The sequence below is a fragment of the Dipodomys merriami genome, unplaced genomic scaffold (assembly GCF_024711535.1).
Source record: "Dipodomys merriami isolate MVZ:Mamm:240054 unplaced genomic scaffold, mDipMer1.0.p SCAF_128, whole genome shotgun sequence".
Classification (NCBI taxonomy): Eukaryota; Metazoa; Chordata; class Mammalia; order Rodentia; family Heteromyidae; genus Dipodomys; species Dipodomys merriami.
The window spans coordinates 1,691,320-1,813,215 of NW_027202582.1; the positions used below are offsets into that span (position 1 = coordinate 1,691,320).

Sequence of the window (121,896 nt, forward strand, 5' to 3'; positions counted from 1 at the left end):
GGATTATGGGCCTGAGCCACCAAGTACCCAGATTCTGTAACTTTCTTTTAAACAACCTGAGTACAATAATTTGAATTCAGGTCTGGGAAGGTGGCTCAGTGGTAGAGCACTTGCCTTGCATGCCTGAGGCCCTGAGTTCGATTCCTCAGCACCACATAAGCAAAAAGAAAAAAGCCGCAAGTGGCGCTGTGGCTCAAGTGGTAGAGCGCTAGCCTTGAGCTGAAGAGCTGAGAGACAGCGCCCAGGCCCAGAGCTCAGGCCCCACGACCGGACCCAAAATAAATAAATAAATAAATAAATAAAAATAATTTGAATTCAATAGAGGTGAAGTTGTAACTTAGTGGTACAGTGCCAGCCTAGTGAGCAAAAGGAGCTGAGTTCAAACCTCAGTATCACCAAAAGAACAAACAAAAGAATCAAATAGATAACTTATTTGGTAAGCTTAAAAATAAAATGTAGATAAGTAAAATGCTTGGGTAAATTGTTGCTGATATTTAGTGATTAGTAAGTATAACTTAAGAAATGTTTTATCTTTTAATTTTTTGATTCCAAAATTTAAAGTTTTGTTATTATGATTTATTTATTAGTCAGTTGTGGGTCTTGAACTCTGGGCCTAGGCATTGTCCCTCAGCTCTTCAGCTTAAGCCTAGCACTCTACCACTTGAGCCACAGTGCCATTTCCAGTTTTCCGGTGGTTTACTGGAGATAAAGTCTCATGGACTTTCTTGCTGGGGCTGGCTTTGAACCATGATTCTCAGATGTCAGCCTCCTGAGTAGCTAGGATTACATGTGTAAACCACCGGCGCCCAGCTATTATTCCTTATTTTTATAAAGGGGTACATAAAACAGCTGATTGAAATGTTGTACCTTTTTTATTTATATTTTGAAAGGTCTCATTGTGTTGCCAGGTTGGTCCCTAACTGGTAGTCAAAAGCCCCCTAGCCTTGCTGGAGATGTAGCTCAAGTGGTAAAGCACGAGCTTAGCAACTTTGAAGCCAGAGTTCAAACCCTAGTAACCCTAGTACACACACACACACACACACACACACACACACACAGAGAGAAAAAAAAACCCTAGTAACCCTAGTACACACACACACACACACACACACACACACACACACACACACACACACACACACACACACACACACACACACACACACACACACACACACACACACACACACCTACTGCTACAGGCTGGGAATGTGGCTTAGTAGTAGAGTACTTGCCTAGCATGCATGAAGCCCCGGGTTCAATTCCACGTAAACAGAAAAAGCTGGAAATGGTGCTGTGGCTCAAGTGGTAGAGTGCTAGCCTTGAGCAAAAAGCAGCTCAGGAACAGTGCCCTGGCCCTGAATTCAGCCCCAGGACTGGCGCTGCCACTCCCCCCCCCAAAAAAAAGCTACTACAGATATTTTTTTTTCCTGCCTCACCCTCTCAAATATTGGACTATACAGGTGCATGCCACTGCCCCCAGCAAAATTAAAATTATATTGCTAAGTTGTTTATACTGGGCAAATACCGCTTTTTGCAAGGCATATAGAACTCAATTCTCAAGTTAAATCCATTTAGCCTAAAGGAGTCTTCTTTTCAAAAGTAGGTTTCACAGCTGTCAGGATTTGGGTATTTTAATTTCATGATCTTTCTTGTGGGAAAAATTATATTTATATATATATCTACAGTTATATATAACTACAGCTTTCTATATATTCTTTTGAAGGTATTTCTCAGGAGTTTTATTTAAGAGCTCTCTTCTCTATGAGGCACAAGGAAACACATTCTGAAATAGATCTCACCCTCCTCTTTAAAATCCCCTCTATGTGACATTGATCAAGATACATCCTTAAACTGACTTGAATTCAAACTCTTCTGTACACGGAAGATAACAGTACATGCAAAATAAATAACTTTTTAAAAAGCCTCTTCACTCCTGATTTCTAGCTTCAGGCAATTACTTATAGTCACTTTCTGACTTCTTCCTTTTTAGACTGAAACCTACCATGAGAATCCCACATTTACTTATTTATGTATTTAGCCTGCATTTATTTAGCCTTTAGTTATATAATTAACCTTGATGTATTTATTTATATAGCCTCATATGTATTTATTCATGTATTTATTTTGTGCCAGTACTGGGGCTTGAACTCAGGGCCTCAAGATCTTGCTTAGCTTTTGCCACCCAAGCCTCACACTCTACTACTTGAGCTACACCTCCACTTCTACTAGTTAACTAAAGTTAAGAACCTCACATACTTTTCTGTTCTGGCTGGCTTCATGCCTGTAATTGAATAGCTAGGAATAGCTAGGATTACAGGAGTGAACTACCTGCACCTGGCCTATGCCTAATATTTATACAAGTAATTCAAGGCTAGTGACAGGTAAAACAATCCAGAAGTACTTAAGATAATAATTTCAAGTCCCCTCCACTCCAAGCTTGCTCCCCAGAATTAACATTTGAATTTCAGTGATTTTTAAACTTTGTGAGTGTTCCACATTGGGAAGTATATTCATCCATATAGATACTGAACCAAACGTTTCACCAAACACTACCTTTATAAAAGTAGCTATGCGGATGGGAAGGGGAAACAAAGGAGGAGGCTACAATGCTTGATAAGAAATGTACTCATTATCTTGCCCATGTAATTGTAACCCCACTGTACAGTTTTTTCACAATAAAAAAATAAAAAATAAAAGTAGCTATGCTTTGTTTTGTTAATCCAACTTTTATTAATACTATTAATTTGAACCCTATGAAACTGATATCTTTATAATCAGAATGGCCAAATTCAGGTAATTCATGTCATTCAACCTACTGGAGGAACATTACCTTCACAATCCACTTAAGGACTTTATTCCATTATTATTATTATTATTTATTTTTTTTTTTGTCGGTTGTGGGCCTGAACTCTGGGCCTGGGCACTGTCCCTCAGCTCTTCAGCTCAAGGTGAGCCCTCTACCACTTGAGCCACAGCGCCACTTCCAGCTTTTTCTGCTTATTTGGTGCTGAAGAATGGAACCCAGGGCCTCATGCATGCAAGGCAAACACTCTACCACTGAGCCACCTTCCCAGCCTCCATTTTTTTTTTTATTTTATTTTTCCATTTTTTAAAAAACTTTTTTAGTGGGCATTCTTCCAGTTATTGTTCTTTTATGGGCCGGGCGCCGGTGGCTCACTCCTATAATCCTAGCTACTCAGGAAGCTGAGATCAGAGGATGGCAGTTAAAAGCCAGCTCAGGCAGGAAAGTCTGTGAAAATCTTATCTCCAATAAACCACTAGAAAACTGGTAGTGGCGTTCTGGCTCGAACGGTAGAGCGCTAGCCTTGACCTGAAGAGCGCAGGGACAGCGCCCAAGCCCCTCGACCAAAAATAAATAAATAAATAATAAAAAAAAAAAAAAACTAAAATGGGACCAGGCTTGCTGGCTCGTGCATATAATCCCAACTACCCCAGAGGTGGAGGGAGATCATGCGGATGTGATTCCAGGGCAGCTGGGGCAAAAAGTTAGTGACACTTCTATCTCAACGAAAGCCAGATATGGTTGAGTATCAGTTATCCAACCTAGGCCGGAGGATCCAGGTCTGAGACCCTATCTGAAAAATAACCTAAAAGCAAAATAGGCTGGTAGGTGTGGCCTAATTAGTACAGAGCCTATCCAGCAAATGTGAAGTCCTGAGCTGAAACCCTAGTACTCCAAAAGGAAAAAAGAAAAAGGAATAGAAATGTGCTTATTTACTTAATACAGACAACACGGTCACAGACAGCTGGGGCTCGAACCCACAGCGCCTAGCTAGCGCTCTTCCACTCAAGCCACAGCTGCACTTCCGGGTTTTTCGTCGTCTCATAGATTTTCCTCCCCAGGCTGGCTTCGAACCACGACCCTGATCTCAGCCTCCCGGGTAGCTAGGATTGCAGGAGCCTGGCGGGTGGGTCAATTCTTGGCGTTCCCCCGCATTGCAGGACTTCCCAGTCCTCTAAAGGACATTGACTATCCTGTCAAGGGAAAAGACACGGAGCGCGCGCACGCGCACGCGCACACGCATACGCAAGCACGCACGCACCCTTGGAAACGGCCTCTAGGGGGCACGACCGCCCTGGACTGAGCCGGGGACCGGGGAGGCCCATCTGCGTCACTGCAGATTCAGGAGGATGCTGAGGCCCCCGCGGAGCGGGGCTGGGCCCCCCGTCTCCGGGCCTTCTACTGCTGCCAGGTGAGCAGCCGGCACCCTGTGCCCCCAGTTCTGTTTCCAGAGTTAAACCCTTTGTAGGTACTCCCCACCTAACCAAGATAACGGTTCTGGAGCTTCAAGCTCCCGTTCCCGCCAAGTCCGACGGTCCCAGGCTGGAAGGAATGAGGATTTCGCCCTGGGAGGCAAAGGGTTAACGCCGGGGTGGGCGCAGCAGTCCCGGTGACCACTAGGGGGACCATGGCTGCGGCTCCAAAGGGAGGCTTCCGAGTCACGTGGAGGAAAGGGCGGGACCAAACACGGGGCCGACCAATAGACTGTGCTGTCCACGGGTGTGATAGCCAATAGGAACTGAGAACGGAGTCCCGGGACTAGAAGAAACGGCAGCCGGGAGGGGGTTACGGGACCATGGGGCTTCTGACCATTCTGAAGAAGATGAAGCAGAAAGAGCGGGAGCTGCGACTGCTCATGCTGTATCCTTCCGGAAGCCGGAGCCGCGAGGGCAGGGGGGCGGGGAGGCCTGCCGGGTGGGCGGTGCCAGGCGCCCCCTGCCGGGCGCGGGAGCGCGACCGCCGGGTCCGGACCAACTGCCCATTGTGCGTCACGCACGCGGCCCTACCAATCCTCCCGGCCGGGGCCGCCGCGGGCCGTACCACCTCGCGGGGACGGAGGGGGGACTCGCCTCCAAACGACAAAGGTGTGGGCCTGGAGGCGCCCTGCGGGGCGGAGCGTCCCGGGTGCTGGGTGGAATAGGGCCCGGAGGTGACTCCGACGTCACCCTCTGTCACTCCGGCCCGAGCGTGGGTTCTGGTCCTCCGGTGCTCTGACCTCCTCTCCCTGGGCCAGGGTGCCGGCCCCGACCCCGAGGTCGGCGCCCGGGCGGCGCGCGGGCCCCGGCTGGGGTCAGGGCGGCGGTGTGGATCCAGCCTCGGGTCCCCTGCTGGGCAGTCGGTCGTGCCTGCGCCCCTAAGGGCTTGCAGGCCCCAGGACCCTCGGGGTGGTGCGTTAGCCGACGCCTGCGGGGCGTTGCCCTGCGGTGTGCCAAGCAATCGACCCGGGCGCCGGTGGCTCACGCCTGTAATCCTCACTACTCAGGAGGCCGAGATCCGAGGATGGAGGTCGGAAGCCAGCTCAGGCAGACAAATCCAAGAGACTCTTACCTCCAATGAACTAGCCAAAAAAAAAGCCAGGTGTGGCTCAAGTGGTAGAGCACCAGCCTTGAACAAAAAAGCTAAGAGCATGAAGCCCTGCATTCAAGCCCCAGTACCAACGCATTAAAATAATAATAATGCCACACTAAATGACAGTTGGGTAAAGACATGAGGGGGGGCAAAGATTGAAGCATATGTATCTGGAGGAAAACTATCCAAGGCAAAGAAAGGCAAATGCATTCCTGTCAGGTTCATGGGGACATCAAAGAAGGCAGTGTGGTTACAGAAGAGACTCAGTGACTGGAACCATCTTATAAGGACTTCTGGTTCTTGGCTTTTTTGAGAAGTTTAGAGGAGAAGCCACGAGCTGAGACCAGGCCCAGGCCAGAAGGCAAGATCATGGAAGACATGGTGATAGGCAGGCCAGCAGGAATAGCAACTAGATTGAGAATGAGATGAACTGAAACCAAGCCTGATACCAGGGTTCTGGCCAGAACAGTCTGAAGCACAAGGAGCCGTGCCTTGGTGCCTCATGCTTGTAATTCTAGCTACGCAGAAGGCTGAGATCTGAAGATCCCTGTTCAGAGGCGGCCTAGGCAGACAAATGTGTGAAACTCATCTCCAGTTAACAAGCAAAAAAGCTGCAAGTGGAGATGTGGTTCAAGTGATAGAGCAAAAAAAGCCAAGTCAAGGTGATGTTCTTAGTTCAAGCACCAGTATGGGTGCACATGCGTATAGATGCACACGCGCCATCCACTGTGCTGAGATGGGGAGGAACAGCTCCTGGGAAGATGGTAGCCCTGACCTCTGTTTGGCCAGGTGAGGCATCTGAGCTATCCTTAGGATGTCACATGTGCTGCTGGACCTGTGCAGCAGAGGTAGGGTGGTGTTTGATCACAGGTGCAGGAGCTCACCTAGAAAGTGGTGCGCACAGGTGTCCAAACACGTGAAATGAGGATGCAGGTGCTACAGGGGAGCAGAAGATAAGCAGTGAGGGCCGCCAGGCCCCTGAAATGCAGCATGAAGTCTTTGGGGACCACTGTGGCAAGAACAGGCTCTGGAAGCCACTGGGGACACATTCTGATGATATGCAGTGGTTTCCCCCTCTCCCAGCTGGGAGTAGGTTTAAGAAAGCAGGAACTGGGAGCCAACAACTCACACCTGTAATCCTAGCTACTCAGGAGGCTGAGATCCTCAAATTATGGTTTGAAAGCAAGCCCAGGTAGACCCATTCCTAAGACTATTAATCTCAGGTAGCGCTGTGGTTCAAGTGGAAGAGCGTCAGCCCAGCCTTGAACCAAAAAAGCTAATGGAGAGTGCCCTGGCCCTCAGCCCTGGTTTCAAGTCCTCATACTGGCGAGAGAGGGGTGGGGAAAGGGAAAGAGGAGAGAGCGAGAGCTGGAGCTCTAACCTGTAAGGCCCTGGGTTCCATCACAGCACTACTAAAAGGAAAGAAAAAGCAGGAAGATACAAAGTTTGACCCAGGTGAGTGTAAGGAGTGTTTGAGGAAGTGTGCTGTAGAAGGCAAGTTGTTCATCACTGAATGGGGGAGAGGGAAGAGGAGCAACAGGAGTTTGTCACCTGTTCTTGATCCATGGAGAACACATAGATAATACTGGCATTAGAGAGACCAGGATTAGGGCAACTTTAGGCCTAAGATTGAGCCTCAGGAGCAGCACTTTTCTTGCCCCCATCTCTCAAGTTCCTAACCAGACCAGTAAACAGGAAGAGGGCCTGAGCACAGGACCTGCCCTCCTTCTAATATCCAGTCAGGCTGCAGGAGCTCAAGTGTTGGAAGGAGAGGAGGTGGTTCTCTTTTCTCTAGAGATTTGCTCTTTACAGAAAAGGATGTGAAACATTCCAGAAACACAAACGCAGCTGCCATTCTCTGATGTTTGTTCTTCCCTTAGTCCTTCAACAGGCTGGCCTTGGGTATTTCAGACACTCAAGAGACTTCACCCAGCATCCCTGGTGCCTGAGCCTAAAGCAGCTCCTCTTGGACTCCTCTTGGACCATGCCCTGCATTGGTCACTCTCGCCAGGATCTGTAGTACATTATTGTTGTTATTTTGTCCTCCTGGAATTTGAATTTGGGGCTTCGTAATGTCTAAGCAGGCCCTCTACCACTTGAGTCCCTCAGCTAGCCCTTTTTGCATTGATGATTTTGCATTGATGATAGGGTCTTGCTTTCTGCTCAGGCTAGCCTAGACTGTGATGCTATTTGTGCTTCTACCAAGTCACTGGGTATGCTCCTTCTCACTTAGCCATTGGTTGAAATGGAATCTCTTAAACTTTTTTTTTTCCTTCCCAGCTGGCCTTAAACCCTCCATTTCCCATGTGTGTCTCTCAAATAGGTAGGATTTCAGGCTTAAGCCACTCTACCAAGCCCTTAGGTTTGTAGTCTATCACAAGCTCCCATGAGAGTGTAAACTTCATAAGGATGAGAACTTTGTCCTCTAATACCCTAAGAGGGCCTGGCTCTTAATAGGTGTTCAACTAATAGTTGCTACATGAATTAAGTTGCTTTTGTTCATCAGAGATGATAGAAATGATTATTTTGCTGTTTCCATGTTACCCAATTAGGGGTCAGGCATGTGCTCAGCTTGGACTCAGGGGCTTGAACGGAGAGCTTTTCACTCTTTGCTTGTTCACTCAAGCCTGTTGCTATACCACTTGAGCTATAGCACCACTTTCAGCTTTTTGCTGGTTTACTGGGAATAAGATTCTCTTGGGTTTGTCTGACCTGGCTGGCTTCAAACCATGACCCTCAGATCTCAGCCTCTTGAGTAGCTAGGATTATAGGTGTGAGCCACTAGTGTCTGACTCCAACTCAACTTTATATATATATGATGGGAAATGATTAGCCCCTAAGGAAGGGACGCTGTGTTGGCATTGCCACTGGCTGGGCAGAGGGACTTCTCCTTAACCAAATGCCCCAGCGGCCTGGACAATGCCGGAAAAACCACCATCCTCAAGAAGTTCAACGGGGAAGACGTGGACACCATCTCCCCGACCCTGGGCTTCAACATCAAGACCCTGGAGCACCGAGGGTGAGCTGGGGCCCTGCCCTGCACTAGCCAGGTCGGGGCAGGCAGGGGCCGGAGGGGGCTGATTTTCTGCTGGCTCTTTCCTGCCCAGCTTCAAGCTGAACATCTGGGATGTGGGCGGCCAGAAGTCCCTGCGCTCGTACTGGCGGAACTACTTTGAGAGCACAGATGGCCTCATCTGGGTGGTGGACAGCGCCGACCGCCAGCGCATGCAGGACTGCCAGCGGGAGCTCCAGAGCCTTCTCGTAGAGGAGGTGCGCAGGCCTGCCAGTGGGGGCTGGGACCCGGCACGTAATAGGTGTTCAGCTAAGACTTGCTGCATGAATGAAGTTGCTTCTGTGCTCACAGATGAGTCCCACAGGCATCTGTGCTCCAAATAACATAGGGTCAAGATTAGTTTTTGTTGGTGGTGGTGGTCATGAGGCTTGGAACTCAGAGCCTAGGCTCTGTCCCTGAGCTCTTTTACTCAAGGCTAGTAGTGCTCTACCACTTTCAGCCACTTCTGGCTTTTTGGTGGTTAACTGGAGATAAGAGTCTCATGGGGGCTGGGAAGGTGGCTCAGTGGTAGAGCACTTGCATGAGGCCCTGGGTTCGATTCCTCAGCACCACATAAGCAAAAAGAAAAAAGCCAGAAGTGGCGCTGTGGCTCAAGTGGTAGAGCGCTAGCCTTGAGCTGAAGAGCTGAGGGACAGCGCCCAGGCCCAGAGTTCAGGCCCACGACCGTACCAAAAAAAAAAAAAAAAAAAAAAAGAGTCTCATGGACTTTCCTGCCAGGGCTGGCTTCACACCTCGATCCTCAGATCTCAGCCTCCTGGATAGGTAGGATTACAGGTGTGAGCCACTCACACTCAGGTCAGACATCTTGTTTAGCATCTTCTCCCTGATTATGGATGAGGAAACTGAGACATGGAGGAGAGAGGTACCACTGGGTGGTGCTCAGCTGGACCCTGAGTCCACATGTAGCCGAAGTGGGATCAGACAGGCCAGTCACTCTTTTCACTCTGCTCTGCCACCCAGACCTTGCCCTGATCATGGAGACTGATGTTTGACCCCAGATCCTCTAGGCCAGTAGAAAAGGGGTCAGGCTGGCCTCTGAGCACTCACCCTCCTCTCCACTTTTTCTCTCCCAGCGCCTAGCCGGAGCAACCCTTCTCATCTTTGCCAATAAGCAGGACCTGCCAGGAGCACTGTCCTCTAATGCCATTCAGGAGGTGAGTCCTTGGAGGCAGGCTTGCCTAGAAAAAGGGGCATGAACCAAGATCTACTTGATAATTATTATAAAAGCATTTATTAGTCCCCTATGTGTGGCAGGACCTGTTCAGAGCACTGGACATTGGGTCATTAATGAGGTCTGTAATGGCGCCCTATAGCCTGGGGAAGCAGAGCTACAGACAGATTGATCCACAGGATACGGACAATCAGTCTGCAGGGAGTGCTTCCTGTCAGGCTAATTCTGCACAGACCCGAGTCCATTTCATTCTCACAACCACTCTCATGTTCTAGATGGCGCAACACAATGAGAGAGAGTAGATGACTTTCCCGGTACCACACAGCCAGGAGGTAGACAAGCCAGGATTTAAATCCAAGCCTGTCTAGCTCAGGCCTGCATTTTAACTGCTATTCTAGTTCTCAAGCGCCACAGAGAGAAAGAGCGGGGTTAGGATCCTAGTTCTGCCACTTACTAGCCATGTGACGTGGCCAGTAATTGGCTTCTCTGAGCTTTGGTTTCCTTCTTGGTAAAACTGCAAGCCCAGTCGTTGGCACCAGGAGTCCGTGTGGCTTTTACATCAAGGACCACAGAGAACCCCGGTGCCCCACGGGCGATGCGCCTCACCCCACAGGGCTAGGGCTGTGCACTGTGGCTCCACCTTTCCTCTCTGTCCCCAGGCTCTGGACCTTGCCTCCATCCGTACACACCACTGGCGCGTCCAGAGCTGCAGCGCCTTCTCTGGGGAGGACCTGCTGCCCGGCATCGACTGGCTCCTGGACGACATCTCCAGTCGCATCTTCACCGCCGACTGAGTCACCATGGATGTCCCCGGCTCCAAGTCCAGACACCACCTTGGGGGTGGGGGGGAGCTGAATAGGCCAGCTAGACTAACACTCCCCACCCAGTGACCTGCTGCTGCTACCCATGCCCACTGCCGCTCTCCCAGGCAGAGCACTGCCCAGGCTATCATCCCAGCTCCTGTCGCTCCAGCCCGTGATGAAGGCTGCAGCTGTGGTGCCAAGAGGACAGGGCTGGGCCGGGAGGGGCTGCCTGCTGCTACAGAGGCCCTGGGCCACATACCTTGCTCAGTGGTAAGAATAAAGCACTCCTTCTCCAGTTCCTGGCCTGCGCTGTTTGTGAGATACCATCTGTAACAGTCCAGGCAGGTTTCCCAGAGAGAAGTGACTTCAAGCTGAGAGGGGCCTCACACCTGTAATCCTGGCCACTTGGGAGTCTGAGATTGGGAGGGTTGCAGTTGGAGGCCAGCCTAGAAGAAAATTTCACAAGACCTTTCCACAGGGCCCAGTGACATACCTATTACACGTGCTAAGGTGAACATATAGGGGTCATGCCCATGCAAGAAACTAGACCCTATCAAAAATAACCAGCAAAAACAGGCTGAGGCATAACTCAGTGTTACAAACACCTGCCTTCCAAAGGCAAGGTCCTGAGTTCAAACCCCAATGCTGAAGAGAAAAAAAAAAAAAAAGGTTGGGAATGAAGGAGTAGAATGATAGCTTCTGGGTAGAGGAGAGGAAGATGGTCCACAGGGCAGTGGCCCTCAGGAGGGGTCCCCATGATCATGGGTATTGGATGGATCATGGGCAGAAAGCCTATTGAAGTTGGGACCCCTTGGGGAGGAGCATGCAAAGGGAGGGAAGGGGGGAAGGTGGCTACATCAAGCTACAAAGCACTCAAGCAGGCCCACCCTGCCCAATTGCTGGCTCTGCAAAGCGGGGTTCTGTGGTAAGTGCTCCCCACAGAGGACGGTCCAGCATGGGCATCCCCCCCAGCTAAGGGAAAGCTGGAATCTGAGCCCAGCACACGCCATCCCAGGGCCTTCCATGGAAGCATGGGCCTGACCATCTTGTGCTGTTTTTCGCTGTTCAAATTCAAAAGCTAAGAAGATTTGAGTAAGACTTGGGCCCCGTTAGCTCGATGCTGGTGGCTCACGCCTGTAATCCTAGCGACTTAGCTACTCAGGAGGCTGAGATCTGAGGATTGCGGCTCAAAGCCAGCCCAGGCAAGAAAATTCACGAGACTCTAATCTCCAATAAACCACCAGAAAACCAGATGTGGTGCTGTGGCTCAAGTGGTAACATGCTGAGGGACAGTGCCCAGGACCAGAGTTCAAACCCCATGACCTACAAAAAAAAAAAAAAAAAAACCAACCGGTGTCTGTCTCCCTGTCCAAAAATCACATCCCTCCCCTTGCAAAACTGGTTAAAAAAAAAAAAAAATTGGGCAGGGGCTGGGAAGGTGGCTTAGTGGTAGGGTGCTTGCTTAGCATTCATGAAGCCCTGGGTTCGATTCCTCAGTACCACATAAAGAGTAAAAGCCAGAAGTAGCACTGTGGAAAGATAGAGCACTAGCCTTGAGCAAAAGAAGCTCAGGACCCTTGAGTTTAAGCTGCAGGACTGGGGGGGGGGGCGAGTGGGGGGTAGGGGAGTGGGAGGTCAGGCAGTAGTGGCTCACACTTGTAATCCTACTACTCAGGAACCTGAGATCTGAAAAGCCTGAGATCTGAAAACTGGAAGTGGCACTGTGGCTCAAAGTGGTAGAGTACCCAGGTCCTGAGTTCAAGCCCCAAAACAGACAAAAATATCTAAAGACTCATGCTTCAATGCAGGACAGTGGTGGCTTATACTGAAATCCTAGTTATTCAGGAGGCTGAGGATCATGGTTCAAAACCAGCCTGGGCGGGAAAATCCATGAGACGCTTATCTCCATTTAACCAGCAAAAAGCCAGCATCTAAGGCATAATAGCCCTTCCTCCAGCTGTTTTCATTCCAACCAGAATCAGACCATGGCTAAGTGGGACTGACAACAGCTCTTCCAATGTAGATGCTCACTTCCACAACAATTGATTCCTTTTTTTGGGGGGGGGGTCCGTTGTGGGGCTCAAACTCTGGGTCTGGGCGCTGTCCTTCATCTCTTCAGCTCAAGGCTAGCACTCTACCACTTGAGCCACAACACCACTTCCGGTTTTCTGAGTGGTTTATTGGAGATAAGAGTCTCACAGACTTTCCTGCTTGGGCTATTTTACAAGCAGTTCATAACCCGGCCCTTGCCTTTCAGTGATGATAGCATGGTATTGATGCCTGTCTTTCCCACTTTGGCTTTTTAAGGCTTTTTAGTGGTACTGAGATTTGAATGTTGCTAGCATGTGATCTCCCGCTGGAGCCATATCTCCTGCCTTTTTTGCACTGGCTACTTTTGAGACAGGGTCTCACTTTCTGTACAGGCCACCTGGACTAACTGTAATCCTCCTATTTAAGCTTCCTGCTACAGCTAGAATATCAGGAATGTGCCATTATGACCAGTTTGCTTGCCTTTTTTTTTGGTCAGTCATAGGGCTTGAACTCAGGGCATGGGCACTGTCCCTGAGCACTTCAGCTTAAGGCTAGTGCTCTACCACTTGAGCCACAACGCCACGTTTTCTGGTGTCTAACTAGAGATTAAAAAGTCTCAGGGAGAAGTGGTGCTGTGGCTCAAGCAGTAGAGCGGTCACCTTGGGTTGAAGAGCCCAGAGCCCAGGCCCACAGTTCAAGCCCCATGACTAACCAAAAAAAAAAAAAGTGATCTACTTGGCTTTTAGGGCTGGGAAAGTGGCTCAGTGGTAGAGTGCTTGCCTTGCATGCATGAGGCCCTTGGTTTGATTCCTCAGTACCACATAAGCAGAAAAAGCCAGAAGTGGCGCTGAGGCTCAAGTGGTAGAGCGCTAGTCTACAGCTGAAAAGCTGAGGGACAGTGCCCAGGCCCAGAGTTTAGGCCCCACGACCGACAAAAAAAAGAAAGAAAGAAAACACAACAGTCCTTTTAGCCAGGCGCCAGTGGCTTTTGCCTATAATCCTAGCTACTCAGGAGGCTGAGATCTGATGATCACGGTTCAAAGACAGCCTGGGCAGGAAAGTCCGTTAAATTCTTATTTCCAGTAAACCACCAGGAAACTGGAAGTGGTGTTGTAGCTTAAGTGGTAGAACTCTAGCCTTGAGCTGAAGAGCTCAGGGATAGCACCCAGGCCAAGTTCAAGCTCCTCGGCCAACCCCCAAAAAAAGTCTCAGGGACTTTCCTACCCCAGCTGACTTTGAACCAAAATCCTCAGATCTCAGCCTCCTGGGGTGCTAGGATTACAGGTGTGAGCCACCAGCTCCTGGCATGCCCAGCTTTTTATTGATTGAGATGGGGAGAGGGAGGCAGGTTTCCTGAACTTTTTTGTGTCAGCTGGCCTCCAACAGCTGTCCTCCTTATTTCTGCCCCCAAGTAGCTAGGATAACAAGTACAAGCCTTTTGTGCCAAGCACCTCATTTAGGCTTTGATGTAATATTAGGTTTCAGCAATATGGTTTTGATGCATACTTATTGGTAAAAGGCCACATACACTACCTCTGGGGTGCCGTGGCTCACGCCTGTAATCCTAGCTACTTACATAAATATATGTATATATTAATGTCTAAATATATACTTACATGAGATTGGGGGGAGAGGGGAGGCTGGGAAGGGATGTGAAGGGTAAACAAAGGAGGAGGCTGCAATGCTTGGTAAGAAATGTACGCATTATCCTGCCCATGTAATTGTAACCCCTCTGTACAGTATGTTCACAAATAAAATAAAATAAAATAAATATATACTTACATGAATATTTAAATTACATTAAACACATAAACATTTTTTTTGGGGGGGGGGTCCGGTCATGGGGCCTGAACTCTGGGCCTGGGCGCTGTCCCTCAGCTCTTCAGCTCAAGGCTAACACTCTACCACTGGAGCCACAGCACCACGTCCGGCTTTTTTCTTTTTGCTTATGTGGTGCTGAGGAATCGAACCCAGGGCCTCATGCATGCAAAGCAAACGCTCATATTTTTTGATAGGGGTTGAAGGTGTGGCTCATGAGAGAGCTAGCCTAGCAAGTGCAAGGACCTGAGTTCAAACCCTAGTACTGACAAAAACAAAAGTATGTGGATGGATGAAAGAAGAGAAGTGGTTTGGAAGTCTGTGGGGCTTACGCTCAGATACGGGGTGCTCCATTGCCCTCACAGTGAGGAGGTGCCTAAACCTCCCCCGACCAATCTTCCTTCCCCCATTACCCGCGTTTACGCTTTCCCCATGGTAGGGAACTTTTCAGACGCTCCCTTGGCCGCAGGCCGGGGCCAGGGCGGCGCTGCGACTTGCGCCCGGCTCCGTGGGCGGGTAGAAGGAGGGCGCAGGCCCGGGCGAGCCGGCGCTGGCGGAGGCCGGAGCCGGAGGGGCGGGGGCGGCGGTCAGCGCCGCTCCAGCTCGGTGGCCATGTCTCGCCAGGCGAAGGATGACTTCCTGCGGCACTACACGGTCTCCGACCCCAGGACCCATCCCAAGGGCTACACCGAGTACAAAGTAACCGCGCAGGTGAGGTGGGGCCCAGCGGGGACCTTTCCGCTTTAAACAGCTGGGGGGGCCGCGTGGTACCTTAAGGGTAGGTGAGGCGGGCGGCTCCCTCGTTTGGACGACAGAAAAGCGTTTCCCCTTTAAGTGGAGTCCCGCGTGAGGGCGGTCCTGGGCGCCTTGTGGGCGGGGCCTCAGAGGCCGTGAGGGTGGTCCTGGGCGCCCTGTGGGCGGGGCCTCGGAGGCCGTGAGGGTGGTCCTGGGCGCCCTGTGGGCGGGGCCTCGGAGGCCGTGAGGGTGGTCCTGGGCGCCCTGTGGGCGGGGCCTCGGAGGCCGTGAGGGTGGTCCTGGGCGACCTGTGGGCGGGGCCTCGGTGGCCGTGAGGGTGGTCCTGGGGCTGTGGGCGGGGCCTCGGTGGCAGCCTTTTCTTTTTTTTTAAAGGGCGCGGGACGCTCCCCGCCGCTGCGCTGCGGGACCCGAGCTTCCCGCGTAGTTTGTGCATTTCTCGAACATGAAAACGAGCTTAACCCAGTATGAATTCTCTGGTTACTTTTGCTTTATTGGTTTGTTTAGTTTCGTATGTATGTGAAAACTCTTGCAATACTTTTTTTTGTCGGTCGTGGGGCTTGAACTCTGGGCCTGGGCGCTGTCCCTCAGCTCTGCAGCAAGGCCAGCGCTCTACCACTTGTGCCACAGCGCCACTTCTGGCTTTTTCTGCCTCATGTATGTGAGGCAAGCGCTCTACCACCGAGCTGTGCCTAAACCTCTTTGTATTCAAGGCTAGCGCTCTACCACTTGTGCCACAGCACCACTTATAGCCTTTTGTGAGTAGTTTACTGGAGATTAGAGTCTCATAGACTTTTCTACCTAGGCTGGCTTCCAATTTAGATCCTCATGTCTCAACCTCCAGAGTAGCTGGGATTAGGATTAGCTAGGCAAGAACCACAGGCGGCTTCGGTTTTTTGAAATTGAGACATAATTTATATGAATGTACAGCTGTAGTGGGGAGGGGCAGTGAGACCACTGAATCCGCAGTGAAAATGTAAAAGATTTTATTGAGTGAAAAGTGCTGACGGGCCAGGACATCACCTGGAGTTGTGATCCCAGGAAATGGCCCTGAGTGCCAGCCCACATTGGCTTTTAAGCATTTTGGGCTAGGGTGGGGAAAGCGGGAGGCTGGGTGTTGGTTTTAGCCAATGATTGTTACAAGAAATTCGCACATTAATTTAAAATTTCCCGCCAAGGTTTTGCTGGCTGGAAGCAGGGGAATAGAACAAAGGGTGGTGATGGTTCATCTGGGTTAGGGCTTCCGTTGTTCAGAAAACGGCAGAAGCAGAGTAACAGAGTTACAGGGTTATGGAGTTACAGTTACTAGCTAAAATAGCTAGTTACCAGGGAAGTCTTATCCACAGCACACTTACATTTATATCCCCCCCTCCCTCCCCGGTCGTGGGGCTTGAACTCAGGGCCTGGGCACTGTTCCTGAGCTTCTTTTGCTCAGGAAACTTACTCTACCACTTGAGCCACAGCACTACTTCCAGCTTTTCCTGTGTATGTGGTGCTGAGGGATTGAACCCAGGGCTTCATGTATGCTAGGTGAGCACTTTAGTGCTGAACCACCTTCCCAGCCCACACATTTATATCTTAAAATCCTTCGTTATCCATTTTACACAATCCAAGTCAAATATTCCATCTTTACCTCCTCTACCACATCACAGCTTGATCAGATTTTATGTAATATATATTGTGCAGCTCAACATACACTTCCATCCCCCAAGTTTGTGTCTTGTCAGTCATTAGTTGTCTTCTGTCACCATAAATTTGATCCATTCTTTTTTTTGTACCAGTACTCCAACTTGGTACCTGAGGCTTTGCTGATTGGCCAGGGCTCTATCAACGAAGCCACACCTCCAACCCTTTGTCTGTTCTTGACTTTCCTATGAATGGACTCACACAGCAAATGCTCTTCTGTGTTTGGGCTCCATTTTGGAAAGTCTCATGGACATTCCTACCCCATATAGATTTAAGCCTTGATCCTCAGGTCTCAACTTCCTGAGTAGCTAGGATTGACAAGCGTGAGCTACCAGCACCTCATTTGATCATCCAGTTTGGTAGATAAACAGAAGTATCTAGCAGAAAACTTGCTAAGTTATACTCAGAGCCTTAAAGTCATGGCACCTTGATGCCAGAGGGCTCTGTGGCTTTGAGGGGAACTAAGAGGTCCCTGGAATGATGGGATGTCAGGTATCAGGCTCTGATCTCACCAGGTTCTTTTTTTTGGGGGGGGTCCGGTCGTGGGGCTTGAACTCTGGGCCTGGGTGCTGTCCCTCAGCTCTTCAGCTCAAGGCTAGTGCTTTACCACTTGAGCCACAGCACCACTTCCGGCTTTTTTCTTTTTTTGCTTATGTGGTGCTGAGGAATCAAACCCAGGGCCTCAGGCATGCAAGGCAAGCGCTCTACCACTGAGCCACCTTCCCAGCCCTGTGATCTCACCAGGTTCTTGCCTTTCCTTTTTCAGTTCATCTCAAAAAAGGACCCAGAAGACATCAAAGAGGTGAGGCTTCTGGTTGGGAAGCAGTCGCCCCCCATTCCAGCTCTGGAGACAGTAAGGGAGTTGCTTGGGAACTGAGAAGAGCCCCTCCTTTCCCTCCCTTATTTCCTGGCCCTGGGCGGGCGGGGTACCCTGGCTCTTCACTGTTCTGAGGGGCAGACTGGGCATGGGAAGGCCGCCCTGGTCACGGCTCCCCCCGCATAGTAGGTGGTGGTGTGGAAGCGGTACAGTGACTTCCGCAAGCTCCATGGCGACCTGGCCTACACACATCGCAACCTCTTCCGGCGCCTGGAGGAGTTCCCTGCTTTCCCTCGGGCACAGGTGTTCGGTGAGTGAGTGAATTCTCAGGCCAAGATGGAGGGAGAGTTGGGAAAAGGAGATCTTAGCTGGTGAGGGCTGGAAAGAGTCCTGGACCTCTGTCCTCCAGGATGGCGTCATCTGACAGACGTCCTGGGCTCTTTCCCATTCCCAACTTTATTAGCCCCCCCCCCCTTTTTTTTTGGTGCTGGTATTGGCTTGGCTTTAGGACTTGGGCATTGTCCCTTAGCTTTTTCTTTTTCTTTCTTTCTTTTTTTTTTTTTTTTTTGTCAGTCGGGGGGCCTGAACTCTGGGCCTGGGCGCTGTCCCTCAGCTCTTCAGCTCAAGGCTAGCACTCTACCTCTTGAGCCACAGCACCACTTCCGGCTTTTTCTGCTTATGGAATGGAACCCAGGGCCTCATGCATGCAAGGCAAGCCCTCTACCACTGAGCCACCTTCCCAGTCCTTCCTTAGGATTTTCATGCAAGGCTGGCACCCTACCACAGCCATAGTACCAGCCTGCCCCAGCTGGCTTCATCCTCAGATCTTAGCCTTCTGAGTAGCTATTATTACAGACACCAGTGCCCAGCTCACTTCAGGCTTTTGTTGGTTAATTGGAGATAGGAGTTTCATGGACATTCTGGAATGGGCTGGCTTTGAACCAGGAGCCTCTTTTTTTTTTTGGCCAGACCTGTGGCTTGAACTCAGGGCCTGGGCATTGTCTCTTAGCTTCTTTTGTTCAAGGCTAGCACTCTACCACTGGAGCCACAGCACTACTTCCAGCTTTTTCTTTTTGTATGGTACTGAGGAACCTAACCCAGGGCTTCATGCATACTTAGGCAAACACTCTACCAGTAAGCCACATTCCCAGCCCATGATCTCATCCCTTGAGTAGTTAGAATTACAGTGAGCCACTGATACCTGGCGATTTTGGTTCATTTTATTTTATTTTATTTTCCTCCCCATCTGTCATGTGATATCCTTGGGAGCAGAGGCCTTGTTTCTCACTCATCTTCTTTTTTTTTTTTGTTTTTTTTTTTGTTTTAAGTACTACATCTATTTAAAATTCAGTCATTTAATGTCAAATAAAATGGTATTTTGCAAAAGCCATTAAGATTTTAGTGACAAAGTATAAGTCCCTATTTCTTATTACTAATTACATAAAGCTAAGTACTTGAAGTACATATTGTGAATAAAAGCAGAATGGCAAAAATCTTTTTTTAATTTAATTTTATTTAAAAAAAATATGGAACGCTTCACGAATTTGCGTGTCATCCTTGCGCAGGGGCCATGCTAATCTTCTCTGTATCGTTCCAATTTTAGTATATGTGCTGCCGAAGCGAACACTCACTCATCTTCTTAAGTCAGCACAAAGTAGCTGCTCAGTAAACGTCTGGTATGAATACACACAGGAGGGGCCAGGGAGGCTAGAGAGGTAGCCAGCAGGCTGTGCAGAGCCTCTCAGGTAGAACCAGGAAAAATGGGCCATGGAGCTACTAATTTGTCTCACAGTTGCTCTTCCTGCTCCTTTGCCCTGGCTGCTGCAGGCCGGTTCGAAGCCTCTGTGATAGAGGAGCGGAGAAAGGGAGCAGAAGACTTGCTTCGCTTTACTGTACACATCCCTGCTCTCAACAACAGCCCCCAACTCAAGGAGTTTTTCCGGGTACGTGCACCTGCTCTTGCTAGCGCCCCTGCACCTGGGAAGCCCAGCTGCCCACCAGGTGACACTTGTGACTCTCCCCGCCTGGTCTTTTCCCTGCTGCAGGGTGGGGAGGTGACTCGGCCTTTGGAGGTTTCCAAGGACCTACACATCCTGCCAACCCCTCTGATCCCTGCACCACCACTGGATGATCCCCGGCTGCCCCAGCCGCTCCCTGCAGAAAGAAGGGGCCTGGAAGAATTGGAGGTTCCAGGTACATCAAGGTGGAAGGAGAGAGGCAGGGTTGGGTGCCCCAGGGAGAGAAAGGGGGGCCTGTGTTCAGTGATCACAACAAACAGCTTGGGATGTTCCCCGCTGCACTGCTTACCTGCTCAGGGCCGTTGGAAAGGTCATCCTTGTCTGCACTTCAGTTTACTTATCTGTAAAATGGGTACAAACCAAGCCAGGCGCCGGTGGCTCATGCCCATAATCCTAGCTACTCAGGAGGCTGAGATCTGAGGATTGCGGTTCAAAGCCAGCGGAGCAGGAAAGTCCCTGAGACTCTGAATTCCAATAAACCACCAGAAAACCAGAAGTGGCACTGTAGTTCAAGTGGTAGAGTGCTAGCCTTGAGCTGAAGAGCTGAGGGGCAGCGCCCAGGCCCAGAGTTCAAGCCCCACGACCTACCAAAAAAAAAAGGGGGGGGTACAAACCCTAACAGGCTTGTCTGGGCCGCTGGCTGAGGGAGAGGATGATTCCCTTTTGAAAGCCAGGAAGTGGTGAGGGCAGGCGTCAAGGGCCCCCTGGTCTCTCCTCAGTGGATCCCCCGCCGTCTAGTCCTGCCCAGGAGGCCCTTGATCTTCTCTTCAGCTGTGGAAATGAAGAAGAGGCGTCTGGTTCCCCTTCCCGAGGCCCCCTCTCTGAGGCTGAGCTCGCCCTCTTTGACCCCTTTTCCAAAGAAGGTAAGGAGGCAGGGTGGACGGGGCGGGGGCTGGGACAGGAGAGCTGCAGAGAAGCACAGGGCTGCCGGCCAATCTGCAGGGCACCTGTGTAAACCCAGGCATGGCTGCTGCCTGCCTCCTGCTGGCTGCTCTCATGACCATCAGAAGCAAGAGGCCCACTGTGCCACAGCCCGGCCGCTTGGTGAGCTGAATACCAGAGCTATGAGGAGCATCCTGTTTCTCCTCCTATTTCTGTTGTGTGCATTTTTTTGTTTTTTCATTTAAACCAGTAGTAGAGCCTGATGCAGCTGGCACCATTTGAGCCAGGCCTCTAGCTTTTTTTTTTTTTTTTGCTGGTTGTTTTGGAAATGGAGTCTCTTAAAACTTTTGCCTGGGATGGGTTTGAATTGTGACCTGCTACATCTCAGCCTTCGGAATAGCTAGGCACGAGCCACTGGCGCCTGGCGCGTCTGTGTGTTTCTGGAATGAGCTTTCATTGCTCAGGCTCTCTCTGAAACTTGTGTGTTAAGGATCCTTCTGCCTGTCTCCCGCGCTGAGGAAGCAAGGCGCTCGCCTCTGCACCCGGCTACTTTTCCTCTGCTTCCTCCCCTCTCTGCTCCTCCAGGTAGGAGGGCAAAGAAGGATGTGGGGACAGACAGAGTGCTGCCCCCAGGGCTGTCCCCCAGCCTCTGAGCGGGAATAACACTGAACCCTCCCCCCCCCCCCCCCAGGGTACTCAGTGGGCAGCTCTGTAAACTCTCTCATAGGCAGTGTCACAAGACATTCAGTCGCCCTGCAAGAAAAGGTCCCCGTCCTTGTGCTATGGTGGCAGTGTGCTCACGTCCTCCCCTGCGCCACCCATGGCAGGCAGTTCACCCTTTTATCAGCTCTTATGGGCCAGGAGCCAACACTGCACTTAACTGGACACCAGGCTCCTGAGCTCAGTACTGAGGAGCTCCATGGACTGCTCTGCTCCCAGCCGTACGGGGAGGTCTGGAGGCCCAGCTGGAGGCCCTCCTTCTCCCAGGAGGCCCCCAGGCTCTCCATGGGGTCTCCTAGGACTCCTCACTTAGATGGAGATGGAGCAATGCCTACCTCTTCCTTCTCTAGGATGTACTCTGTGTGTGTGTGCATGTGTGTGTGTGTGTGTGTGTGTGCGCACGCACGTGTGTGCGTGCACGCAGGTACTGGGATTTGAACCCAGGGCCTCTCCCTCTCACTTGGCTTTTTTTGCTCAAGGGGTGCTTTACCATTGAGCCGTAGCTCCACTTCTGGTTTTGTGGTGGTTCATTGGAGGTAAGAGTCTCACAGGCTTTCCTGCTGGGCTGGCTTTGAGCCACAAGCCTCAGATCTCAGCTTCCTGAGTAGTTGGATTCTTGTCCAAAGCCTCTGCACCAGAATCACCAGTTGCTGGGAGGCTATCTGACCACCTCTAAACCAACCCCAGACACATAATGGGCCCCTCTCCCTACTTTTGAGTGTGAGGGTGCCTGTCATCAACTGTCTGCACATTTGGGGTCCTTGATTGAAAAGGAAAGACCTAAAACCCCAGAGGGGACTGACGTTGTGCGTCTGTGGTAGAACACTTGCCCAGCATGCATCCCTAGCACTGCTTCTCAAAAAAACCCAAAACACTCAACAAAACCTTGAGATTCTTTTAATCTATTCTAAGATTATTCTAAGACTTTAGAGCAGTTCTGCCCTTAACCCAGAGATCACAAATTAAACTTTTTTGTTTGTTTATCCTGGGTGTTGAACTCAGGGCCGGGCGCTGTCCCTAAGCTTCTTTTGCTCAAGGCTAGTGCCCCATCACTTGAACCACAGTTCATTGGACATAAAAACTTTCCACAGGCCCAGCACTGGAAGGTCACGCTTGTAATCCTAGCTACTCAGGAGGCTGAGATCCGAGGATCAGAGTTCCAAGCCAGCCCCAGCAGGAAAATCTGTGAGACACTTATCTCCAGTTAACCACTTGAGTTCAAGCCCCGCAACACACACACGTGTGCACACACACACAGACACAGACACACACACAAAGTTTCATGGAATTTCCTGCACGGGCTAGCTTTGCAATCCTAAAATCTCAGCCTCTTGAGTAGCTAGGATTACAGGTGTGAGCCACCAGCTCCGGCTTCACAAACTATACTTATGTTGTATACCTAAAGAAAGAATTTTGAAGGTAAGACTTTTACAAGACTACATGAGCACCAGATGCAGTGATTCACACTTATAATCCTAATTACTCAGGAGGCTAAGATCTGGGAATCAGGGTTCAAAGCCAGAAGGAGCAGAAAGTCTGTGAGATTCTTTATCGCCAGTCAACCATCAAAAAGCCAGAAGTGGGCTGGGAATGAGGCTTAGTGGTAGAGTGCTTGCCTCGCATGCATGAAGCCTCCTGAGTTTGATTCCTCAGTACCACATAAACAGAAAAAGACAGAAGTGTCACTGTGGCTCAAGTGATAGAATGCTAGCCTTGAGCAAAAGAAGCTCAGGGACAGTGCCCAGGCCCTGAATTCAAGCCCCAGGACTGGGAGGAAAAATGAAAAAAAAAAAAAAAAAGCCAGAAGTGGGTTTGTGAGTCAAGTGAAAAGAGTATCAGCCATGAATGAAAAAGCTAAGGGACAGAGCCCAGGCCTAGTGCTCGTGCATGTGGGGGACCTGCACACACACACACACACACACACACACACACACACACACACGCACACAAACTAGGAAGGTAAGACTTTTTACAAAGTACATGAACTCCTCTAATCAAACAGATCATAGCTAGTTTGCTATCTTTTAAGTTAAGGCTTCTGGGTTTGTCCAGGCTCTAATTCCTTCTTCTGGAGACAAGCTGGTGTCCTGAGGGAGGAGAGGCCTGGGGGTGGGGAGCAGGTCCTAGGAGAGGAAGAGCTGCTGAGCGTAAATTCTCTCACTTGATCCTACCCAAAAGGCCAGGAAGCAATGTGAGCCCTCTCTGTCCAACTGCAGAAGGCGCAGGCCCTAGCCCCACTCACATAGGAGAGCTGGCAGCCATGGAGGTAGAGTCTAAAAGGCTGGACCAGGAGCCCTGGGAACCAGGAGGGCAAGCGGAGGAAGAGGATGAGGAAGAAGGGCCAACCCCTGCCTATCTGACCCAGGCCACGGAGCTCATCACCCAGGCCCTCCGGGATGAGAAGGCAGGTGCCTACCCTGCGGCCCTCCAGGGCTACCGAGATGGCGTGCACGTCCTGCTTCAGGGAATGCCCAGTGAGTAGGGTCTGGAGGGTCAAGGGTCAGGTTTGGGATTGCTCAAGGATGCAATGGGGAAGGATAAACAGAAAAGCAATGAAAGGATTAGGGGGAGAAAAAGCCTGTAATCCTAGCTAATCAGGAGGCTGAAATCTGAAGATCATGGTTCAAAGCCAGCCTGTGCAGGAATGGTCATAGAACCGGCAAAAGGCCAAAAGTATAGCTGTGGCTAAAGTGATAGAGTGCCAGCCTTCAGCAAAAAAAGCCAAGCAAAGGCACAAGTGGGGATTTGTCCCTCACTGATTGGAAGAGGGTTTTTTTTGTTTGGTTGTTTTGTTTTTCCCTTCAGTTGTGGGGCTTGAACTCAGGACGTCCCTGAGCCTTTCTGCTCAAGGCTAGCACTTTGAACCACTTGGAACCACAGCTCTACTTTCAGTTTTCTGGAGGTTAATTGGAGATCAGAGTCTCATGGACTTTACTGTCCAGGCAGCTTTGAACCAGGATCCTCAGATTTCAGCTTCCTGAGTAGCTAGGATTACAGGCATGAGCCACCAGTGCCCAGTTGGAATAATAATTTTTTTTTCCCCAGTCATGGGGCCTGGGCACTGTCCCTCAGCTCTTCAGCTCAAGGCGAGTGCTCTACCACTTAAGCCACAGAGCCACTTCTGGTTTTCTGGTGGTTTATTGGAGACAAAGTCTCATGGACTTTCCTGCCCTGGCTGGCTTTGAACTGTGATCCTCAGATCTAGCCTACTGAGTAGCTAGGATTATAGGAGTGAGCCACCAGTGCCTGGCTGGAAGAATAATTTTAACCTGTGAAAGCCTTAGTTTTCTTATTTGTAAAATGGGAGGAAACAATAGGATCCAACTAAGGGACCAGACCAAAGGCCAATCTTTGTCCACAGGTGACCCATCCCCTGCCCGACGGGAAGGTGTGAAGAAGCGGGCTGCCGAATACCTAAAGCGGGCAGAGGAGATCCTTCAAGGGCACCTGTCCTAGATGCCACCCTGAGGGAGGGGTACTTCCTGGCGAGCCAGCTCCAGCACTGCCAGCCTCCCTCTTGTCTCCCCAGAGCCTGGCCCAAATTACTGGTCTTTTAACCCCAGGGATTACATTTCTGTATGTAATTGGACTAAGGATGAAGAAGTAATGACTTCTCAGTTTCCAGCCTGCCTCGCTGAAATCAGATACACACTTCTGATTCTGCCTGTCTCCATGTCCACGTTGTCAGCCACAGCTCTGGGCATAAACTATCACTCTACCCATCTGGAATGGGGGTCTGCAACCTGTAGCCTACAGCCAGATTTGGCCCACTGCCTTTTTTTTGTTGTTAAGGTTCATGAGCTAGAATCAATTTTTACGTTTTGTAAAGGGTGAAAATAAAAAAAAGAATCAAAAGAATAAGATTCTGTAGCAAGTGAAAAATAATACGAAATTTAAGTGTTATGAATAAAAATTTGTCAAAACACAACTAGGCTCATTCGTATAATGTCTATAACTGAGTTCTTGCATCACCATCAAGTACAAGCTGTGTACTTGGGTCCACCTAAATCACAAATTTCTGTATGGCTTTACAGAAAAGTGTGCTGACCCCTGCTGTAGGAGATGGGAAGAATCTGGAACAACCGAAAATGACAAGTTGATAAAAACCAGTTTATTGACAAAGGGATGAATGAAACGTATTTCTCTTTCTCTCTTTTCCTTCTTTGCTTTTTTTCTTTTCCTTTCTCCTTCCTTTTTTTTTTTTTTTTTGTCGGTCGTGAGGCTTGATTGAACTCTGGGCTTGGGCGCTGTCCCTCAGCTCTTCAGCTCAAGGTGAGTGCTCTACCACTTGGGCCACAGCACCGCTTCTGTTTTTTGATGGTTTATTGGAGGTGAGTCTCGCAGACTTTCCTGCCTGAGTTGGCTTGGAACCTTGATCCTCAGATCTCAACCTCCAGAGTAGCTAGGATTACAGGCGTGAGCCACCAGTACTTCCTATTTCATTTTTGCTGCCAGAGCAGGGGTTTGAACAAAGGGCCTGGGTGATGTCCCTGAGCTTTTTGCTCAAGGCTAGCATTCTACCCTTGAGCGAGGGCTCCACTTCTCCCTTGGAGATAATGAAGCCTCCTGGACTTTTCTGCCCTGGCTGGCTTCTAACCGCGATCCTCAGATCTCAGCCTCCAGAGCAGTCCAAAGCCCAACAGTGAAGGCTCTGAGGACTGAAGCCCAACGGGAAGGCGTGGCCCCGTGCTGGCCCGCCCCCGCCGCCCAGCCATTGGCTGCGGGAAGGACTACAAACCGGTGCATCATGGGACTTCCCAGACCCACAGCGATTTGGCTTGGGTTTTTCTGTACTGGTTCTAAGGTTTGAGCCCTGGGTCTGGGTGCTGTCTCTTAGCTTTGTTCAGCCAAAGCTGGTGCGCTACCACTTGAGTCACAGCTCCACGTCTGGACTGTTTTGATTAATTGGAGGTAAGCGTCACGGAGTTTGCTGCCCAGGCTGGTTTCCAAACGTGATCCTCGGATTTCAGCCTCCTGAATAGCTAGGATTACAGAAGCGAGCCACTCTACAACTCCAAGACCCTACGGGGTACTCGTACCTCGGAGCGCTGCGCACTAACGGAGACACGGATGGAGGCTGAGCGCGCGGAGCCCAGCTGCCAACGTCGGCCGCGGCGCAGTGCATCTCGGGAGCTCTACAGGACCCGGTGAGAGGGCAGTGCTTGTCCGGGCAGGAGGCGGGCACGCTGGAAGCCCGGCCTGGGGGCGGGTCCCGGCCGGTCAGGCCACGCCCCTAGCCCGGCCCCCGTCGGCCACGCCACGCCCCCTCACCAGCCCGCCACGCCCCTCTCCCCTGAGCCGCAGGGGCCGGTAGCGGCTGCGGGCAGGCCGCGGCGGCCGGGCCGCGGGGTCCTCACCATGCTGAGCGCCCACCCTCTCCCCGCAGCCCACACATGCTCGACTGCGAGCCCCGGGTGGGCATGTGCCAGGACATGTGCCCGGCCGCCGAGCGCGCCCGGCGGGAAAGGGAGCGCCGCCTGCACCGCTTCGAGGTGGCGCCGGGGCGCCGCGGGGAACCGCCCCGCGCCGATCCGCAGCGCGCCGTGAAGGAGTACAGCCGCCCGGCCGCGGGCAAGCCCCGGCCCCCGCCCAGCCAGCTGCGCCCGCCCTCCGTGCTGCTGGCCACCGTGCGCTACCTGGCCGGCGAGGTGGCCGGGAGCGCCGACGCCCCCCGCGCCGAGGTGGCGGGCTTCGTGGCCGACCGCTTGCGCGCGGTGCGGTTGGACCTGACCCTGCAGGACGCGGGCGACGCCGAGGCCGCGGCGGTGCTGGAGGCCGCGCTGGCCACGCTGCTGGCCGTGGTGGCGCGGCTCGGGCCGGAGGAGGCGCGCGGACACGTGGACCCGGTGCTGCTGCAGACGCAGGTGCAGGAGGGCTTCGGGTCGCTGCGGCGCTGCTACGAGCGGGGCGCGGGCACGCACCCCCGCCAGGCCGCCTTCCAAGCTCTCTTCCTGCTCTATAACCTGGGTGAGTCGGGGGTCGCCGCGGCGCAAAGCCCTCCTTGGGGCGGGGACCCTCCTGGGGGACAGCGGAGGGAAAGGAAGGAGCTTTGAAGTCTCCGTGGTCCAGGCTGGGGGAGAGGGGTGGAGGGGGTGTGGCTCGGCGGCAAAGCGCATGCGCCCCCCGTTCCAGAAACAAAATTCAGCTCACCATTAGGTTCCCCCAAAAGTTAGTGTATGGGCTGGGAAGGTGGCTCAGTGGCAGAGCGCTTGCCTTGCATGCCTGAGGCCCTGGGTTCGATTCCCCAGCACCACATAAGCAAAAAGAAAAAAAGCCGGAAGTGGTGCTGTGGCTCAAGTGGTAGAGCGCTCGCCTTGAGCTGTAGAGCTGAGGGACAGTGCCCAGGCCCAGAGTTCAGGCCCCATGACCGGACCCAAAAAAAAAAAAGTGTAAAGCCCGCACCGGTGGCCCACACCTGTAATCCTAACTACTCAGGAGGCTGAGATCTGATGATCAAGGTTCAAATCCAGCCCCGGCAGAAAAATCTTATTTTAGACTGGAAAGGTGGCTTAGTGGTAGAGTGCTTGCCTGGCATGCCTGAGGCCCTGGGTTCGATTCCTCAGCACCACATAAGCAGAAAAAGTCAGAAATGGCTCCATAGCTCAAGTGGTAGAGCACTAGCCTTGAGCTGAAGAGCTGAGGGTGGCCCAGGCCCAGAATTCAGGCCCCATTACCCACCAAATAAAAAAGAAAAATCTTATCTTCAGTGCAACACCCAAAAGCCATAACTGAAGTGGCTAGCAAGCCGGGCGCTGGTGGCTCACGCCTGTAATCCTTCCTAACTACTCTGGAGGCTGAGATCTGAGGATCACGGTTCAAAGCCAGCCCGGGCAGGAGAGACTGTGAGACTCCTATCTCCAATAAACCACCAGAAAACTGGAAGTGGCGCTGTAGCTCAAGTGGTAGAGCACTCAAGGCGAGCTGAAGAGCTGAGGGACAGCGCCCAGACCCAGAGTTCAAGCCCCACGACCGACAAAAAAAAAAAAAAAAAAAAGTGGCTAGCAGTAACCTCGAAGAAAAGAGCTCAGGGACAGCATCCAGGGCTTCTGGACCATGCTTTCTTCACTTTTTCACTCAACCACTGGAACCACAACTCCATTTTCAGCATTTTTGATGGAAAAATTAATTGGAGATAGAGTCTTTTGGATTTATCTGCCTGGGCTGATTTCAAACTCAGATCTCAACCTCTGAGTAGCTTGGATTTCAGGCCTGAGCCACAGCTCACATCTCATTTCACAGACCAACTTCCCTTCCCATTTCTGGGCTCCATTTTCTCAATAGTAAAAGTAAAAAAAGAGGGCTGGGAAGATGGTCCAGTGGTAGAGCGCTTACCTAGCATGCGTGAAGCCCTGGGCTTCATTCCTCAGTACCACATACACAGAAAAAGCCAGAGTGGTCCTATGGCTCAACACAGTTTTAAACAAAATCAGCAGCTGGGAATGTGGCCTAGTGATAGAGTGCTTGCCTAGCATACATAAAATTCCGGGTTCAGTTTCTCAGTACCAAATACACAGAAAAAGGCTAGAAGTAGGGCTGTGGCTCAAGTGGTAGAGTGCTAGCCTTGAGCTGAAGAGCTCAGGGACAGCACCCAGGCCCAGAGTTCAAGCCCTACAACCGACAAAAAATAAAAATAAAAATCAGAACTCAGAGTCTTCTACTTGCTAGGGCAGGTGTTGGACCACTTGAACCATACTTTCAGTCTTTTGGGTTGGGCTGTAGCTCAGTTGGCAAGGTGCTTGCCTAGCAAGTACAATGTCCTGGGTTTGATCGCTAGTACCAAAAAGAAAAGAAAAGGGCCGGGATGTAGCTCAGTGGCAAAGCGCTTGCCTAGCAAGTGCAACATTTGGGTTCAATCCCCAGTACCAAAAAAAGAAAAGACAAAAAAAAATACAGTTAAAGAAAAAAACAAACAAGGGCTGGGAAGGTGGCTCAGTGGTAGAGTGCTTGCCTTGCATGCATGAGACCCTGGGTTCAATTCCTCAGCACCACATAAGCAGAAAAAGCCGGAAGTGGGGCTGAGGCTCAAGTGGTAGAGTGCTAGTCAACAGCTGAAGAACTGAGGGACAGCACCCAGGCCCAGAGTTCAAGCCCCATGACCGACAACAAAAACAAAAAAAGAAAAGAAAAAGAAAGAAATTAAGACAACAACAAAAAATACAATTTAAAAAAAGAAGCTCAGGCTGGGAATATGGCATAGCAGTAGAGTGTTTGTCTAGCATGCATGAAGCCCTGAGTTCGATTCCTCAGTACCACATACACAGAAAAAGTTGAAAGTGGCACTGTTACTCAAGTGGTAGAGTGCTAGCCTTGAGCAAAAGAAGCTCAGGGACAGTGCCCATGCCCTGAGTTCAAGACCTAGGACTGGCAAAAAGAAAAGGGAAAAGCCGGGCGCCAGTGGCTCATGCCTGTACTCCTAACTACTCAGGAGGCTGGGATCTGAAGATCGAGGTTCAAAGCCAGCCTGGGCAGGAAAGTCTATGAGATTCATCTCCAGTTAACCACCAGAAAACAGACCTGGCTGTGGTTCAAGTGGTGGGGCACTCACCTTGTGCTGAAGAGCTCAGGGACAGACCCAGACCCAGAGTTCAAGCCCCAGGACCAACAAAAAAGAGAAAAAGAATGAAAGAAAGAGTAATGTGAACAAAAGGGCTGAGAGCATAGCTCAGTGTGTAGAGTGCTTGCCTAGCATGCTCTAGGGTCTAGAATCAATCTCTAGGAAAAAGGAAAAAAAACACTTTCAAGACTTGAGCACCTTTCTAGCACCTTTCTTTGAATGATACATTTTATTTTTTATTTATTTTTTGGGGGTCCAGTTGTGGGGCCTGAACTCTGGGCCTGGGCGCTGTCCCTCAGCTCTTCAGCGCAAGGCAAGCGCTCTACCACTGAGCCACCTTCCCAGCCCTGAATGATACATTTTAGTAAATCCTATTTAATTATAATAAAATGCTGTTGACTTCACAACTGAATGAGTCAGAAGCCTCCGTTCTTAAAAATGTCCAAAGGCTCCAGTATCGTGATTTCCTGGAAGGGAATTAGGGACGGAGTCACCTCAGAGTCACTTCCCATGTGATGGGGACAGGGAGGCAGAGTCATCCCTCTAAACAGGTGTGGGGCAGCCAGGACAGTGGGAAACCCAAGCTCTAGGCAGTCACTAAACTATCTGGGTCTGTGTACCCCTCAGAAACCACTGCCCACGTCTTCCCTGTTACAAGACCTAGACAGAGGGAGTTGAGATCTTGTGGCACCTGACCAAGCTGTGGATGAGGGATTTGCCTGATGATCAGATCTGTCTTGGAGAGAGGCATGGCTGTGAGTGGGTCAGGCAGGTTACCTGAGTGGGCAGGTGACCAAGGTCAGGAGATGAGCTTGACTGAAAGTCAGAGGGGGTGGGACTAGCTGAGACTGGAAGTGGGAGTGGGCGGAACCCAGGATGATGGATGGGAAGCGGTGCCGACCCCTAGAAGGAGCTGGCATCCTCATCCCGCCTTTCTACCCCTGCAGGTTCCACGGAGGCTCTGCGTGAGGTTCTGCAGCTGCCCGCCTCCCTGCGCGCCTGCGCGCCCCTGCGCAGGGCCCTGGCAGTTGACGCTGCCTTCCGCGAGGGCAACGCCGCCCGCCTGTTTCGCCTGCTGCGAACTCTGCCCTACCTGCAGAGCTGCGCGGTGCAGGGCCACGTGGGCCGCGCCCGCCGAGAAGCCCTGGCCCGCTTCGCTCGCGCCTTAAGCACCCCCAAAGGGCAGGCATTGCCACTGGACTTCATGGTCCACCTGCTGGCCTTGGATGGTGCTCACGAAGCCCGGGACCTGTGCCAGGCCCATGGACTGCCCTTAGACGGAGAAGAAAGAGTTGTGTTCCTGAGAGGCCGCTATGCTGAGGAAGGGCTGCCTCCGGCCGGTACCTGCCAGGTGTTAGTGGAGAGCAAGCTCAGAGGACGCCCCCTGGAGGATGTGGTCATGGCAGAGGAGGAGGAGGGTGTGCACAGACCCGGGCCCCCCACGTGAGAGGCCGTGCAGTCTCTCACAGCCTTCCTGTTTCCTTGTTATTCCCACGTAATAAAAGGAACTGTTTTTATAAGGTTGCTAGACTTCCTTTATTTGGGGATGTGAGGAAAGACTGAATGCACAGGGCCTGTCCTCAGTGTGACTTCGATTCCCAAGAAGTGGCGAGAGAGAGACAGAGAGAGAGAGAGAGAAAGACTGCCCCGTCTTCAGGTGTCTGATTGGCAGCTTCTGCTCAGGTGCTTCAGAGGATCCCCTGCTTGCGTGACTCCGGGCCTCCACTCCAGGAAACCAGGTGAGAGGCGGAAGATGAAGGAAGCATTGCAGACACAGCTGGTATCAGAGATCAGCCACGGGCCTCAGGGTGGCCGCTGCCCCCTCCAGAGCCATCACCACAACACTGAGCTGCCTCTGCACCTCAGCCCACGCTTCAGATCCGGGGCTTGTACCCTCGGCCCTGGCGCAGGCATTGGCCAGGCCTGGGAATGTGGCCACCGAGCTGGTGCGGGGCGCCCAGAGCACGTGACTGACAAGAAGGCATAGGATGAAGGTTAGTGAGGGACTGAGCCTGGACCTCATTCAGCTGCTATAAACAGGCACTAAAGCCCCCCACCCCGCCCCTCCATCTGTAAAATGGAAGCTTATGGCAATGGGGGTCACTATGTTCCTGTCTCTGGGACATGAGTTGCTCTACGCTTCCCAGTAGGTGGCCATTACGCTGCCCCACCTTGGCACCTCCCAGGACTTGGGATCTGGCTCACCTGTAGTACTGCTCCTCTGGGAATGCCCGGGGGTTCAGGAAGGCCCTTTCCAAGAGCATCAGCTGGTCATTGACTGTCCGGACCTGCAGAGAGCTAGAGGAAACAAGACCTGCAGAAGCCTGCAGCCAGAAGCCTGCCGCCAGCCTGACATCTGTTTGTTTTTATGGGGGGCGGTCATGAGGCTGGAATTCTGGGTCTGGGCACTGTCCCTGTGCTCTTCAGTTCAACGCTAGCGCTCTACCACTTGAGCCACAGTGCCAGCCCGGACTGGCTTTGAACCTCGATCCTCAGCTCTCAGCCTCCTGAGTAGCTAGGATTACAGGCGTGAGGCATGGGCACCCAGCCAGCCTGACATCTTGCCCGCAGGTCCTCATGGTCGCCCACTGCCCTTGCTCACTCTGGGCTGCTGCTCTGAAGCGTTGTTATGTGTTGGATCAAGTCTGCGGCTGCTTTCTCAAACTTCTCCACTGCCGTCACCAGAGGCCCTGTGAGGAAACAGCCGGTGGCTTAGTCCTGGGGGTTCAGGGCTCCCCAGGCCCTGTGTCAGGAGGAATCAGTACCCAGATTGATGTTGTGCTGCTGCAACTGGGTCCCCAGGTGGTCCTGGGCCGCCTGCAGGAAGCTGCGGAGAGTCTCGCTGTAGTCACTGACGTTGAGTGGCAGGAAGAAGCTGTCACTGAGCCGGAGAAGCACGCTCCCCGCTGTCCGCGCCACAGCTTGGTGGCTGCTGAAGCCTGCAGGAAAATGACAAGGCCAGGGCTGGGTCTGCAGCCCATCCTCCCTCAGCCCATCTCAGGATGCCCCTTGTCCCTCTTCTCACCGGGATCCACAAACTTCTCTACATACTCAAACGTGTCGAAGGCCGTGTGGTAGGTGGGGTAGATGCGGGCTGAGGTCTTGCTCTAGGGGAACAGGGCATGGGAAATGGGTGCAGCTGCAGTGAACCACTCTGTGTAGGCATTTTCTCGTGAGGTAGATTCTAGGATTTTCAGTTTATATCACTTCTTGGCCTTTGAGTAAGATCATGTGTAAAATTTCTTCTTTCTCTTTTCTTGTTCTTTCTTGTGTGTGTGTGTGTGTGTGTGTGTGTGTGTGTGTGTGTGTGTGTGTGTGTGTGTGTGTGTGTGTGTGTGTGTGTGTGTGTGTGTGTGTGTGTGTGTGTGTGTGTGTGTGTGTACTGGGGCTTAAACTCCAGATCTAGGTGTTTTTTCACTCAAGGCTGGTGCTCTACTACTTGAGCCACAGTTCCATTTCCAGATTTTTTTCTGGTTAATGGGACATAATCTCACAGACTTCCCTGCCCACCTTGGCTTTGAACCTTGATCCTCAGATGGCAGCCTCCTGAGGAGAAACCCGAGGCTCAGAAGGACTTACTTGCCTGACCAGCATAAGAGAAGAGCTAGGCCAGTGCTAATTTCCAGTTTCACAGAAAGGAGCAGCATGAGGCTTTGGAGGCCGATAAAGGCCTCCAATCTCAGCTCCTTCTGTACAAGCAGAAGGTGTTTGGGTACCAATCAGGGAGGGCAGGCTGTGCATTCCACAGCCCTGGTCTACTTGCATTCTTTATGCTGAAACAAACCACCCACCCTACATATCAAGATCTCCGTACCTCTTTCAGTCAGTATCATCTACAATTGATTGGCAGTGAGGTTTGCCTTAAATAGTGCAAAACCTGATCTACATCTTATAATCAGCAATATTTGTCATGAGGTAATAAATAGATACACAGAGAAGGTAAACTTGCCCCAGGCTGCACAGCTACCAAGCAAAAGAGCCAGATCCAGTCTGTACTAGAGCACATGGCAGGATGTTGAAGCTGGTGGAGCACTCTAGGGGAAGGGCGGTTAGGGCAGATCGGGGTGCCTGCTTACCTTGTCGTAGGTGTAGGCCAGGTCCATGGAGGAGATGCCAAGGAAGTGAATGAAGGGTGCATAGTCACTGCCGGCACCCAGAGTGCCCATGCTGCGGACAGGAAGAGGGCGATGCTAGAGGCTGCTGAGCAGGCCCACCAGCACCAGGCTCCGGTCCAGTCCTGGCTCACCTGGGGATCAGGCCGTACACAGGACTGCTGCGGTTGGAGTACCGGATCCAGTTGTCATAGATACTGAGCCCACTGGGACCTGGTGCACCAATCTATGGCGCAGGGACATGGAGTCTAGGACTGCCCACTCTCCAGACCCAGGCTTCTAGGTCTCCTCCCAGCCCCCCCTCCTGTACCTCTTTGGCTGCAGAGAAGATGACACTCTGTACCGGGGGCGTCCCCTGCGCCCGGAGGGTGGCGTTGGCTGTGGGGGGAGCAGGGGAGGACTGCTTGCACCTGGATCCTGCCCCCTTTCTTCCCCCACCTCCCTCCTGGCGCCTGCCCCCTACCAAACACGGAGATGTCCACGTTGAGGTAGGCCACCGCCCGCTCCTGTAGCTTGCTGAAGAACTCCTGCGGGGTGTGGAGTGTGGGGTGGGGTGACCTCAGACCCGGCCAGCCCCACCCCAGAGCCCTGTTCCTGCCCTGGCCTGTGGGACTTGCTTACCTCGGTAAATTCTGTGGAGCCAATGAGCCCAAACTCCTCTGCCCCCCAACTGGCAAATATGATGGACCTGCGGGGCCGCCAGGTGCCTGGTGGGGGGCCGGGAAGGGTTGGAAGGTGGGATACCCAGAAAGGTTAGGGACATGGGGAGGAGGGCAGCCTTCGCCAGGCCTTCCAGGAGGTTTTGTTCTCTGAGACAGCCCACCCCAACACCAGACCCCACCCCACCCCAACACCAGACCCCACCCCACCCCCACCCCAACACCAGACCCCACCCCCACCCCAACACCAGACCCCACCCCCACCCCAACACCAGACCCCACCCCCACCCCAACACCAGACCCCACCCCACCCCCACAGTGGTCACTTCCTCCAGATGCCAGCTTCCTTTCCATAGACATGATTATAAAAAATAAAAATTTTAAAAAGCCAGGCACCGGTGGCTCACGCCTGTAATCCTAGCTACTCAGGAGGATCATGGTTCAAAGCCAACCTGGGCTGGAAAGTCTGTGAGACTCATCTGCAATGAACTACCAGAAAACTGAAAGTGGCTCTGTGGCTCAAGTAATAGAGCACTGGTCTTGAGCTGAAGAGATCAGGGACACACCCAGGCCCAAAGTTCCTAGCTACTCAGGAGACTGAGATCTGAGGATCATAGTTGGAAGCCAGCCACAGCAGGAAAGTCTGTGAGATTCTTACCTCCAATTTATCACCCCAAAAGCCAGAAGTGGAAGTATGACAAGTGGTAGAGCACCAGCCTTGAGCAAAACAACTCAGAGACAGTGACCATGCTCTGAGTTCAAGTACCAGAAGAGTGTACACACACACACACACACACACACACACACAGAATAAGAATGGGGGAAAAAGGAGTGGGCTGAGTCTTTGCACTAGAGAAGGGGCAGCTCACCCTTCTTCAGTAGTGTCCCCAAAACGCGAGTGATCTCCAGGAGGACAGCGGTGCCACTGCTGGGGTCCACAGCACCATGGATCCAGCTGTCCCGATGGTTTCCATAGATGACATAGCGGTCTGGCAGGAAGAAGAGTCAGAGCCCAGAGAGGAGGGAAGTAGGGGGTGGGTGGGCCGCAGGGGGCTGGGTGATGGCTCGGGGCACGGATGGGCTCCAGACTTGCACATGGGGGCTCACCAGGCTCCACAGCCCCACAGATGATCCCTAGGACGTTGGAGGAATTCCTCAGCACCAGGCGATTGTGGACACTCAGTTTCACCATGCTGAGGAGGTGATGGGAGGAACAATAGTCTTGGCCCTGTTCAGTGTCTCCCTACTCAGCAGGACAAGCTGAGGTCCAGGGAGGGAAGGGGTCAAGTCACAGAGAGGGTCCAGGCCCAGCCCTTGGGACGGGAGTCCTCTCTTTTGCCCATTCACTAAGTATATATCAGGTATTTTGTGCACATGCACGTACCCTAGTCTTACTAGCCTCTGCCCAGTGAGATAGACAGGACCAAACAGGGTGAGGGGGAACTCCCCCTTCTGAGCAATAGAGCACAAGCAAGTGAACAAGGCCTTGGGAGAGGGCAGAGCCCTTGGGGCCAAGGAGGCTACAGGCAGGGAGGCTGACTCCAGCCAGGAGTGGTTGAGGCCCTAATGTGGAAGCCATCTTGGCAAGTTCAATGTAAGATGTGGCCACAGTGTGAGAGGGGCAGGGAATTCCCAGCTTCCCCTAAACAGGACACATATTTTGGGGACCAAGGAAGGGCTGGAAGAGAGAAAGAGATAAGGCTAGGCTTTGGGGTGGGAAGACAAAAAAGGTAGGTAGGGGGCTGGGAATGTGGCTCAGTGGTAGAGTGCTTGCCTAGCATGCATGAAGCCCTGGGTTTGATCCTCAGCACCACATACACAGAAAAAGCTGGAAGTGGCACTGTGGCTCAATTGGTAGAGCTCTAACCTTGAGCACAGAGAGGCTCAGGGATAGAACCCAGTCTGTGAACTCCAGGACTGGGGGGGCGGAGGGGAGGGGAGGAAAGATTGGAAAATAAGACATGAATGGAAGTGGAGGTATGGCTTACGTGGTAGAGCGCCAGCCTCAAGAGAAAAAGCTAAACAAGAACATAAAACCTTGAGTTTAAGCACCAGCATTTTTTTTAACTGAATAGCCCACTCCCCACCCCATCCCCTTTTACCCCACCCCACCGCACTCACCTGCCTGCTGGGAGGCCTCCATTTGTGGAGAAGCCAGGCCCCAGTTTGTAGTCACAGCCCAGCGCCCCCTGCCAGGAGCCTGGAGCCGAGGGTCCACTGAGGTTACTGGGGAGGAGAGAGCAGTCCCTCAGTGCACGCGGCTGGGCGGCCCCATGGGCAGGGCCCCACGGGCACAGGCTCACCAGAGCAGCTCTTTCGCATCTTGGAAGCCAATGGGCTGGGCAGGAATTGGGGGAAATCCAGAGGTGTTGTTAGGATCCAGGCGGAAAGAAGCAGGATGGGCTGGTAGGTACGGAGTCAGAGGGTCCCCAAAATATTTGTAGTAGGAGCCTCGTTCCACACCAGAGGGAGGTAGGCCCCAGGAGTTAGGGAAGGTCTCACTGGGCAAGCTCTTCCCATCGTTGATGTCGGCAGGGTCCGTGTACACCAGCACCCCAACCACACCGTGTTTGGCTGCATTCTCTGCCTGCAGCAGAGAAGCAGTGAGTGCCCTCCTTCCCACCTTCCCTTCCTCCTTTCCTCTTTCCTTCCCTTCTCCCTTCCCTCTCTCCCTCCCTCTTTCCTTCCTCCCCTTCCTGTTTTTCCTCCCTTCCTCTCTCCCTTTCCTTCCTCCCTCTCTCCCTTTCCTTCCTCTCTCTCTCCCTTCCTCCTCCCCTTCCTCCCTCCTTCCTTCCCCCTTCCTTTTCTTCTTCCTCCCTTCCTTCCTCTCTCCCTACCATTTTCCTTCCCCCTTCCTCCCTCCTTCCTTCCCCCTTCCTTTTCTTCTTCCTCCCTTCCTTCCTCTCTCCCTACCATTTTCCTTCCCCCTCCCTCCCTCCTTCCTTCCTCCCCTTCCTTTTCTCCTTCCTCTCTCCCTATATTTTTAATTCCGACCTCCTTCACTCCCTCCCTCTCCCTCCCTCCCTCCCTTCCTTCCTTCCTTCCTTCCTTTCTTCCTTCCTTCCTTCCCTGAGTAAAAGCTGGGACTCCATCTTCCCTTGGGCAAGGAGAGGTTTATGCGAAGCATTTATGGCAGTGCTCCTTACAACACTGAACAGTGTCAGGTGAGGAATCTGGTTTGGTTTGTTGCTTGTCTGCTTCAGCGCTGCCCCAGGAGTTCAGGTTTAAAGTCTCAATATGGCTCGCCTCACCTGCCCCAAGCCTGGAGCTTGGCTCCCCAAGCAGCTCGGTGTCTTCCGTCCCCTCCCTGCGTGTATGTCTGTCCATAGATGCCCTTCCCGCTCACCTTGGCCCCACGCCCAGCGCCCCCATAGCGTGTCAGGGCGATGGTGCCTTGGAGTGTGATGCCTCGTGCCTGCAGCTCCTTGAAGTCCTCTTCTGTGCCTTGGTTGGCATAGACGAGGAGGCCCTAGTGCCAAGAGGAGGGATTCCTGGGGCTGGGTTTAACCAAGGGCAGGTGGAGGAGGGACAGGAAGGCTGGAGGGAAGAAAGCTGGGCTGAAATAGGGGAGCTGAGCTCTGGCAGCATGGGGATGGGGGCCTAGCCCCACCTTTGGGGTTCCAGGAGGAGCATAGGCTGCATAGGGTTGCACCACGTTAGGTCCTGCTTGCTCCCCGGTCACGTTCTCCTCACTGGGTTGGAAGGAGTGGAGGACGGTCTCATTGGAGTCCACTGTGGAGGGACCCCGGAGTCAGCAGCTCCCCTCACCACCCCGACCTTCCCAGCCCGAGCAGGACCTCACCAAGTTCCACAAGGTTGGGCTGCTCCTGGTTGGGGAAGGACAGTAGCACCTCATACGTGGAAGTCACAGCTGAATCAAGGCCGGAGAGCTGATCCTTCCAGCGCTGCAGAATGAACTCCACAAGGGCCTCGTCTCGGGGACTGGAGGCCAGGTGCGGCTCCTTGGAGAGTTCTCTGCAGGGCAGGGAGGAAGAGGAGCAGGGCGAGGGTGAGGGAGGGGCCTCTAGCCCACAGGGGGAGGGGGCACAGCTGCCTCTCTCACCGAAGGTTCTCCCGGATCTTGCTGGCATCCAGCTGTGCAAGGACAGTTTGAAGGATCTCCTGGTCCAGGTCCTGGGGGTCTGGTGGGTCAGCGGCTTTGGGGATGGCAAAGTGGCCCAGGATGATCCCTAGTCCCAAGATGGCAGCAGCCCCCACTGCCGACCCTACTACCTTCGCCCAGTGCATCCTGGAGACTTGGCCAGCTGGGTGCCTCTAGTTAGGCCTCTTAAAGAAGGGGTGTTAGCTTGGTTAACCATTACCCAGCAGGTAAGGGGTTGCCCTTTTGCCCCAACAGCCGAAAAGTGAGGGGGACATCCCACAGTGCCAGCAATTGTCACACGAACCATATTCTGCACCAATCACTTGAAAGGGATTTCTGAGGCACCAGCACAATGGGGACATCCAGGCCCAGGAAGGGAAGGATCTCAGCCACGGCCTCCCCATCAAAGAGAGGCCACACCAAGCTTGGGACTAGGAGCTCCCGTGTCCAGTGTCCAGTGCTGACTGCCTCTGTCACTGCCTAGGTCTGGCTTGGTGTCACTCAGTGTCTGGCACAGCCAGCTCTGCCTGCTTAAGCAGATCCAAGTCTGATTCTGTGAGCCAGGCACTGGTGGCTCACATCTCTAATCCTAAGTACTCAGGAGGCTGAGATCTGAAGATCGTACTTCGAAAAGACAGCCTAGGCAGGAAAGTCCATGACACTCTTATCTCCAATGAACCACCAAAAAGCCAGAAGTGGATGTGGCTCTAGTGGTAGAGTATCAGCCTTGAATAAAAAAGCTGAGACAGTGCCCTGGCCCAAAGGTCAAGTCCCTGTACTAGCACACACACAAAAAAATACAATCAGCTGGGTGCCAGTGGCTTACGCCTATAATCCTAGCTACTCAGAGGCTGAGATCTGAGGATCATGGTTGGTTCAAAGCCAGCCCAGGAAAGTCCATGAGATTCTTTTTTTTTTTTTTTGGTCCATCGTGGGGCCTGAACTCAAGGCCTGGGCGCTGTCCCTCAGCTCTTCAGCTCAAGGCTAGTGCTTTACCACTTGAGCTTTACCACAGCACCACTTCCAGCTTTTTCTGCTTTTTCTGTGGTGCTGCAGAATCAAACTCAGGGCCTCATGAATACAAGGCAAGCACTCTACCACTGAGCCACCTTCCCAGCCCCCATGAGACTCTTATCTCCAATTAACCACCAGAAAACTGGAAGTGATGCTGTGGCTCAAGTGGTAGAGTGCTCACCTTGAGCTGAAGAGCTCAAGGACAGTGCTTAGGCCCAGAGTTCAAGCCCCACAACCGACATAAATACAATCAGACATTGCATGACAGAAGCTGTATGACCTTGGACAAACCACGCAGCTTCTCAGGAAATGGGGATGATAGGACCTAGTTCACAAAACTGGGGTATTGTCTTCATTCATATTTATATAATAAATCTTAAGCAAGAATCTGTAGAAATAGCCTGGTGTATGTTGTGCATGGAACTCAGTAAGGTGTAACTTGCCCTCCCCACCCTGAAATTCCTGGAGCATAAACCTTAGAGTTAAAGGAAGAACGAAGATCTAAAGAATGTTCTGGCCAGGCATTGGTGGCTCACACCTGTAATCCTAGCTACTAAGGAGGCTGAGATCTAGGGATCATGGTTCAAAGCCAGCCCAGGCAGGAAAGTCTTTGAGACTCTTATCTTTAATAAACCACTCAGAAAACCGGAAGTGGTGCTGTGGCTCAAGTGATGGAGCGCTCATCCTTGAGCTGAAGAGGGACAGTGCCCAGGCCCAGAGTTCAAGCCCTACAAAAAATATTCTGGTTCTGTTGTGAAGAGTTCCAGCTTATGGGAGGAAATGGAGAGGAGGGGCTCTGAGGGCATTTCTGAGGCTAAATCAGTAAACCCATACCCAAAGGTGACTTTGTCCTCCATCTCCTGGCTCGATGTGGAATTCATTCATGCATCCACCTGTCCCTTTACCCTCTTCCCTCTCTTCTTCCCTCTCTCCCTCCCACCACCTTCTGTCCCTCTTTTATGCACTCTTTCACTGTGTATGCATATGTTTACTTAGCCATGCTAGGCCTGTGCCTGGCAAGGGTTGACAGAGTCCAGCAGAGGCAGGCTGGGAGTTGATTATCAGCTCTATCTTGAGTATGGCCTTGGATCTTATCAGAAGCCCATCTCTTGCTCATGATAACAGGATGGTTGCCCAGGTCGCCTGATAAGGTGAGAAGAGGACACTAGAGGCAGCAGCTCCACCCTCTCCTGGGAGGACTAAGTCCTTTGAACACCTGGACACGTGTGTAAGCCGCCTGAGCGGGTCACTGTGCTGTTAAGGGTGGTTTGCATTTGAGAATGTTTGAGGCCTAGCATGCGTGAAGCCCTGGGATGAATTCCTTAGTACCACATAAAGAGAACAAGCTGGTGCGGTGGCTCAAGTAGTAGAGTGCTAGATTTGAGCACAGTGAGACTCAGGGACAGTGCCCAGGCCCTGAGTTCAAGCTCCAGGATGGGAGTGGGGGGGGAAGGGCAATGTATGAATGTCTGTCTAGGTGACACTCCAGAACTTGTCCTAGACTGCCAGGCGCTGGTGGCCTATGCCTGTGACATCTGAGAATCACTATTCCAAGCCAGCCCACCCAGATAAAAAAGTGTGTGGCATCAAAAAGCTGGAAGTGGTGGTATGGCTCAAGTGGGAGAGAACCAGCCTTGAGTGAAAAAGCCAAGCAAGAGTTGAGACCCAGCCGGGCGCTGGTGGCTCATGCCTGTAATCCTAGCTACTTAGGAGGCTGAGATCTGAGGATCCCAGTTCAAAGCCAGCCTGAGGCAAGAGAGACCCTGAGACTCCTATCTCCAATAAACCACCAGAAAACCGGAAGTGGCATTGTAGCTCAAGTGGTAGAGTGCTCGCCTTGAGCTGAAGAGCTGAGGGACAGCGCCCAGGCCCAGAGTTCAAGCCCCACGACCGACCAAAAAAAAAAAAAAAAAAAAAGAGTTGAGACCCAGAGTTGAAGCCTCAGCACCAGCACCAAAACAAAGAAAGATAGAAGAAAGATAGGTAGAAAGAAAAAGAAAGAGAGAGAGAGAAAGAAGGAAAGGAAGGAAGAAACGAAAAGAAAAGAGAAAAAAGAAAGAAAGAAAGAAAGAAAAAGAAAGAAGAAAAAATCCGCCATGAACTTGGGTCACTTTTCCTTCTCCCACATTGACTGGGTAGGATGTATGGGGCCTCTCTGAACATTCTAGAATGTGATTGTTAATGGAAACCACCTCATTTAGCTAAGGCCTATAAGCATCCAGTCTTTCCACCTTCTTCCCACAGCTGCTGGCTCCCAGGACCCGTTCCCGTTGCTTTCCGCTTCTTTCCCTTCTGGCCCACTGTGTGGCCCTCCCGTCCAGTACAACACCTCCTCTCCACCCGACTACCAATCTATTTCCTGTGTCATCAAGACTAGAGAAGTCACAGGAAAATTCCATACTCCAGCTCCTGGCGCTGGGTCATCTCCTTGGCTTTGCTCTACCCTGGGCACACAGTTCAACCCCTATGATCATTTTCCACATCACTCAGGGCCTGTGTGGTGTCTCTGAGGTTTGTCTTTTGGTTTGAACTTAGGTCCTAGGCACTGGTTCTTGAGCTTCTTTTGCTCAAGGCTAGCACACTATGGAGCACAGCTCCACTTCCAGCTTTTTCTGAAGAGATTATTGGAGATAAGAGTCTCAATGGAAACTGGCGCCAGTGGCTCACACCTGTAGTCCTAGCTACTCAGGAGGCTGAAATCTGAGGATCATGGTTCAAAGCCAGCCTAGGCAGGAAAGTCTATGACTCATCTCCAGTTAACCACCAGAAGAAAACCAGAAATGGCACTGTGGCTCAAGTGGTAGAGTGCTCGCCTTCAACTGAAGAGCTGAAGGACAGCGCCCAGGGCCCAGAGTTCAAGCCCCACGACCTACCAAGAAAAAAAGTCTCATGGACTTTCCTGCCTGGGCTGGCTTTGAACCACAATCCTCAGATCTCAGCCACCTGTGTAGCTAGGATTCCAGGTATAAGCCACCAGTGCCCGGCTTTCTTTTCCTTCTTTCGTGTGTGTGTGTGTGGTGGGGGGGAGTGCTAGTCTTAGGGCTTGAACTCAAGACCTTGGCACTATGTTCTTGACCTTTTGTGCTCAAGGCTAGTGCTCTACCACTTGAGCCACAGCTCTACTTGTAATTTTTTGGTGATTAATTGGATAAAGAGTCTCAGGCTTTCCTGCTGGGGCTGGCTTAGAACCATGATCCTCAGATTTCAGACCCTTGAGTGGCTAGGATTACAGGTGAGAGCCACTAGTGCCTGGCTTTTTCTGAGACAGGGTTTCTCTGGCCTCCAGGTCAGCCTTCCCGGTGCTGGGATTACAGGTATGCTCCACCTCTCAAGCTCTGCTTTTGCTAGTGCTCTAGCACTTAAGCCGGCCCTCCAGATCTTTGCCTTTTTTTTTTTTTTTTTTCCAGATAGGATTTCACCTTTTTTCCCTGGCTGGACTCAGACTGAAGTCCTCCAAATAAGAGTGAATATAGATGTGAGTCACTATACCGTACTTGTCTGTTGAGCTAGGTCTTTTCTTTTTGCCCAGGATTGGTCTCCAACTTTGATCCTCCAATTACTCCCTGCTTCCTGAGTAGCTGGGATTACAAGATTGAGCCATGACTCCCAGCTCTCCTCTTCCCCTTTGCCTCCCTATTTTATTTGCTCACCTCTCCAGCCTCTCAGGCCTCCAATGATTTCCTGAACCTTCCAGGTACCTCCTGACCCAGCACCTTTGTATCTGTTGCTTGTGCTTCTGGGGGCCCCGCCCCCTCCTCCAGGCCCCTCACGTGTTTATTCACTTCTCAAGGCGCTCTTCTGTCCTGGCCACCCCGCAGTTGCCTTTCTTCCTGTCCCTCCAACATCACCAGGCCTTGCTTCCCCCACTGTGGGGAACACAGTCCCAAGAATGCAGGGATGCTCATTTTTTTTTTTTTTTTTGTTGGCCATCGTGCTTGAACTCTGGTCCTGGGCGCTGTCCCTCAGCTCTTCAGCTCAAGGCGAGTGCTCTACCACTTGAGCCACAGTGCCACTTCTGGTTTTCTGGTGATTTATTGGAGATAAGAGTCTCACAGACTTTTCTGCCCAGGCTGGCTTTGAACTGCGATCCTCAGATCTCAGCCTTACAGGTGTGAGCCACTGGCACCCAGCTTTTTTTTTTTTTTTGGTTGTGGGGCTTGAACTCAGGGCCTTGAACTTCTTTGTGCTCAAGACTACCATTCTACCACTTGAGCCACAGCACCACTTCCTCATGTACTTTTTAACTGGAGAGAAAGCCAGATGGCACCAACACGTGCGACACTCCTGTTCCAGCTGTGGTGTCCAGGGAGTTGTCAGGAACAATCACAGAAGACACAAAAGATGTCTTGGAGCCCCTGACAGATACCCATTCGGGATAGCCCACAGGGCTGCCGAGCCAGCTTTGACCGGGCTGGAAGGACAGGGCAGAGGTACAGGTGCTCTCTAGGAACTAAGATCGTGGATCTAGAGCCAGGTGTTTCTGAAGATTAGCGCAAGTAGATGGTGCTGCCAGGGGGTGGAACCTGGCCGCCTGCCCACTGGGGCAAAGAGTCATTGAAGGGCCCCAGGGGCTGCTGGGAAAGGAAGGATAGAAACTGCTTCTCCAGAGCAGCGGAAGCCACCAACCCAGGCTGCCAAAACCCAAGGGGTACACACTGGGCCCCACCACGTTACAGGTGACAAGCCAGTCCAGTCCCTGGGTCAAGATCACCCTGCTGTGAGCAGAATGCACGCAGTGGGGCTGCCACTGTGCACTAGGTCGTCATCTGCCAGCCCAGTGCCTGAGGGGGACACAGGTGCAGCTCAGGATTGACACAGGTGTCCTTACACTAGAGCAGATCTGGGGGACTCTGTATTAAAAGATCTAGGCGAGGTGCTGGTGGCTCACACCTATAATCCCAGCTACTCAGGAGCTACTGAGAATCTCAGTTCAAAGCCAGCTTGGGCAGGAAAGTCTGTGAGACTCTTATCTCCAATAAACTGTTCAGAAAAAGCTGGAAATGGTGCTGTGGCTCAAGTGGTAGAGCATCAGTCTTGAGCAAAGGAGGCTCAAGAACAGTGCCAGGCTCTGAGTTCAAGCCCCAGAACCTGAACAAAAACTCCTCATCTTGTCTTGCTTGGTGTATATGTGTGCACCCTGTCCCTTAGGTGTTTCAGGCATGGTTGGTGTTGTGCCACTTGAGCCACAGCTCCACTTATAGCTTTTTTTTTCTCTGCCAGTCCTAGGGCTTGAACTCAGGGCCTGGGCACTGTCCCTGAGCTTCTTTTGCTCAAAGCTAGCACTTTACCACTTGAGCACCACAGCACCACTTCTGACTTTTTCTGTGTATGTGGGACTGAAGAATCCAACCCAGGGCTAGGTAAGCACTCTACCACTGAGCCACATTTCTGTAATCCTAGCTACTCAGGAGGCTGAGATCTGAGGGTCACAGTTCAAAGCCAGCCCAGCAGAAAAGTCCATGAGACTCTTATCTCCAATTAACCACCAGAAAACCGGAAGTGGCACTGTGGCTTAAAGTGGTAGAGCACTAGCTTTGAGCAGAAAAAGTTCAGGGACAGCTCCGAGGCCCTGGGTTCAAGCCCCAAATCTACAACAGCAGCAAATAGTTCCAACCCTACTCAGAGCAGACACTGACTGCCGTGTCCACCCTTCCCTCCCTTTGCCTCTGCTTGCTCCTCTGCCTCTTGTGAATTCCTTCACCCCATGCACTGGTCAAAGTCTCCTGAACCTCACAAGGCCACAGACGCGTGGTGAGCTGAATCTCAGGCAGACTTTATTGCCAAGACCTAATGAGGCATCTGCTTCTCCAGGAGGTATCCCTGGCTAGGGTCTGTCCAGGACTGGCTGTGGTTACTGTGGACACGAGGAAGGTCAGGTGGGCTGTGGCAGGGAAAGGTGAGGGAGGCTCTTATAAGCAAGACTATAGACAGGCACCTGGAACAGCACAGGTGCCCCCTACTCTTTGTCATCTATCACTATAGTCATCATCGTCGTCGTCATCGTCATCATCGTTGTCATTGTCATCATCATCATCACCATCATCACCACTGTCATCATTATCAGTTTCCTCCAGAGCCATCTTAGCTTCCTCCTGAAAGGCCAGGACTTCTTCCTTCATGCTCTGGTACAAAGTAGTAGACTGGAACAAAGGGTGGAAGGGCGCAGCTGAGCCATAGGACTGCCTATGCTCCCGAAGCACTGGGGTGGGGTGGGGTGGGGTGGGGTGGGGTGGGGTGGGTGGGAGGAAGCCGTGTCAAAGCAGATTCCTGGACAGAGGGTCAGTCTCACCAGGCTTTGCAGCTTCTCCTTCAAGGCCAGGTTTTCCATCTGGGTAATGCTCACGGCATCCAGAAGCCTAAAGTGCACAGAGACCCCCTAAACCCTCCAGGCTCTCCCCAAGCAACTTCCGCCCTCCCATCTCCTGCAGCAGCCACAGGGACCAGGGTTTCACTAGGAGCCCCATCCTTATGACACCCCATTAGAGAAGAAACTGTCCTGCCCATGTGACTCAGCCCCGGAAATAAAAATCAAAATTACATTAAGATTTAGGGTCAGTCCCCAGAGGAATTAATCCAGCTTTTCCTTCCTTTTCTTCCCTCTCTTTTAGAGAGAGAGAGAGAGAAAGAGAGAGAGAGAGAGTGTGTGTGTGTGTGTGTGTTGGTATGAGAGCTAGGACTCAGGGCCTGGGTACTACTCCTTAAGTGTTTTTTGCACAAGGCTGGTGTTCTACCACTTCAGTCATAGCTCTACTTCTGGCTTTTTGCTTGTTAAAAGGTATGAGTCGGGGGCTGGGAAGGTGGCTCAGTGGTAGAGCGCTTGCCTTGCATGCATGAAGCCCTGGGTTCGATTCCTCAGCACCACATAAGCAAAAAGAAAAAAGCCAGAAGTGACGCTGTGGCTCAAGTGGTAGAGCACTAGCCTTGAGCTGAAGAGCTGAGGGACAGCGCCCAGGCCCAGAGTTCAGGCCCCACGACCGGACCCAAAAAAAAAAAGGTATGAGTAGGGGCTGGGAAGGTGGCTCAGTGGTAGAGTGCTTGCCTCCTATGCATGAGACCCTGGACTCGATTCCTCAGCACCACATAAGCAGAAAAAGCCGGAAGTGGTGCTGTGGCTCAAGTGGTAGAATGCTAGCCTTGAGCTGAAGAGCTGAGGGACAGCACCCAGGCCCAGAGTTCAGGCCCCACAGCCAACCAAAAAAGAAAAACAAAAACAAAAAATGAATAAAAATAAAAGATATGAGTCTCATAGATTTGTCTGCCAGGCTGGTTTGGAACTATGAACCTCAGATCTCAGGCTCCTGATTAGCTAGGATTACAACAATGAACCACCGGGGCCTTGCAAGAATCTTCTGAACAATTTTTGTGTCTATGTTCATCAGGGAAATTGTCCCACAGTTTCTCTGTTGTTGTTGTATCTTTGTTCACTTTCAGTATCAGGGTGATACTAGTTTTTTGTTTTTTTTTTTGGGGTCCGGTCGTGGGGCCTGAACTCTGGGCCTGGGCGCTGTCCCTCAGCTCTTCAGCTCAAGGCTAGCGCTCTACCACTTGAGCCACAGCGCCACTTCCGGCTTTTTTCTTTTTGCTTATGTGGTGCTGAGGAATCGAACCCATGGCCTCAGGCATGCAAGGCAAGCGCTCTACCACTGAGCCACCTTCCCAGCCCGTGATCCTGGTTTTGTAAAATGAGTTTGGAAGAATCCTTCTTTTCTTGTTTTATGGAAGAGTTGGGGTGAATTGCTGTGCTTTAGAGGTCTGATAGAATTCAGTAGGGAATCTTAGTTCCGGGCACCTTTTGCTCAAGGTGCTCTACCACTTTGAGCCAAAGTGCCACTTCTGGTTTTCTGGTGTTTAATTGGAGATAAAATTTCACAGATTTTACTGGGCTAGCTTTGAACCATAATCCTCAAATCTCAGCCTCCTAAGTAACTACCATTACCAGTGCCCAGCTTTGGAAGATTCTTTATTATTGCTTCAATCTCATTACAAATTATAGACCTGTTTAGGTTGTTTTTCATCTTCTTTGTTTCATTTTGGTATGTCATAAGCATTTAGTAATGTATCCATTTCTTGCTGGGCAGTGGTGGCTCACACCTGTAATCCTAGCTACTCAGGAGCTGAGATCTGAGGATCTCAGTTCAAAGCCAGCCATGAGATTCTCATCTCCAATTAACCACTACAAAACCAGAAATGGTGCTGTAGCTCAAAGCAATAGAGTTCTAGGCTTGCACACAAGAGCTCAGGAACAGCGCCCAGACAATAAGTTTAAGCTCCATGACCAACACAACAAAAAGGAAAAAGATCCCTGATAATGCAGTTACTGGTCTCCTACCTGCCAGGCAACGTGGACACACACATGATGGAAAGAGAAGCCCAGGGTCCCCACACCCATGAGGTATGAGAGGACACTGCTGTTGGGAAGATGATGGCAAGGTCATGCTGCAGACTCAGTACAGGCAAGGGAAAAGCACAGCATGTGGATACCAACCTACAGCACCTGCCCAATGCCAGGCGCTGGTGGCTCACACCTTGTAATCCTAGCTACTCAGGACACTGAGATCCAAGGATCAGGGTTTAAAGTCAGCCCCCGCAGGAAAGTCTATGAGAGTCTTATCTCCAACTAACCACTAAAAAACTGAATGTGCAACTGTGGCTCAAGTGGTAGAGTGTCAGCCAGCCTTGAGCAAAAAAGCCAAGGGACGGGATACAGGTTCTGAGTTCATACCCCAGTACCAGCACAAAAACTAACCAACAAGGGCTGGGAAGGTGGCTCAGTGGTAGAGCACTTGCCTTGCATGCTTGAGGCCCTGGGTTTGATTCCTCAGCACCACATAAGCAGAAAAGAAAAAAAAAAAGCCGGAAGTGGCGCGGTGTCTCAAGTGGTAGAGTGCTAGCCTTGAGCCAAAGAGCTGAGGGACAGCGCCCAGGCCGAGTTCAGGCCCCATGACCGGACCCCGCCCCCCCACCCCCACCAAAAAAGAAAATCAACCAACAAAAAGAATCAGGCCAGCAGCAGTGGGGGACATTCTGTCATCCAACATGCCCCTTTTCTCCCATCCCCGCTCACCTCATGCACTCATGCTGCAATTCCCTCATCTCCTTTGAGGTTTGTTTGGGACCCCAGTCGTCCTGATCGAGGAACTGATTATCCTGGGTATCTGAGTCTCTGGGAGAGTGAGCAAGTGATTCACGGTCAGCCTCAAGTGAGGGTAAGTTGGGTAGGGAGTGAATGGGGCTGCCCAGCCTGAGACCTGGGCTCCTTTAGTCCAGACAGGCGTCACCTTTGCACAGCTCAGGGCTGAGCAGTATTCCCACGGGAAAGGAAGTCCCCTCTGCTCTTCCCTGCCCCCCCCCCCCGCCTTCCCACCTGCTCCCCCAGCCTTACGACTCAGAGTCCTTGGTCTCGGGCGTGTTGAGGAGTGTAAACAGGAATCTGACAGTAGGTGCTGACTGCAGGTCTGGCATTTGATCCTCAAATGGTGGCTTTTCAGAGAAGATGCCATAGTGACTGAAGCAGCATGAGGCTGCTCACCCAGCAGCCTAGGCTCTCCCTCCCACTGTCTCCCTGCTTTTCAGGGCCACCCTGCACTCCCGCCCTCACCCATGGAGGAAGGGTGGTGGGAGAGGAGCGCAAGGTATGAATGGGAGGTGTTCAGGCTCCCCAGCAGCTAGAGGCTGCAGCGACAGGACAGGGTGCAACCAAGGGAGCTCAGGTCTCCACCCAGCCAGAAGAGCATCTCCAGCCCTCCTGCCACCCCTGCCCTCTGCCTCGGGAGGCCCCCGGGATTGTTGTCACCTCTTCGTCTGACTCCTTGGAGGCTTGAAATTCTTCAGACTTCTGTTCAACAGGCTGCACATCCTGTCCAGAGTGGACTCTTCTACTATCGCTGGAAGACTGAGGAAGACACAGGCCTGGTTGGGACCTACGTGTGCCACCCTACCTCCAAGGATACCAGCCTGACCTGGTATCCTTGGGATAGTACCAAAACGGCGCCATCCAGCAAGCTAGAGCCCTCAAGCTTGCCAGAGGGACCAATACAACACACCATGCCCAGTTAAACTCAATTTCATGTTAAAAATGAATAGTTCTTGAGTATATTGTCTGAAACATTTGGGATATGGAGGCAATAAAAAAAATTATTTAGGATTAGGGCTGCAGCTCAGTGGTAAAGCTGTGTAGCATATATGAAGCCTTCATTTGTCACACACACACACACAATTATTCAGAATCTGAAATTCAATTTTTCTAGGCATCTAACATCTTACCAAAGCTACATGTAAACAGATTTTGCACACTGACTCCCTATAAATACAAGTTGGGTGTATATGGGGAGAATGGAATTGAGAGGACAATTTTTTAAGGATCTTACAAGGTTTTTTTTTGTTTTGTTTTGAAAGCAGAAAACCTCCATTCTTGGTTATAGAAATGATCTGTCAAAGCCAGGCACAGGTGGTTCACATCTATAATAATCAGGAGGCTGAGGTCTGAGGATCCCAGTTTGAAGCCCCTATTCAGTAAAGTCCATGGGACTTTTAATTAGCCAGCAAAGAACTGATAATGGAGACGTGGCACAAGTAGTAGAGCACCATCCTTGAACAAAAAAACTGAAAGCTAGAAGTCAGCGCCCAGGCCCTGAGCACAAACCCCAGCACCAGCACCATATAAGTCAGATGGACACAGAAGCAAATCAATGGAAAGAGTTGAGCATCCATGACTCACACCTGTAATCTTAGCTACTCAGAAGGCTGAGATCTAAGGATTGTGGTTCAATGCAAGCCCAAGCAGGAAAGTCCAGGGAGACTCTTAGCTCCAGTTAACTACCAGAAAACCAAAAATAGGCTCAGAAATGTGGCTCAGTGGTAGAGTGCTTGCCTAGCATGCATGAGTCCCTGGGTTCAATTCCCCAGTACTACATAAACAGGAAAGGCTGAAAGTGGCACTGTGGCTCAAGGTAGTATTAGTCTTGAGCACACAGAGGCTCAGGGACAGAGGACAGGCCCTGAGTTCGAGCCCAAGGACCGCCAAAAAAAAAAAAATGGCTTGCCAGTCATGTAGTGTGATTACATGATAGGAACAAAGCTGTCTATGCCCAGTTGCTCTGAGAACCACCTGTCCTTGGGCCAGAGCCTCCTTAAGGCCAGTGGACCCCAAGGGACTTAAGACTAGATGCAGATGCAGGAGGCCGAGGGAGCTGCCCTAGATAGTGTTAACCATTAGGCCACATTGGTTACTAAACAGCAAATGGAGTAACAAGGACACTGGAATAAACTAGGGAGAAGGGAGCAATCTGACAAGTGGCTCATGCCTGTAATCCTAGCTACTCTGGAGGCTGAGATCTAAGTATCATGGTTTAAAGCCAGCCCAGGCAGGAAAGTCCGTGAGACTCTTATCTCCAATAAACCGTCAGAAAAATGGAAGTGGAACCATGGCTCAAAATGGCAGAACTGTGGCTTCAAGTAGTACAGTGCTAGCCTTAAGCAAAAGAGCTCAAGGAGAGTGCCTAGGCCCTGAGTTCAAGCCCCACATCCAAAGGACAAAGGGGTGGGGTCACCTCAGACCAAGTGGGGGAACTGGCATCTCTGAGCAGCTCCCAGAGACCCCCGCAACACGCACTCCTGTGCTGGAGCCAGGCTAAGGCACAGCATGGGCCACAGGCTCCTTCCAAGAAAGCTGAGGTAGCAGAGCTGGCTCTGGAGGGAATTTGGTGGCACACCTCTCTCCAGGGTAGGAGATGGCTTAGCAGCCACAATCAAACCCAGTCTCTTTCCTGTCTAGGCAGTCCTTCCTAGGACGGCCCAAATGATTAGAGAAGAAACAGACCTAAGAGTGGGGAAGGGATGGACCAGGGCAAAGTAATGTGGCTTAAAGAAAGCTGGGCATCCTGGGCTTTACACCGGCCATGCTGGCTTCCACCCAATGAAACAAGCACAGTCTATGAGCAGAGAAACTCTTTAATCAAAACAAAACCCGTGTTCTCCTCCACCGCAAGGTCAGTTCCTCCGGGACGGGGTGAGATCCACTCCTGGACTCCCAAGTCCCACCCCGTCAGTCGAGGACCAGGGCTCCTCCACTATGGTCTAGGCAAGAACATCTTGCCTCCCTCTGGCCAGGAGACTTGCTTGCAGAGCCAGACAGAGGATGAGGTGTTGAATGGACAGTCCAGGCCTCAGAGATGGCTCCAGCAGTGCCCACCAGGCTGGTACCCCTCCGGCCCCTCCCCCGCTCTTCAGTTTCTACTTCTGTGAAGTTGCAAACCAAAAGTGCAGCTGCATGGATATGGTGGGAGTCAGGGGACACAGGGAACTTTCCAATAGAATTTAGGAAAACGAGTGGTGGCGACAATGCCCCAGAGACAATGGGATAGCCTGCCCCCCACCCCCACCCCATTTCTACTCCTAGCACTTGCCTAGGCAGGGGTCCCACCGAACACAAGGAAGCTCAGTGTGAAAGTCACTATCAGCCTGCAGCTTCCTGGCGTTTGGAGAGCGGCTTGGAAGTTTACTAATGTCACTGTAAAATGTTGGTGGCACTGTGACCTTTGGATCCTCATTCTGGAACCCAGGACTCTAGGTAGCTTATTTGTAAGAAACAGAGGTGGAGCCAGGTGCCAGTGGCTCACACCTGTAATCCTAGCTACTCAGGAGGCTGAGATTTGAGGATCTCGGTTTGAAGCCAGCCCAGGCAGGAATGTCCAAGACTCATCTTCAATTATCTACTCAGAAAAAGCTGGAAGTGGCTCTGTAGCTCAAGTGGTAGAGTGCTAGCCTTGAGCACAAAAGAGGCTCAGGGACAGTGCCCAGGCTGAGTTCAAGCCCTAGGACTAGCCAAAAAAGAAAAAGAAACAAGAGGTGGGTGACAAAATGGGTGACCCCTGCCCTTACGCAAGGGACCAGCCAAGAGCCAAGCCTCAGCTTCCAGTGCACAGGGAGTTCATGGCACCCAGTGGCACTCTTTGTTCCTAGCAGCAGTGTTCCACCAGTCTGGCATTTACAAAAGCTCAATACCAAAATACAGACGTATGATACACAGTTCCTACTGGGTGCCAGTGGCTCACACCTGTAATCCTAGCTACTCAGGAGGCTGAGATCTGAGGGTCATGGTTCAAAGCCACTCCAGGCAGCAAAGTCCATGAGATTCTTATCTCCAATGAACCACCAGGAAACCGGAAGTGGCAATGTGGCTCAGAGTGGCAGAGCGCTAGTCTTGAGCAAGGAGAGCTCAGGGACAGCCCTGTAACCAATAAAAACAAAACCCCAAAAACAAAACCAAAACCATAGTTCCTACTAGGAAGTATTTACAGTCTGAAACCCAGCCACGGTTCCCTTAGAACTTGGGCTCTGTGGGCTCAATGTCTATCTTCTTCTTCCTGATGAGCAAAACTGTCTCCCAGCATTCTCTCTTGGGATTATCCACAGAATTGAATCCCAAACCTCTTTATATAGAACAGCTCCTGGCTAGGACCCCTGCCACCAATAGAGAGCAACTCGAGACAGCCGGAAGCTGGCCATCCTCTTGGGGCCTGTTTCTGTCTGGGCTGGTTTGAGCAACCACGTCTACTTAAGAGCAGAGGTGGCCTCTCATATCCAGGCTGGAGCAGTAGGAAGGACAGCAGGACTGGTCAGGACACTGCTGAGTAGTCAGCTCCAAGCAGGGCCCAGTTCTGAAACCAAGACAGTTTCCCTGAGAGGCAAGACAGACAGGCTTCTCAGAGAGGCACCTAAACAGCTAGCAAAGCCAACAGAGGGGATGCCAGGTGTCTTTTCCACTGAAAGGGAAGTATATACAGAAGGCAAGGGAGAGTCTGACCAGTTTACCCCCACTTCATTTCATTCAACCAGGAGATTAAACTGCTCAGCAGCTTCAAACTCAGCATTCATGGCTGCAGCCCATTCATCCAGCTCCGATTTCTGAGGGGGAGGGGAGGGGAAGAGAAATGGGGCAAGTGAATGAGGAGGGCGGCCATGTTGGCTGGAGCATGTCACCCACATCCTGAAGGTGTTGCCTTCTCCCAAGAGCCAGAGCTAAGCCCTGTCCCTGTGCATCCTCCCACAAGGACAGGACATGTCCAATGCAGAGCAGGCCCGGCCCTCACTCACCAAGATCTCAGGCACCTTTTTCTTCTTCCGTTTCTCCTTCACGACAGGGGGAGAAATTCCAGGGAGTGTTGGGTCTGGGATCAGCAGCTTGGCAGGGGCCTTGGAGATGTCAGTTATTTTTGAACACACCACGGGTGAGACTCCAGACAAGTCTTCAAGGCTATCAAAGCCAAAGCAGGACCCGCAGCCAGGTGTGGAGGTGGAGCCAGGGGTCTGCAGACGGCTGTAGGATCGCCTGACTTTCTTTGACATTTCCATATCTCTAGCATCTAGTTCTTGCTGGTGGACAGAGCTGATGGTCAGCACAGGTGTGGTGTTCGGGGTCATGGGGACAGGATTGAAGAGGTCCTCCTTAGTTGTCTCTTGGTAAGGAGGGTTATTCTCTTTCTCCAAGAAAAAGGCAATCTGTGCCAGGAAAGGAGAGAATGCTTCCCTGTTATACAGCCAGACCACTCCCTCCCAACAAGGCCTGAGGAGATTGAGGGGTAAAAGGATAAAGACTGCAGTCTGGTTACTCACGCTTGTAATCCTAGCTACTCAGGAGGCTAAGATCTGAGGATCACAGTTTGAAACCAACCTAGGCAGAAAAGTCCAAAAGACTCATACTTCTAATTAACCAGCAACCAAATAACCAGAAGTAGAGGTGTCGCTCAAGTCATGGAGCGCCAGCCTTAAGTAAAAAGCTGAGGAGAGAACTCTGGCCATGAGTTCAAGCCCAAGTACCAGCACACAGAAAAAGAAAGAAGAGGGTCTGGAAAGGTGGCTCAGGGGTAGAGTGCTTGCCTTGCATGCATGAGGCCTGGGTTCGATTCCTCCTGTACCACATAAGCAGAAAAAGCCAGAAGTGGTGCTATGGCTCAAGTGGTAGAGCACTAGCCTTAAGCTGAAGAGCTGAGGGACAGTGCCCAGGCCCCCAATTCAGGCCCCATGACTGACAAAAAAAAAAAAAAAAAAAAAAAAGAAAGAAAGAAAGAAAGAAAAAAGAGAAAGGAAAAGAAAGGAGATTGCTCTTGCAGAATCTACTTGTGACACATGTGCCCAGTACCCCCCTCTCACTAGCTCACATGAGCTCCCTAATTATCTTCTATACCAGCTCAACAACAGCTCTGTTCCTAGACTCGCCCTCAATGGTCCCTTTGTCATGCAGCTGCTAAAGACTCTTCCACATGTTCACTCAGTCACCACTAAGTACCTACTGCATCATCTGTCCTGCACTGGGCACTGGGAGTACAGCAGGGAATGCAACAGAAAAGACATGGCACCACAGCCCTTCTTGTTTTAGTAGGGGAAAACCAGATAAGGAAAATGAGAAAAGAAAGCAGAACAGGAGAGAGAAATGAGGTTAGGATTGTAGGCCTCACAGAGAAGGGGACATGAGCTACAACTTGAAGCTGGGGAAGAGGTTGTGTGGATATCTGAAGTATTAGCAACAGCAGGAATAGGAGGTACAGAACCTTGAGGCCAGCTGGACACCAGGGGCTCCCACCTATAATCCCAGCTACTCAGGAGCCTGAGATGGGAAGATTGCCAAAGGTTTGAAGTTAGTCTGGGCAGGAAAGTCTTCCCAGCAATTAACCAGCAAAAAGCTGGAAGTGGAGCTGTAGCTCAAGTGGCAAGAGTGCTAGCCTTGAACAAAGAAGAAGCTAAGGGTCCAGGTCCTGAATGCAAGTCCTAGCTAGTACTGACAAAAATAACAAAAACAGCCAGGTACTGGTGGCTCACGCCTGTAATCCTAGCTACTCAGGAGGCTGAGATCTGAGGATCATGGTTCAAAGCCAGCCGGGGCAGAAAAGTCCCTGAGACTTTTATTTTTGGTCGGTCGGGGCTTGAACTCTGGGCTTGGGCCCTGTCCATGTGCTCGTCAGCTCAAGGCGAGCGCTCTACCATTAAGCTACAGCGCCACTTCCGGTTTGCTAGTGGTTTATGGGAGATGAGAGTCTCACGGACTTTCCTGCCCCAGCTGGGGCTGGCTTTGAACTGAGATCCTCAGATCTCAGCCTCCTGTGTAGCTAGGATTACAGGCGTGAACCACTGCCTGAGACTCTATCTCCAATAAACCACTCGGAAAACTGGAAGTGGCACTGTGGCTCTAGTGGTAGAGCGCTCACCTTGAGCTGAAGAGCTGAGGGACAGCGCCCAGGCCCAGAGTTCATAGTTATCCTTTTTTTTTTTTTTTTTTTTTTTTTTAAGATCTGGATGACTGCTTGGCTGTAGAGGATGAGCAAAAAGTAATCAAGAGGCCCTGTTCTGTTCAGCATCCCATTTCCTAAGAACTATAGGTCTGATTTCTCCAAAAACTTGAGGCTAGGAAATCTCCCTCATCTTTTTTGTTTGTGGACCTTGACTTGACCTCCGCACTGTTCCAGAGTTTTTTTCTCTCAAGGCTAGCTAGCACTCTATCACTTTGAGCCATACCTCCACTTCCAGTTTTCTGGTGGTTCATTGGAGATAAGAATTTCATGGACTTTCCTGTCCAGGCTAGCTTTTTAAACCATGATCCTCAGGTGTCAGCCTTCTGAGTAGCTAGGATTACAGGTGTGAGACACCGCACCTGGCTGCCTTTTTTGTGGGGAGGCAGTACTGGAGTTTGGTTTCAACCTCTTGTTAGGCAAGCACTCTACCGCTTTAACCGCTTTTCCAGCCCCCCTCCTTTTTTTTGTCAGTCATGGGGCTTGAACTCTGGGCTTGAGTGCTATCCCTCAGGTCTTCAGCTCAAGGCTAGCGCTCTACCACTTGAGCTACAGCGCCACTTCCAGTTTTCTGGTTGTTTATTGTAGATAAGAATTACACGGACTTTCCTGTCCAGGCTGGCTTTGAACTGGGATCCTCAGATCTCAGCCTCCTGAGTAACTAGGATTACAGGTGTGAGCCACCGGCACCTGGCTCCAGCCCCTTTTTGTGTTGGTTTTTTAGATAGGATGTTGCTTTATGCTGGCCTGAACTGTGATCCTCCTGGTGCTTCCCTGTGTGGCTAGGATGTCAGATACACACCATCACATCTGTACCTAGCAATTGGTCAAGGTGGGGTCTCAAAAAAAAATTTTTTTTTGCCTATGCTGGCTTCAAACCACATTTTTCCAATTTCTGCCTCCCAAGTGGCTAGAATTATAGGCGTGAGCAATTACCTGGCTAGAAGTGTCTCTCTTTGGTGACCAGTTTACCTCCTTGTATTAAACTACAGGAGTCATTGGATTTGTCCTGCTTCCACGGTGCCTTGGCCTCCAGAGAGTGCCATGTCAGATTTCTTGTATGTTAATTCAGTAAGTACTTACTGAGCACCTCCAACATGTGGGACTCTGCTGTGGGTGTTGGACTAAAGCAGGGTCAGCCAGACAGGTGAAGACTCTTGCCCTCAAGACTCCCCACTTCTGCCTAGGACATGAATAAGTCAGCCAGCAGCCGGGCCAGAGTAGCTGTACTGGAACTAAAAGACAGCATGGTAATGATACCAGCAGAGAAAAGCAGGGCTGATCTGGACTCCATAGCAGGGGACAGCCTTCCGCCTTGGAGCTGAGCGTGAGGTTCTGAGGAGCCAGCATGTAAAGCTCTAAACCCCATGTGCAGATAAACCTTAACTATTCACAGCCTTGGCCTGGCTTCCTCGGTCTCAGCAAATTCCTTCCAGTGGCCTACCAAGCACCCTGTAATACCAGCCTCCAGCCCATAACTTCATCTTTAAGCTTACTTTAGCCACACTGGTATTTTGTTGTTTTTGCAGTATAGGGGCCTCATCCTGTTAGGCAGGTGCTTTACCACTAGAGCCAGGCCCCTAGCCCTTTTGCTTTTTTTAGTTCCTTTTTGACATAGGGTCCTGTGGGTTTTTGTTGTTGTTGGCGGAGGTCTTGAACTACACCTCCAACTTCTGCCTCTTGAATAGGTAGGATGACAGGTGTGAGCCCCTCCTTGTTTGTTCTTTGATGTCTGGTATATTTTGGCCTCAAGGGTTTTGTTTTTGTTAATTTTTTTTTTTGGGGGGGGTCGGTCGTGGGGCCTGAACTCTGGGAGATAAGAGGTCCTAGTTCTCAAGATATTTAGGTTCATAGAGAGGAGAGAAAAGTCAGAAACATGAAAACTAGTACACTATCAGATGTTAAGGTCTATGGAAAATTCCACAGAGAAATCTAACAATGATAGGGTAAGGGTGCTCAGGGAAGGTGTGTTGAAGCGCAGCCCAGCGGATCAGATGGCAGTATGGAGAGCAGGGGGAGTGGGGCACCATCCTGCCTATTACCTTAGGCTCTCATCATCTCACTTCAGGATTCCTGGACATCACATCCTTCTACCTGATCTGTAGTCTCAGCTTTCCAGCCACTCACACAGTACCTAGGAGGCTCTTTCCATAACATTCAAGCTTGACTTGGTCACTACCTTGCTTCTTTTTTTTTTTTTGGGTCCGGTCGTGGAGCCTGAACTCTGGGCCTGGGCGCTGTCCCTCAGCTCTTCAGCTCAAGGCTAGCACTCTACCACTTGAGCCACAGCGCCACTTCCGGCTTTTTTCTTATGTGGTGCTGAGGAATCGAACCCAGGGCCTTGAGCATGCAAGGCAAGCGCTCTACCACTGAGCCACCTTCCCAGCCCCACTACCTTGCTTCTTAAAGCATTCCAAAGGCTGGTCAGGAACATCTCAGTGATAGAGCACCTGATGAGCATACACGGAGGTTCCTGGGTTCTCGACGGAGGTCAAGAACAAAATAGTTCTCAAAACTGCTCATAGGCCCAAGGATGAAACTCAAGCTCCTCAACATGGCTTTTGTGACTCATTCATATCTTCTCTGTTAGCATGCTCTCCTAACCAGGTCGGCTTCAGATATCTAACAAATTGCTACTCACCAAACCTCAGTTTTTCTTTGGACTCCAGATCCCTGACAACATGGCTTCCTTTGCCCAGAATACCCTTACTTATCTCAAAGATTTCATCAGATGCCACAGAGCCACTTCCGGTTTTCTAGTGGTTTATTGGAGCTAAGAGTCTCTTGGACTTTCCTGCCCTGGCTGGCTTTGAACTGGGATCCTCAGATCTCAGCCTCCTGAGTAGCTAGGATTACAGGTGTGAGCTACTGGCACCCAGCTGATGTTTCTTCTTTAGTGAAACATCCAATGAAGTAGCTGGTCTAGATTAGGTACCATCAGAGCTTCCAGAATTTCCTTACAACAACCCTTAGCACACAATGTTGCAATCCCTTGGTTATGTCGTTCTCATTTGTAAGCCTCGGGAATTTTTCTGCATCACTTAACATTTCTAATTCATTATAATCTTCAGATTTTCTACTACTGAAACATCCTTAATACCAAATTCCAAAACTATAAAGCCACCATGCACAAAACTCTTAACAGCCATAAATAAAAACAAGCTGGGTGCTCATGCCTGTAATCCTAGCTACTCAGGAGGCTGAGATCTAAGGATCACGGTTCAAAGCCAGCCTGGGCAGGAAAGACCATGAGACTCTTATCTCCAATAAACCACTAGAAAACTGGAAGTGGTGCTGTGGCTCAAGTGGTAGTGCTCAGTTTGAGTTGAAGAGCTGAGGGACAGAGCCCAGGCCCAGAGTTCAAGTCCCATGACCACCACTACCAACAACAACAAATTGGGATAGAGCCAGGTGCCAGTGGTTCACAGTACAGTTCATAACCAGCCTGGGCAGGAAAATCTTGTGAGCCATTTATCTCTAATTATCCACCAAAAAAAAAAAAAAAAAAAAAAAGGCAGAAGTAGAGCTCTGATTCAAGTGGTAGAGTGCTAGTCTTGAGCAAAAAAAAAAGCTCAAGGATAGCACCCAAACCTTGAGTCCTTGAGTCTAAGCCCCAGGAGACACAGACACAGACACAGACACAGACAGACAGACAGACACACACACACACACACACACACACACACACACACACACACACACACACACACACACACACACACACACACACACACACACACACACACACACACTGGGTTTAAAAACTGGGTTAGAGGCTGGGAGTGTAGCTTAGTGGTAGAGTGCTTGCCTAGCATGCATGAAGCCCCAGGTTCGAGTCCTCGGTACAACATAAACAGTAAAAGGCAGAAGTGGCCCTGTGGCTCAAGTGATAGAGTATTAGCCTTGAACAAAAAGCTCAGGGACTGCACTCAGGCCCAAAGTTCAAGCCTCAGGACTGGCCAAAAGAAAAAAAAAAAAGAAAAGGAAAAAGAAACCTGGGTTAGACAGTGTACAGAATGGTTAGGAGATAGCTCACTCAGCTTTTTAAGGAAAATAGTAGAAATACACAGGCAAAAAGAACTAAAAACCTGCCTAGGTAGGTCCTGATGTCAAACTTCAGTACCTCCAAACAAATAAACAAAATTGAACAAACAAATCAGGTCTGCAAGAAATAATCTAGATTAGAAATGCCCGACGGTGTTCAAAGGCAGATTGTTTCAGAATATTGCAAAAGAGTTTCCTAGGTAAATGTAATCACCCAGAATACCCTTGGATCTTCCCCAACCAAGCAGATGGCAATGAACTTACCCTAGGGCTCCTGCGAGTCAAGGGGGCCCCTGGGATCTGTGGGGACAACAGCAATTGATTAATTTGCTGGTACTCACTCTTGACCTCCCAGACAGTCCACTCCCTTAGCCCTCACCTCTACAGCATGCGCCACAATCTTCTTCAAGACAATGGGCTTTCTGACTGGAGCTGTTTGAGGAGCCTGGGAAAGAGGAGCGATCATGAGATTTACATTAGTCCAGGTGGCTCTAGGGCAGTAGTCAAGAAACCTTGAACAACTCACCTTCTGCCAGATTTCAGGAAGGACCTTCGGGAAATCGGAACCTGATTTCCGCTGGGACTTGCGCACGGGCTTAGGAGATGCGGTCTTAGACTCTAAAAAAGGGAGGGGGGAAGAAATGCTCGTGTGTGTGTGTCGGAGAGGAGAATATTCTAGATCCTAGAGTCTAGAGACAAATTTTGGAAAAGGCAAGAGGTTTCCAACCAAGTTCTGGGGGAGGGGCGGAGCGCCATCTCCGGAGAGACTAGTTTCCTTCGGCGGCAGGGGAAGGCGCGTGTGTTCCCCAAACGGCTGGGCCCCTCCGCTTACCGGAACTCTGAGAGGCCCCTCCGGACCGCGTTCGCCTCGAAGACATATCTACCGCCGGTCTAGATCACCGCCGCGGCCAACACCCGCTCGCGCAGGGGAAGGAGGACGAGCTTCTGCGACTGCTGCTGCCGAAAACGTTCAAATTACCCGCCCAGATGGGAAGGAAGCGGAAGTGACGCCAGACAGGAAGACCGCGACGCTGGGACGCTCATTTTATTTACCCACCCCACGTCTGGCGTCAGCGGGGGGCGTGGCCCGGGGTTCGGTGGCGTCATCTTCGCGCGCCGCACCCGGAAGAGACGTGGCAGCGGAGATAATCCGAGCGGCCAGAGCTGTAGGAGGCAGAGTTAGAGCTACGGCTGAACGCAGTCCCTGTCCGTCCGCCCCTCGAACCACCGCTCGCGCCCATCGGGACGGGTGGTGCGGCAGATCAGTAAGACGAAGAATGGGGGTGGGGGTGTCTGTCGGGCGGAGGGGCGGGGCTCGAGGGGGTGGGGCCCAGGAGGGACCCTCGGGGCGGGGCCGGTGGTTTCGGGGAATGCTGCTGGAGAGGCCAGGCCCGGGGCTGGGTGCTGGAAGAATGTGGAGACACCGGAGGCTGGATTTGTGCAGGGGGCGGGGCTCTACGTGGGTTGGGGCGGGGGGTTAGAATTTGGCATAGGGGAGAATGAGACGTCGTCTTGGGAAGTTAGAAGTGGAAACGAACTGAGTGGGTGAGAACGAAGTGGCAGCCAGTAGAACCTGGCTTCCTACCAACTCAAGCCCATTCCCCAGGGTCGGTCATGGGACTTTGCAAGTGCCCCAAGAGAAAAGTGACCAACCTGTTCTGCTTCGAACATCGAGTCAACGTCTGCGAGCACTGCCTGGTAGCCAACCACGCCAAGGTGAGACATTGAGGACAACGACTGAGCAGAGCATTGGGTGGGCTGGCAATACTGGCTTCCTCCAAGTCCATGAGAAGTGCCGTGCACTTGAATGTAAGCTCCACAGGGGCTAGAGCTTAGTTGATTTTGCTGACTGCTTACATCCCCAGCCCCTAAGACAGTCTTAGAACACAGTAGGTGCTGGGGCTGGGAAGGTGGATCAGTGGTAGAGCACTTGCCTTGCATGCTCAAGGTCCTGGGTTCAATTCCTCAGCACCACATAAGTAAAAATCCGGAAGTGGTGCTGTGACTCAAGTGGTAGAGCGCTAGCCTTGAGCTGAAGAGCTGAGGGACAGCGCCCAGGCCCAGAGTTCAGGCCCCACGACTGGACCCAAAAAAAAGAACACAGTAGGTGCTCAGTAAACCAAAGGATATGTCTTTTGTAGTGGTAGGGAGGAGCTGGAGCTCCAATTGTGACATTTCTCTCCCACTCCAGTGCATCATCCAGTCCTACTTGCAGTGGCTCCAAGATAGTGACTACAACCCTAATTGCCACCTATGCAACACACCGCTGGCCAGCCGGGAGACAACACGCCTCATCTGCTATGGTGAGACCTAGCTACCCCGCAGGGATCAGCATGGTCCCAGGAAACAGTGTGGTGACTACTTTTCAGGTCCCCTCTAGCGGTGGGACAATCCTTCAAGCCTGAAGACCAGACACACCCCCTACCCCCAGATTCTTTTTTTTTTTTTTTTTTTTTGCCAGTCCTAGGGCTTGAACTCAGGGCCTGGCACTATCCCTGAGCTTCTTTTGCTCAAGGCTAGCACTCTACCACTTGAGCCACAGCACCACTTCTGGCCTTTTTTGTTTACATGGTACTGAGGAATCAAACCCAGGGCTTCATGCATGCTAGGCAAGTACTCTACTGCTAAGCCACATTCCCAGACAAACGCCCCATTCTGTTCCCTTAAGGTCACTTTCCTGCTGTACAAACTTAGGTAACTCATTTTACATTTCTAAGCCTCAGTGGCTTTCTTAAGAATAAAGCTATTACATCTTTCCCTGCCAGTTCCAGAGTTGAACAAGAGCCAGTCAGGCTTGTGGAGATGGTTTTAGCTGTGAACTGACTGTGTGAAATAGCTAGCCATGCCCCTGGAGCTTTCAGGTCCTGTTGCTGAGTCTAAGACTAAATAGGAATTTCCCATGTAAAAGTTAGCTAAAGAGCTGGGCACCAGTGGCTCACACCTGCAATCCTAGCTACTCAGGTTGAGATCTGAGGATCACAGTTTGAAGCCAGTCTGCTCAGGAAAGTTCATAAGATTCTCATTTCCAATTAAAAGCCAAGGGCTGGGAAGATGGCTCAGCGGTAGAGCGCTTGCCTTGCATGCCTGAGGCCCTGGGTTCGATTCCTCAGCACCACATAAGCAAAAAGAGAAAAGCCGGAAGTGGTTCTGTGGCTCAAGTGGTAGAGCGCTAGCCTTGAGCTGAAGAGCTGAGGGACAGTGCCCAGGCCCAGAGTTCAGGCCCCATGACCGGACCCAAAAACAAAAACAAAAACAAAAACCAATTAAAAGCCAAAAAAGCTAGAAGTTGAGCTGTTCCTCAAGTGGTAGGATGCTAGCCTTGAGCAAAAAAGCTCAGGGACAGTGTCCAGGCCCTGAGTTCCAGCCCCAGGACCAACACAGACACCAAAAAAAGTTAGCTGAAGGGAGTCAACAGTCACATATGGCATGAACTTGACCTGAAGCTAGTATAAGAGCCTTAGCTTCATTTCAGCTGTGGTGTTTGAACTCAGGACTTATACTTGCTGGGCTGTTATTTTACTACTTGAGCCAGGCCTTCACTCCTGATTTTTAGCTGGTTATTTTGGAAATAGAGGATCAAACCAAGATCTTCCAAATCTCAACCTCCTGAGCAGCTAGGATTACAGACATGAGCCACTAGTGCCTGGCTTCAACATCTTTTTTTTTTTTTGCCAGTCTTGAGGCTTGAACTCTGGGCCTGGGCTCCTTTTGCTCAAGACCAGCACGCTACCACTGGAGCTACAGTGCCATTTCTGGCTTTTTCTGTGAGTAATTGGAGATAAGAGTCTCACGGACCTTCCTGCCCAGGCTGGCTTTGAACTGCAATCCTCAGGTCTGAGCCTCCTGAGCAGCTAGGATTACAGGTGTGAGCCACCATTGTCTGGCTTTTTTTTTTTTTAAATTGTAGCTGATGCAACAGAGGCAGCTGCATGAATGCTTTCTCAATTTTTTTTTTCCTTGGGTCCAGTCGTGGGGCCTGAACTCTGGGCCTGGGAGCTGTCCCTCAGCTCTTCACCTCAAGGCTAGCACTCTACCACTTGAGCCACAGCACCACTTCCAGCTTTTTCTATGTATGTGGTAGTAAGGATTCGAACCCAGGGCCTCATGCATGCAAGGCAAGTGCTCTACCACTGAGCCACCTTCCCAGTCCTGCTTTCTCAATTTGAGAATACATATATACTATCATGGATTTAATTTAATGTGCATTGTGTCCTATGTGTTCATTAGTATGTGTGGGTTAGTGAATGGGCAAATGTGTATATGAACATGAATGCAAGTGTGTTGTGCACATGCAAGGATAACACATAGGTAACAGGGCTTACTGGTAACAAACGTAGAAATACTGCTATGCATACAAAAGTATATGGGTGTTGTGGAGATCTAGGGAATGAAGCATGTGTTTATGTATTTATAAGCACAAAAACATTTGGGCCTATGGGTATGTGTATGGACATGTGTGTTTGTGTGTGTGTTTAGGAACCTTTAATGAAAGAATTATTAGTCATTAGTCCAAAGGTTGTGATGAGTGCAGGCCTAGAGAGGGACTCTGAAAGGCATTTTCCTCCTATTTACCGCTTGCGGAATGGCCAGTTTCATTGCACCTATCTTGATTACTTAGTAAAGAGGTAGGAAGATTGTGGCAAGGCTGGCCCAGGCAAAAGCTCGAGACTCTATCTGAAAGACAAATAGCATAAGGGAGTGTGGCTCAAGTGGTAGGGCACCTGACAGACAATGCAAGACCCTGAGTACTGCAAAAAAATAAATTAAGCCTCAGGGAACACTGATAAAATGGACCTGGATTAAGGAGGGGAAAGAGAGGCCCTGGGCATGTGTATGTATCCATTCATTCCTGAAATTGGTTGGGGCCACTGCTGGCCAGGGGCCTGAAGAGACTCTTCTTCATGTCTCTCCTCCCTTACTCTACGGATCCTAAGATCTCTTCCACTGGGCCTGCCTCAATGAACGTGCTGCTCAGCTTCCCCGAAACACAGCGCCTGCTGGCTACCAGTGTCCCACCTGCAATGGCCCCATCTTCCCCCCAGCCAACGTGGCTGGCCCTGTGGCCTCTGCACTGAGAGAGAAGCTGGCCACAGTCAACTGGGCCCGAGCAGGACTGGGCCTCCCTCTGGTGAGAGTCCTATCTGTTTGATCATCTGTTGACCTTGGGCCTCACCTGAGCCTGATGGATGGGTAGGGGAGCACTGGGTAGGCTAGTGACCCAAACTCTTTCCTCCAGATTGATGAGGTGGCAAGCCCAGAACACGAACCCCTCAATTCTTCCGACTTCTCTGACTGGTCCAGCTTTAATGGTAAGTAGGGCCTCTACCTGCTTCCTGGGCTCTTGCCTCCCTGTTCCTCTGACAGCTCTCTCCCTGCCCCCAGCCTCCAGTCCCCCCAGACAAGAGGAGCGAGACAGTACTCCTGCCGCCCCAGCCTTCTACAACCAGGCTCCTCGGCCCCCTCCTTCTCCCAGCCGTCTGGAGCAGCACACAGTCATACACATGGACAGTCCAGAGCCCTTGTCTCATGGTGAGCCGACCCCACTTAGAGTGACTCTTCCTCACTCTGAGCACAGCCATTTCCTTCCCACAATTCCAAGAGGTTCGCTCAAGCTGGGAAGGCTGGGAGATCCCCCCTATCCAGGGCCCTGAGCCTGCTAATGCTGGTGTCTCCACCCCTGCAGCCCCTCGGAAGGTGTATGACACACGGGATGACAACCGAGCATCAGGCCTCCATGGGGATTGTGATGATGACAAATACCGCCGCCGGCCTGCCCTGGGCTGGCTGGCACAGCTGCTCAGGTACAGAGGCGTCAGGCGAGGTGGGATACCAGGAAGTGGAGGAGAGGCCTGAGGCTAGTGGATGCCAGTGGCACTTGTTCTGAGCCCTCATGGTATCCTAGGCCTCAGCTGAGCTGTATCTTTGCCTCCTATGGGAGAGTTGGTCTCAAGGCTCCTCCTTGCCTTCTGATCTTTATAACTATCCCCGGTGCCTGATGCATTGCAGTTTTCAGAACAGTTGTGTGCCTGGTTTGAGCTGCACAGTCCCCTGAATGGTGGGTCATGCCTATGACACCAAGCCCAAGGATGGTCACCAGGGCTTCTCTGAGTGCCATAGGGCTGCTGGGGGCGTGGGCCTGACCTCACTTTCTCCTCATTCCCTCCTAGGAGCCGGGCTGGATCCCGGAAGCGACCACTGACCCTTCTTCAGCGGGCCGGGCTGCTTCTACTGCTGGGACTTCTGGGCTTCCTGGCCCTCCTGGCCCTCATGTCCCGCCTGGGTCGGGCTGCAGCTGACAGCGATCCCAATCTGGACCCACTCATGAACCCTCACATCCGTGTGGGGCCCTCCTGAGCTCTTGCTGTGGCTGGGCCAACCTAGGACCTGGGGTCCTGAGGAGGGAAGGCCGGAAGGCCTGGGGCTCTTCTTTGCTCGACTCCCTCAAGCCTGAGACACTAAGATCCCAGGCCCAGACCAAGCCTACCGGAGTGTGTTCAGGCTGGGCCTGGAGTCCCATAGGTCAAGCTTTTGTCTTAACCTGCCTCCCCCTGAGTCTCCAGCCTCCCACCCACCCCTTGAAGGACCAACAGGTGCAAATAAAAACAGACTTTATTTAAAAAAAAAAAAAAAAAGCCACCCAAGCAGCCTTTTCTTCTCCCTTCTTTCAGCCCTGTCCCCAGGCCTCAGTGGTTCTCCTCCCGGTATTGGATGGACAGAAACTCCAGAGACAGACGGTTGAAGAACATGATTCCATTGAGCACTAAGTAGAGGAGAGGACCCATAAAATCCCAACACTTCAAGACTAGCCCTCATACTAGTGATACTAGTGTCCCCCTCCCCTCTCCCCCCCCCCCCCCCCGCCAACTCACTCAGGCTGATCATGGCAAACCATTGGAAATTCTTGTTCTCTGCCATCTCTGCAAAGAGTGACCCCATAGCAGCCCAGCAGATGCTGATCACATGGGAGAACTGTAGGCCAACCCAATAGGAGAGCGGGCCCCTGACACAACGGGCAAGTTTCCATCCACCCCCACCCCTGCCAGCCCCTCTGCTGCTGCCCGGCCTACGATCAGGACGATTGTGTACTGGAAGCTCATGCGGTCGTAGTGGTGGGTGAAGTAAAAGTTGTTCAAGTCACTGGCAAAGACACTCAGGTGGATGAAGAAGAGCCCCAGGGAAACCGCACTGAGCGACATTCCTTGGGGGAAGTAGAGCACAGCGAAGCGGTCCCGCCACCGCATAGCGTCCTCAGTGCACCACCCTCAGTGGGGACACAAGTCTGGCGGAAAACTGAAGGAAGCAGGCACTCTCCAGGAAAAACGCAGCAAAACCCTGCCCTTCTGTACTGGAGTAGCAATGGGATTCCAGAGCCAGGAGAACATTGGATGGAGGAGCCAAGATTCTAGAACACAATCTGATTCTAGCAAACAACCAGAGTGCATCATGGGTGGCTGGGAGTGCTCTGGATTGTGGAGTGCCTCGTGCGTGGCTGGGAGGACTCCGGTAGAACAGACCCGTGGGGACTCTGGTGTTGGCGAGGAGGTGGCAGCCGTGTCATCCTACCCTCTGCATGTTGTGGAGTCTCAGCAACCCTGCAAAGGAAGCATGGGCTCCTTGTATGGATGCAGGATGAGCTTAGAAACATTGAGGGTGACCAGATCCAGGGCTGCAGCAAGTGGTGGGCAGGTGAGAGATGAGGACCCAGGTGGAGAACACGAGGCATGCTCCGGTGAGAGATTTATACCAAATCCCAGATTATCCCTATGGGGTAGAACTAAGGGGAAAGAAGAAACAATATATTATCCACTGTCCTCATACCGTTATGCCTCTCCCTCCGCAGTTCACTCCCTAGGTATGGCTTTTCCATCCTCTCCCCAAGTGTTCCTTTGGACCAGTGCTGGCCAGCTTTTCCCTCCCTCTATCTCCAGATTCTCAGCCTTTTCTGTGTGCATAATTCCATCACACCAGGGGTTCCATGAGAACGTGAGGGATGCTGGCTTTAAGCCTATTTTTTGTTTGTTTGTTTTTGCTTTTGCTTTTTGTCAGTCATGGGGTTTGAACTCTGGGCCTGGGCGCTGTCCCTGAGCTCTTCAGCTCAAGCCAAACTCTGTACCACTTGAGCCACAGGGCTACTTCCAGTTTTCTGGTAGTTAATTGGACATGAGTCTCACAGACTTTCCTGCCCAGACTGGCTTTGAACCATGATCCTCAGATCTCAGCCTCCTGAGTAGCTAGGGTTACGGGCATGAGCCACCAGCACCCAGCTGCCTATTTTATTCTTGATGCAGGTAGATTGTTTTACTTGGGCTTTCAGAGCCAGTGAGCCACAGTGAGTTCACTCTGAAGATTCATCCTATCCAAAGCTGGGACAGCAGGAACAGATACAAACCAGGAAGGAGGAAATTTCCTTTATAGACCTGTGAACTCCAAGGCAGTCAACAGAAGGCAGAAAATGGCATGATGTATAGGGACACATAAGTTCCTGGGAATGAAGTAGGAGGAGAGGGACCACCATGATACCCCACTGCATCCCAGAAGTCTCCTCCTGAACAGCAGAATTAGAATCTGCAATCACTGCCCCACTCTGCCATCAGTCAGAACACTTCCTCAGCCCCCTCACACTAACCTTATCATTAGGGTCCAGTTCACTCATTTGGGGACTAGGAATAGAACTCAAGGCCTTGAGCATGTCAGTCAAACACTACTACAAAGCTAAGCTATGGTTGAATATCTGGTTTGTTCCCTGACCTGTACAGCAGTATAATCCCCAAAGTCTCACATTATTTGGGCTATGGTGTTTAGAAGAGAAGTCTTAAGGAAGTGACTGGATTAGAACATTTGGGTAACAGCCCTATGGTTGAATCTTGGTGGCTTTAGGAGACCACATAGATTCAGAGGTGCACAGGTAGTATGATGTCATGGAGGGGGTCCTTGACAAAGCTTGTGCCATGCTATTTGGACTTCCAGCATCCACAATAAACTATAAAGTATAAAGTAGCCCTCTTTAGGTATTTTGTTAAAGTAATGAAACATTAGTCCACTCTAAAGGGATGATGCCCCAGTGTCTAGCCATGGTCCCAGCAAGTGTTTGCCTCTGAACTCTCATTTAAATACAGATGAACTTTCTCAACTCAGTGTTATTTCACATACGATTCAAGTAACATATGAATTGTAAGGAAAAAGACCACCAGCAGACTGGGGACGACCTAAATCTTCCTGTAACTTTTCCTCTACAGAGGTGACCCTTTCACCAATGTATTAAGTCATAAGCCCAGATGTACATATCCATGCCTAATTTTTTATGTCTAAATGTTAAAACATTAAAAACTGGCCAGGTGTCAATAGCTCATGCTTGCAATACTAGCTACTCAGGAGGCTGAGATCTGAAGAACATGGTTCAAAGCCAGCCCAGGCAGGAAAGTCTACGAGACTCTTATCTTCAATAAACCACCAGAAAACTGGAAGTGGTGCTGTGGTTCAAAGTGGCAGAGGAGGGGCTGGGAAGGTGGCTCAGTGGTAGAGCGCTTGCCTTGCATGCCTGAGGTCCTGGGTTCGATCCCTCAGTACCACAAAGTGGCAGAGGACTAGCTTTAGCTGAAGAGCTGAGGAACAGCACTCCGGCCCAGAGTTCAAGACCCAGTACCAACAACAAAAAACTCATATCATGGGCTGGGAAGGTAGCTCAGCAGTAGAGTGCATGCCTTGCAAGCATGAGGCCCTGGGTTCGATTCCTCAGCACCACATAAACAGAAAAAGCCAGAAGTGGCGCTGTGGCTCCAGTGGTAGAGCGCTAGCCTTGAGCTGAAGAGCTGAGGGACAGCGCCCAGACCTAGAGTTCAGGTACCATGACCAGCAAAAAAAAAAAAAACAACTCATATCATCTGTACTACCAATAATTTTTGACAAGTTCAAAACCTGATATATAATCTGATATATAAACACAATGAATGTATAACTAAAATTAATTTACCAATGAAGAGTGCCCTCTCAGTAAGATTACAATACAAGATCTTGAGGGCCCACACATGAATGAACATTTGAGGAAGCATGTTAAGAGCACAGCAATGTTGCTCGTGTCTGTAATTCTAACTACTTGGAGAGTTAGGAAGACTGAGAGTGGGAGGACCATTGCTTGAGCCCAACTTGTGCAGAAGTTTGAAAGACCCCTTTCTCAACCCAAAGCTGGGGGCAGTGATAAGTTGCTATCAACCTAAATTACATGGGAGGCTGAAATTGAGAGGATTGTAGAGCAAGGTCAAGACCTGAGGTAGGAATAAATCATAGAGAAAATTAGGCCTGGTGAAGGCAACTCAAGGAATTTAGAAACAGAAGCACTATCTTTGCTTCTAAGAGAGACAACAGGATGCATTCCTTTCCTTAGCATTTGTTTGGTGGCAGAATGCATACCTTTCTGAGAGAAATGCCCAAAAAAGAACCAGAGTAGTAGACAAGCAGGAACTTAGTGTAACACCACCAAGAATGATTGAGAGCAAAGATAACTATCTGCATAATTTTAAGTCAGACCCTCTGCCACTATCATATAAATACCCCCGATGCCAGGGAGATCTGTCTCCCCTTTGAGAGTACCCCACACTCTGTTAGAGTGTGCCTCTGCCTTCCTGACTATCTGCTTGCCTACTTGCTTACTTACTCAATGAAGCTCTGCCAAGTTTTCTTCTCATTATGACTTGCCCAGAAATTCTTGTTCTGCAATGGAAGTCAAGGACTCTTAAGTGAAGAGACCCTACTTTTGGAGGGAAACTTCACAAACTTGCACTTGAATCGGGTGACAAACCCAGGCAGAAAAGTCAGTGAGACTACATCTCAACAGAGGGAAACTAGATGCAATGATGCACACCTGTTATCCCGGCAACGACGGGAACGCTAAAATAAATGGGCAGATCACAGTTCGAGCACACGTCCAGGCGGGCACTCTGTCTCCAAAACCAAACAAAAAAATGGTATGAGGAGCCCAGAGCCTTCCCCCCCCCCCCACCGATGTGTCACAGATAGTTGTGCAGGCAATCCTGGTGCAAGTGAGAGAGCTGGGTTTTGAAGAAACCCGCGCCAGCGGCGGCCTGCACACCTGCATTCAACCCTGCGGGGAAAGCTTGCTGTTTCGTTTTAGGAAAATTAATTTCAGTGTCGGTCTGAGCACACGTACCGAGGGCCTCTTCCCTGCGGGTCTGCAGGGTTGGAGAGGCCCTAGCTCTGGGAGGACAGGAATCCAATGCAGCTCCACAACGACTTCCCACTCAGGACCGGAGCTCCAGGAACGGCTTTGCTCGGAGGATAGGTGTCCGGAACTGTGGTCTCGTCGGACCCGGAGTTGCAGGGGGGAACGTTTCACCTGAAGGACCGGCTCGTTCCCACGACTTTATGGCTCCCGGAAGTGCGTCCTTCCCTCCCTCCTCCTCCCCAGCCTCACGTCCGTGGGCTGCGGATGGGGCGATGGCGGCGGCGGTGCCGGCCACTGGGCCTGGCCTGGGATCCGGGCCTGGAGAACCCCCGGAAGGGCTCGAAGCGGAGGCTCCGGAGCGTCGGAGGAAGGCGCACGGGATGCTGAAGCTTTACTACGGCCTTTCCGAGGGGGAGGCGGCGGGACGCCCCGCGGGGTCGGACCCCCTGGACCCGACTGATCTCAATGGGGCGCACTTCGACCCGGAAGTGTATTTGGACAAGGTGTGTTCAGCGATGGGGTGGGGGGTTTCCCGACCCCCGATATATCTCAACTTCCTTTTCTCCCTGGGGTGAGAGAAGCAGAGCCCCAAAAAAGGAGACTACCCTTGGCCAGGAAGTAGGGGTAGAACTGGAGTGTAAGGGGGCGTGGGCAGGTTTGGACTGGCCTGAGGATAAACAGGAGCTCTCGAAGCTGATGCTCTGATAGGCCCGCGTGGGGGGGGCGTGGCTCCGGCCCCAACGGGCCCCGGCCGAAGCTTAAACCTCAAAAGCTGATATTTGAAAACAGGTTCAAACCTAGTAACCCCCTGAGGATACCGCTGGTAGCCTTCCCACGTTTGGGATTGGTGACAGGAGAGGAGTGGATCAGCGTTAATTACACTGAAGACCTCTCCCGTTGGGGACAAGGCTGGGGGGACTTTAGGGAGCACTAACACTGAACATTAACCGCTGTACTGTAGCTGAGGAGAGAATGCCCCCTGGCCCAGCTGATGGACAGTGAGACGGACATGGTGCGGCAGATCCGGGCTCTAGACAGCGACATGCAGACCCTGGTCTACGAAAACTACAACAAGTTCATCTCAGCCACAGGTGATCCCTACTAAGATGCGTCCCTCACAATTTTACATGCCCCATTCCTCCCCGTCTTGTGAAAACAGCAGAAATGTAGAGGGAGAAGACACACGTGCCAGACCTGCCTTGACATTCAACTACTTATCACCTCTGTCTCTCTAACGGGACCCAGACACTACTCAGTGTCAGACAACTATGGGGAAGTAAATAACTGCTCCTAAAGGGTTGTTTTAAAGACCAAAGGAGATCAAGGATAAAATTAAATTTGTACCTAAAAGAATCTGTAGCCGGAGCCGGGCGCCAGTGGCTCAAGCCTGTAATCCTAGCTACTCAGGAGACTGAGATTTGAGGATCTTGGTTCAAAGCCAGCCAGGGCAGGAAAGTCTGTGAGACTCTTATCTCCAATAAACCACTAGAAAACCGGAAGTGGCACTGTGGCTCAAGTAGTAGAGCGCTTGCCTTGAGCTGAAGAGCACAGGGACAGTGCCCAAGCCCAGAGTTCAAGCCCCACGACTGACCAAAAAAAAAAAAAAAAGAATCTGTAACCAGGCTCCAGTGGCTCATGACTATAATCCTAGCTACTCAGGAGGCTGAGATATGAGGATCATGGTTTAAAGCCAGCCTGCACAGAACATCCGTCAAACTATTATCTCAAATAAAGCACCAGAAAACCGGAAGTGGCTCTATGGCTCAAGTAGTAGAGCGCTTGCCTTGAGCTGAACTGCTGAGGGACAGTGACCAGGCCGAGTTCAAGCCCTATGACTGACAAAAAAATAAAAATCTCTGACACCAAAGAAACCACAATGAGACCTTTAAAAAAAAAACAAAACTTTATTTTATTCATTTGTATGTGTGTGTGCATGTGTGCCTGAACTCAGGCTCTACCACTTGAGCTGCCTTTATTACTGGTTTTTTTTTTTTCCTCGTCAATACTGAGGTTTGAACTCAAGACCTTGAGCCTTTCTTGCTTGGCTTTTTTGCTCAAAGCTGGCACTTTACCACTTGAGCTACACCTTTACTTCTGGCCTTTTGCCAGAAAATTGGAAATAAGAGTCTCTCTGACTTTTCTGCCCTCGATGCCTTTGAACTGAGATCTTCAGATCTCAGCCTTCTGAGTAGTGAGCCACCAGCGCTTGGCTCACAATAAAATTAACTTTCTTTTGTGTGTGCTAACTTTCATCTCTGGTCCAAATCTAACTTGAGAGTGGCCTTGTCACTCCCTTCTTTCCTTCTTCCTCATTCTTTCCTCCTCCTGTCCCTAATTAAGCAAAGAGAGAAATATTATAACATTAAGAGTTACAAAGCCGGGGCTGGGAAGGTGGCTCAGTGGTAGAACGCTTGCCTTGCATGCATGAGTTGGATTACTTAGCACCACATAAGCAAAAAAGAAAAAAGCCAGAAGTAGCATTGTGGCTCAAGTGGTAGAGTGCTAGCCTTGAGCTGAAGAGCTGAGGGACAGGGCCCAGGCCCAGAGTTCAGGCCCCATGACCGGACCACAAAAAAAGAGTTACAAAGGCAGGGCATCAGTGGTGAGTCCTGTAATTCTAGCTACTAAACAGGACTCAGATCTGAGGATCATGGTTTGGAGCCAACATAGTCCATGAGACTCTTATCTCTAATAAACTACTCAGAAAAAGCTGGAAGTAGCACTGTGACTCAGGTGGTAGCATGCTAGCCTTGAGCACTAAAAGGCTTAGGGACAGCACCTAGGCCCTGAGTTCAATCCCCAGCACCAGCAATAAATAGTTACAAAGTCCCATGCAAACACAACTATTATGTTGTACTAGAAAGTGTTTGGCATTGGCGGCTCACACCTGTATTCCTAGTTACTCAAGAGGCTGAGATTTGAGGATCATGATTCAAAGCCAGCCCAGGCAGGAAAGTCCCTGAGACTGATATCCAGTTAGCCACCAGAAAATCACTTGTGGAGCTGTGGCTCAGTATGGTAGAGCACCAGCCTTGAGCAAAGGAGCTCAGAGATAATGCCCAGGCCCTAAGTTCAAGACCCACAACCAACAAAAAAGAAAACATTTGGCTGTTATTCAGACCACTTTCTGTCCTATTTTAAGGAAATGCACTTAAGACTTGAGCAATAATTTTGGACCCACACATACATAGTTCTGGAGGCAAACCCAAGTTTGACTGCATTCCATGGGAAGCACTGTGGGGTTATGTCTTCACCTGTGTCACTGCTGCAGGTATGGTGACATGTACTCAGGATTGTTCTTCTATCTGGTGTGAAGCAGTTTCAGTGATCAGGCACTTTGTTTGCTAATGCTAGCATCAGAAAACAATTTTCTGGGAGCCAGTGTCTCATACCTGTAATACTAGTTACTCAAGAGGCTGAGATCTGAGGATTGCAGTTCAAAACCAGCCTGGGTAGAAAAGTCCCCTAAGACTCTTATCTCCAATTAACCACTCCAAAACAAAGTGGCTTTGTGGCTTAAGTGGTAGAGCATTAGCCATGAGCACAAAGAGGTTCAGAGACAGTGCCCAGGCCCAAAGTTCAAGCCCTACGATCAAAAAAAGAGAATTATATACTGAGAATTTTCTCATAGGAATTTTGTAATCATTACATGTTTCTATTTGTTGGAATATACAGATTTGTGTGTATATGTGCATGCATGTGTGTGCATGCACGTACACACATGCTGTATATGTGCGGATTACTCCTGGGACTTGAACTTGGGACCTGTGTACTGTCCTTCAGCTTTTTTTGTTGTTGGTGGTGGTGGTTATGGGGCTTGAGTTCAGGACCTCGGTAATGTCCCTGAGCTCTTTTGCTCAAGGCTAGTGTTCTACCACTTGGAGCCACAGTGCTGCTTCCAGTTTTCTGGTGGATAATTGGACATAAGAGTCTCATGCCCCAGCTGGCTTTGAACTGTAATCCTCAGATCTCAGCCACTTAAGGAGCTAGGATTACAGACATAAGCCCCCAGCACCCAGTTCCTTCAGCTTTTTTGCTCAAGGCTAGCTCTTTGCAGTTTGAGCCACCGCTCCATATCTGACTCTTTAGGAGTTGATTGGAAATAGGATCTCAGCCTCCTAAATATATGGGATCACAGGTGTGAGCCACTGGTGCTAAGCTGGCAGAATGCTTTGATACTTAGCTCTTGCTTCACTGGGAAGGTGTGGCTTTTAACATTTTTTTCTTTTTTTTTTTTTTTTACTTCCAATCATGGAGCCTGATCTCTGGGCCTGGGCGCTGTCCCTCAGCTCTTCAGCTCAAGGCTAGCACTCTACCACTTGAGCCACAGCGCCACTTCTGGCTTTTTCTGCTTATTTGGTTCTGAGGAATGGAAACCAGGCCTCATGTATGCAAGGCAAGTACTCTACCACTGAGCCACCTTCCTAGTTCCTTAACATTTTTTTTTTTTTTTTTTTTTGTCGGTTGTGGGGTTTGAACTCTGGGCCTGAGCACTGTCCTTCAGCTCTTCAGCTCAAGGGGAGCGCTCTACCACTTAAGCTACAGCGCCACTTCCGGTTTTCTGGTGGTTTATTGGAGATAGGAGTCTCACGGTCTTTCCTGCCCGGGCTGGCTTTGAACCGTGATCCTCAGATCTCAGCCTCCTGAGTAGCTAGGATTACAGGCGTGAGCCACCAGCGCCCGGCTATTAACATTTTTTTCTAAGAACAGAAAAATGGTAAAGTAGAGTCTGAAGTCTTATATTTATTTAATATATATTCAGTAGCAAGAGCTGTTTTGCACATTGAGATATAGCAATGAGCTATCCAGACAACACTCCTGCCTTCTGAAACCCACATTTTAGTTGGAGAACCAAATAATTAATGAGTCCACAAGTAAAAGTAGCAGCCAGCCAGATGCTGGTGGTTCATACCTGTAATCCTAGCTACTCAAGAGGCTGAGGTTTGAGGATCGCGGTTCGAAGCCAGCTTGTGCAGAAAAGTCCCTATGAGACTCTTATCTGCAATTAACCACTCATGAAAACAGAAGTGGCACTGTGCCTCAAGTGGTAGAGTTCTAGCCTTGAGCACAAAGAGCTTCAGGGACAGCACCAGGACCTGAGTTCAAGCCACACAATTGACAAAACATAAAAATGGTAGCAGCCAGTGCTACAAGAAAAACAATAAGGATAAAAAAGTAATGGTGGGCTGGGTGCAGTGGCTCACGCCTATAATCCTAGCAACTCAGGAGGCTGAGATCTGAGGATCCAGGTTCAAAGCCAGCCTGGGCAGGAAAGACCGTAAGACTCTTATCTCCAATATACCACCAGAAAAAACCGGAAATGGCGCTGTAACTCAAGTGGTAGAGTGCTAGTCTTGAGCTGAAGAGCTGAGGGACAGTTCCCAGGCCCAGTTTAAGACCCACGACCAACAACAACAAAAAAAGTAATGGTGTTGGGAGGGTATCTTTAGCAAAGATGAGTACAGGATGGCTACTCTGGTGGAGAAGGAAGAAGTGGAGCGGGAGAGGGAAAGAATGAGACAAGAGAACACATCTGGTATTTCAAATGCAACAGGAAACCAGGAAGTTAAAGGGCAGGATTTGGTACACATAGGTAGGGTAAGGGTAGTGGGGACTAAGTTAAGGAAGCACTTGTAGGTGGGTGTGCTCATTGGAGGTTCACAGCTGAAATCCTAGCTGCAAAGGAGGCTGAGATTTGAGGATTGTGGTTAGAAGCCAGCCTGGCAGGAAAGTCTGTGACACTCATTTCCAATTAAGTACCACAAAAGCTGGAAGTAGAGCTGTGGCAATCCTAATCTAGAGCAGAAAAGCTCAAGGACAGTACCCATGGGCTGGGATGTAGTGGCAAAGCGCTTGCCTAGCAAGTACAACGTCCTGGGTTCGATCCCCAGTACCAAAAAAAAAGAGAAAAGACAAAAAAAAATATTAAAAAAAAAGAAAAGAACAGCACCCAGGCTCTGAGTTCAAATCCCAAGAACAGTACACACACACACACACACACACACACACGTCCCTTGGTCCCCTGTCTACTCCGTTGAGACTGGACTACAGGATAGGGAAGATGGCAGAATACCTGTTAGTAGGCTACTGCAGCGCTCCAAACACTGTGCTGATGGCCTGGTCCAGGGCAGCTATAGTGGAACTGTCAAGATTTGTTTGAATATTAACCACAGGACATACATCGATGGAATTCTGTGATATGTAAGAGAGAGGAGAATTAAGAATGTCCCTGTCAAGTGGAGCTGCCAATTAGAAGAATCTGGAGTTCAAGGCATATGGAATAAGATGGGTGATCCCTAGGGAGGGGGTATGGAGAAGATTGGATTTACTACATAGATTTAGATCTATTATTAAATATTTTCAAAGAATATTTAGAAGAAATCAAGTCTAAAGGAAGAAATTGGGCACCAGGGGCCCATACTTATAGCCCAGCCAGCTTAGGAGGCTGAGACCTAGAGGATTGTGGTTCAAAACCAGCCCAGGAAGAAGGGTCCTCAAGACTCACATCTCCAAAATAACCAGCAAAAATTCTGGCTGGATGGCTGGGAAGGTGGCTCAGTGGTAGAGCTCTTGCCTTGCATGCATGAGGCCCTGGGTTCGATTCCTCAGCACCACATGAGCAAAAAAGAAAAAAGCCTTGATCAGAAGGCAGCGAGATGACATTACCTAGTAATCAGAGGAAAATACATTATCAACCAAGAACTGCACACTGAACAACCACCATTTTTTAAAAATAGAACAGATTAGAACATTCCTAGAAGAACCCAAACTTGCCTTTGCCAAGCAGTAATAACTATTAGGTAAATATAAAGCTTATATATATGGAATATGAGCTCAGCTGTCTGAGTGGTAGAGCATTTGCCTAGCCATAAGCTCCTCCCCCCAAAAAACTAAAATTTTTGTGTTTGTGTATATATAATTTACTTTTTGGGCTTTTAGTTTTAGTTCTCCAGCTATCTTACTAAGGATCTTGGAACCTCTGCCCCTTGGGTAAAGGGAATATATTACTGTACTTGGGTATATATTTAATAAAAGAGGCAAAACACTTGTATACTAAAGTATAAAACATTGATAGGAATTTAAAGATACATAAAGATCTCATGTTTTGTTTTTTTTTTGGTTGGTTGTGGGCCTTGAACTCTGGGCCTGAGCGCTGTCCCTGAGCTTCTTTTGCTCAAGGCTAGTGCTCTACCACTTCAGCCAGAGCTCTACTGCCAACCTATTTTTGAGTGGTTTATTGGAGATGAGAGTCTCATAGATTTTCCTGCCCAGGCTGGCTTCAAACTGTGATTCTCAGATCTCAGCCTCCTGAGCAGCCATGATTATAGACATGTGCCACCAGAACCTGGTAAGAAGTTCTTATTTTAAGATATATTTGCCATGTGCCGGTGGCTCACACCTATAATCCTAGCTACTCAGGAGGCTGAGATCTGAGCATCTCGGGTCAAAACTAGCTCAGGCAGGAAAATCCAGGAGACTCTTATGTCCAACAGAGCCCTAGAAAACCAGAGGTGGCCCTGTGGCTCAAGGGTAGAGCATTTGCCTTGAGCTGAAGAGCTGGGGGACAGCGCCCAAGCCCAGAGTTCAGCTCCCACAACCCACCAAATAAAAGATACAATATTTTAGCTGGGCGCCTGTGGCTAAGGGAGCCGCTGTTGCAAGGCAGTGGATTTCTCTGGCCATCTGCCCTGGGCACAGGTGTGTAAACGCCTGCTGAGCACGTTGACTCTTTCTCCAGCCATGCTATAATCATACCCTCACACACCGAATTGTGGGTGTCGGTGAGAGTGCTTCCATCCTGGGCCCGGGCTAATCGCTGCATATCCACCGTCAACTCTCCATCTCCTTTTTCTCCACCTTGTCCTCCCAAGACACCATCCGGAAGATGAAGAACGATTTCCGGAAGATGGAGGACGAGATGGACCGGCTGGCCACCAACATGGCGGTGATCACCAGCTTCAGCGCCCGCATCAGCGCGACGCTGCAGGACCGCCACGAGCGCATCACCAAGCTGGCAGGTGGGCGCCCTCCGAGGGGCGGGCCTGCTGGGGTCCTCCCTGGGCCCTGCGGCTCACCCCCCGCCCTCCCGTCCCCCAGGGGTGCACGCGCTGCTGCGGAAGCTGCAGTTCCTCTTCGAGCTGCCCTCGCGCCTGACCACGTGCGTGGAGCGGGGCGCCTACGGGCAGGCCGTGCGCTACCAGGGCCGCGCACGCGCGGTGCTGCAGCAGTACCAGCACCTGCCCTCCTTCCGCGCCATCCAGGACGACTGCCAGCTCATCACGGCCCGCCTGGCCCAGCAGCTGCGCCAGCGCTTCAGGTGTGGGGCCCTGGGCCCGGGGCGCCGTCCCCCTGCTCTGTAGATCCTGCGTGGTCGGAAGGGGGTGTGTGTGGGGGGTGCTGCCCCTCACTGCCTCTCCCTCCCCGCAGAGAGGGCGGCTCCGGGGCGCCCGAGCAGGCCGAGTGCGTGGAGCTGCTGCTGGCGCTGGGCGAGCCGGCCGAGGAGCTGTGTGAGGAGTTCCTGGCGCACGCCCGCGGGCGGCTGGAGGAGGAGCTGAGCAGCCTGGAGTCGGAGCTGGGGCCCTCTCCGCCTGCGCCCGACGTCCTGGAGTTCACGGACCGCGGGGGCAGCGGCTTCGTGGGCGGCCTCTGCCAGGTGGCCGCGGCCTACCAGGAGCTGTTCGCCGCCCGGGGCCCCGCGGGGGCGGAGAAGCTGGCCGTCTTCACGCGGGAGCTGGGCGGCCGCTATTTCGCGCTGGTGGAGCGGCGGCTGGCGCAGGAGCAGGGTGGCAGTGACAACTCACTGCTGGTTCGGGCCCTGGATCGCTTTCACCGGCGCCTGCAGGCCCCCGGGGCCCTGCTGGCCGCGGCTGGGCTCGCAGAGGCGGCCACAGAGATCGTGGAGCGAGTGGCTCGGGAGCGCCTGGGCCACCACCTGCAGGGCCTGCGTGCGGCCTTCCTGGGCTGCCTGACCGATGTGCGCCAGGCACTGGCTGCACCTCGCCTGGCTGGGAAGGAGGGCCCTAGCCTGGCCGAGTTGTTGGCCAACGTGGCCAGTTCCATCCTGAGCCACATCAAATCCTCTCTGGCTGCTGTGCACCTCTTCACCGCCAAGGAGGTGTCCTTCTCCAACAAGCCCTACTTCCGGGTATGCACCATTGGGTTTGGGTCAGTCATGCCACTGGTTGGCTCTCCAATGCCTATGGCTAGTCTTTTACTAATGCTTTGGGAACTCGGGACAGGCCTCAAGGTTCTAGGCAACCAGGTGGGGCTTTAGGGTCTCAGGAGGCACAATCTGGGGGGGTGGGGGGTGGGGTCAGGGAAACTCAGAACATTGGTTCCCTGCAGGTGGGCTAACAGGAGAGGGACGAGGTTCCCCAAAGCACACACACCCCCCACCCCAATGCATGGGCCACTACCTAGAGGAGAGGCTGGCTGTTTATCTGGACTGCTTCTCACAGGGTGAGTTCTGCAGCCAGGGAGTCCGTGAGGGCCTCATTGTGGGCTTCATCCGATCCATGTGCCAGACAGCCCAGAGCTTCTGCGACAGCCCGGGGGAGAAGGGGGGCGCTACCCCACCTGCCCTGCTCCTGCTGCTCTCCCGCCTCTGCCTGGACTATGAGACGGCCACCATCTCCTACATCCTTACACTCACCGATGAGCAATTTCTGGTGCAGGTGAACTGGTTCATGGGGGACACAAGGGGCTGCTGCCAGGAGCACAGGAAGCTGGGTGATCACATGGCCAGACTCATGTCCCATTCCACCTTCCATGTGACACAAGTTAGGGGCAGCTCCTGGTGAACAGTAACCCTTGAACTGGCTCTGGTACCCATAGTTGCTGTCCTCTGCCTCCCCGGTTCAGGACCAATCCCCAGTGACGCCTGTGAGCTCACTGTGTGCGGATGCCAGGGAGACAGCACGGCGGCTGCTCACCCACTATGTGAAGGTGCAGGGCCTGGTCATATCACAGATGCTGCGCAAGAGTGTGGAGACTCGGGACTGGCTCAGCACCCTGGAGCCCCGCAATGTGCGTGCTGTCATGAAGCGGGTGGTGGAGGACACAACCGCTATCGACGTGCAGGTACTGTCCCAGGCTGGCCAGTGGAGCCCTGCTGCAGGTGGGGGGGGTGTGGGGAGCAGCTCTCCAGGGATCAGTGCAGCAGGGGCCTAGCAGTGCCTGTATCCCTGACCTTAATCCTCCTCATCTCGGACTGGTGTCATTGCCCCATCTCACCAGTGATGAACTGGAAGCCCCAGGATCACCCAGAAGGCTGGGCAGAGCTGAAGATTGGGTCTTGAGTCTTTGCACCCCTTTCATGCATGAAGAGCAGAAAATGTACACACACACTTTTCTTCAACTCATTACTGCACTGAAATCCTTGCTAAAACTTCCAAACAGAAAAAAAAAAAAAAGCAGGGTGCCAGTGGCTCACACTTGTAATCCTAGCTACTCAGGAGGCTGAGATCTAAGAATCATGGTTCAAAGCCAGCCCGGGCAGGAAAGTCTGTGAGACTCTTTATCTCCAATAAACCACTAGAAGACCAGAAGTTCAAGCCCCACAACCGACCAAAAAAAAAAAGAAATAGGATTGTTTCTCAGAGACACACTCTTATGTCTTGCCTTTGCTTCTCCCACTACCCTGGTTTTGCAAATGGTTTCTGCAAACAGAGATTAATCTATGATCCCAGTCTTCTGGGTAGCTGGGGTTACTGGTGTGAGCCATCATGGTGCTTGAACTCAGGTCTCATGCTTTCTCACTATTTTTCTGTTCAAGTCTTGTGCTCTAGCACTTAAGCCACAGCTTCATTTCCTACCCTGTGATTCTTCTACCAAGTAGATAACTAGCATCCTCTGCTGAGACTCCAGGACACCTGATTGGACCGGGCTTTAGTGCTCTGGCCTTGCAATGCCTCTTTGATACCACCAGGTGGGGCTCCTATATGAGGAGGGAGTCCGCAAGGCTCAGAGCAGTGACTCCAGCAAGAGGACCTTCTCAGTGTACAGCAGCTCCAGGCAGCAGGGCCGCTATGCACCCAGCTACACACCCAGGTATGGCTAGTAGGGAGGCCCCAGTGGATGAGCAGAAGAGGATGTTGTGAAGTTGGACTCTGATTCCTTGTCTCCCTCATCCAGTGCCCCGATGGACACCAACCTCTTGAGCAATATCCAGAAGCTGTTTTCTGAGCGAATTGATGTGTTCAGCCCTGTGGAATTTAACAAGGTCTGACCTTATAACCCAGGAAGCTTGGCTGGAGCAGCCGCATACCAGTCCATGAAGCCCCCGAACCCTGTCTGTACCCAACAAGGGGGTAGAGAGATCCTAACTCCCTAGTCTGTGTCTAGGGTTGGTTCTAGATGGACTAGACTGTTACTACCAGCCAGGGTGATGACCTAAGTGTGTCTCTGCCCTGGCCCTCTTGTCCATTAGGAGATGTGCCTACCCCAGCCCAAGCTCAGGGATCTGGTTTCTCCCTTTCACTCAGTAATGCTTCTATCCCACGTCAGTGCTGCCCTCTGATGCCTGGGCCCTGGGAATTTCTGCTGTATCCACCTTTGTCTCAGGTGTTAGATACTTCCCCCACCCCATGCAGCTACTGAGCTGCATGCATCCCTTTGTCCCCTCCTGCAGGTGTCGGTGCTGACTGGCATAATTAAGATCAGCCTGAAGACCCTGCTGGAGTGTGTGCGGCTGCGCACCTTTGGGCGCTTCGGGCTGCAGCAGGTGCAGGTGGACTGCCACTTCCTGCAGCTCTACTTGTGGCGCTTTGTGGCAGACGAGGAGCTCGTGCACCTGCTGCTAGATGAAGTGGTAGCTTCTGCTGCGTTGCGTTGTCCAGACCCAGTGCCCATGGAGCCCAGTGTCGTCGAAGTCATTTGCGAACGCGGATAGGCCCGGCTGACACTGTGCACCAGGCTATTCCGGCCACATCTCCTTGGTTCCAGGTCTCGTCCTGGCAGCCCTTCCCGGCTGCGGGTGCCAGGACGTGCCTAATAAATGTGTGTGGCTTCCTCCTCCCTCTCACTTGCCGGGGCGGGGCCTTCTGGGGAAGGGACGTCGCGATAGGCTTCTGAGGCGCCCTGCAGGGCCCGCCCCGGGCGCCGATTGGCTGCTACACTGGGCCCAGGATGGGTAGGGGGCGTGTCCATCTAAGCTCTCGGGTGGAGCGACGCTATTGCTGTCCAGCTGTTCTGAGACAGGTGCAGGCCGGCGCGCGATTCCTCCGATTCCTCCGCGTTGTCTCTCCCATGAGCGGATGGAACGGGCCGCCTCCCCTTGATCGACTTCTGTGAGCCCCTGCTTCCCAGCGCAGCGGAAACCATGACTCCTCAGGGCCCCCAAGCCCCACTGGAATTCGGGGGCCCCCTGGGTAATGGAGCAATGGGCAGGATCTGAGGGTGGAAGGCTTCGGGAGAGGCGGGTTTGCAGGGAAGCTGTCTGCACAGGGGGGGCGAGGAGGAAGGGAGAGGGGCTGGCAAGGGGATACCCAGGCAGGCGACTGAGGACCTTGTGAGGTCGGCCCAGGCCGAGCCGTGATTCCGCGAACCCCTCCGCAGGCGCGGCGGCGCTGATGGTGCTGCTGCCCGCCACCATGTTCCACCTGCTCCTGGCGGCCCGCTCGGGCCCAGCGCGCCTGCTGGGCCCGCCCCCGAGCCTGCCTGCACTGGCGGAGCTGTGGAGCCCGCGGGCGCTGCTGCTGCTGCTCGCCTGGCTCGGCCTGCAGGCGGCGCTCTACCTGCTGCCGGCGCGCAAGGTGTGCGCCGGTCTAACGGCTCGGGCGGGGGCGGGGCCTCGCCCGGGAGAAGGAGCCCCAGCCCTCACCGCACCCCTCCTTTGTGCCCGCAGATGGCCAAGGGGCTGGAACTGAAGGACAAGAGTCGTCTGCTCTACCCCATTAACGGTGCCTGAGGGGTCCCTCCCTTGCATTGGGAGTTGCCCTGGTGGGGTGAGGTTTCCAGTTCTTGCAGGGAAGTCCAGGGAGCCTTGCCCCCAACCCCAAGCTCCCTTAGAGGGTCTCTTTTACGTCCTGGAAAGACGAGTATCTCAATGCCCCATCCCTGTTAGCTGGTACTTCGCAAGGAGCTGGATGCCCTCTGAAGGCTGAGTGTGACCCACTTGAGCTTTGGGCTATGTGTGTTGGGATTCAGGGGGAGGGGCAAGGTTCAAGAGCCCCAGGGCTCACTCTGTGCTGGGGTTCAGGCTTCCAGGCGCTGGTGGTGACCGCCCTGTTGGTCAGTGTGGGGGTGTCAGCGGGGCTGCCCCTGGGGGCGCTCACAGACATGCTCCTGCCCTTGGCGTTTGCGGCCACCCTCACTGCCTTCATCTTCAGCCTCCTCCTCTATATGAAGGCTCTGGTTGCCCCTGCCTCAGTCCTGGCACCTGGGGGAAACACAGGTGAGAGGGGTTCGGGTGGGGTGGGAGTGAGACAGAAGGGTGCACCTGCCTGCACCTTCACCCTCTTCTTCTCCAGGTAACCTGATTTATGACATTTTCCTGGGACGGGAGCTCAACCCTCGAATCTGTTCCTTTGACTTCAAGTACTTCTGCGAGCTTCGGCCTGGCCTCATGGCCTGGGTATGCTGGGCTTGAGTGGCTGCCAGGAGAGGGATAGGGTGCGGGCACAGGGCAGGGTGACAGTTGTGCAGAGGACAACCATTAGTCATTCCCCACACAATGCATGGTTTTGACATTGTTCTAGCCAAGTGAGAGAGAAATGCCTTATCAACCCTTCATTTTAGTGGGAAAAGACCAAAACCAGCAAAATATACATGGGGGGGGGTGCAGTTCAGTGGTAGAACACTTGCCTAGCATGTACTAGGTCCCCAGATTCCATACCCCACACCACCAGAGCAGAAATACAGGGAAGACAGAAGACGGGTCGTGTGGGGAAACTAAGCAGGAAAATGTAGGGAGTGCAAGCTGGTTTCAACATGCAAAGTCCATTTCAAAGATAGTGAAAGTGTGCTACTTCAAGGTCAGGTCATTGAAGAACCTAGACCTCATAGTCAGGTTTAGCAGCCTGTTGTCACTGGAGCCATGATAAACACTCCATCTGTATTCTTTGATGGGCTGCTGGCCAAGACTGCTGAGAGAACGCTTTTTTTTGGGGGGGGGTCTGAACTCTGGGCCTGGGCTGAGCACTGTTCCTCAGCTCTTCAGCTCAAGGCTAGCGCTCTACCACTTGAGCCACAGCGCCACTTCCGGCTTTTTTTCTTTTTGCTAATGTGGTGCTGAGGAATTGAACCCAGGGCCTCATGCATGCAAGGCAAGCACTCTACCACTGAGCCACCTTCCCAGCCCCTGCTGAGAGAACTCTTGAGCAAAGTCCCAACTTTCACCTTGGATGACTTCATCTTGAGGCAAGACTGCCAAGGATTCACCATGGATTTGGGAATTGTCTTTTTTTTTAATTAAAATGATTTAATTAACAAGGTACTGGTTATAATCCTAGCTGCTGGGGAAGCTGAGATCTGAGGATAGAGGTCCTAAGCCAGCTTGGGCAGATAAATTAGAGACTCTTACCTCCAACTAATCTTAAGTATGCCCCCATATTAGGCTCTACCAAGATGTGGGTCCTGACCCCACAGTCATTATATTTCTACACTCACTGGTGAAATGGGATAGAACAAAAACTTTCTCCCAAGACTATTAAGAGAACAAGAAGAGGTAATCCTCGCCCTCCCCCCCTCTGCCCCCTTGTGCTGGTACCAGAGCTTGAACACAGGGCTTTGTATTCATTCACTTACAATGGGTGCTCTACCATTTGAAATATGTGTCTAGCCTGACATGGTGGTGGTGAATTGGAAATGTCTCCCATTTCTTGCCTGAGCTGGCTTTGTGCCATGATCCTCTAAGTCCCAGCCTCTTGAATAACTAAGATTTCAGGCATGAGCCACCAGCACCTAGCTAAAAGGAGCCATTTAAATAACATCACCAAGCTTAGTTATTGGCTAGTTCCCATCTAACCATTAGTCCTTTGTACACCTTATCTCAGAGTCCTTGTCCCAAACAGTCTCCATTTTCCACATGGCAGTGGCTCTGGAGAGGATAAGCAACTAGCTCAAGTGAAAAGCTCAGGTTCAAAACTAGGAGTTTTAGCTGGGCACTAGTGGCTTGTGCCTGCAATCCTACTTAGGAGACTGAGATCTGAGGATCACAGTTCAAAGCCAGCCTGGGCAGGAAAGTCTGTGAGACTCTTATCTCCAGTTAACCACCAGAAAATCAGAAGTGGAGCTGTAGCTCAAAGTGGGAGCACTCACCTTGAGCAGAAAAACTCAGGAACCATGCCCAGCCCAGTGCCTGAGTTCAAACCCCACAAACAACAACACAACCTTAAGAGTTTTAACTTACAGTCCTAGCCCACTTCCCTGGGTACAGGGCCTGGGCCGGGAGAGTGATTAACAGGGACAGCTGAGAGGCTGGCACCTGTGTGGAGACGACAGTCTTTCTCCCAATCCCTCAGGTCCTCATCAACCTAGCCCTGCTGCTGAGGGAAGCGGAGCTGCGGGGGAGCCCGTCACTGGCCATGTGGCTGGTCAATGGCTTCCAGTTGCTGTATGTGAGTGATGCCCTCTGGTATGAGGTGAGGTTAGGCTGAGCCAGGGAGGCCAGGAAGGGCATTTGAGGACCTCCCCAGAGTAAACCAGTGTATCTGGGTCCTGTCCCTGCAGGAGGCTGTCCTCACCACCATGGACATCACACACGACGGCTTTGGCTTCATGTTAGCCTTTGGGGACCTAGCCTGGGTACCTTTCACCTACAGTCTGCAGGCCCAGTTCTTGCTGTACCACCCACAGAGCCTGGAGTTGCCCATGGCCTTGCTCATCTGCCTCATCAATGGTCAGTCAGGAAGGGCAGCAGGTTGGGCCCATCCCTCCTCCCCTCCGCTTCTCACTTCATTCAGGTGCTGAGGTCAGGTGCTTCTCCAAAGCTGGGAGTTGGGTCCTGGGTGTCACTCGGAACCTGGACTGTGGACAGCCTGGATGATCAGGGTCAGGTAAAGGCTCTCATCTCTAACCAAGTGCTCATCCTCTCCTCCCCTCCCTCAGCTGTCGGTTACTACATCTTCCGAAGGGCTAATTCTCAGAAAAACACTTTCCGGAAGAATCCTTCTGATCCTAGTGTGGCTGGTGAGCTGGGTTTCTTGGGAGCTATGAAAGGTGTGGGGTGGCAGGGCTTTCTGGGGCTCCCTACTCCCTTACCTATCTTTCCCCAGGCCTTGAGACCATTCCTACAGCCACAGGGCGGAAACTGCTGGTGTCTGGGTGGTGGGGTATGGTGCGCCACCCCAATTACCTTGGAGACCTCATCATGTCTCTGGCCTGGTCCTTGCCCTGTGGTGAGTCGCCTGGATAGGTATGCTCAGGGTGGCATGGTAACCACAGGAGGCCTGGCCTGGGAAAGTCACAGTGGAGTAATCAACTAGGGGAAGTGAGGAAGGAGGAGGGAGGAGAGGAGGGGGCAGCAGACTCCAATGCCAACCTAGTCCTGTGCACCTCATCATAGACCTTGATGCTCTGTGAAACCATGGTGACACGGGGTGCTGGCTAGAGGGTCACAGAACTCCTTCCTTACAGGGGTGTCCCACTTGCTGCCCTACTTCTATATCCTCTACTTCACTGCACTGCTGGTGCACAGAGAGGCCCGGGATGAGCAGCAGTGCCTGAGGAAGTATGGTCGGGCTTGGCACGAGTACTGCCAGCGTGTTCCTTACCGCATTGTGCCCTACATCTACTGAGGAGGGAGTTCAGCTGTCCACCAGCGCACCTTCTCCCAAGACACGTGGCTTAAGGGCCTGTACCCAACCTGGTCTGAGCCATACCAGCAGCCTCAGGGGAGCTCAGCCTGAGAAGAGATGGTTCTGGAGCAAGGAGATGAAGGCAGTGCCCACAGAGACACTTTTCCCCCTTCAGATAAATGTCTGGAACACTTGTGTGCTTCTTTCCCATTCTAGGGCTACGGTATTCATGGCTGCCGGATCAGCCTAGAGGCACTGGTAGGTGGTTTTGGGGCCCTCGAGTCTGCTACTCAGAAATGGGCACTGCTAATGTGGGCAGTCCAGTCACAGCTTTATTAATGACCAGAGTCTTTAATTCAGCCAGGGAGCTCCTCGATCAGAGTCCTTGGGGCAGGTGGCATGGGGCCTCCCCAAAGCCGCTCCAGCTCCCCAGTAAGGGCTGCCACTTCTTCAGCTGCCATGGCATGGGCACGGTAGGCTCCGGTGCAATCTAGAGCCAGCGGTGTGAGGGCGGCCTCATTTTCGTTGGTCCAGGCCAACAGGAACTGGCACTTCTTCCGAGCCCGATAGAGGCGCTCTCGATCTTCGCTGGCCACAGCTAATTTCCGGGCCCGGCCCAGGGCCTGCACCAGGTGTCCGAGGGCTGCCAATGTGTAGCCTTTCTGGTTGGCCGGACCCTCGCCCAACAGGATGCGAGCAGCCTCTTGCATAGCACCCCGAGTACCCAGGGGACCGGGTGGGTGCTCGCCCGCTTCTAGGACATGGGCTGCGGCTTGTAGGGCTTCCTCCGTAGAGGCGAAGACTTGTTGGGCGCCCAGGGCTCCAGAAACATCCAGAAGCGTGGCACAGAGGTCCGAGAGCAGCAGCGCGTCGTCTCCGCCATGATACAGGGCGAGCGCGTGCGCATACGCGAACAGCACGTTGGGCAGCTGGAAGCGCACGAGTGGCGACACCGGGCCGCGGCTCAGGCTAGCCAGCGCGGGGATGCGGGCGGGCACTGCGGGCGGGCGGGCCCCCGGGCCGTCTCCAGGAACCGGCTCCTCGGCGGTGGCATCCTTCCCGGACTCCGGCGCCGCAGGCGCACCATCCAGCTCTTCCAGAAGCCGCGGCGCGGCCCCGCGGCTCCACCACCACGGCCGCCAGGGAGGAAGCAGCCGTCCGGCCTCGCCGCGGCTCAGCAGCCGCTCGAAGGCCGCCTTCTCGGCGGGCGCCAGCTGTTCCCAGAGTCCCGAGAGGCCTCCGGGAGCCGAGCCTGAGCGCGGGCCTGCTGCCTCGAGCTCGTCCTCCGTCTCGCGTTGCTCACGCAGCCGGCGTAGGGCGCCCGCCAGGCGGCTGGGCGAGGCGTTGCGGCCGCGGAGCTCTCCCAGCACCTGGTCGCGGTAGAAGCCCTCGGCACAGGCGCCATGCGCCCGGTAGCAGCGCAGCGAGCAGTAGGGCACGTTGCAGCGAGGGCAGGTGTAGCGCGCTGGCTGGGCCGCCCCGGCCGGACAAAATCCGCAGGGCCCGCCCGGCTCCATGGCAACAGGAGCAGCGTGGTGGGAGCGGGCGCACACACGCCGCGGCTCAGCCACTTCCGGCGCCGCGAAGGTTACTTCCGCTCCTTCAGTGGCCCAATAATGGGGCATGAACTCGACAAACATCGCGAGGCTTCCCCGCAATTCCCGCCCATACCCGGAAGTCAAGCAGTGCATCGGGCAGGCGCAGAAGCCGGTAGTGACATAAGAACGCAAGCCAGGCCGGGTGGGGTGGCTGGAAGCTGTGGAGGCCAGCGATTCGTGGGTGCCCGCTCACGCTTTAGTACCTGCGGGAAACCGGGGCCCCAGACGGACTGAAAACAACCAGCCAGCGGTCTTGCACTAGAAAGCTGCGGCAGAAATCAGTGTGCATGCTAATACTCTGGGCACACGGCGCCGCAGGTGTTTGGAGGATGAGTTCCCCGCGCTGTAGAGCAGCCATTCATTGTCTAGTAGAGAATATAGACAAAATTGAGGGGCAGTTCGAGGGCTGGGAATGTGGTTTAGTGGTAGAGTGCTTGCCTCACATGCATGAAGCCCTGGGTTCGATTCCTCAGTACCGCATAAACAGGAAAAAGCCGGAAGTGGTGCTGTGGTTCAAATGCTAGAGCACTAGCCTCGAGTTCAAGCTCCAGAAAAAAAAAAAAAAAAAAAAAAAGGAATGCCGGGTGCCCGTGGCTCACGCCTGTAATCCTACCTACTCAGGAGGCTGAGATCTGAGGATCACGGTTCAAAGCCACCCTGAGCAGGAAAGCCCATGAGACTATCTCCAATAAACCACCAGAAAACCAGAAGTGGTGCTGTGACTCAAGTGTTAGAGCACTCACCTTGAGCTGAAGAGCTGAGGGACAGCGCCCAGGCCCAGAGTTCAAGCCTGACAAAAAAAAAAAAAAGAGGGGGGATCCCGCAAAGGGGGCAATTAGAGTGAAAAAAAGACCTAGATGAGGACATCTGGCCTAGTATTACCTCCTTCAGAACAAAGCAGTGTTTCATATCTGAGCTGTTTGATATTCTCCAAATTTATCTTCATTACCATTGTCTGTCTAACTCTGTTCAATGTAGACTCCATATTAAGGGTCAAGAACTCTTCAAAGAGGATCAAAAGAGGAGATAGCCTAAGGAGGTGCAGAAGTCTTGAGGTGCAGTGAAGACAATGAACCAAGCCAGGCACGGGTGGCTCACGCCTGTAATCTTACTCAGGAGCCTGAGATCTGAGGATCGTGGTTCAAAGCCACCCTGAGATTCTTATCAACAATCCCCAGAGAACCAGAAATGGTACTGAGGCTCAGTACCATGGTAGAGTGCTAGCGTTGAGCAAAAAAACTTAGGGACAATGCCTAGGCCCTGAGTTCAAGCCCCACAGACCCCCCTCCCCCCTCCCCCATGATAATGAGCCACAAACAACTCTGCTAAGTACCATTAAGTGTGTTTATTCATTGCATCTAATTATGTAAGTCCTGGTACTTGGACTCCTTGAGTACTCAAGTACCTGGTACTTGGACTCTGAACACATCCAACCCCACATTTGTATTTATCTTGATACAGATCATCTCTTTCCCTACTGGAATTAAATGGCTTTGAAGACCATCTTTATGTCCCCCACAAAGGGCCCCCTTTATCTAGATTTTATGCCCTTGCCTCTTTTCCCTTCTAACCTTCCAGAAACATTAGATCACAAGGTTGGATGTTATTTGGTGGTATAGGGATTGCCTAGTCTGTTTATAGGTCAGTTTGATTCCCAGCACCAAAAAGAAAAAAAACAAAACCAAAAACAAAAATTAGATTACAAGTCAGATCCCATTAGTCTCTCACAAATCCTTTTCATGACTCTTGTGCAATTGGACATTGGACTTTGCCCCTGCTGTTGTGTAAATGTGTTCAGGGACACTAATATTGAGACAAGCATAGCTGTAATGGCACCCACCTGTAACTCCAGCATTTAGATAACCAAGGCAAAAGGATCTCAAGTTGGAAGACAGGCCAGCCTAGGCTACACATAAATAGGAAGGAGCCAGTGCCAGTAGCTCACGCCTGTAATCCTAGCTACTCAGGAGGCTGAGATCTGAGGATCGCTGTTCAAAGCCAGCCAGGGCAGTAAAGTCCGTGAGACTCTTATCTCCAATAAACCACTAGAAAACCAGAAGTGGCACTGTAGCTCAAGCGGTGGAGCAATCGCCTTGAGCTGAAGAGCACAGGGACAGCACCCAAGCCCAGAGTTCAAGCCCCACAACCGACAAAAAAAAAAAAGGAAGGAAGGAAAGAGAAGGAGGGAGGAATGGAGGGAGGGACTAAAGGAGGGAAGGTGGGAAGAAGGGGAAGAGGAGGGTGTAATAGAACATACAGGAAACAAGAAACCCCCACAAATCCTCATATAGAAACAATCCCTATTGAGAGGTGGTTCTGCCTTAAGGTACAAATCCATTAATGGATTAATGGTTTGTCTGGAGGGTCTGTTAAGTAACTAAGACAAAATAAAACTTTTCTTTAAAACATTCAGAGCAACGGAAAATGGACTAAGACAAATCACTGACAAGATCATGCAGGTTTTGTACCCACTCCAAACATCACTTTTGCTCCCTTTGCAATTCCTTTTTTTTTTTGTCGGTCATGGGGCCTGAACTCTGGGCCTGGGCGCTGTCCTTCAGCTCTTCAGCTCAAGGCTAGCGCTCTACCACTTGAGTCACAGCGCCACTTCTGGCTTTTTCTGCTTATATGGTGCTAAGGAATGAACCCAGGGCTTCATGTATGCAAGGCAAGCACTCTTACTACTAAGCCACCTTCTCAGCCCTGCAATTCCTTCTCTAGGTAATGTATGATTGGGTATTTTTTTTTGTTTTTTTGGGTCCGGTCGTGGGGCCTGAACTCTGGGCCTGGGCACTGTCCCTTAGCTCTTCAGCTCAAGGCTAACGCTCTACCATTTGAGCACAGCGCCACTTCCGGCTTTTTTTAGTTTTGCTTATGTGGTGCTAAGGAATCGAACCCAGGGCCTCAGGCATGCAAGGCAAACGCTCTACCACTGAGCCACCTTCCTAGCCCCTGGGGTGGTTTTTTTTTTTTTTTTTTTTTTTTTTTGTCGGTCGTGGGGCTTGAACTCTGGGCCTGGGCGTTGTCCCTCAGCTCTTCAGCTCAAGGCGAGCGCTCTACCACTTGAGCTACAGCGCCACTTCCGGTTTTCTGGTGGTTTATTGGAGATAGGAGTCTCACGGTCTCTCCTGCCCGGGCTGGCTTTGAACCGCGATCCTCAGATCTCAGCCTCCTGAGTAGCTAGGATTACAGGCGTGAGCCACCAGCGCCCGGCTTGGGGTGGTTTTTTTTAAATCAAGTTTTATCCTTAGTGGCTTCTCCTTGAAAAGAAAGCCAGCCGGGCGCTGGTGGCTCACGCCTGTAATCCTAGCTACTCAGGAGGCTGAGATCTGAGGATCGCGGTTCAAAGCCAGCCGGGGCAGGAGAGACCGTGAGACTCCTATCTCCAATAAACCACCAGAAAACCAGAAGTGGCGCTGTAGCTCAAGTGGTAGAGCGCTGGCCTTGAGCTGAAGAGCTGAGGGACAGTGCCCAAGCCCAGAGTTCAAGCCCCACGACCAACAAAAAAAAAAAAAAAAAGAAAGAAAAGAAAGCCAATCCAAAACTGCTTTATGTACTTGAGGCCCAAAACTTTCATCTAGTTTTTTCTTTCCCTTACCAAAAAAAAAGGTAAACAGCCAGGCACCAGTGGCTCACACCTGTAATCCTAGCTACTCAGGAGGATGCCAGCCTGGGGCAGAAAAGAACCCATGAGATTCATCTCCAATTAACCACACAGAAAAAGAAGTGCAGCTGTGACTCAAAGTGTTGATGTCCTTGCCTTGAGCAGAAGAGCTCAGAGACAGTGCCCAGCCGGAGTTCAATGCCTCACGACCAAACCCCCCCCCCCAAAAAAAAAAAAACAAGAAAGCAGGACTTGAGTGGGGTTAAATGTTAGCCCAGCGAGGTTGAGATAGAGTTCAAACTCAACCTTCCTCACAAAAAGCTAGGAGCCATCCTTTTCTTTTTTCTTTTAACACTATGAAAGCCAGGGCTGGGAATGTGGCTTAGTGGTAGAGTGCTCACCTAGCATGCATGAAGCCCTGGGTTCGATTCCTCACTACCACATAATTAGAAAAAAGCCAGAAGTAGCACTGTAGCTCAAGTGGAAGAGTGCTAGCTTTCAACAGAAGCTCAGGGACAGTGCTTAGGGCCTGAGTTCATGGCCCCCAGGACTGGCAAAAAATAAGTAAGTTAGCCAATACTTGCACACATCTGCACTGTGCTAAGTGCTTACCTAAGCATTTTACATACTTTAATCCTCAAATGGCAGACAGGTATTAGTGGTTCAAGGTGAGAGCCAGACAAAAGCAAAACATGGAGGCTCTAAACTCAGCAATTCAAGTCCAGAGCCTAAAGGCTTTTGTTAACTTTAATATACTGCATCCCAAGAACCAGCAGATTCATTAACATTACATGACAATATATGAAGTTCAAATATGCTGCTAGAGAGGAACCATAAACCAATCAATGACTGTCGGGGCTGTGATTAGGTTACCAAGGCCAGATATTTATTTTTAATTTTTATTTTTTGTCAGTTGTGGGCCTGAACTCTGGGCCTGGGTGCTGTCCCTCAGCTCTTCAGCTCAAGGCTGAAGAGCTTCATCTCTACCACTTGAGCCACAGTGCCACTTCTGGCTTTTTCTGTGTATGTGGTGCTGAGGAATTGAACCTAGGGCCTCATGCATAAAAAGCAAGCACTCTACCACTGAGCCATCTTCCCAGCCCAGGGCCAGATATTTAAAAGTACAAACAATGGCATCCCTCACCTCTGTGCCAGTGTAATGAAGTGACAAGAGAGGCATACCATGCTCCTGTGTAACAGACATCCACCCAAATCCACTTTGCTCCCAAACCAGCCTTTACTCCAAGACTATTTTCTTTGGCAAGAAGATAAAAAGGACTTGGGGACAAAGTTGCTTAGGATGGGGATAACCCCACCTCTACTGATGTCCATTTCCCTCAAATCTAAGGTTTTTTGCTTGTCTCATTGTTCTAGGGAACACACCGCCAGCCTAGAAACATACATAGCTCCCTTTACCCCATGGCTCTGCAAATAAAGATAAAACAAGCTGCGTGGATGAAGTAGCTTTATTACAGAAAGCCAAGATTACATAGGACTTAAGAGTTTGCATTGGGGCCCTTCTTCTTGCCAAAGGTGGGCACAACATTGACAAAGCGTCGGTTGTACTGCATCCGCCTCTTGGCCCGGCCAGTCTTCTTCTTCTTCTTCTCCTGTTTGGCCACCTGGCAAAAGGAAGGATGGATTAGGCCTCGGGTGACTTCTGCTATGCTAGGATCCTTTCCCTCAGACTCCCTTTTCCAAGGGAAAAAGTATACACATACAGGAGACCAGAGTCTTACTATTTTGAAAGAAAAACACAAAACACAAAGTTCAAATAATCCACTCACCTTGGGAGTCTGACCTCTCACTTTTCCAGCACGGGCCAAGGATCCATGGACTTTACCTATGGTGGGGAAAGTGGAAAGCCACAAAAGTCAAGCCACCACCCACCATAATCACTTTCCTCATCTCAGACTTCTAAAGACAAAGGTCTGGTAAGGGATTGAGGCGCAGTTACACTCTGGTTTAGTCTGGCCTGGAAAATACTCTGCTCTACCACCGGACATTGAGCAACGAAATGTTTTCACCCACCAGGAATTTCCAAGAAAAGAAAACCAAAACACTCCTTTCCCCACTCACCTCCAAGCAGGCGGCCGACTATCTGTAGGGTAGCGAGGGCCTCCACCCCACACTGGCCGAGGGTAGCGTCATCCTCCAGTGGCGTGCCTGCCAGGAGCAGGACCTGATCTTCCGGGACGATACCCTCCAGGGAGGCCACACGAGCCTATAAGCCAAGACATAGAGATAAATAGGTAAATAAAGAAATATACCGAGTCTCTTCGCGGGGCAGCAGGGCGGGCACGGGCGGCGGAGTACCGCGAGCAGGGCGCACGAACCTTGATCTGAGCGATCGTCTCCTGGCCGGTCACCTCAAGGGTGTGGAGCTCCTGGGCGCGGACAAACAGCTGCATATTGGCGACTACGAAAATAAAAAAAGAAAGCTGTGAAAGAAGGGAAGAGGTGCCCGGGGAGGAAGCGGAGGTCGACCCGTCGGAGGCGAGGGAGACGCGGGGGCCTCACGTGTGGAACGCCGGGCCCACGGGGAGGTCCAGAAAGGCCAGAGCCACAAAGGACCCCTTCTTCCTTGATCTCCCCAACGCCCTCGGACCCACCCCGCGGCCAGCCAGCTACCAAAGCCCTCCAGATCCACCCGCCGTGCAAGCCTTACCAGAACCCCGGGACCAGCGGCCGCTACCGTGAAGATGGAGTCGAGAAAGAGGAAGGAGCGCGGTGCGCAGGCGTGCTGAGAGCCGGTTGCGTAGCTCGTCACTGCGGAGCGACTGTACGGCCTCCTCTATTTGTACCGCCCACTGCCGTTCTGGCCCCGCCCCTTTACGCTTCGCGCTGGCGTTCTCTCGCCTCGGGCGCGGCCCTCGGGAAGGGTGGGGCCAAGCGGGTTGCGCGCGCAGAAAGGTAGCCAAAGGCTGGGGCAGTCCAAGATGGCGGCGGCCAGGGTCAGGTCTGTGCTGTGGGTCTGGAGAAGAACCGACATCCAACGAGGCTGCGGACTAAGGCAGCTGGTGAGAACGCGGGGCTCGGAGCTGATGATGGCAGAGGGCTCTCAGTTACTCACTGCAGTTTCTAAATCCACGTCCTTTCATGGTGGTGGTGGTGGGGGCTTCTTATTTGGCTCCCTTATCTCCAGAGTAGCGCCCAGAGTGGGAGGCCACAAGGGGACAGCCTTGGGACAGACACTTGGGGAGTGCGGTGTGGAAATGTAGCTGCAGCAGGACAGCCTGGGTGGGTCAGAACTGAAGAGAGTTACTGATGTTCTCTGGCTGGGGGGATGAGAGAATTAGGAGTGGTTTAAGTGCCGAATGCAGAACTAGAAAGTTTCCATAGAATGCTCAGAGGAAAACCTTTAAATGAAAAATGACCATAGTGTGTGTGTGTGTGTGTGTGTGTGTGTGTGTGTGTGTGTGTGTGTGTGTGTGTGTGTGTGTGTGTGTGTGTGTGTGTGTGTGTGTGTGTGTGTGTGTGTGTGTGTGTGTGTGTGTGTGTGTGTGTGTGTGTGTGTCCCTTGTCTACATAGGGAAAATTAACGAAGAGATGGTTTGTTGTCTCAGAGCCAGACCCAGAAGCCTCCTGATTACCCCAGCTTTGTGGAGTCTGCAGATGAGTACCGGTTTGTGGAGCGCCTCTTACCCCCTACCAGCATCCCAAAGCCGCCCAAACATGAACATTATCCCACGCCCAGTGGCTGGCAGCCTCCCAGAGGTAAGCTGGGTAATGGGGATAGTTTGAAGAAGCATTCTCTTCCTGTTTTCAGCTTGTCCTTACTGAGTCTTTAGAAACTACCGTGAATCCTGTACCCATATTGAGATCTCTCTTTAAAAAAAAAGTATTGTTTAAGAGGTGGTATACAGCGGGGTTACCTTTACATACCTCAGGTAATAAGTATATTTTCTTTCTTTTACATAGTATCATCTGTTCCCTCATTCTCTCCCCTTCCCTGCCCTCTATCTCTGCCCACGAGTTGCATGGTTCACTCTCATCAATGTCCAGTGGGCTCTGCTGCTGCACTTTTTCACCTGTCTTATACTGTCCCCTCCCCCCACCTTCCCTCAGTTGTGCACATGTATACACTGTATATACAAGGTAAAGAATATAGTCAGCCTGGTGCTGGTGGCTCAGGCCTGTACTTAGGAGGTTGAGATCTGAGGATCTTGGTTCAGAGCCAGCCTGGGCAGGAAACTCCGTGAGACGTTTATCTTCCAATAAACCACCAGAAAACTGGAAGTGACGCTCTGGCTCAAGTGGTAGAGCACTTGCCTTGAGCTGAAGAGCTGAGGGACAGTGCTGAGGCCCAGAGTTCAAGCCCCACAACCAACAACAACAAAAAAAAAAAATTAAAAAATACAGAGTAAAGCTGGGAATGTGGCTAAGTGGTAGAGTGCTTGCCTAGCATGGCATGAAGCCCTGAGTTCGATTCCTCAGTACCACATAAACAGAAAAAGCCAGAAGTGGTGCTGTGGCTCTAGTGGTAGAGTGCTAGCCCTGAGCAGAAAGAAGCTCAGGTCAGTGCCCAAGCTTTTGAGTTCAAGCCCCAGAACTGGCAAAAAAAAAAGGGGGGGGGCGCCTGGGAAGGTGGCTCAGTGGTAGAGTACTTGCCTTGCATACATGAGGCCCTGGGTTTGATTCCTCAGCACCACATAAGCAGAAAAAGCCAGAAGTGGCACTCTGGCTCAAGTGGTAGAGCACTAGTCTTAAGCTGAAGAGCTCAGGGACGGAGCCCAGGCCCAGTGTTCAGGCCCCATGACCGACAAAAAAAAAAACAGAGTCATTAGAAAACAGACAAATTAAGAAAACATCCTTTGTTTCCTTACCTTTGGAGTTCTGTTTCAGTATGTGTATATTATTTTATATATAAACAGGCACTTTGGTATTACAACTTGATGATTTTCTCCTAAGACTACCCTCTTTTGGTCTCACTGTGAGTGTCTAGAATCCTGTATAATTTGTCATATCCCATTGTGTTTTAAATCTAACTTCAGCATATCAGGGAGAACATGCGTTGGTTGTCTCTTTGATCTTAGCTTACATCACTCAACATGATTTGTTCTAGTTCTATCCATTTCCCTGTGAATGACATTATGTAGTGACCGTCTACTCGACCAGCGAGGAAAAACGACCACCACACCAGGAGTCTTCTCAGATCACGCTTTATTGGAGAGCCTTTTAGTTGTAGGAGAGCTTGGGCGCGAGAGAGCGTGCACCCGAAACACAGCTGCTTATATATGAGAATCGGAACGCGGGTCTTTCTATTGTTGGTCGCCTGCCTTTCACCGTCACCAGGTGTCATGGGATTGGCTGGGAACTCTACCTGGCTCGTGCACGCGCACAGCCCAGGCGTCCCGCCAAGCACCAAGTGGGCGGAGTCTCGCCTCGGCTCCCTACAACATTATTTTATCCTTTCTAATGCCTGTGTAAAATTCCATTGTAGGTACCATGTTTTTTGGATGAATATCTATTGTGGGGCATCTGGATTGTTTTCCTATCTTGGCTATTGTGAATAGTGTGGCATATTGAGATCTTTTTTTTTTTTTTAATTTTTTTTGTCAGTTGTGGGGCTTGAACTCTGGTCCTGGGTGTGCTGTCTCTGAGTGAGCTCTTTAGCTCAAGGCAAGTATTCTACCACTTCAGCCACAGCGCCACATCTGGTTTTCTGGTAGTTAATTGGAGATGAGACTCACAGACAGCCAGGCAGGACTGGGGTTTGGACTCAGGGTGTGAATGCTGTTCCTCAGTTCTTTTGATCAAGGCTGGTACTCTACTATTTGAATTATACACAAAAAGTGGAGCTCCATGTGGGGCGCAGGTGGCTCATGCCTGTAATTCTAGCTACTCAGGAGGCTGAGATCTGAGGACCGCGGTTCAAAGCCAGCCTGGGCAGGAAAGTCGTGAGACTCTTGTCTCCAATAAACCACTCAGAAAACCAAAGTGGCACTGTAGCTCAAGTGATAGAGCACACCCCTTAAACTGAATTGCTGAGAGACAGCACCCAAGCCCAGGGTTCAAGCCCCATGACCGAAAAAAAAAATATAGTCTCACAGACTTACCTCAGATCCTCAGATCTCAGCCTCCTTAGTAGCTAGGCATGAGCCACCAGCACCCACCATATTTGAGATGTTTTAAGGGTAGCATTGTCTTATGTCCAAGGAATGACTCAAGAGTAGACCCCTCTACTAATGGCCGTGTATCTCAAGCTAGTAGCATGGGAATGTTTCCATATGGGAGAAAGTAAATCATAGAAACAAGACTTCCGGGCTGGGAAGGTGGCTCAGTGGTAGAGCGCTTGCCTTGCATGCCTGAGGCCCTGGGTTCGATTCCTCAGCACCACATAAGCAAAAAGAAAAAAGCCGGAAGTGGTGCTGTGGCTCAAGTGGTAGAGCGCTCACCTTGAGCTGAAAAGCTGAGGGACAGTGCCCAGGCCCAGAGTTCAGGCCCCACGACCGGACCCAAAAAAAAAAAAAAAAAGAGATAAGACTTCCCTTTACACTCAGCACAACATGTTACCTTTATTGAGAACACAACTTGCAAGTCAGGCAGTTGTATGCTTGAATTTGGCTCTGGCTCTACTCTACACTGTTGGTGAGCTCTTTTTTTTTTTTTTTTTTTTGGGTCCGGTCGTGGGGCCTGAACTCTGGGCCTGGGTGCTGTCCCTCAGCTCTTCAGCTCAAGGCTAGCACTCTACCACTTGAGCCACAGTGCCACTTCCGGCTTTTTTCTTTTTGCTTATGTGGTGCTGAGGAATCGAACCCAGGGCCTCAGGCATGCAAGGCAAGCGCTCTACCACTGAGCCATCTTCCCAGCCCTGTTGGTGAGCTCTTAAGTCACTAAGCTTCCAAGTTCAATTTAAGCAAATTGAAGATAATCCATTCAGCGCATGAACCACTTAGGGTAGAGCCCAGCAAATAGGTGCCTACTGCTTTTACACGTGTATCCCTTTGTTCCAGAAATTGTTTTTAATTGAAAAGGACAAAGATTGGCCCCAGAGGGAACCCAAAGACACAAGGAGTTATGCTCTGATTGTGTGTGTGCGCGTGCATGCCAGTCCTGGTGCTTGAACTCAGGGCCTGGGCACTGTCCCTTAGCTCTTTTGCTCAAGGCTAGCACTCTACTGCTCAAGCAACAGCTCCACTTCTGGATTTTGGGTGGTTAGTTGGAGATGAGGGTTACCTGGCTTCAAACCATCATCCTTAGATCTCAGCCTTCTGTGTAGCTAGGATTACAGCTGTGAGCCCACCAGCGCCTGGCATGACTCCATTTTTTTCTTGAGTACCTACTTGGTCACAGGTCCTTTGTAGGACCTTGAAGGTACCATGATGCACAGTTTCGTTTGACAAGGAAAGAAGAGTTAGTTACCTTGACTTGAAGTCAGGGTGGCTGGTCTAATTGGATGCAGAGGGGAATTTTGTGAGGGAAAAGTCCTTGGCTAAGTGAGGTGGAGTCTAGAACAAATTGGCTTATCACTGTTATTCCCTATCACAGACCCCCCACCCAACCTGCCTTATTTTGTGCGGCGCTCCCGGATGTACAACATTCCTGTCTACAGGGACATCACACATGGTAATCGCCAGATGACTGTGATCCGGAAGGTGGAAGGGGACATCTGGGTAAGTGGGTAGGGTAGGTAGGTTAGAGTCTCGTTCTCACTGTCTGGGAGCTAAAGGGATAGGAGGCTGCTGGAAAGGAAGGATTATTAACTAAGCCTGACACCTCTTTCCCTAGGCTCTGCAGAAGGATGTAGAAGATTTTTTGAGCCCACTGCTGGGGAAGAAACCAGTCACCCAGGTTAATGAGGTGACAGGTACTCTGCGGGTCAAGGGCTACTTTGATGAGCAACTTAAAACCTGGCTTCTTGAGAAGGGCTTCTGAGCCCCACTGAGCAACCTGTGTGGCTGGAGGCCAGGGGACCTCAGGAGGAGGGAATGGGACATTGGAGCCTTTGGGAACAGGACATAAAGACCAGGGCTACGGGCTCGGGCTGATCCCAGTGTGAGGCTGAAAGGCTTTAGGTAAGTCAGGCCTTGATTGAATAAGGGAGAAATCAGACTCCTCCATACAAGGGTCCACTGGGAGAGAGTTGACTAGCATGGGAGACCCACCAGGAAAAACCATTCTCAAGCTAGTTGGGAGGGCATTAGCTGCTGTCCTTCCACTCATAGTGGCTTGTTTCTTCGGATTCCTTGGATTTAGCTGTTCAGATTCTAGGGATTATCATCTGGTGGAAGCAGTTGCCCCACCCTGTTTAGGGAGGGTTTACAGATTAAACCACACATAGGGCACATCTTTTAGCCTTCCTGGGGTTCACTGAGATCTTTCCCAGCGCTTGCTGTAGGCCAGACTCGGTCTGGTGGAGGTTGTGGTCACAGGGTCCTGAGTAGCATCTCAAAGTTCCAAAAGCAGTGTTGGAGAAGAGGAAGCACAGAATGTCAGCCCCTGGAGAGGTCCCTGCTCCATTCCAGACCAGAGTTGTTTGCCTGACCAGGTTTACATTGCCACAAGTTAAATGATTTGCTTTGGGCTGGCCTGGCCACAAGGGGGCATCTTGGTGCTTCTGAGAGCCCAGCCCAAGGCCATCCTGTCAAGGCTGCTGACCTAGAATCCAGGCTGGACAGAGGTTTGCAGGTGGGAGGGTGAAGGTGCAGGTCCTTTACACCCTTGCCGTCCATCCTTCCCACTCGGCACCAACTAGACTTCACACTTGTTCCACCCTCAGAGCCACAGCCGCCTAAGCCCGGAGTTCCCACTCCCACTCCTCCATCCAAGCAGCTAAGACAGGGTTTGGCTCCTGGCTACCCTACTTATCTCTAACCTAAGGCAGAGGGCCTTGAAGTTCTCTGGGGCTCAGTTTCTCCATATGTAAAGCAGTCAAGTCTTCCTAGTTGTGGACCCACAACAGCATCCTCCCTCCTGAAGATTGGGGCCATTCTCAAGTCTACAGCCTGGGCAAGGAAGAGGAGCCTGGCCTGGATCCTAGACACAAGTCCCACCGGTCGTTAATGCAAGTTTTTATTTGGCTGTATATACAATTTAAGCTATTAAAATTTGTACAATATTTACAAATTAAATAAATCATCTGAAACTGTCTCCAGCAACTCTTGTAACACAAAACCAAGGGGAAGAAAGACTGGGCTGGGCAGAGGCCTTGGCTCCTGTGGTCCCTGCCTGGCCCAGAGCCTGTTGTGAACTGACTGTAGAGCAGGAACCCCGCTCCGGCACCTCCTTCCTGGGGTCAAGCATTCAGATTCTAAAGACAAAATTTAAGCCAAAAGCCACTAGGTCAGGAAGCAGTTTCAGTCCTGAACTGGAGAGCAGGTCTGCAGGTCAGGAGTGATCTTCCTTGAGTTCCAGGGTCGCAGTGGTTAAGGAGCAGCGCACTGGCCCTCAGCCCATGTGGCTGGGCAGTGGCTGCTGGGTGAGACTGTCAGTCCCAGCTGAGAAGCTGCAGGGGAAAGGGGCCTGGGTGAGGGGCGGAGCGGGGTCCCTCAGTGCTGCCCGCCTGCCCCCCTACCCCCAGGCACTCCTTTCCCTGAGTTGTGTGGTTGCCAGTAAGACGTGGAAATGCCACAGGGCATAGGGGGCACAGCCACCATCACAAAGGGGCTTCTGGGGGAGACTGGGGTGAGAAGAGGATCGGTACCACTCTTGGCAGGGGGGCAGGGGCTAGCTCCTGACCTGCCTCCAGCCCCTCTGGGGTCCACACTTGGAAATGGGAGCTAATACTGTTCAGCACGCAGCGTGACCCCACACACACAAGTAGGGCCCGGAGGGGCTGCCCCTCCTCCCAGGAGGGGGGGGATGGTGGAGAAGAGGGCTTCTCAGAGGCCAAGCCTTTTGCCTTCCCAGCCCTAGCAGACTTCAGGGCTGGACAGTGGAGAGGAAGCCTGGGACTGCCCACGGTCCCCATGGCCTCCTGGGGCTCCGAGGGCGCCAGCTCTCAGCCAGGCCAACCTCTTTCCACTGGGCCTTGGGATGCCCCCCACTTCTTCCTCAGAGCTGGGGTTACTACTCCCTGGTGCACACAGAGAGGGAGCTGGCACTTGGTGGCAGGACGTGTTCCAGCGAGGGTTGCTCAAGAGAGCGGGGGCAGGGCCGGGGCCGGGGCCGGGGCAGTGTCAGTGGGCAACGGGGGCCTCCAGCTTCTGCAGGCGGCGCCGGCGGAGCTCGGCAGCATCAGGCTCTCCATCCTCAGGCAGCTCCTCGGCACCCACTGTCTCAGGAGCTGGGGGCAGAGGTTAGGAATGGAACCCTGAGAAGGCCACAGCCCATCCCCTCAGAAGTTGATCACACCTACCCGGAGGCTTTTCCATTTCAGAGGCTGGTGGGGAGGCTTCTGGGGGTGGAGGGGGAGCCTCAGAGCTGGGGTTGCTGGCAGAGGACGTAGCAGTAACCGCTGTTGAGGCTGTCTCTTCGGTGGGGCTGACAGTGGCAGGCCTGGGGGGCCTGGTAAGAGAGGACAAGGGCCCAGATAGAGGATTCTGCCCTTGTGTTTAGCACAGTACCCCTGGGGCTCCAGTGAGCACAGATGCACTTGAGTGTGGAATGGAGTCGCAGATGGGGCCAATCCAAGAGCCGAGTGACTGCCAGCACTTGGATTATAAATCTCTTGCAGCCTCAGACTGTGGACAGGTCCCCTGCTATCCTGCAGCCTCCCCCTGGGAACATCAGCACTCCCATCAGTCTCCAGTGTCCTTCTAGGCCTGTGCAGCCCCTGCTGGGTGCCAGTGCTTTGTATGTGTCACCTAGGTCTAGGAAGTAGGACTCCTGTACCAGTAAGGTAAAGGAGGCCATAGAGCAAGTGAGCAGTGGGACTGGCACTGGAACCTGGGCCAGCCTATCTCCAAGTTCAGGGACAATCCCAGCATCAGGAGGATGTTAAGGGAGGAGTCAGAGCCACAAAAGCAAGGACTAAGCGGGGCACTGGTGGCTCACATCTGTAATCCTAACTACTTAGGAGGCTGAGATCTGAGGATAGCAGTTCAAAGCCAGCCTGGGAAAGAAAGTCCATGAGATTCTTATCTCCACTTAACCACCAGAAAATCAGCAGTGGCGCTGTGGCTTAAGTGGTATAGTGCTAGTCTTGAGCTGAAGAGCACAGGGACAGTGCCCAGGCCCAGAGTTCAAGCCCCACGACTGACAAATTAAAAAAAAAAAAAGGCAGGGCTGGGAAGGTGGCTCAGTGGTAGAGCGTTTGCCTTGCATGCTCAGGGCCCTGGGTTCGATTCCTCAGCACCACATAAGCAAAAAGAAAAAAGCCGGAAGTGGTACTGTGGCTCAAGTGGTAGAGTGCTAGCCTTGAGCTGAACTGCTGAGGGACAGCGCCCAGGCCCAGAGTTCAGGCCCCACGACCGGACCCAAAAAAAAAAAAAAAAAAGGCAAGGAATAATTCGAGTTTAGAAAACATAAGAGAGCTCCAGTCAGCTCTAATCAAGAGCACTCAGCTGTGCTGTAGGTAGGGGACCTGAGTCAGCAGGTGTTAAGGACAAACTCAGTAAGTATGGTTGCTGGAGACGGTTCTTGGCAGCGCCACCCCCATTCTTCCATGCAGACGTACCCCAGGGAGGCCAGCACGGTGAGGTACTGATTGATCTGCAGCATGGCCGCGTCCAGCAGCGTGTGGATGTTGCGCAGGCTCTGCAGCCGGGCCTCCAGGTGCTGGCGCTCGTGGCCCTCCAGAGCCCGCAGCTCCTCCGGGGTCAGCCCCGCAAAGCCCGCGGGGGGTACAGGCATGGGCGGGAAGGCTGGAGAAAGGTGGAAACTTAAGTCTGGGCTGCCTGGGCTCAGCTGATGCTTTACCCCCAAATACATCCCAGAGTGGCCCAGCTTACCGAAGGGTGGAGGCAGGGGCATACCCATCCAGGGAGGAGGGAATGGGAAGCCAGGGGCGGGGCCAGCTTCGGGGGCGGGGGCGGAGCCAGGTGCAGGGGCCGAACCAGCAGCTGTGCTTGTGGTTGCTCCACTGGGCCGAGAAAGGGCTGCCAAAGAGCAGAAGTTAACGTGCTGTGGGGCCCCTCTTCATCCCTGCCACACCCCCCGCTGCCGAAGTGTGGCAAAGGCTCACCTGCACTGGTGGAGGGCGGGGCCACAGCCTCGCCTGAGCTCGGGGGAGGCGGGACTGGCGGAAAGGGGCCCATGGGTGGCCACAGTGGGAACATGCCTGGAGGAAAAGGAGGCAGGAGGCCCTGGGGGACTGCAGAGAGAGGAGAGGGTGGTGAGACGGGGCTGAGCTGCGGAGACCCCACTCCCAGGCAGGATTGGCTACAGGAGCTTTGGCCTCTACTCCTGTGGGGCCTGGAGCTCATGGACCACAGCAACTGTGCGTATCTATTCCTCATGCGTTCACCCCTCCCTGTGCCGACTGAGCTTCTGGAGGACAGAGATTCCATTACCCAGCATCTTCCACACCCAACCCAGGGCCACCAGTTAGTTCCCCAGTGGCATGAGGAGACACTCACAGTTAGGGGGCTGGGGCAGGAGTGGTGGGGGGTGGGGGGCTGGGGGTGGCCCCTGGTCCGCAGGCTCAGGGGGCGGTGGTGACTGGGCTGGCAGTGATGCCCGTAGGACATCCATACGGCAGGTAGGGCAGGTCTGCTGCCTCTGGAACCAGGAGCGCAGGCAGCTGGGAGTCAAGACCAGGCAGCGGTCAGCAGGTCCCGAGGGGCCTGTGCAGGCGGGCAGGCTCCCCGGGGCGCGCCCCCACCTGGTGTGGAAGATGTGGTTGCAGGGCAGTCTCTTGGCACCAGTCACCATCTCTTCTCGGCAGATGATGCAGACGTTGTCCACTGCCTGGAGTTCCTCAGGGGTGGCATCCGGATACCTGGTTAGGATACGGGGGAGGGGGGCTGTGTCAGGACCAGAGCTGGGAGCCTAAGGGGGTGTGGGACAGAGTTGGGAGAGCAGCTGGGACAAGCCCACTTACAGTGTGTTCATGTTGCGGATTGCTCGGCGAGACATGATGGCATCTGTCACAGCTTTCTTGAACTGCCTGAAAGCACAGCCAGCGAATGTGGAGAAAGCACAGCCAATGAATGAAGGAAAACATGGGGGCAGGAGTGGGGTGAGGGACGACACACAGGATCAGGGGAGTGGAATATCAGAGCTAAACTCACCTCATGGCCAGGTACATGGGCCGGATGGCAAAGAGTGGGAAGGTGTGTACCTTGATCATGATGGTCATGAAGGCCATGTACAACAGAACCTTGATGAAGCCTGTAGAGCGCAGCTGGTCAGAGCTGTGCAGGCAGACTGGGGGGGGGGGGGGGGAGGGCTGGGCAGGGGAGGGGAAGAGGGCCTGCCCCCCCTCCTCACCTGTGAAGAGCTCTGTGTAGAGCATGTACACAGCCTTATTATCCCAAGGGTTCTCACTCTGGAGGTCCACAGAGTGCAACACGTACTTGACGAAGATGGTCAGCACCATGGTCATCAGGATGGCATACTGGAGAGGACACAGGGAGACGTGAACTCCAACCCCCCCACCCTTTGCGTTAGCCAGGCTGCTGCACCAGGCCTGGGCACGGAAGGCATGGCAGGAGGCCTCGGCTCCTCCACTCACTACTTGGAGGTTTACTTTAAACAACTCACTCAACTACACTTTGCTCATCAGCGGACTACAGAACTACTGTTCATTAAAGCCATGTCTTGCTAATTAAGAAAAGCAGGTCAGGAGCCCGGCACAAGACCTGACATACATCAGCCCTCTGCAAACGTGAACTGTCACAGAACACTCTTCCTCTGGCCTGGGACATGGCATTCCTAGCAGTCCAGCCATCTGGAGCTGGCTCTGATGCCAGCTTCCAGCAAGACTTCCTGAACCCCAAGTCAAGGTTTCCCCAGAATCAGCCTCTTTGTGCCCCCCTCCCCAGCCATCACCCAGGAGTGAGAGTGACCACGGCTCCACGGTTGCCAGCGCAGGTGGGGCCACGCGGCATGTGCTCAGTTGGGTTTGTTGGGTCACCCAGGGCACATGCGCTGCTACCTCAGGCTTGTCCCCTCAACCTCCCAAGTCACTTTTACCTCAAAGCCAAACACCAGCTGCACAGAGGCCCCCCGGGTCAGGATGCTATGATAGGCATGGCTGACGAAGAGGAAGTCCAGGATACCCAGGAGGAACATAAGGGCTGTGGGGAACCCCGAGTTGGGGGAGTGGAGTCAGCCAAGGCCTGACAGCCACTTCCTGCCCTACAACAGCCAACCTCAAATCCACCATGGCCCTGGCGCCACCATCGAGTCAGGTGGGCACACTCCACTAGATTCAGCCCTCTGGGAACTCTAGTTTTACCCAGGGTAGGACATCAGGGCAGCCCCAGGAGGCATAGAAGTGAGGGTCCAGAGAGCTGAGTGGAACAAGTAAGAGACTATGCAAATTAACCCCTAAATTATCTTTCCTGTACAGCTGTGGGCTGAGGGGCAGCGCGGGCCCTGGGGTAAAGGCCTGTACACTGCTGACATTCCATGGCTTCTCTCCTCCCTCCAGCTATGACCCCCGCCCTCCGAGAGCCTCACTCACAGACGATGCGGCAGTGAAAGAGCCAGGAGATATTGGGGCTTCGTTCCATCTGAGGCAGAGGGGGGGGGTATTAGGAAGACAAGGCTCACCTTGCCTCCCCAACCCAGCCACAGGGATCCCAAGCCTGCCACTCCCAACTCACAAAGTCCACCCGGTCCTCTGCCAGCCAGTGGAAACATTTGAGAAAGAGGAGGAGAGTGAAGAGTGCGACAAAGCGGGGACTGAAGTCATCCCGAAAGACAGTGAAGGCCAGACAAGTCTCCGTGACGGCATACCAGGAACGCTCCAAAAGGTGCTGGGGGTTGGACAGGGGATGATGATGAAGAATCGAGACATTGTTTGCTCAGTCCCCAGCCCCTCGCCTTTGCTGCCAGCCACTGACACCTTACCTCCATCTCTGCTGCCCTCAGCTGCCCAAAGAACACTTTGCCCATCACCTTGCCCAACAGGAAGACAAGGACAAAGGCCTGTATATACAGGACCTAGGAGTGGAGAAAGGCTATGGTTTGAGGTCACTTTCTGTTTTCTGCTCCCCAAATCCTCATCAGTTCATTCAAAAGTTAGACAGCTAGTGGCTACTACTCCACCTACTTACCGGATATGTAGCCCCACCTCTGCCCCAGGCAGACTCCTCCTTCCCTCCCAGGGCGATCCTCCCTCCCAGAGCCCTGAACTCACTGCCATGCTGGGGCTGGACTTGGTCAAGTATACCACAGTGGGGTAGAACTGGTGTTTGAGGTAGTAGGCATGTGCCACCACGGCTCCGGTCAGTGCCAGGCTGGCCGCCATCATCACTGCGGTGCGGAACATTGCCCTGGCCCGGAGACCTGCATTGGGTGGGAAAGATGTAGAAGAAAATGTATGTAATGATCGCAAACCGAATACAGTGCCTGGCACAGCGTCAATAGGAGAAAAGGAGATTGAATCTTGCAATCATCGGATCCGGGACACCATATGCCAAGAAACTGAGGCTCAGAGGGGTCAAGGGATCTCATTGCTACAAGGCCTGGAACCTGGATCAGTCCTGTTTTAAATCTAGGACTCTTTTCACGCTGCCCTGCCAAGATGATCCTCTAGGGAGGCGAAAACAAAAAGCAATTGGGGGGGGGGCGCGGGTGGACTGCCACCGCTGACCACCGAGTAAAAGAGCTGGGGCGAGAGGCAAAAGCAAAAATGCGCTGTAGAGGCGGGAACGCTTGGCCTGGGCCGGGAGAAGCCGAGGCGCAAAGGGGCGCAGCTTCATCTGTGACAGCTGTGCGGGGGGGTGGGGGGGTCGGCGCGGACGCGCGCCCCTCGGGAGCGGGTGGGGGTACGTCAGCCTGGAACCCTGACGTCCCCCCCCAAGCCCCGAGGCAGTGTCAACTTGGGGCACCGTAGAAACGGCCAATCGACGGGGTGCAGTGGCGGGGCTGAAGGACCCGGGCGGTCCTCGCAACCGCGCACCTGTGAGCGCCCGGAGTTGCGAGAGTCGCAGGCGGGGCTGGGCCTCCGGGAGGGCGGCCGCGCTGGCGCTGGCGATCTGCGGCCATCTGACAGGCCGAGCGCAGGCGGGGGACGAAGGGGGTGACCCGATCCCGGTGACCTCAAAGGGAAGGTCTTGGTCCCGACCCCAACCCCAACCAGGGCCGGACTAGGACTCACTCACCAGGAGCCCAGCGCGGCGAGCCCGCTCAATCCCCGCGACTGCGGCAGCCGCTCCGGTTAACAACACTCCCCACCCCCTGCGAACCGGAAGCTAGGGGGTAAGACACCTCACTTCCGGCGGCGCGGGGCGCGGCGTGGGCCGTACCAAGTGCAGCCGTCTTCTGTTGCTGGCCCAGCGCGCCCTAGGTGGGGCCGGGAACAGCCGCCTTCGTGCCGCTTTAGGGGTCCGTGTCCACCGAGAGGGGCTGAGCAAGAGATGCGACCAGAGACTGGGGCGGCAGAGGACGGCGAGGGAGCGCCGGCGGCCCCGTCGGAGTGCCCCACAGTTGGTACGGTCCCCGCCCCGAGTGGCCGCAGCCCAGCCGCACTCCAGCGCCGGGAAGGTGGAGTGTCCTGGGGGCCGTGCCACTCGGAGGGGAGCGCGTGCACGGGACAGACTTCACTGAGGGCTAGAAGGAAATAAGTTTCAGAGTCTCGCTTCAGAGATGGTCACAGTAGTCTGATAAACGCGGTGCTCTCTGGGAGACACTGGAAGCAAAACCCAGAAATGTGTCTCCTTCGTGCTTCCTTCACCCCGCCCCGTTGTGTGGGAGTGAGGCCCGTGGCTGCCACGGATTGGCTGCAATAAAGTTACGCGGACCAATAAGAAAAAGAAAGTAAATTTTCTGGCCAATAGAAAGGGAAAAGCAGGTGAGTGGTTGCTAGGGGCGGTACGCTACGTTGCTTAGGACCAGGTCCTGTCCCAGCTGTGAAAGCGCCAGCCGTGGGCTGGTGATCCCTAGCTGGCCTCCGGGAACATTGGCCCAGCCCTGAGAGGGAGGGGCAGGCAGAAGTGCCAGGACTGGGAAGAGGGCAAAGCTTTAATTCCTCCTAATCATGTTTTGTTTAAAATGGATTGATTTTTCAGTGGCTACAGGCCCACATTCCATTCTGCTTACTATTTTGCTGTGGCGCCTTGTTTATTTCTTGGCCACAATCCCGGCAGCAGTGGTCCCGGGATTACAGGCTATTTCATTGTGTGTGTGTGTGTGTGTGTGTGTGTGTGTGTGTGTGTGTGTGTGTGTGTGTGTGTGTGTGTGTGTGTGTGTGTGTGTGTGTGTGTGTGTGTGTGTGTTTGCCATTCCCAGGGCTTTACAGGCTATTTCATTTTGTGTGTGTGTGTGTGTGTGTGTTTGCCATTCCCAGGGCTTGAACTCAGGACCTGCACACTGTCCCAGAGCTTCTTTTTTTTTTTTTTTTTTTGTCGGTCGTGGGGCTTGAACTCTGGGCCTGGGCGCTGTCCCTCAGCTCTTCAGCTCAAGGCGAAAGCTCCACCACTTGAGCTACAGCGCCACTTCCGGTTTTCTGGTGGTTTATTGGAGATAGGAGTCTCACGGTCTCTCCTGCCCGGGCTGGCTTTGAACCGCGATCCTCAGATCTCAGCCTCCTGAGTAGCTAGGATTACAGGAGTGAGCCACCAGCGCCCGGCGCCAGAGCTTCTTTTGCTCAAGGCTAGCTCTCTACTACTTGAGCCACAGCACCACGCACTTCTGGCTTTTTCTGTTTATGTGGTATCCAGGAAATCGAACCGAGGGCTTCATGCATGCTAGGCAAACACTCTACCACTAAACCACAATCTCAGCCCGACTATTTTATTCTGAATCTGGGTTGCCATTGTAAGGTCCATTCCTGGATGGCAAGCAGACCCCGCAGTACCTGTGTTACCTAGGCAACTGGGGCACCTGGAAGAGGTCACATACGAATCCACTGAGGTCACATCTGGATCTGATGTGGCCACACCTTTCTCCCACCTGGTCCCACCTCCTCTTACCTGGTCCCACTTCCCTTTACCTGGACACATCTTTCCCTGCCCCTACCCTAGATAAAGCCTAACCCAGGGCCAGACCCCCTTTTTGCCAGCTGCGTGGAGTCTCAACCTGGCCTGGTCCCAGCAGGTCTACTGAATAAACCTACCCCTTACCTGAATACCACATGCATGGTGCTGTTATTACTCAGCTACCTCTTTTTAAAAACCAAACAGCCACCAGATCAGTCCTTCTACAGTGTGGAGTTTCAGGATGCATCCACGTGCCTTGCATTTTTCTTCATCTTATTGAAATAAGGATTCTGGATTTAATAAATGCCATCTTGGCATCTTGATAGAAGTTAATAGTAAATAGGGATTTTCTGAGAACTCTAGGGGTGATAGAGGACACTCTGGATTGCAAATATGTCATGAGTTGTAGGACTCCAGAAAGCTCGTGTTTCCTCTAGATAGTTGGGGCCCTGGCTTTCCCTTATTGTTCCCCTGCATAGTTTGTTCTGCCTGTGTATAAGACTTTTGTTAGAATTAAGTATCCCATTTAGTTGCTTTGCTTATGTATAACCCCTTTATAGGAATAAATATCTTCATCTAGCTCACTTTGTTTTATGTAAAAGGCTTTTGTTAAGGCTGTTAAGGCTTGGTCTCCACCCCAACATGTGGTTTTTGTCTTTAAAAGTTATGTGCTAGACTGGGAAATGTGGTTTGGTGGTAGCATGCTTGCCTAGCATGCATAAAACTATGGGTTCACTTCCTCAGTACCACATAAACAGAAAAAGCCAAAAGTGGTACCGTGGCTCAAGTGGTAAAGTGCTAGTCTTGAGCAAAAGAAGCTCAGGGACAGACAGTGCTCAAGCCCTAGGACTGAAGCCATAGGACTGGCAAAAAAAAAAAAAAAAAAGTTATGTGCTGGTAGGAAGGGACGGGGGGGAAGGGAATGTGAGAGAAAAATGAGGGAGAGGGTAATAAGTTCAACAAGAAATGTACTCACGGGGCTGGGAAGGTGGCTCAGTGGTAGAGCGCTTGCCTTGCATGCCTGAGGCCCTGGGTTCGATTCCTCAGCACCACATAAGCAAACAGAAAAAAGCCGGAAGTGGCGCTGTGGCTCAAGTGGTAGAGCACTAGCCTTGAGCTGAAGAGCTGAGGGACAGTGCCCAGGCCCAGAGTTCAGGCCCCACGACTGGACCCCCCCCCCAAAAAAAAAAAAAAAGAAATTACTGACTACCTTACTTACGTAAATGTAACCCCTCTGTATATCACCTTGACAGCAAAAAAAAAAAAAAGATTGTCGGTCATGGGGCTTGAACTCTGGGCTGGGCGCTGTCCCTGTGCTCTTCAGCTCAAGGCAAGCGCACTACCACTTGAGCCACAGCGCCACTTCTAGTTTTCTAGTGGTTTATTGGTGATAATAGTCTCATGGAGCTGGGAAGGTGGCTCAGTGGTAGAGCGCTTGCCTTACATGCCTGAGGCCCTGGGTTCGATTCCCCAGCACCACATATGCAAAAAGAAAAAAGCCGGAAGTGGCGCTGTGGCTCCAGTGTTAGAGCGCTAGCCTTGAGCTGAAGAGCTGAGGGACAGTGCCCAGGCCCAGAGTTCAGGCCCCACAACTGGACCCAAAAAAAAAAAAAAAAAAAAAAAAAGTCTCATGGATTTTTCTGCCTGGGCTGGCTTTGAACCATGATCCCCATATCTCAGCCTCCTGAGTAGCTAGGATTATAGGCATGAGTCACTGGTGCCCGACAAAAAAAAAAAAAAAAATGTTTTCATTAAAAAAAAAAAAAAAAAGTTATGTGCTAGCTCTGTTCTGGGCTGCAGGTCTTTGAGACAGGAGTCTATCTGGCAGTCTTTGGTCTTTAATAAACACTACTCCGAGCAAGACACCTGTGGTTGTTTACACCTGTAATCCTAGCTACTAAGGAGGCTGAGATCTGAGGCTCAAGATTCAAAGTCAGCCCAGGTAGGAAAGTCCTTGAGATTTTTTTTTTTTTTTTTGGGGGGGTGGTCCAGTCACGGGGCCTGAACTCTGGGCCTGGGCACTGTCTCTCAGCTCTTCAGCTCAAGGCTAACGCTCTACCACTTGAGCCACAGAGCCACTTCCAGCTTTTTTCTTTTTGCTTATGAGATGCTGAGGAATGGAACCCAGGGCCTCATGCATGCAAGACAAGCGCTCCACCACTGAGCCACCTTCCCAGCCCTGCTTGAGACTTTATCTCCAATAAACCAGTCAGAAAACTGGAAGTGGCACTGTGGCTCAAGTGGTGAGCGCTCTCCTTGAGCTGAAGAGCTTAGGGATGGCATCCAGGCCCAGAGTTCAAGCCCCACAACAGACCAAAAACAAACAAACAAACAAACAAAAAAACCTCCAGATTCAATTTCTCAAAATGTGGCTTCACTGATTTCTTGCTGTACATTATTTAACCACCAGTCACCAAAACTGTCCCCTAGGTGGTGCTCTTTCCTTTCCTTTCTTTCTTTCTTTTTTTTTTTTTTTTTTTTTTTTTTGATCATCCTCTACCTGAACTTTGGGAGCTGTCTCTCAGCTCTTCAGCTCAAGGCTAGCGCTCTACCATTTGAGCCACAGCGCCACAAACCCAGGGCCTCATGCATGCAAGGCAAGCACTCTACCACTGAGCCACCTTTGCAGCCCTTTCCTTTCTAAGGCTGGGGCTGGAACTTAACAGGGCCTAGGATGCCATCACTAGCTGCCTCAAAATCCTGCAGGCCAGGCTCCAGGAGCTTACATCTGTAATCCTAGCTACTCAGGAAGCTGATCTGAGGATCCCAGTTTGAAGCCAACTAGGGCCGGAGAATCCTTGGGACTTTTTTTTTTTTTTTTTTTTTTGCCAGTTCTGGGGCTTGCACTCAGAGCCTAGGCACTGTCCCTGAGCTTCTGTTGCTCAAGGCTAGCACTCTACCATTTTAAGCCACAGTACCACTTCTGGCTTTTTCTGTTTATGTGGTACTGAGGAACTGAACCCAGGGCCTCATGCATAGTAGGCAAGCACTCTACCACTAAGCCACATTCTCAGCCCCTCCTTGAGACCCTTTTATTCAATTAACCACCAAAAAGCCAGAAGTGGAGCTGTGAAACAAGTGGTAGAGCATCAACTTTGAGTGAAAAAGTTCAGGGACAGCATCCAGGTCTGAGTTTGTTATATGGGAATTTGATCAGTGAGATATAGAGAAACATCACACTTGGAGAGGTCAAATCAGAAGTCTTTATTCCAAAGCTGGTGACTGTGGACGGACCTGTGCCGCAAAGAAATTCATAGCCTCAATTGCAGTTAATGCAAAGCTTATAAAGGGATAAACCTCATGAGCGGTATGAGGAACTAAACCTAGCAAGAACATGTTTGCAGGAGCAAAGCAAGCTAGGGGAAACAATTGGGCAATCAAGGGCAAGAATTCCCTGGAACAAGACTTTCTGGAGCTTAACAACCCATAACACCTGCAACTCAAGGAATGATCTGTATCACCTTTTGAGTTCTTGGAATGGCATATAGCACATCTGTAGTTCTTGGAACAGCGTGAGAAGTCTCCATCTATTAATATGCCAAGATGACAGTAGGACAAGATGGTGTTACTTAGTATCCATATTTCAAATTGAAGCTCAGGACCTGCACTAAATAAATGAAAAGGGTCCCTGGACTCCCAGGCGACATTCCAGCTCTAGAAACCTGGGCATCACGCTCACTGTATCCCCTCTATGTTCCTCCACAGCCAAACTGGTTTGAAGCAAGCCTGAACAGGAAAGTCTGCGAGACACTTATTTCCAATGAATACAAAAAGCCAGAAGTGGAACTGTAGCTCACATGGTAGAGCACCAGCCTTGAGTGAGAAAGCCAAGAAAATATTCCAAAGTAGATTATGAGGATGGTTGCAAACGTGGTAAATTTATTAAAACTCTGTATTGTATGCTTGAATTGGGAAATATGCATTAAATACGCCTCAATAAAGTCATATTATTTTAAGAATGTAAAAGATGCTGGGCACCGGTAGCTCACACCTGTAATCCTAGCTACTCAGGAGGCTGAGATCTGAGGATCATGGTTCAAAGCCAGCCCAGGCAGGTTATCTCCAATTAACCACCAAGTGGCAGAGCACTCACTGTGAGCTGAAGAGCTGAGAGACAGTGCCCAGGTCCAGAATTCAAGCCCCATGACTGACCAAAAAAAAAAAAAAAAAAAGAATGTAGCTGTGCGCCTAGCTACTCAGGAGGCTGAGATCTGAGGATCATGGTTCAAAGCCAGCCCGAGCAGGAAAGTCTTTGAGACTCTGTCTCCAATAAGCCACCAGAAACCTCGAAGTGGGGCTGTGGCTCAAGTGGTAGGGCACTTGCCTTGAGTTGAAGAGCTGAGGGACAACGCCCAGGCCCAGAGTTCAAGCCCCATGACTGACAAAAAAAAAAAAAAAAAAAGATTCCATAAACAACGACACATCGGCTGGGAAGGTGGCTCAGAGGTAGAGTGCTTGCCTTGCATGCATGAGGCCCTGGGTTCGATTCCTCAGCACCACATAAGCAGAGAAAGCCAGAAGTGGGGCTGAGGCTCAAATGGTAGAGCACTAGTCTTGAGCTGAAAAGCTGAGGGACAGCGCCCAGGCCCAGAGTTCAGGCCCCTCGACCGACCAAAACAAAAAACCAAAAAAACCATAAACAACGACACACACAAAAAAGGATTGGAAAGATCTAGATCACACACTCCAGATCATGCACTTTATTTTGGGGTCCAACTCAGTTACCCTTATTTCCCTGAACTTCACTCGCCTCTTCGGGCTAGTCTCTTCCTACCCAAAAGGCAGTCACATGCTTTCCCTCTATTGTTTGCCACCCTCAGTGGACAGCCAAAGACATTTCTAGCATCAGCCATGAACTCTCCCTCCTCTTGATGCCTATGGCATTTGACCCATTAGCAACCCAGCCCTGAATTACCATATAGTATAATCACTTCCGTCACTGTGACTGCCATTAGGGTATGGTTCAGGACAGTACACATACTTGCCATTTATGCTGTATGTAAATACTTGGGATGTTAGTGAGACCCAGGGCTATTGAGATTGGACTGTGTGCCTGGCACAGAATTCATCCTCATGATAATCTTATATGCCTATATTTGAACAGCTAATAGGGGAAAACAAGGAAAGGATTTCTTTGTGCCAGTACTGGAGCATTAGCTCTTGCCAGGCTTTTTTTTTTTTTTTTGGGGGGGGGTCCGGTCGTGGGGCCTGAACTCTGGGCCTGGGCGCTGTCCCTCAACTCTTCAGCTCAAGGCTAGCCAAGGCTAGCACTCTACCACTTGAGCCACAGTGCCACTTCCGGCTTTTTTCTTTTTGCTTATGTGGTGCCGAGGAATGGAATCCAGGGCCTCAGGCATGCAAGGCAAGCGCTCTACCACTGAGCCAACTTCCCAGCCCCTTGCCAGGCTTTTTTGCTCAAGGTTGAGCTCTACCATTTGAGCCATCCCTCCTCTTCCAAGTTTACTTTTTTTTTTCCAGGTGGATTGTCGGGCTTGAACTCAAGGCCTGGGCACTGTCCCTGAGTTTTTTCACTCAAGGCTAATGCTCTACCACTTTGAGCCACAGCACCACTTTCAGTTTTCTGGTGGTTAATTGGAGATAAGAGCTTCATAAACTTTCCTACCTAGGCTGGCTTCAAACTGCAATCTTCAGATCTCAACCTCCTGAATAGTTAGGATTGTAGTAGAAGCTTAAGCCACTGGCAACCAGCTAAGAGTACATTTCCTTTTGGACAATGTCGCCTCTTCCTGGTTCTCTCCTGAGTTTTCCCTCCCTTCCCCACCCACAAGTTGTAGAGCTCATTTCAACATAGTGTCCAGCTGCACTTGTTCACCTTTTGTCCTTCCATTTCTGTGTCCCACCCTGGAGGTGGTTTTTTATGCAACAGAAGAAATCATACATGAATTGCCTTTGCTAAAGAAAGACACAACCAGAGGTCAGGTTTCCAGCTGGTAATTTAGGGACTCAGGTTTCTTTGATCTTAGGGCTTTGCCATCCTCTAGGGAACTGGAGGTTTGATGGAGATCCGCATTCAGTTGGAAGACAGGAAATAGAGAATGAACTGGGGTGTGGCTCAAGTGTTAAAGCACCTGCTTAGCAAGGCTGGGTTCTTGAGTTCAAGCTCCAGTACTGAAAACAAAAATAGAAGATAGGAAATAAGGAAGGAATGTGGGAGTGAGGGAAGCAGGGAAGGAAGGGAAAGAGGGAGGGAGGGAGGGAAGGAGGGAGAGAAGGAAGGTATATAGGATAAGACAGGGCCAAGTCTGGTAATGAACAAGAAAATGTAATAAAAATGAAACAGCCAGGTGCTGGTGGACTGTTCTAAGAATGAGGTTTGAAGCTAGTCTGAGCAGGAAAGTCTGGGAGACTCATTTCCAATTTAAAAAGCTAGAAATGGAGGTGTAGCTCAAATGGTAGAGTACTAGTCTTGAAAGAAAAGCTCGGGGATAGTGCCCAGGCCGAGGTCAAGGCCTGTGATAGGTGCACACACACAAAGCAATATGAATTAGTTGGTTTTCTGTCATCGTGACAAAATACTTAAAAGGAGAGACTTATTTTAGCTCATGGTTTGGGAGGTTTCAGTGCATGGTTGCTGGCCCTGTCACCTTGGGCTTGTGGCAAGGAAGAACACAGAGGTGGGGAGCACATGAAGAAGCAACGCTGCTCAGAAGGTGGCCAGGAAGCAAGGAGAGAGAGGGAGGGGCCAGGGTCTTTATATCCCTTGAAGGACACCCTCCCCTCCCCAGTAGCCTAACTTCCTTCCACTGGGTTCCACCCCTTAAAAGTCCCATACTTCCTCATAGCACCATCAGCTGGCAACCAGACCTTCTACACATGACCTTAGGAGAATATTTAAAAGCCAAATTGTAGCAGAAAGTTACACTTAAAACCAAACCCAAGCTAGGCACCAGTGGCTCATGCCTGTAATCCTGTAATCCTAGCTACTAAGGAGGCTGAGATCTGAGGATCTCAGTTCAAAGCCAGCCCGGGCAGGAAACTCCATGAGACTCTTATCTCCAATAAACCACTAGAAAACCGGAGTAGTGCTGTGGCTCAAGGGGTAGAGCGCTTGCCTTGAGCTGAAGAGCATAAGGACAGTGCCCAGGCCCAGAGTTCAAACCCCACGACCAACAAAACAAAAACAAGGGGCTGGGAAGGTGGCTCAGTGGTAGAGCGCTTGCCTTGCATGCCTGAGGCCCTGGGTTCGATTCCTCAGCACCACATAAGCAAAAAGAAAAAGCTGGAAGTGGAGCTGTGGCTCAAGTGGTAGAGTGCTAGCCTTGAGCTGAAGAGCTGAGGGACAGAGCCCAGGCCCAGAGTTCAAGGCCCATGACTGGATCCAAAAAAAACCCCCACAAAACAAAAACAAAAACCCAAACCCAAAAGCAGAGTACCCATGGCTCACACTTGTAATCCTAGCTACTCAAGAGGCTGAGATGTGAGGATCGCGGTTCAAAGCCAGTCCAGGCAGGAAAGTCCATGAGATTCTTTTTTTTTTTTTTTTTTTTTTGTCAGTCGTGGGGCTTGAACTCTGGGCCTGGGCGCTGTCCCTCAGCTCTTCAGCTCAAGGCGAGCTCTCTACCACTTGAGCTACAGCGCCACTTCCGGTTTTCTGGTGGTTTATTGGAGATGAGTCTCACGGTCTTTCCTGCCCAGGCTGACTTTGAACCTCGATCCTCAGATCTCAGCTTCCTGAGTAGCTAGGATTACAGGCGTGAGCCACCAGCGCCCGGCTGTCCATGAGATTCTTATCTCCAGAAAACCTGAAATGGCACTGTGACTCAAATGGTAGAGTGCTAGCCTTAAGTTGAAGAGCTCAGCTGGGAGCTGGTGGCTCACGCCTGTAATCCTAGCTACTCAGGAGGCTGAGATCTGAGGATCGAGGTTCAAAGCGGGAAGGAGAGACTGTGAGACTCCTATCTCCAATAAACCACCAGAAAACCGGGAGTGGCGCTGTAGCTCAAGTGGTAGAGCACTCGCCTTGAGCTGAAGAGCTGAGGGACAGGGCCCAGGCCCAGAGTTCAAGCCCCACGACCGACAAAAAAAAAAATCTGAGGACACATCAAGGTAAAGATCAACATGTTTATTAGTAAAGCAAAGCCAAGGAAAGAGATAATACATTACTCAGACATGGGTGCAGGCATACTTGATTGTTAGGAAATCGTACCTCATGGGTATGTATGTATGGCATACATGGTGGTTTAGCTCCAATTCACTTTGGTTAGGATGAGAGTGTCCCTTGGTTTGGATACTTGGTACATCCACCATTTTTGCTGTGACACTGTCTTATCAGTTGGGCCCAGAGACTTCAGAGTTGATCCTCTCACTACCTTTGGGTCATTGTGATGTAACTGCTTGAACATCCCTTTAAGCAATGTTTATTTTGCAAACATTTGTGTGTGTGTGTGTGTGTGTGTGTGTCTGTGTGTGTGCCCAGAGGAGTCATTTCCCAACCGTCCCCTGCAACCAGGATAAATGTCTATAAGATATCCTTGCTCCGTTTCCCAAATTATTTAGACAGCAGAGAAGGTCAAAATGAAAGAGCTCTTTCCCCCGCCCCCCCCCCCCACCTGTTGAGTGACTGTTGCAGCTTTTCAGGGATTGGAAAGCTAAAGGCAAAAATAAATAATAAATGTAATTGCCTCAGTGCTTTTACAGTGTTAATCTCTTGAATTTTTGACTACTGTTTCTGGTGCCTCCTTTTCCTGATCTATCTGTTTCAGGTGTGAGGGCCCGGATGCCCACCTGACTGGGGGTTTCCTAATCTGGAGAGTACTGGAGACAGCAGGCTTAGGGGCAGTATGTTGAGTTTGTGTGTGTGTGTGTATATATGTATGCCAGTCCTAGAACTTGAACTCAAGGCCTGGGCACTGTCCCTGACCTTTCTCACTCAAGGCTAGCACTCTACCACTGGAGCCACTTGGCTTTTTACTAGTTTATCGGAGATAAGGTTCTCATGGACTTTCCTGCCCGGGCTAGCTTTGAACTGCAGTCCTCAATTCTTTGCCTCGTGAGTAGCCAGGATGACATTTATGGGCCACAGACACCAGGCATCTTACAAGATTTTGTTTTCCGAATGTAAAACTGTATATTTTAGAGAATACACTGTAGCCGCTCTAGCTTCTGATTTCTTAGGAATCAGTGCAGTTGTTATTTGCTTGGTTGTTTGTTTGAATTAACTATGCAAAATCTATTTTCCTTGTAGCAAGTAGTTTAGAATAGGTATGCTTAGTTTTTTTATTCCTTTATTTATTATTATATTATTTACATATTTATTATATATATAATTATACTATTTATTATTATTTTTTATATTTTTAGCTTGTCTTTCTGGCTAGTTTTTAAGCTCATACCTGTAATCCCAGTCTCTCCAGAGGTGGAAATCTGAAGGATATTGCTTCAAGTCCAGTTTGGGAAAAAAACCATTATGAAACTTCACTTATCCTGATCAGTAAAAGTTGGGTGGGGTGGTATAAGCCTGTCACCCCAGCTGTGTGCAAAGCATAGATAGGATTAAAGTTCAAGCTTGTCCAGCCATGAATACAAAGACTTTATCTGAAAAATAACTTTGAAGCCAGTGCCAGTGGCTCACATCTGAAATCCTAGTTACTGTGGAGGCTGAGATCTGAGAATCATAGTTCAAAGCCAGCTTGGGCAGAAAATTCTCTGTGAGAAGCCAATTAAACACTCAAAAACCAGAAGTAGAGCTGTGGCTTACGGTGGTAAAGTGCTAGTTTTGAGCAAAAAGAACTCAGAACAGCTCCCAGGCCCTGAGTTCAAGCCCTACAACTGACAAAAAAAAAAAAAAAAAAAAAAAGGAAAAAAGGAAGGAAGGAAGCAAGCAAGGAAGGAAGGAAGGAAAAAAGGAAGGAAGGGAGGGAGGGAGGAAGGGAGGAAGAGAGAGAGGTCCGGGAATATGGCTTAGTGGTAGAGTGCTTGCCTAGCAAGCATGAAGCCTGGGGTTTGATTCTTCAGTACCACATACACAGAAAAAGCTGGAAGTGGTGCTGTGGCTCAAGTGGTGGAATGCTAGCAGCCTTGAGCACAGAAAGGCTCAGGGACAGTGCTCAGGCCCTGAGTTCAAGCCCCAGGACTGGGAAAGAAAGAAAGAAAGAAAGAGAGAAAGAGAGAAAGAAAGAAAGAAAGAAAGAAAGAAAGAAAGAAAGAAAGAAAGAAAGAAAGAAAGAAAGAAAGAAAGAAAGAAAGAAAGAAAGAAAGAAAGGAAAGAAAGAAAGAAAAGAAAGAAAAGAAAACCTTGAGTTAGCATAAGTCAGTTATTGTTTGGTTTGTGCTTAAGTCTCATCAGCCAGTAGACCTTCCTCTCTCTTACTGGGCTAGTGTGTGGCTGCAATTGTGCTGAGGAGTTCAGCAGAGCCAATCAGTTTACAGTTTCCCTCGCTGCCTACTCCTGAGAGAGCGCAGTCTCACCCTGGCTAGAGTCTCCAGCTGCCAGAGATGTCTGGATTTTCTTTTGAAGCAGGACTTCTGAGGAGCTGGCTCTGGGTCCCAGCAACCTATTGTCTATTGGAGGTCCAGGCGGGTGGGGGGCACTACTTCCTGGGTCAATGGGTCTGTGTGGGCCTTGAGGAAGGTTTCAAACCTGCCGTAGGTCCTGTTCATCGCTCCTGCAAGGGTGCAGCCCAGCGCCTGCGCACAGCTTCATCTCGGAGTGGGCTGTGATCCCATGCTTGTCCTGACATCTTCTCTGGCTCTCTGTTAAATTTCTTGCAGTTCTGCCTTTTAAAATTTAATTAAGGGGCTGGGAAGGTGGCTCAGTGGTAGAGCACTTGCCTTGCATGCTCAAGGTCCTGGGTTCGATTCCTCAGCACCACATAAGAAAAAAGCCGGAAGTGGCACTGTGGCTCAAGTGGTAGAGTGCTAGCCTTGAGCTGA

The 121,896-nt window shown here is 51.5% G+C and overlaps 13 protein-coding genes and 1 non-coding gene across 19 annotated transcripts; 7 read left to right on the forward strand and 7 right to left on the reverse strand.

Moving 5' to 3' along the window:
- The first annotated feature begins 4,065 nt into the window (after nucleotides 1–4,065).
- Nucleotides 4,066–10,719, forward strand: LOC138824282 (ADP-ribosylation factor-like protein 2). Its single transcript, XM_070018058.1, has 6 exons — nucleotides 4,066–4,217; nucleotides 4,535–4,666; nucleotides 8,283–8,393; nucleotides 8,482–8,644; nucleotides 9,521–9,601; nucleotides 10,278–10,719. Exons 2-6 carry the CDS (start codon nucleotides 4,602–4,604, stop codon nucleotides 10,410–10,412), a joined length of 555 nt encoding a protein of 184 aa, XP_069874159.1. The 5' UTR covers nucleotides 4,066–4,217; nucleotides 4,535–4,601; the 3' UTR covers nucleotides 10,413–10,719.
- A 4,040-nt stretch (nucleotides 10,720–14,759) lies between these two features.
- Nucleotides 14,760–25,074, forward strand: LOC138824281 (sorting nexin-15). The gene is made up of 8 exons (XM_070018057.1): nucleotides 14,760–14,981; nucleotides 17,476–17,511; nucleotides 17,716–17,836; nucleotides 19,354–19,469; nucleotides 19,572–19,719; nucleotides 20,264–20,407; nucleotides 23,363–23,620; nucleotides 24,508–25,074. The coding sequence occupies exons 1-8, from the start codon at nucleotides 14,883–14,885 to the stop codon at nucleotides 24,600–24,602; spliced, it is 1,017 nt and encodes a 338-aa protein (XP_069874158.1). The 5' UTR covers nucleotides 14,760–14,882; the 3' UTR covers nucleotides 24,603–25,074.
- On the reverse strand, nucleotides 19,047–19,153 carry LOC138824375 (U6 spliceosomal RNA). The gene has a single exon (XR_011371066.1). It is a non-coding gene; the product is annotated as a U6 spliceosomal RNA (small nuclear RNA).
- An 827-nt stretch (nucleotides 25,075–25,901) lies between the features above and the next one.
- On the forward strand, nucleotides 25,902–33,039 carry LOC138824285 (SAC3 domain-containing protein 1-like). Its single transcript, XM_070018063.1, has 3 exons — nucleotides 25,902–26,293; nucleotides 26,533–27,113; nucleotides 30,648–33,039. Exons 1-3 carry the CDS (start codon nucleotides 26,217–26,219, stop codon nucleotides 31,145–31,147), a joined length of 1,158 nt encoding a protein of 385 aa, XP_069874164.1. The 5' UTR covers nucleotides 25,902–26,216; the 3' UTR covers nucleotides 31,148–33,039.
- Nucleotides 31,484–38,719, reverse strand: LOC138824283 (aminopeptidase NAALADL1-like). Its single transcript, XM_070018059.1, has 18 exons — nucleotides 38,535–38,719; nucleotides 38,274–38,446; nucleotides 38,082–38,203; nucleotides 37,818–37,940; nucleotides 36,775–37,058; nucleotides 36,593–36,697; nucleotides 35,579–35,664; nucleotides 35,341–35,460; nucleotides 34,434–34,519; nucleotides 34,276–34,339; nucleotides 34,123–34,190; nucleotides 33,947–34,038; nucleotides 33,777–33,867; nucleotides 32,726–32,807; nucleotides 32,466–32,639; nucleotides 32,303–32,390; nucleotides 31,906–31,998; nucleotides 31,484–31,670 (listed from the first exon to the last, which is right to left on the reverse strand). The coding sequence occupies exons 1-18, from the start codon at nucleotides 38,717–38,719 to the stop codon at nucleotides 31,484–31,486; spliced, it is 2,223 nt and encodes a 740-aa protein (XP_069874160.1).
- A 6,625-nt stretch (nucleotides 38,720–45,344) lies between these two features.
- LOC138824284 (sororin-like) lies at nucleotides 45,345–60,932 on the reverse strand. 2 transcript variants are annotated; one of them, XM_070018061.1, is made up of 10 exons: nucleotides 60,747–60,929; nucleotides 60,441–60,532; nucleotides 60,294–60,359; nucleotides 60,179–60,214; nucleotides 53,682–54,086; nucleotides 49,381–49,479; nucleotides 48,970–49,067; nucleotides 48,652–48,750; nucleotides 45,877–45,943; nucleotides 45,345–45,727 (listed from the first exon to the last, which is right to left on the reverse strand). In XM_070018061.1, the coding sequence occupies exons 1-10, from the start codon at nucleotides 60,790–60,792 to the stop codon at nucleotides 45,554–45,556; spliced, it is 1,182 nt and encodes a 393-aa protein (XP_069874162.1). In that variant the 5' UTR covers nucleotides 60,793–60,929; the 3' UTR covers nucleotides 45,345–45,553. The 2 variants fall into 2 exon arrangements, with proteins under 2 accessions (XP_069874162.1, XP_069874163.1); XM_070018062.1 differs by lacking the exons at nucleotides 45,345–45,727; nucleotides 45,877–45,943; nucleotides 48,652–48,750; nucleotides 48,970–49,067; nucleotides 49,381–49,479 and adding an exon at nucleotides 51,532–53,492 and having other exon boundaries at nucleotides 60,747–60,932.
- A 92-nt stretch (nucleotides 60,933–61,024) lies between these two features.
- LOC138824289 (zinc finger protein-like 1) lies at nucleotides 61,025–66,528 on the forward strand. The gene is made up of 8 exons (XM_070018068.1): nucleotides 61,025–61,179; nucleotides 61,521–61,630; nucleotides 62,106–62,217; nucleotides 64,849–65,042; nucleotides 65,151–65,223; nucleotides 65,297–65,443; nucleotides 65,598–65,715; nucleotides 66,082–66,528. The coding sequence occupies exons 2-8, from the start codon at nucleotides 61,529–61,531 to the stop codon at nucleotides 66,266–66,268; spliced, it is 933 nt and encodes a 310-aa protein (XP_069874169.1). The 5' UTR covers nucleotides 61,025–61,179; nucleotides 61,521–61,528; the 3' UTR covers nucleotides 66,269–66,528.
- Nucleotides 66,506–71,283, reverse strand: LOC138824290 (cation channel sperm-associated auxiliary subunit TMEM262-like). 3 transcript variants are annotated; one of them, XM_070018070.1, is made up of 5 exons: nucleotides 71,079–71,283; nucleotides 70,566–70,621; nucleotides 66,982–67,688; nucleotides 66,784–66,883; nucleotides 66,506–66,674 (listed from the first exon to the last, which is right to left on the reverse strand). In XM_070018070.1, the coding sequence occupies exons 3-5, from the start codon at nucleotides 67,153–67,155 to the stop codon at nucleotides 66,598–66,600; spliced, it is 351 nt and encodes a 116-aa protein (XP_069874171.1). In that variant the 5' UTR covers nucleotides 67,156–67,688; nucleotides 70,566–70,621; nucleotides 71,079–71,283; the 3' UTR covers nucleotides 66,506–66,597. The 3 variants fall into 3 exon arrangements, with proteins under 3 accessions (XP_069874171.1, XP_069874172.1, XP_069874173.1); XM_070018071.1 differs by lacking the exon at nucleotides 71,079–71,283 and adding an exon at nucleotides 70,773–71,059; XM_070018072.1 differs by lacking the exon at nucleotides 70,566–70,621.
- Nucleotides 71,284–71,316: 33 nt separating this feature from the next.
- LOC138824286 (vacuolar protein sorting-associated protein 51 homolog) lies at nucleotides 71,317–83,105 on the forward strand. Its single transcript, XM_070018064.1, has 10 exons — nucleotides 71,317–71,596; nucleotides 72,055–72,184; nucleotides 78,965–79,111; nucleotides 79,191–79,410; nucleotides 79,521–80,238; nucleotides 80,552–80,767; nucleotides 80,955–81,173; nucleotides 82,021–82,142; nucleotides 82,227–82,314; nucleotides 82,723–83,105. The coding sequence occupies exons 1-10, from the start codon at nucleotides 71,366–71,368 to the stop codon at nucleotides 82,981–82,983; spliced, it is 2,352 nt and encodes a 783-aa protein (XP_069874165.1). The 5' UTR covers nucleotides 71,317–71,365; the 3' UTR covers nucleotides 82,984–83,105.
- A 92-nt stretch (nucleotides 83,106–83,197) lies between these two features.
- On the forward strand, nucleotides 83,198–88,020 carry LOC138824287 (delta(14)-sterol reductase TM7SF2-like). 2 transcript variants are annotated; one of them, XM_070018065.1, is made up of 10 exons: nucleotides 83,198–83,461; nucleotides 83,649–83,845; nucleotides 83,938–83,992; nucleotides 84,292–84,486; nucleotides 84,563–84,666; nucleotides 86,555–86,674; nucleotides 86,763–86,931; nucleotides 87,141–87,221; nucleotides 87,308–87,430; nucleotides 87,669–88,020. In XM_070018065.1, exons 1-10 carry the CDS (start codon nucleotides 83,413–83,415, stop codon nucleotides 87,827–87,829), a joined length of 1,254 nt encoding a protein of 417 aa, XP_069874166.1. In that variant the 5' UTR covers nucleotides 83,198–83,412; the 3' UTR covers nucleotides 87,830–88,020. The 2 variants fall into 2 exon arrangements, with proteins under 2 accessions (XP_069874166.1, XP_069874167.1); XM_070018066.1 differs by having other exon boundaries at nucleotides 86,555–86,650.
- A 119-nt stretch (nucleotides 88,021–88,139) lies between these two features.
- Nucleotides 88,140–89,394, reverse strand: LOC138824288 (zinc finger HIT domain-containing protein 2-like). Its single transcript, XM_070018067.1, has one exon. The coding sequence runs from the start codon at nucleotides 89,344–89,346 to the stop codon at nucleotides 88,186–88,188; it is 1,161 nt and encodes a 386-aa protein (XP_069874168.1). The 5' UTR covers nucleotides 89,347–89,394; the 3' UTR covers nucleotides 88,140–88,185.
- A 5,085-nt stretch (nucleotides 89,395–94,479) lies between these two features.
- LOC138824293 (ubiquitin-like FUBI-ribosomal protein eS30 fusion protein) lies at nucleotides 94,480–95,807 on the reverse strand. Its single transcript, XM_070018076.1, has 5 exons — nucleotides 95,700–95,807; nucleotides 95,368–95,450; nucleotides 95,111–95,255; nucleotides 94,819–94,874; nucleotides 94,480–94,653 (listed from the first exon to the last, which is right to left on the reverse strand). The coding sequence occupies exons 2-5, from the start codon at nucleotides 95,440–95,442 to the stop codon at nucleotides 94,528–94,530; spliced, it is 402 nt and encodes a 133-aa protein (XP_069874177.1). The 5' UTR covers nucleotides 95,443–95,450; nucleotides 95,700–95,807; the 3' UTR covers nucleotides 94,480–94,527.
- A 138-nt stretch (nucleotides 95,808–95,945) lies between these two features.
- LOC138824292 (large ribosomal subunit protein mL49-like) lies at nucleotides 95,946–102,122 on the forward strand. Its single transcript, XM_070018075.1, has 4 exons — nucleotides 95,946–96,051; nucleotides 96,598–96,748; nucleotides 100,523–100,647; nucleotides 100,763–102,122. Exons 1-4 carry the CDS (start codon nucleotides 95,971–95,973, stop codon nucleotides 100,907–100,909), a joined length of 504 nt encoding a protein of 167 aa, XP_069874176.1. The 5' UTR covers nucleotides 95,946–95,970; the 3' UTR covers nucleotides 100,910–102,122.
- LOC138824291 (E3 ubiquitin-protein ligase synoviolin) lies at nucleotides 102,030–109,415 on the reverse strand. Of its 2 annotated transcripts, none has more exons than XM_070018074.1 (16): nucleotides 109,333–109,415; nucleotides 108,222–108,370; nucleotides 107,933–108,025; nucleotides 107,686–107,838; nucleotides 107,544–107,592; nucleotides 107,051–107,154; nucleotides 106,346–106,472; nucleotides 106,147–106,246; nucleotides 105,957–106,022; nucleotides 105,738–105,854; nucleotides 105,493–105,656; nucleotides 105,099–105,227; nucleotides 104,866–105,012; nucleotides 104,592–104,778; nucleotides 103,332–103,480; nucleotides 102,030–103,259 (listed from the first exon to the last, which is right to left on the reverse strand). In XM_070018074.1, the coding sequence occupies exons 2-16, from the start codon at nucleotides 108,351–108,353 to the stop codon at nucleotides 103,153–103,155; spliced, it is 1,824 nt and encodes a 607-aa protein (XP_069874175.1). In that variant the 5' UTR covers nucleotides 108,354–108,370; nucleotides 109,333–109,415; the 3' UTR covers nucleotides 102,030–103,152. The 2 variants fall into 2 exon arrangements, with proteins under 2 accessions (XP_069874175.1, XP_069874174.1); XM_070018073.1 differs by lacking the exon at nucleotides 109,333–109,415 and adding an exon at nucleotides 109,189–109,267.
- Nucleotides 109,416–121,896: the final 12,481 nt, after the last annotated feature.

Excerpts from the sequence above, each read along its gene's own strand:
- LOC138824289 (XM_070018068.1), top strand. The coding sequence starts at position 61,529 with ATGGGACTTTGCAAGTGCCCCAAGAGAAAAGTGACCAACCTGTTCTGC. Across the intron at positions 65,444-65,597 it reads TCCAGAGCCCTTGTCTCATG|CCCCTCGGAAGGTGTATGAC; the intron begins GTGAGCCGACCC and ends CCACCCCTGCAG. Across the intron at positions 65,716-66,081 it reads TGGCTGGCACAGCTGCTCAG|GAGCCGGGCTGGATCCCGGA; the intron begins GTACAGAGGCGT and ends ATTCCCTCCTAG.
- LOC138824285 (XM_070018063.1), top strand. The coding sequence starts at position 26,217 with ATGGAGGCTGAGCGCGCGGAGCCCAGCTGCCAACGTCGGCCGCGGCGC. Across the intron at positions 26,294-26,532 it reads CGGGAGCTCTACAGGACCCG|CCCACACATGCTCGACTGCG; the intron begins GTGAGAGGGCAG and ends CTCTCCCCGCAG. Across the intron at positions 27,114-30,647 it reads CTTCCTGCTCTATAACCTGG|GTTCCACGGAGGCTCTGCGT; the intron begins GTGAGTCGGGGG and ends CTACCCCTGCAG.
- LOC138824292 (XM_070018075.1), top strand. The coding sequence starts at position 95,971 with ATGGCGGCGGCCAGGGTCAGGTCTGTGCTGTGGGTCTGGAGAAGAACC. Across the intron at positions 96,052-96,597 it reads GCTGCGGACTAAGGCAGCTG|AGCCAGACCCAGAAGCCTCC; the intron begins GTGAGAACGCGG and ends TTGTTGTCTCAG. Across the intron at positions 100,648-100,762 it reads AGGTGGAAGGGGACATCTGG|GCTCTGCAGAAGGATGTAGA; the intron begins GTAAGTGGGTAG and ends CTCTTTCCCTAG.
- LOC138824286 (XM_070018064.1), top strand. The coding sequence starts at position 71,366 with ATGGCGGCGGCGGTGCCGGCCACTGGGCCTGGCCTGGGATCCGGGCCT. Across the intron at positions 72,185-78,964 it reads CAAGTTCATCTCAGCCACAG|ACACCATCCGGAAGATGAAG; the intron begins GTGATCCCTACT and ends TGTCCTCCCAAG. Across the intron at positions 82,143-82,226 it reads GCACCCAGCTACACACCCAG|TGCCCCGATGGACACCAACC; the intron begins GTATGGCTAGTA and ends TCCCTCATCCAG.
- LOC138824283 (XM_070018059.1), bottom strand. The coding sequence starts at position 38,719 with ATGCACTGGGCGAAGGTAGTAGGGTCGGCAGTGGGGGCTGCTGCCATC. Across the intron at positions 34,191-34,275 it reads CGTGGACATCTCCGTGTTTG|CCAACGCCACCCTCCGGGCG; the intron begins GTAGGGGGCAGG and ends CTCCCCCCACAG. Across the intron at positions 32,640-32,725 it reads AGAGAAGTTTGTGGATCCCG|GCTTCAGCAGCCACCAAGCT; the intron begins GTGAGAAGAGGG and ends ATTTTCCTGCAG.
- LOC138824288 (XM_070018067.1), bottom strand. The coding sequence starts at position 89,346 with ATGGAGCCGGGCGGGCCCTGCGGATTTTGTCCGGCCGGGGCGGCCCAG.
- LOC138824284 (XM_070018061.1), bottom strand. The coding sequence starts at position 60,792 with ATGTCTTCGAGGCGAACGCGGTCCGGAGGGGCCTCTCAGAGTTCCG. Across the intron at positions 60,215-60,293 it reads TTGTGGCGCATGCTGTAGAG|ATCCCAGGGGCCCCCTTGAC; the intron begins GTGAGGGCTAAG and ends TTGTCCCCACAG. Across the intron at positions 48,751-48,969 it reads GAGACCAAGGACTCTGAGTC|AGACTCAGATACCCAGGATA; the intron begins GTAAGGCTGGGG and ends TCACTCTCCCAG.
- LOC138824287 (XM_070018065.1), top strand. The coding sequence starts at position 83,413 with ATGACTCCTCAGGGCCCCCAAGCCCCACTGGAATTCGGGGGCCCCCTG. Across the intron at positions 83,462-83,648 it reads GGAATTCGGGGGCCCCCTGG|GCGCGGCGGCGCTGATGGTG; the intron begins GTAATGGAGCAA and ends ACCCCTCCGCAG. Across the intron at positions 87,222-87,307 it reads TTCTGATCCTAGTGTGGCTG|GCCTTGAGACCATTCCTACA; the intron begins GTGAGCTGGGTT and ends ATCTTTCCCCAG.
- LOC138824281 (XM_070018057.1), top strand. The coding sequence starts at position 14,883 with ATGTCTCGCCAGGCGAAGGATGACTTCCTGCGGCACTACACGGTCTCC. Across the intron at positions 17,837-19,353 it reads CCCTCGGGCACAGGTGTTCG|GCCGGTTCGAAGCCTCTGTG; the intron begins GTGAGTGAGTGA and ends TGGCTGCTGCAG. Across the intron at positions 23,621-24,507 it reads CCTGCTTCAGGGAATGCCCA|GTGACCCATCCCCTGCCCGA; the intron begins GTGAGTAGGGTC and ends CTTTGTCCACAG.
- LOC138824291 (XM_070018074.1), bottom strand. The coding sequence starts at position 108,353 with ATGTTCCGCACCGCAGTGATGATGGCGGCCAGCCTGGCACTGACCGGA. Across the intron at positions 108,026-108,221 it reads AGTCCAGCCCCAGCATGGCA|GTCCTGTATATACAGGCCTT; the intron begins GTGAGTTCAGGG and ends CTCCACTCCTAG. Across the intron at positions 103,260-103,331 it reads TGAAATGGAAAAGCCTCCGG|CTCCTGAGACAGTGGGTGCC; the intron begins GTAGGTGTGATC and ends CTCTGCCCCCAG.
- LOC138824293 (XM_070018076.1), bottom strand. The coding sequence starts at position 95,442 with ATGCAGCTGTTTGTCCGCGCCCAGGAGCTCCACACCCTTGAGGTGACC. Across the intron at positions 95,256-95,367 it reads AGACGATCGCTCAGATCAAG|GCTCGTGTGGCCTCCCTGGA; the intron begins GTTCGTGCGCCC and ends CTTGGCTTATAG. Across the intron at positions 94,875-95,110 it reads AGTCGGCCGCCTGCTTGGAG|GTAAAGTCCATGGATCCTTG; the intron begins GTGAGTGGGGAA and ends TCCCCACCATAG.
- LOC138824282 (XM_070018058.1), top strand. The coding sequence starts at position 4,602 with ATGGGGCTTCTGACCATTCTGAAGAAGATGAAGCAGAAAGAGCGGGAG. Across the intron at positions 8,394-8,481 it reads AAGACCCTGGAGCACCGAGG|CTTCAAGCTGAACATCTGGG; the intron begins GTGAGCTGGGGC and ends TTTCCTGCCCAG. Across the intron at positions 9,602-10,277 it reads CCTCTAATGCCATTCAGGAG|GCTCTGGACCTTGCCTCCAT; the intron begins GTGAGTCCTTGG and ends CTCTGTCCCCAG.
- LOC138824290 (XM_070018072.1), bottom strand. The coding sequence starts at position 67,155 with ATGCGGTGGCGGGACCGCTTCGCTGTGCTCTACTTCCCCCAAGGAATG. Across the intron at positions 66,884-66,981 it reads AGTACACAATCGTCCTGATC|TTCTCCCATGTGATCAGCAT; the intron begins GTAGGCCGGGCA and ends GTTGGCCTACAG. Across the intron at positions 66,675-66,783 it reads GTTTGCCATGATCAGCCTGA|TGCTCAATGGAATCATGTTC; the intron begins GTGAGTTGGCGG and ends TCCTCTACTTAG.